This window comes from Furipterus horrens, unplaced genomic scaffold (genome assembly GCF_987537825.1).
Source record: "Furipterus horrens unplaced genomic scaffold, mFurHor1.1.pri manual_scaffold_1, whole genome shotgun sequence".
NCBI lineage: Eukaryota > Metazoa > Chordata > Mammalia > Chiroptera > Furipteridae > Furipterus > Furipterus horrens.
In genome coordinates this window covers 104,214,260-104,347,280 of record NW_028327171.1, presented here as the reverse complement: position 1 = coordinate 104,347,280, position 133,021 = coordinate 104,214,260, and the positions used below count along the sequence as shown (strand labels likewise).

General features: G+C 41.1%; 1 protein-coding gene and 1 long non-coding RNA gene across 3 annotated transcripts; both read left to right on the top strand.

The window, feature by feature from the left end:
• Positions 1 to 57,791: 57,791 nt before the first annotated feature.
• Positions 57,792 to 121,017, top strand: GPR156 (G protein-coupled receptor 156). Its single transcript, XM_090277082.1, has 9 exons — positions 57,792 to 58,070; positions 58,255 to 58,391; positions 93,986 to 94,121; positions 94,378 to 94,488; positions 101,472 to 101,597; positions 102,577 to 102,672; positions 105,068 to 105,304; positions 112,473 to 112,631; positions 116,762 to 121,017. The coding sequence occupies exons 1-9, from the start codon at positions 57,975 to 57,977 to the stop codon at positions 118,100 to 118,102; spliced, it is 2,439 nt and encodes an 812-aa protein (XP_090133208.1). The 5' UTR covers positions 57,792 to 57,974; the 3' UTR covers positions 118,103 to 121,017.
• A 4,398-nt stretch (positions 121,018 to 125,415) lies between these two features.
• On the top strand, positions 125,416 to 132,668 carry LOC150021607 (uncharacterized). Of its 2 annotated transcripts, none has more exons than XR_016508960.1 (3): positions 125,416 to 125,502; positions 125,873 to 126,226; positions 132,484 to 132,668. It is a non-coding gene; the product is annotated as an uncharacterized LOC150021607 (long non-coding RNA). The 2 variants fall into 2 exon arrangements; XR_016508989.1 differs by having other exon boundaries at positions 125,804 to 126,226.
• Positions 132,669 to 133,021: the final 353 nt, after the last annotated feature.

Below are 133,021 nucleotides of genomic sequence, written 5' to 3'. Positions count from 1 at the left end.
TTACATATTTCCGTGCTCCTATGTAGGGTGCATATATGTTTACAAGGGTTATATCATCTTGGTGGATTTTTCCGTTCAGTATTATGAAATGTCCTTCTTTCTCTTTTTATGGCCTTTGCTGTGAAATTTGTTTTGTCTGATATAAGTATTGCTACCCCAGCTTTTTTTTCATGTCCATTTGCTTGAAATATTTTTTTCATCCCTTCACTTTCAGTCTGTGTAGATCTTTTGTTCTAAGATGTGTCTCTTGTAGACAGCATATATGTGGGTCATGCTTTCTAATCCATTCAGCTACCCTATGTCTTTTGATTGGTGCATTTAATCCATTTACATTTAAGGTTATTATTGATAGGTACTTATCATTGTCATTTCCCCCCTTTGTGTTCCTCTCTGTCTCTCTCTCTCTGTTTCTTCATCTTCTTAAAGCAGACCCTTTAGCATCTCTTGCAATGCTGGTTTGGTCGAGATGTATTCTTTTAGCCTTCTTTTGTCTTGGAAACTCCTTATTTCACCTTCCACTTTGAATGAGAGCTTTGCTGGGTAGAGTATTCTTGGTTGTAGGCCTTTGTTTTTCATTGCTTGGAATATTTTTTGCCATTCCCTTCTGGCTTGCAGTGTTTCTGTTGAGAAATCTGATGAATGCCTTATTGGAGCTCCCTTGTATGTTATGAGCTGTTTCTCTCTTGTTGCTTTTAGGATCCTCTCTTTGTCTTTCAATGTTGCCATTTTAATTATGATGTGTCTTGAAGTGGGTCTGTGGGGTTCATCTTCATTGGGACCCTCTGTGCTTCCTGGACTTGCGTGAATTTTTCTCTCCTCAAGTTAGGAAAGTTTTCTGTCATTAGTTTTTCAAACAGGTTTTCTACCCCTTGCTCTTCCTCTTCTCCTTCTGGTATTCCTATGAGACAGATATTATTACATTTCATGTTATCCTTCAGCTCTCTTAAGATCTCTTCATTTTTTTTCAGTCTCTTTTCATTTTGTTGCATTGTCTGGGAATTTTTTTCTATGTTGTTCTCCAGCTCGCTGATCTGAGCTTCTGCTTCCTCTAGCCTCCTTTTTCTTTTTTTTAGTGCCATTTCCTACTTTTTTAAAAAATATGCTTTATTGTTTATGCTATTACAGTTGTCCCAATCTCTTTTCCCCCTGTTCCCCTCCACCCTGTGATGCCCCTCCCTCCAGTTGTTCCCCCCCTTAGTCCATGCCCATTGGTTGTGCATATAGTTCTTCTCAATATCTTCCTGTCTACTCCACTCCCTCCTACTATGCTTCTTAATTCCTGCATCATCTCCCTCCCTCTCCCCTTTCCCCCTCCCCGCTGACCTCCCCCAAAAATGTTCCCCATACCTATAATTGTTTTCCCACTCTCGTTGCCTAGTTAGTCTGCCTTTGTTTCAATTACCTAGCTTCTGTTGTTGGTTGTTGTGATACAGTTTTCACTTTAATGTTCATAGTTTTGATCCTCCTTCTCCTAAACAAACCCCTTTAACATTTCATATAACAGTGGTTTGGATCTGATGAACTCCTTCAGTTTTACTCTGTCCTGGAAGCACTTTCTCTGCCCTTCTATTCTGAATGACTGCTTCGCTGGATAGAGTAATTGTGGTTGTAGGTTTTTGCTTTTCATTACTTAGAATATTTCTTGCCAGTCCCTTCTTGCCTGCAGAGTTTCTTTTGAGAAATCAGCTGATAGTCTTATTGGGATGCCTTTGTATGTAATTTTCTTCTTCTCTCTTGCTGCTTTTAAGATTCTCTCTTTAGCCTTAATTTTTGATATTTTGATTATAATGTGTCTTGCTGTGGTTCTCTCTGGGTCCAGTTGTTTTGGAACTCTCTGTGCTTCCTGGACCTGTAAGTCTATTTCCTTCCCCGAGTTAGGGAAGTTCTGCTTCATTATTTTTTCACATAATTTTTCCATTTCTAGTACTTCTTCTTCACCTTCTGGCAGCACTGTGATTTGGATATTGGCCCACTTATAGCTGTCCAATAAGTTTCTGAGCTGTTCCTCATTTTCCTCACTTGTTTCCTCTTTCTATATTGGTTGACTGTTTGTTTTTTCCCTATGTTCTGATTTGTTGATTTGATCCCTGGTTTTCTTTCCCTCACCACTAGTTCCATATGTGTTTTTGTTCATTTCAGCAGGACTAGTCTTCATTCCTTCCCCGTCTTGTTTAAGATCTGCTGTTAGGTTTGTAAGCATTTTTATAACCAAAGCTCTGAACTGAACCTCAGAGAGATTTCCTATCTGCTGAGCCATTAGATTAGATATTTGCTGTCTGGTCAGCTGCGTCACCAGGATCTCTATCATGATCTGTGTCATCCTGACTGTTTTGTGTTTACCTTTGCTTCTTGGACAGGGCTGTCACACCTCTTACGCTATAGGGGGTGGAGTCCCATGCACTCGTCTCACCACACTGTGGCATTTTCTGTAGGGATGGAGGTCCAAGATGGATTTCTGCGGTTCACTCTCCACTGAGAGACTGGGTGCCTCCTCCTTTGGCCTTCCCTCCACCCCCACACCGGGCCTCACAGTCCAAGGCAATGGAGGTCTGCCTTCCCGGGCTTTGGAATCGCAAGCTGATGTGTCTGGTCTGAAGCCAGGGGTGCTCCCCAGGTGCTTCTTGTCTCCCTCTAAATACGGGTGTCTGTGCTTACTGCTGTTCTACCTCCATTGCTGCTGCTGCCGTGGGCAGCACAACTTGAACTCTCCTCCCTGGCATTGCCCCTCCTACCTGTCCAGACGAGCACCACTTCTTTATAACTTCATACGTTGGACTTCCATTTATTTTCTGGAACTTCTGGTTATTGCTGGTTTTGCGGTAGTTGTATTCCTTCTTACTTATTTTTTTTTTCAGATTTAATGTGTTTTATTGATTAAAATATTACATTTGTGCCAATTTCCCTTCCCTCTGCTCCCCTCCACCCGGTGGCCCCCCTCCCTCCAGTTGTCCCCCCCTTTTAGATTATGTCCATTAGTTGTGCATACAGTTCCTCCCAACCTCTCTCCGTCTCTTCCATTCCCTCCTACCTTGATCCCCAATTCCTATATCATCTCCCTCCCTTTCCCCATTTCCCCTCCCTGTTGACCTCCCCCCAATATGTTTCCCGTACCCACAGTTCCTTTTCCACTCTCGTTGCCTATTTAGTTTGCCTTTGTTTCATCTCCCTAGCTTCTGTTTTTTTTTTTTAAACCAGTCCCTTTAACATCTCATATAACAGTGGTTTGGATCTAATGAACTCTTTCAGTTTTATTTTGTCCTGGAAACACTTTCTCTGTCCTTCTATTCTGAATGACAATTTCGCTGGATAGAGTATTCGTGGTTGTAGGTTTTGGATTTTCATTACTTTGAATATTTCTTGCCAGTCCCTTCTTGCCTGTAGGGTCTCCCTTGAGAAGTCAGCTGATAGTCTAATTGGGACCCCTTTGTACATAATTCTTTTCTTCTCTCTTGCTGCTTTTAAGATTCTCTCTTTATCTTTAATTTTTGACATTTTGATTATAATGTGTCTTGGAGTGGTTCTCCCTGGGTCCAGTCTCTTGGGAACTCTCCTTGCTTCCTGGACCTGCAAGTCTATTCCCTTCCCCAATTCTGGGAAGTTCTCCTTTATTATATTTTCACTCAATTTTTCAAGTTCTAGTTCATCTTCCTCATTCTCTGGCAAACCAATGATTCTTATGTTGGGCCTTTTATAGCTGTCCCAGAGGTTTCTGATCCTCTCATTGTTGCTTGCCATTTCCTCTCGCTGCATTGGTTGACTGCTTGTTCCTTCTCCATATTCCAGTTTGTTGAAATGAACTCTGGATTTTATTTCCTTTCTTTCTGTCTCGTATGCGGTTTTGTTCCTTTCGTTATGAAAGTTTTTCGCTTCTTTCATATCTTTTTCCTGCTCTTTTGTGAATTCTGTAAGCCACCTGATAACAATGGCCCAGAACTGAGCCTCTGACAGGTTTCTTATCTGTTCATCTGTCAGGTTCTCTATCTGCTGTCTGGTGAGCTGCGCCACCAGGATTTCTATAGTTGTCTGCCTCATTTTGACAGGTGTGTTTTGTTTTCTTGGGCTGGCTGTCGGGGGCAGTGCCTGTGTACGCGTCACAAATCAGCAACCGGCCGGCGCCTGCCTGTCCGCGACCTATTTCGCAGCCCTGTGGTGCTTTCTTTGGGGGCGGGGGTCCAAGATGGATTCACACAGTTATTCAGCCAGGAGACCGGGATCCGTCCTCCCGCCCCCCTGGGCCTCACTGTTCAAGGCGATGCGGCGGCCGCTCTCCCCAGTGCCGGAGTCGCGCACCGGCAGGGGCTTGGTCGCAGCTGGGACTCCTCGCCGGGTCGCGCACCGCCAGGGGCTTGCGCAGCCGGGACTCCTCGCCGCCCGCCGCTCCGGGTGCGACCGCAAACAGCACTGCCCTCTTTAACTCTTACCTGCCCAAGTGGCACCGCTGGTTTATAACTTCATATGTTGGACTTCCGTGTAGTTTTATTTTCTGGAATTTCTAGTTATCCTTTGTTTTGAAGTAGTTGTATTCCTCTTTAGTTGTAGAGGGAGACCTAGTGTGTCCGTCTAAGCCTCCATCTTGCGTATTCCTTCTTACTTATGAAGGGAGATGGAGCATGTCAGTCTAGGCCTCCATCTTGGCCGGAAGTCTCCTATGTTTGTTTGCTTCCATGTCCCAGGGAGAGCTGTTGCTTCTAGTATGTTGTAAGGGGTAAAGCCTTAGGTATTCGTCAGTAACGGGCGACCTGTTTCACCACATTGAGGCGCTGTATGCAGGGGAGGGGTCTGAGAAGGAACAATACCGCTTGCCCAGCACTCGCCCCTTTTCCAGGCACTTCTCCCACTTCCACACCAGACTGGTGCCCGTCTAGCTGCTGTCCTGGCTGTCATTCCCAGAGTGGGTGGGTCTGCGGATGTTCTAGGTCTGTGTGGGCCCTTTAAACAAGCAGACTCTGCTGAGATACCAGTGGTTTCTCCCTCTGTCCCAACCCCCACTGGTTTGCACAGGCAGAAGCAATGAAGCTTGAATTTCCCCAGTGCTGGCACAGTGAGCTGCATGGTCTGGTGAGGAGCTGGAAACGCTTCCCAGGTGTCCCTCTTGACTTTTTAAAACATGTAACTGCACATTCCACTGGCCTGCTGCTGCTGTTGCTGCTGCCACCACCAACATATCGTGTCTTCTCTGCCCCGGCTCCGCCCCTCCTACCTGTCTGGATGAGTATTTCTTCTTTGTATCTTTGTTTGCTGGACTTCTATCCACTTTGATTTTCTGGAACTTCTGGTTGTTTCTAGTTTTGAGGATGTACTCCTTCTTAGTTGTGGAGGGAAATGCAGCATGTCTGTCTATGCCTCGATCTTGGCTGGAAGTCCATCCTCTAGCCTGCTTTTAATTCCTTCTACTGTGTTCTTCAATTCAGCAATTGTATTCTTCATTTCCTCCTGGCTCTTATTGATAGCTTCTATGTCCTTTTTCATGCTGGTGTAATTCTCAGTAAGTTCCTTGTAGTTTTCCTAGAGTTCCTTGTAGTTTCCCTGGAGTTCTTTGTAGTTTTCTTTGAGCTTGCTGAGCTCATTGAGCTTTCCCATAATCCATGTTTTGAATTCCATGTCTGATAGTTTGCTTACTTCTATTTCATTTAGCACTCTTTCTGGAGATTCCTCCTTTCCTTTCAATGGTGTGTTGTTTTTCTGTCTCCCCATTTTTGTGACTCTTCTTGTTTGTTGCTGCTTCTTAGATTGATCTGTACTTCCTGGATCTGCCCCTGGTGGTGTCAGATTGTGTACCAGTCTGGGCCTAGGCAGCCTGTTGGAGACTATCAGAGATCTACTGCCCTTGTCTGTCTCCTTTAGTTGTTAATCTATTCAATTTGTTATCAGCTGTCAGGCTTAAGCACTGAGGGTGGGGCAGATTAATTCCTATGGGGGGGCTATTGATTCCCCTCAGGCTGATGCCACTTGGAGGAGTATGGAGAATGAGTCAGCACTGGAACCTGGTCCGCTGCTCCCTCAGTTCTCTCCTCAAAGCCACCGCCCCAAATTCTCCCCAAGAGTCTCTACTCCTCTCTGCCCTCCCTCTGCTTGAGCCCAGGGTAAGTGGGTGCCAAAATATTTTCATATGGGATCCGCTTAAGAGCTCTTTTTCTCCAGCTGTTTCTTTCAGGCCTGCAAAAAAAAAAAAAAAAAAAAACCTATGGCTTTTCGCTTTTTACAGCTGGCTGCTATTTTACTTTCTGCTCTGTTGCTTTAGACTGGGAAGCCCAGCTAGGGGTTTAGACCTTGCCCTTCTCAGGGGGAACCCCCAGCTGCTGAGCTGTTTTTCAGTCCCTTTCACTGTCACCTGTAGGAGCCCAGGCAGCTCTTTCATGTCTCCCCACTTCCTACCGGTTACATTGTGATGAAGCAGCCTTTTCTGTCTCTCCATGGTTATAAGGCTTCTCTCCAGCAAGTGTTCAGTTGGTTATTCCAGATGATTTCTCCACAATTAAGTTGTAAGTCCAGATTGGTCCTGGGAGGAGGTTAGTGTAGCTTCCACTTACTCCTCCACCTCTTGGATCTCCCTGGAAGTGTGCTTTTCTCTGCCAGCTGGCAGGTGGGTTGAGGTGGCAGGCGGGCACTGTGGGGTGTGCTAGGAGCATTCTCCCACACGGGTGGGTGGGGATATTCCCTCATCCTGGCTGGCATGCACACAGGCCAGTAGTTATTACTTATTCCAGTGGGTGGGCAGTCCGGAGGCATTGTGCCGTGCTGACTCTGAGTTTGTTGTCCTTTTAATGTTCACAATTTTGATCTTCTTTTTCTTAAGTAAGTCCCTTTGACATTTCATATAATATAGCTTGGTGATAATGAACTCCTTTAATTTTACCTTGTCTAGGAAGCACTTATCTAACCCTTACATTCTAAATGATAGCTTTGCTGGATAGAACAATCTTGGTTGTAAGTCCTTGCTTTTCATCACCTTGAATACTTCTTGCTGGCCCCTTCTTGCCTGCAAAGTTTCTTTTGAGAAACCAGCTGATAATCTTATAGGCAACCCTTTGTAGGTAACTCTCTGCTTTTCTCTGGTTATTTTTAAGATTCTTTATCTTTCACCTTTGGAATTTTAATTATGATCTGTCTTGGTGTGGTCTTCTTTGGGTCTAGCTTCTTTGGGACTCTCTGTGCTTTCTGGACTTGTATGTCTATTTCCTTTGCCAAATTTGGGGAGTTTTCCTTCATTATTTTCTCACATAAGCTTTCAATTTTTTGCTCTTCCTCTTCTCCTTCTGACACCCCTATGGTTTGGATGTAGGCATAAAGTTGTCCCAAAGGTCCCTCAGCCTCTCCTCATGTTTTTCAATTCTTGTTTCCTCATTCTGTACTGGCTGACAGTTTTTTTCTTCCTTATGTTCCAAATCATTGATTTGAACCCTGGTTTCCTTTTCTTCACCATTGGTTTTGTGTGGATTTTCCTTTGTTTCATTTAACATAGTCTTCACTTCTTCACTTATGCGTTTGCCCTACTAAACATATATGTCAAGCCTATGAACATCTTTATCACAAGTGTTTTGAACTACATCTGTTAGGTTGGCTATCTCCTTGTCACTTAGTTCTCCCCCTGGAACTTTGATCCGTTCCCCCTTTTGGGCCATACTTTTCTATCTCCTCATCTTGACAGGCTCCTGTGTTTGTTTGCCTCTGTGTCTTAGGTAGAGCTGTCACACCTGTTACATTGTAAGGGGCAGAGCCTTAGGTATTCATCAGTAGAGGGCAACCCATTTCACCGCATTGTGGCACTGTGTGGGGGGGAGGGGTTTGAGAGGGAACAATGCTGCTTCCTCACCACTTGCCCCTTTTCTAGGCACTTCTCCCACTTCTGTATAGAACTGGCCCTTCTCTAGCTGTTGCCCTGGCTGTCATTCCCAGAGTGGGTGGGTCTTTGGATATTCTAGGACTGTGGGGGCCCTTTAATCAAGCACACTCTGCTGAGAGACTGGCAGTTTCTTCCTCCACCCCAACCCCCACTGGTTTGCACAGTCAGAAGCAATGACGCTTTATTGTCCCTTGCGCTGGGAAGGTGAGCTGCTGGGAAGGTGAGTTGCACAGTTTGGTCTGGTTCTGGTAGCGCTCCCCTGGTGTCCCTCCCAACTTTTAAAAATGTGACTACTCTTTCTCAGGCCTTTTGCTGCTGCCACCATCATACCTCATCCTCTCCACTGTGGCTCTGCCCCTCGTACCTGTCTGGATGAGTACATATTTTTTCTTTATATCTTTGTTTGTTGGACTTCCATACAGCTCAATTTTCTGGAACTTCTGGTTGTCTCTAGTTTTGAGGTAGTTGTATTCCTTCTTCGTTGTGGAGAGAGATGCAGTATGTCTGTCTAGACCTCCATCTTAGCCAGAAGAGAGCCCACATGGCAAATCTTGATGCCATAGCTTTCTTGCTCTTGCTTTGAGTGTCGGTGGAAATTTTCAGACAAGTTTAACAGGCACAGACAATGACAACTATGTTGCAACTCAGGCTGGCGACAGCAATTGTCAGCTGCATCCTTATTTCAGAGATACTGAAACATGAAAAAATGTGTGTTACCTAATTGGTGAAAAATAATGCAAAAGCAGAAAACTATGAACCAACCTCACTTATTGAATACAGGTGCAAGCATTCTAGATAGGGTGTTAGCAACCAGAATCCTGCAATGTACCCCCCAAAATCATGACCAAACACCAGACCTTCAAATTCTGAGGAGCAGTTGGGCAATTAACAGGAACAGAAACTGAGTGAATATAGTCAAGCCATGACTAAATTAGTACTGGTATCACTTTTGTAGAAAAACAGTACTTGACCAGGGGCCCAGAGATCCAATTTATAATCTTAATTCAGTTCCTTAGCATCCTTGGGTCTCAGTGTCCTTAAGTAAAAGGAGGGCATACCCAAGTTCCTTTTCAGCTCTGATAGTCTGGGGTCCATAAATCTAGGACAGGGGCTCATACACTAAGAATCCAGCCTGGGTTTTGTGTAGGACATTGTGTAAGTCCTAGGTAGAAAACTGGTCACACTGCTTAATAAATCCGTCTGCTCTTTAATTTCACACCACAGTGCAGGGTCTAATCACAATGCAAATGGGAATAAAAATTACCAGGTTTCCCTCCCCAACTTATTCCAGACAAATATGAATGTCCTGGCTCCTTTCTAAACCCCACCATAAAAGCCCCATTAGGCTTCCTGTGCAATAGCCTTCAGTGAAAGTCACAAGACAAGTTATTAAATTTTTTACTGCCACCTTGGAGCTTTCTCACTCACTCTGTAGTCTTCTCTTGATACTTCTTTTATTTAAAATGAATTTATGTATATTTATTTACTTTTTATTGTGGAAAAAATATAACACAAAACTTATTCTTTTAACCATTTTTAGTGTACAGTCAAGTAGTATTATGTACATTCCCATTCTTGTACAACCCAGTGATTTACTTTTAATATTAAAAAAATAACCACATGACTAAGCACTTAAATGTGTCAAATCAAAATCTTCCCGTCATCCACTCCAAAGGAAATGGCTCTGAAGTTTCTTGTAAATCCTTCCAGAAATATATTTTTTAATTCTCATCCAAAGATACACTTATTAATTTTAGAGAGAGAGGAAAGGAGAGAGAGAGAGAGAAAAACATTGATTGGTTTCCTCCTGTACACGCCCAAACCTGTGATTGAACCCATAACCGAGGTAGGTATGTGCCCTGACTGGGGATTGAACCTGCAACCTTTTGGTGCTCACAGGACAATGCTTCAATCAACTGAGCCACTTGGCCAGGGCCTTCCAGAGATATTTTAAATTTATATATTAGTATACACAGTGAATACTTCAAAATATTTATGCAAGCAGTTATTTTTAAAGACTTATGCACATTTTGCTGCCCCTTGCTTTTTCATATAACAAAATATCTTGGAGCTGTTTCTAAATCAACACATACAGTTCTACCTCAGTCTTTTTGTTGGGTGATTATGAGGTAATTGATTTAACCAGTATCCTATTGATAGCATTATGTTTCTAGTTTTTTGTCACTATTGTTTTGTTATTGTTGTTGTTACTATTGTTTTGCTATTACAAACAGTACCACAATGATCACCCTTGTATATACAACTTGTCACACTCTAGCTCAGTTCCTGACTGGGAAGTTGTAGGATCAAAGGGGATGTGCTTGTAACTGGTTTATTTTTAAATATTCTCTTAGTAAAGAATAAACAACATGAGGTGGTATTGTTTTTCCAATCATTGCTTTCAGCTATGTTATGTTAAATACCTTTTGGCTCTTCAGGGTGTCTTGAGCAAATTCCATAACTTTACAGTCTGTTTAAAACCTCAAAGCTGATTCAAAGGTTTCCCCTTCCCTTGAGAGACTTGGAAGGGCTCCTTCAATGATAGAAACAGAGGAGGAATGGAGATGGCGGGAAAGGCACACAGTTGTTGGTGGCTCTGCTTCTCTGGCTAATTCAGGCAGGTGGTTGATGTTATTTGGTGGCAGGCATCAGGATTTTTAATTCATTGTGAGGCCTTCCTCTCTGTTGCCATTCCCCCATGTGTGCATTACAGTTCCAACTCAGCCTCTTCCACTCTCCATCTCAGCTCTCAACACTGCATGGGTTGGTTCCTTCACTGAACAGTTGTTGCTCCCCCAATGGGTAACCTTGGATGGGGTACTGGCAAGACAATTCAAGCCCAGACACCTTCTGTAGGGAGCTATCAATCCATAGGACAATCAAGTATGTGTCCTTGCCACACCAGATTGTGGAAAGCTCGCCACTGTTCACTTTTCCCAACTTCTTCCCATGTCAGGCAGGCACAGGGGGAGAGAAACCTGTATATTCCAAAAGCAGACCTTTGTTAGGACATTAATTATCTATCTCCCTTTCTTGCTGGCAGCCCGAATTTTTGTTAATGATTCTCTTGTCACCAGTTCACTTAAATTCAAGGAGAGGAAAACATTGATCCTTCCCTCCTCCAAAGAAGAAAAGAAAAGTCTCCCATGGTGACCACTGTCTCCTTTTCTCACAAGAGCACCACTGAGCGTTCCTCCTGTCCCCCCCACCCCAGTCTTTTTAAATTAGCTGGATATGTTGATAGGGGGTCTTGGTGGGAGTAGTACTAGCTTTGTTTCTTTCAAGAAGCCCTAGGAAGATGTTTGACCCCATCTCAAGGTAATCAGTGGATGGCTCTCTTGAAAATGTATACTTACCTAGTTTTTCTTACATAGTGTCTTGTGGTATCAGCTTTTTGGGGGGTTTCAATGCAATTCAGAAACAGACAAAGTGCCTCTCAATTTCTCGTTACATGCACTTAGCTATTACAAATTACTCCCTGGAAAGTAATACTATATGGGAATGCCTGGTTTGCCTAAGCACCTCCCTAATATTCCCTTCAACAGTTCTGAAGACCAAACTCTGGTAGAACCAAACCTCTCCATTTACTTTGTGTTCTACGGGAGCAGAAAGAAAAAAGAAACTAGACTAGAAACACAGAGCACCAATCCCCCTGATATTATATAAGTATTTCCTGTGTTGATGTTGGATTATTTTGTATGGATATGCTTGAACTCCAATAATTAGCTACAGAATAATGACTTGCTTCTGCAAGGCTGAGAGCAGGTACTACCAGAAAGCAGTGGACCTATTGTGAATACTGGGCTTGGGAGGAAGAGGAGAAACCAGCACTCCTTGAGGCCAATGTTGAGATGCTTAGGGAGAGATGCAAAGGGGAGTGTGTTATAAAAAGTTTGGCTGGCCATAGTCCTTGGTGCCTGGGAGATAACCAATAAATCTTTGGAATCTTCAGAGTAATAGTAGCGTCTTTGTTATTCATGGGCGGCCTCTCAGAGCATACCTAATAGTTTATGCTAATTAGGTGACTCATGGTGGACCCCCTAGACAGTTTATATTAATGAGATGACGCAGGATGAAGTCTAGCTAAGCCATAAAGATCAACCCTGTGATTAGAGGATTGGGGTTTTAAGCTATGCAATGTCAGCTCAACCTCCAGGAAGGGAAGGGGTCTTTAGATTGAGTTCACCCACATGGACAATGATTCAATCAATTGTGCCTAGATAATAAGACCCCAATAAAAACTATGGACACCAACTCTCACATAAGATTCCCTCTGCACATCGATGTGGCAGCCAGGAAGGCAATGTATCCTTGAGGATGATGGAAGCTTTGTTTTTGAGACCCTCCTGAACTTGTCTACCTGTTTCTTCCTTTGACTGATTTTGATTTGTAGCCTTTTGCTATAATAAAACTGTAATTGTAAGTATAGCACTTTCTTGAATTCTGTGGGTCATTCTAGAATATTATTGAAACTTAGAAGACAGTGGGAACCCCTAAATTTGCCACCACCAGGTCAGAAGGTGGCCTGTGAACCTCTGGACTTGTAGCTGGTGTCTAAGTGAGGGCAGTCTTGTGGAGGACTGTGCCCTTAACCTGTGAAGTTTAGCCTAAGACAGAACTCAATATAGGGAAGGAGAATCTCTAAGCAAAAGTTGGAACTACGAGGTCCAGTCATCCTTACCCTGGTGCCCTGTGAAGAGTTCATGACAAAAAAATATCCATCTATGTTCATTACTGAAGAATCAAACAGCCTTTTGTCTTAGTGACTAAACTATACCCCTGAAATGTCCTCTCATCTCTTTTCTAAAGACTTGGTCCAATGGGCTACTTCTACAGGTTGAGGAAAGGGAATGGCAGGTTCTTCAGGGACCATAAATTATTCAACTTTGTGTCCCTCTCTGAGAACCGACAAGTACTTTCCTATGGTAAATACTGCAAATAGTAGTAGTAGTAATTTAATAAAACTCAGGAAGGTCCATTATGATGGCCAGAGGGCTTGAGAATCATTCATCTTATGGGTTAAAAAAGAATAGACCAGACCAAAGCAATGAAGAATGAAAGGAACTGTGATAAAGTTTATGAAATCATGAAAGGTATGGATGAGGTAACCAGAGAGTGCTTACTCTCCATTAAATGCAAAGTATTTAAATTGTGAAGCAGGAGACTTTAATACAAGCAGTACACACAGTGGTAATGGACTGAGAGAATCCATTCCTCAATTAAATAGTGCAAATTGAAAATATCAAAAGGACTTAGAGGAAATTCAAGAAGGATTAACCAAAATAGATCATTCCTTAAGGAAAAATAAAAATTTAGAGGATTTATCATATCTTTCTGAGTTCACAGAGTAGAGTCAAGCATTCACACAATATGTGCTTAGGTTTCACTCTAAAAGTAGGGCCCTCAGCTGAATGGATGATGAAGAAGACTCAGTCTCATCTCCCAAAAGCAGGGGACCCATTACATCAGATCCTACTTAGGATCCTCTGGGGCTCATTCAGTTATCTAATCATGCTGGAACTCTTTGTTCTGCCCTCAGATGTCAGTTTATACACCTCGAATGAAATCATTTCAGTCCTCCCTATTGGGTCCCTGACAAACTTCCACTTCTACTGGCACGCTCACATACACGGGTGGGAAGTGATACTGTACAAGTTTTGGAAGTCTGTCATTACTTACTGAGGAGTCCAGCTCCAGGCCAAAATCCTATGTGTAATATTTCAGACTCAATCATGAGACATTACAAGGCTTTGCCTGGCAGGCCTCATGGGTAGAAGCTGCCCGACCCATACCAGACTTGATGCACTGCCACTGTATTACAACTTCTTGGGGGGAGGTGCAGTCATGGACTTAGCCCTCCTTCTCCCCACCCCAAGCAGCCATGTTCACACACATACCCACATTTCTAACCTAGACTCCCCCTTTCAGATCCCTCCTTACTGGGGGCCTTGGCTGAGGCACTTCTCCACTTTCACTCAATACCTTTCCACAACTAACCCTTCCCTCTCACTCACTCCCCGTGGCCCGCAGATCCATAAAGAGGCAGGAGCTTTTTGTTCAGGAGTCTTCCACAGTTAGATGATTTCCCTTATATGCACTGCATTCACCTGAAAAGTTTTCAAAATATATACATTAACACCCTAACTACCCAGCAATAATGATTGTGCAAATAAATTCTGGTGTATCTATAAGATATAATAATATGTAGATATTAAAAATGACAATGGAGATAAATGAGAAGATGCTTATTACAGAGGGCTCAAAGTAGTATGTACACTGTATTAGTATTCATGTGAAAAAAAGTATGCAGACAAAATTGTTACCACTGTTACCTCCACAACGTTACCAATGATTACCTCTGTCTGGATGGTGAAGTTACATACGTTTGATTTTCTTGGCTATCCATATTTTCTAAACTAGGATGAACAGGTATTGTTTCTATAATAAGAAAAAAAACATGAAAGTTATTTTTAATGTGTATGAGCATATTGAATGAGCAATTCTATATCTAGAAATTTTAAGCATGCATGCAAAGACTTAGCTAAAGTAATGTTTATCAAAAAGTTGTTTCTAATAGAAAAAATCTAGAAATAACTCATATCTAGTGTTAGGAGATTAGGAAAATAAATTTTAATACACTTATGGATTATAAAATTAGGCACCTAAATTAAATATTTAATGACCTGAAAAGAGGTTCATAATATACTAATGGGTTTTGTTTCAAAGCAGGTTACACAACAGTGTATTTCCATATCCTTTGATCCAGAAATTCAACTTCTAGGAAATACTAGCACAAAGATATGAGTGTAAATATCCTGATTGTGTCATTTCATGAAAAATTAGAAGTTACACTAATTTATCAATGGAGAATGCTTAAAAAAAATGATACAAGCAACTGTTTTAAAAATGAAATAAATTTCTATGAACTAATATGAAAAATGTCATAACCTATTCTTAAGTGAAGATAAACCTGTATGAAGGGATTATGAAATAGATTCTAAATTTTATATTTCTATACTATTTCGATATCTTTATGACAAGCATCTATAACTCATAAACAAAAAAATTTTTTTTAAACATTTCGTATGATATATGTGTGTATGAGAACATAATATGCATTGCAAAAAGTCTGAAAGAATATTTATCAAAATGTTGACAGTGGTTATTTCTGGGTGGTAATATTAGAACTGATTTTTTATTTTGTTATTTTGCTATTCAATATTCTTTGAGATTTTTACAATAAACATATTTTTATATGAAAAGTTGAAACTGATTTAAATTTTAGGGCTTTCATTTAGTTTTCATTGTTACTGATTCCAAATGCCTGCCCAGGGCTTGCTCACAGCTCCTATGTTCCCACTGTGGAAACACAGCTTCTCACTGGCAGAGGCAGCTTAGTTCAAAGCAAAAAAGACAAAAGAAGCCATTCACAGAAGATCACAGATTTTACTATCCAATTTATATGGAAGCCCAGACTAGGGTAATCTACATATAGAGAAAGTAGGCTAGTGGTTGTTTAGGGCTGAAATGTAGTATGAAGGGGGAACGAGTACTGGGGGGTGATAGCAAAAGAATAAAGGGTTCCCTTTTTTTAACATATATATTTTTTGTTCTAGGCCACTTATGTTAGACGATATACACTATAATGGTCTAACATAATTTTAGGTTTCAAGGAGGCTCTTCAGCTATCTGAGCCACGCTACTTTATTATTTCCATTTATGAGAGGAGGAAACAGAAGTTAAGAACAAGTGGAGTGCGCTGGTCACGTGCCTTGCAAGCGGTAGCCAGGAGCCCATCTGCCTCTCAGTCCACACTTGTTCTGCACCATGACTGTTAGATGTGTTGGAGATGGGCTGAAAGCGATTTTTCTTCCCAAGGGCTGCTTTATGATACACCCTCTTTAAAAAAATGGTAAAATATATGTAACAAACTTAACTAATTGAACCATTATTAAGTGTACAGTTCTGTAGCATTAAGCACATTCATATTTTTTGTGCAATCATTACCGCCATTCCTCTCCAGAACTTTTTCATCTTGCCCCACTGAAACTTTACACACATTAAAAAATAACTCCACATTTTTCCTTTCCCTCCCTCCAACCCCTGGTGATCACCATTCTACTTCTATCAATATGAATTTGACTACTCTAGGTCGCTCATATGAGTGGAATCATACAATATTTGTCATTTTGTGGCTGGCTTATTTCACTTAGTATGTTTTCAAGGTTCAGGTATGAGTCAGACTTTAATTTTTTCTTAAGACCGAATAATTAATATTCCATTGTATGTATATACTGTATATTGTTTTTCCATTCATCCAGTGATGGACACTTTGGTTGTTTCCTTTTTTTTTTTTTTTTTTTTTTGGCCTGTTGCAAATAATGCTGGTATAAATACAAGTGTAAAAATACCTGTCTGAGTCCTTGCTTTCAATTTTTTAGGGCAGCAATTTTTAAGAGGTGTATTGCAACACTCTGGTGTGCTGCAAGAATTTTTAAAACATTTAGTACCTAACTATTGAGTCAGGAGCACTGACCTCTTTTCCCTTAGATTGTCAAATAAAAAATGACAACAGCAAACACAACAGTAGCCATCTGGTGTGAATGAATCGAAATTATATCTATTTTTTGTTATATCAGCAAAAAAATATAGTATATTTTTTGGTGTGCCATAGAATTTTAGTAATTAGTTTATGTGCACTGTGAGAGGAAAAAGGTTGAAAACCGCTGCTTTAGGGACAATACACAAGATTGAAATTGCTGGATCATAGTTAATTCTACATTTCATTCTCACCAGCTGAGGTTTCTTGAAGTAATAAAATTACCTTAAAATTGACTGTGGTGATAGTTGCACATATCTGTGAACGTATTGTACTAAAAACTATTGAGTCATACAGTTTAAATGGGTAAGTTGTATGCTACTTGAATAAATAAACCTGATTTAAAAAAAAAGCGAAAAGACATAGGCTGAGCCCTTCTCAACTTTCATCCCCAGGAAGGTCTGAACGACCAGCAAGCTTCCCAGCCTCAAAATACTGGCCGTTTATGTCAACTGTGTTGGATTCTGGACATCTAGTTTCGGGAAATCTGGTGCCTATTAAAATTCTCCCTCTGGTCACAGTGCGTAATACATTTGGTGATGACAGTGGGTTGAAGAATGTCCATTTTATTAATTTAATTATTCTTAATATAATGTTTACTTCTGTTTCCCACAGGTGTTCCCCTCTGTATCTTGTTCCTGCCTGTCCTCTGGAACTCACTGTCTGACAGGCAGGGCCTAGGAGGCAGGTTCCCTGCTAAGACTCATAATGGCAACCCTTTCCAATGGCCTCACATCATCCTAACAAGCACCAATAAAAGATGTCTCATACCTTTTAAAGGCTTGTTGGGGGTTGAAAAGGCAACCTTAGAATCATTTAGGTGCATGACTATAACATCAAAAAAAAAAGCTAACAATAATCTACTAATTACCATGACTCAGTCTCTATGGTTCACAAAGACCAGTATCCACACATGTAGGGACCAGGAATCTTCCCACTCACTTTTTAAGAAATTATTTAATTTGCATTTCTGAAACAGTTCACTACTCATTGTGTTATCGAAATTCTGGAGTACATCTGCCCTTCTCATTGAAAGATGATGCTGTTGCTGCTTTTATTTCTTGGGGTAAATTTTTCACATTGACATCATTAAGTTCTCCAGGTATGCTTCTAGAGTTCATATGAATATTCACTTCATCTCTATGAGCTTCTTTCTTCATTTTAAAATGAGAAAGTTAAAGTAGAATATCTCTAAGGTCTCTGCCAGTCAGTAATTGTATACTGAGTAAATTATAAAGGAAAATATTTATTATGGGGATATTTTCCTTCTCTTAAGGAGTTTAGCCTCTATTGAGATCCCCCCCCTTTTTTTAACCCAGAGTCATGACATTTATCCTTTAGGTTCTACTGCCTCTGATCAAGCTTGTAACCAAGAAACCACACAATCTAGTTCCAATTTACCTGTCTAGTTACTTCCCATTGCTTTCCTAAATGATCCATCCAGTTCTATCAACATGGACTGCTTGCTTTGATTCCTGCCTCTGAGCTTAACCTCTTGCTGTTTCCTCTACCAGGAATATCTTTCCTATCTCCGTCCTTTGAAATGCTAGCCTTCTTAGACTAGGTCAAGTTCCCCTTTCTCTGTGCAGATTTCTCTGTATGGGCCTTAAAAACATAAACCATAACATATTTCTGTATCCTCGGCTTCTGTCATAAAACCTTAAGCCAAAATTATTTCAAAATATTTATGATAATATCCTCATTTGAATTGTCATTTGTGTAAATGTCTTATCTCTACTATAAAACTACAAATTTCTTGAGGGCAGGGGCCATATACATAATTTTTTTATTTCCTCGTTGTTCCTAGTAATGAGGGACACCAAAAATTAGAGTTTGAGAATGAGAATCACATCCCTATTGCCTCTGAGTTCTGAACCATAGAAATATCAATCCAGGAATCAGACAATACTCCAAATACCATATTTTTATGGTAATGCTAGATCGGAGAACACAGCCTATATCAGGGGTCAAAATCGATTTCACACTTCTTCTTCCCAAATTGAATTTAATTACAGGCAGAACCTGTACAACCACAAGCCATCTTTAGAAGCAAGTTCTGCTCCAGCTAGTCTACAATACAAAGAAGAAAAGAATGCACATCTGTGAGCAGCATCATTCCAAAAAAAAGAAGCCAAGGAGGGACTTGGCCAAATAAATGCAATTTTCAACCTTTTTCACCTCATAGCACACATAAACTAATTACTACAATTCTGCAGCATGCCAAAAAAAAAAATTTTTTTTTGCTGTTCTGATGAAAAAAAATAGGTATAATTTTGATTCATTCACACCTGATGTCTGTTGTTCTGTTGGCTGTTGTCATTTTTTAATTTGACCATCTAAGTGAAAAGAGGTCCATGCCCCTGACGAAATAATCAGGTATTGTATGTTTTAAAAACTTTCATGGCACATTGGTTAAAAATTGCTGAAATAAACCATTTTACCTTCCATAAGACACAACAATGGGAGGTGAATGTAAAAGGGATTTCAGTTTTCTCCCTACATTCTGAGGAAGCAGACAAGCTATGTTTTGGACAAAGCTAAGGAAACATGGAGAGGGAGAAAGGTTGTATCCCCTACATCTGATAAATTTTTGTGGAAAAATAATAAAAGAATGAATGCCATTCTGACAATAATCCATTTTTTGAACTTTAAAAAAAGAATATTTTACTTATTTATTTTTAGAGAGAAGGGACAGGAGGAAGAAAGAGAGGGAGAGATGCATCAGTGTGTGAGAGATGTATCAGTCGCCTCTCCTATGCCCCGACCTGGGGACCTGGCCCAAGATGCAGACATGTTGTGCCCTGATTGGGAATCAAACCAGTGACCTTTTGTTTCACAGGCCAGCACTCAATCCACTGAGGCACGCCAGCCAGAGCAATAGTCCATTTTTTGAATGTACCATTCACAAACTACCCACAGCCTTCTAGGTACCAGTAGGAGTTTGAGAGAGACTCTGGGTCCCTCGAAGTGGATGAAACTACTCAGACACTCTCCATCTGAGGAAGGAAGGGAGGGGGTTTTCTCTAGTGGAAAATCACCCCCGTTTCTTTATTAGCCAGGGTTTTTATCCACTTTCCACATGCGGAAGTACTTAAGGAAGATATGCAGCACTTCCCCAAATGGTAGGGAGTGAAAGGGAAATGCAGATCAATATAGGGTACATCAGAGAAGGAAAACTCTGACTCCAAAAAACCTCCGCTGCCTTGCGGCATACCTCTTCAGGGGAAAGGCTAAGGGAGTAAACCCCGACAGAAAATCCGGAGCCGGAGTCCCTAAGGCGGTTTGACGTTGTAGTCAACACCGGCAACTCCTGCGGCGCACCTGAAGCCAAGCTGTATTGACTCCGTCTTTCCCTTGGACCCTTCAGCTGCGAAGAGAGGGGGGGTCTGCTGCATGGGCAACAGCAGACCCTCCATATCACCCTGCCCAGGCTCTGTAGCTTCAGCTTCACTGGAGAGGACACTCCAGTGTCATCGCAAGATGTCGATTCAACACGGGAGGAGACAGATACCGTGTCACTCCCGAGTCGGACTGCACAGCCATTCTCGGCGGTGCAGATAGACTCTTAAGAAGCTACACCATCGTCTCGAGACGGACGGCTGCCGACGACGATAGGGTTGAAACATCCAGGTATTTTACACAAGGTCAAAAGCACTTCCTCTTACTTAATCGTTCTGTTCTTCACATTTTACTGACAAGGATTTGAGGCTTTACTGAGAAAAACAGAGCAGGTTCCCTTTTCCTTAAAAGCCACTTTGTATTTTTATTGTATCTTTAAAATCCCCCAGAGGGTGGGATTCAGAGCAGGCCTGGGAGACAACCTGCTGGCTAAGGGCCCAGCTGGGGGCGGCTCCGCACATCGGTCAGAGTCTTTTAAACCAAGTCTGTCTGCTTCCCACATCTCCCCATGTCTGTCTGTCCCCCACAGGAGTTGTAACCAGCCTTTAGATGTCAATTTCAGGCCAGGAAGGGAGCATCTCAGGAATCTGAGCTGAATGCTTAGTCTCAATGCCTGATGCTACTAGTTGGTTAAAGAGGGTGAGGCCTGCGGATTCTAGTGGCTTTCAAGTCAATTCCAATGTAAAAATTCTGGAGCTTTATTTTAAATTCTAAGTGGAGCAAAATAGAAAGGAAATCAAGATAAGGAGGTAAGAGGGTAAAGAAGAGCAGTTATTTTTTTCATGAGAAGGGTAAGCATGGCTTACAGGAAGGCCTTTAGGGTTTAAACTGGTCAGAGTTCCAGTGTTAACTCTATTCCATTGATTTGGTGTTCTGTGTCTCAGATAATAGCATGAGAGACTCTACAGCAAGAAAAATGGCTCTGCCTACAGCAAAACATCACACCTGCCAGTCTGACACAGGGGCTCCCTTTCTTGTGATCTACCTTGGATTCCCCACTCCACTTAAGTAGAGTCAATTTTATCACAAACAATTCAGGCAGAAATTTTATCATCAGAAATTTTCTTTTAAAACATGCATGGGTATATTCTCTAGCCCTCTTCAACTTACCTATAGTAATATTTCAACTTATAATTCATCTGGCTGCCTGAGTTATTCCAGTTTATGAGAAACTTCACAAGTTACTTTCAAGTAATAACCCAGAGTAATGTTAAGACCTAAATTTAAAAGCTCCCCAAAACTTTGTGAACCAGAAGCTCAATTCAATCCAATATTTATTGTTGAAAGAAAATAAGTATTAAATATGGTAAAATTATGTAACAAAATGCTGCATAAATTATTCTAAACATGGAAACCATTAAGTCATTTCTCTTAAAAGCAGTCATGAAACAGGAAAATTTCCACATCATTGTCATTCACCATTGTTTTGCAGATTCTGGAAATGCAGTAAGATGAGAAAAATTGTAATTGTTACAAATACTGGGAAGATATTAAATTATTTATTTTTTGATGATATAATTATTTCTCTAGATTTTCAAAAGACTGTTAAAAACATAATGGAGTAAAATAAAATTGGGTAAGATGGCTCTATGTAAGAGTTTTTATTTCTGTATGAACCAACTCTATATGGGTAAATATATCCCTCAAAATAGTGACAAACCATAAAATGCTTAGTAATAAGTTAACTAGAAAGGAAATAGCAGAGTAAGGACCTTCCAAAATAGCAGAGTAAGTACTTTGAAAAATCCACATCTTTATAAAAGCAACAAGATCATTGAAAAAAAATGTTTTTAATAAATTTTTTCAGAACTGTGGAAATTAATCAAAAGCCTGAAACAATCTGAGGATCATTTACTCAATTAAAATGGCTGAATTGTAATAAAAACAGCAAGCTTTGTGGCATTTTAACTTACCCTGTTTACATCTGCCTCACCCCAGTTCTGCAGTTTTCTGAAAAACCAACAGCTTCATAACTGTGATAGCTGTGGAAAGCAGTAGTCTAGCAGCCACAGCGGGGGTGGGGGTGGGGATAATGGATTTGGAACTCCCTAAAAAGTCCCAAGAAAATTGTCAATATTGACCATCTGGCAGCTCCCTGGAAAAGCCCCATCTACAGAGCTAAGCTCTAAAAATATTTTATTTATTTATTTATTTATTTATTTATAGAGTAAGGGGTAGGGAGGGAGAAAGAGAAGAGAAATATTGATGTGAGAGAGAAACATTGATTGATTGCCTCTTGAATGTGCCCCAACCAGAACTGAACTGACAACCCAGCCACATGCCCTGTTAATCCAACCAGTGATCTTTCACTTTGTAGGAAGACATCCAACCAACTAAGCCATACCAGTCACGGTTCACAGAGGTTAACTTTATTTGATCTGACTCACACCTTGGTCACTGAGAAAACTTCTGTCCCCTGGGTGTTTGTCAAAAACAATCAGTGACAATTTTTTAACTTCACAGCTGTCTGAGGCAGCAATATCAGTTGGGGCAAACAAGAGGCTCATCAAAATAAAAACTTAAAAGAAAAATCTGGAGAATGAGAAGTCTGTAGAGGGACCTGAAAGATTCAAAATGTTCCTGGAGATATAGAAAGCAAAGTGCACATGCACTGTTTTGTGCATACCTAGAAATCGCTCATCTCTGGCTGACCCAGAGGCTCTGAAAAGGAGGAGGTGAAGGATAAGGCAGAGTTGTAAATTTCTGGAGTACGGAAGTCTTGACCCAATACACACATACACAGCATCTTGGCAGAGGATAAGAAGCTTATTGGCTCAATGCAGTTAAGGAAATCCCTGTTAAATGATTAGCTGACTACTAAGCTAACTTAGTGGCTACATAGAATAAAGAACACAGACTTCACAAAATAATTCCAGGAAAGTCACTAAAGTCACTAAACAATCAAAAAATAGCAGCAGCTGCAACAACAACAACAACAAAATTACAAAAAGAAACAACAAACCATGAGGTTGGTAAGGGAAATCAGACTGACAGTTATCACATTATATAATTTAATGTGCCCTGCTTTTCAACCCAAAATTATAAGACACACACACACAAAATAGGAAAGTATGACCCATACATATGGAGGAAACAAAGGCAGTCAATAAAAATTGTTCTTACGAAACCCGGATTTTGGACTTATTAGACAAATATTCCAAATCAGGAATTATAAATATGTTCAAATAATCAAAGAAAATCATGTATAAAGAACTAAAAGAAAGAATCAGAAGGATGTCTCCCAAAACACAAAATATCAATAAAGAGACAAAAGTTATATAAAAGGACCAAGTAAAAATTCTGGAGTTGAATATTACAATAACTGAATTGACAAATTTACTACAGGAGCTTTAACAGGTAAAAGAAAGAATCAGCAAACTTGAAGATAGGTCAGATAAGATAATCCAGTCTGGAAAAAATGGAAAGAAGGAAAAAGATAAATGAACAAAGCCTCAAAGTTTTGTGTGACACCATCAAGTGTACCAACATAAACATAATGTGAGTCTCATAAGGACACAAGAGAGAGGAAAGGGCAAAAATAATAGTTGAAAAAATAATAGCTAAAAATGTACCAAATTTGATGAAAAGCATTAATTTACACATACAAGAAGTTAAAAACATTTTAAGTACAATAAGCACAAATAGATCCATCCTCATACACATCATAGTCAAACTGTAGAAAACCAAAGACTCAACCTTTAAAGCAGAAAGAGCAAAATGGCTCTTCACATACAAGGACTCTTCAATAAGATTAATGACGACTTTTTATTGGAAACTATGGATTCCTGAAGGCAGTGGAATGACCTATACAAAGTGCTGAAAGGAAAAACTATCAACTAAGAATTCTATATCTTAGTCATTCCAGTAAAAAAGAAGAGAGAGAGAGAGCGAGAGAGAGAGTAAGTGGCTAGCAGACATGCCCCAAAACAAATACAAAATACAAAAGTGAGTCCTTTAGACTGAAATAAAAGGGCACTAGACAGTAGCTGGAATCCATATGAAGAAATAAAGAGCACTGGTAAACATAACTACACAGGTAAATATATAAGATAGTATAAATATATTTTTCATTTTAACTTCTGATGTCAAAGACAACTGCACAAAACAATAATCAATTTTAAAACTGTGTCGATGGGCTTATAATGTATAAAATAATACTAATAATACTTGTATGAAAATAATAGCACAAAAGAGGGAGAAAAGAATGGGGCTATACTGAAGCAAAATTTTGTATGTTATTGAAATTAACTTGGTATTACTTTAAATTATATTATTATTTTATTTAGAGAGAGAAAGAAAGGGAGAGAAAGAGAGTAACATTGATTCTGTTGTTCCACTTATTTTATGCACTCATTGCATAAAATAAGAAGTATGTGCCCTGACCAGAGATTGAACCCACAATCTTAGCATATCGGGAGGATGCTCTAACCAACTAAGCTACCCAGCCAGGGTCTAGACTGTATTCTGATTGCAGAGGGACACTCCACAGGTTTGTGTGCAGGGGGTGGAGGGAAATATTTTGTTTATTTTGTCAGGAGAGTGATATTCTTAGGTCTGTGTTGGGGATAGGGAAAGCCAGGAGGCAAGAAAACCAGTTAGAAAATTATTAAAATGATTCAGCCTAAGATGATCAAAGTCTAACAAGAGCAGCAATGTGGGAATGCAGAGGAGGAAAAAAATTCCAGAAACATTTCTAAGATAAATAGGGTAGGCCTTGGTGGAAGATGGAAAACCACCTGTGCCTCGCAACTGAGGCTGGGGATACTCCAACCTCTGAAAGAGAATACTGGGATTGGAGGTGGGAACCACATTCAAAGAAAGATTCTGCTATTTTGCAGAATATAGAGGGGTGGTGTGAATAATGGGCTAAGAGCCTATAGAGAAATTCTGAGAGATCAGGAGATCACAGAGATCAGAAGGACAAATCCTAAATCCAGAACCATAGAACTGAAGATCTGCTTCTGGTCTCTGAAGTCAGCTGTCCTAAGGAACAGATGACGCCTCACGCTTTCCTAATGAGAGCAATCCCTACGGAGGAGAATTAAATCTGCCCGCCTGCCCTGGTTTTCTGCAATTTCCAAATGAAAGGGTCCGTCTGTATAGAATGAGAGCTCTGCAAAGAGTCCTGGGTAAAACTGCAGACATAATTCTTGCTCGTGGGAAATCCAGCATTTTTGCTCCCTGCCTTGAGGAAACCCTTGGCTATCCCTCTTTCTTCGTCTTATTTTTCTCCTCAGTTGAACCTTTCTGTGAGAAGAATCTTTTGGGTAACGTCATTTCGAAGACATCTAACGTCACTACTGTCCTGCTGGAGTGGGAGTGGCCCCACCTGGCTTTACTCCTTTACCCCTTGCCAGCCAAGGGTTTCCTCAACACAGCTGTAAAAATGTGGGATTTTCCAACCAGCATACAATCGATGAAAATACGAGAAGTATAGGTTCCTGAGACCTTTTCCAGATCTCTCACCCTATGACTGCTTCAGGGTGTCCTAAACAAAGGCTCGTGCATCTGTTTGTGGCTTCCTCTTAGCATTCCTGGAAAAAGTAGCATTCTTGTCTTTCTGATTACAAAAGTACAAACTCCACGTAAAGAATTTGGAAAATCCAGACAGTATAAAATTTAAAAATCACTAATTGGTAACTCTACCCCAGAAATACAAAATGAACCTTTACATGGAATCCTTCCAGTCTTGTTACTGGCTTGTTGCCGTTCCCAGCCTGAGGCTCCCCGGCGGCAGGGCCAGCTCCCGGGGCAGTCCCTAGCCGGAGGCCCTGGAAAGGACGCGGCAGGGAGGCAGGAACCTAAGGAGGCTCCTGGAGGCGGGGCTGTCCCCAGGGACTCGGAGGAGGAGCGGGAGGAAAGATGCGGGCGGTTGAATGAGAGCTCGGCTCGTTGGTCGGTGGGTCCCGGGGCGGTTCAGGTTGTGCCAGCGCTCCCGGCCGAGCGCCAGGTCCGGGCGCGCCACGCGGGGAGGAGCCAGGGGAGCAGCGGGAGGCGCCGCCCCGCCTGGGGCCCGGCCAAAGGCTTCCCCGCGGGGCACCGCACGTTCTGGCACAGCGCAGAGGCCGGCGACGCCGTCCCGCCGCCTCCACGCTTGGCTGCTAGTGCGGCGATGGGCGCGGCTCCCCGCCCTGGCCCTGCCCACGACCTGGCCAGTCCCTTCCAGGCCGGCGAACCCTGGAGAGACCCGGGCAGCATGGGCTTGACGCTTCTCGGCGGCCGGGGACCTGGTGAGGTGAGCAGTGCGCCCTTGAACTTGTTCCTAGTCTGCCTGGCTGGGGAACGTTAACCCCAGGGTGCAGAGTGGCAGACAGGACGGGCTCCCTCACCGGGACTGTGAAGTCCTGACTGCAGAGAGTTTTAGTGCACTGCGGTCTGTCGAACTGCTTTGTTCTGGGCTGAGGAAAGCCGCCCGGGAGCTGCAGCATCCTCGTACCCTGGCAAGAACCAGTTTCCAGCTTAGCTCTTTCAGAAGCGAAGGGCCACTTGTTAGAATTCGGTGCTTTAATGGTTTATGTCTAGGTAAACATGCGCTACTGCAGAAAACGACCTTGAGGGTTCTCTGCAGAATGGAGTTCTGTTAACATTTCAGAATAAAAATGTGTGGGGAGAGAAGTCACGGTATGATGCTCAAACTCTTTTCTTTGTTGGTTTTCTCGATAAGTGCGTCCATGAATAGGCAATTATGCCCTACCCTATAATGAAATCTCTTTCCTGGTGTAATCCTTTAAACCAGGATATGGAGGATAACATTACATTATTGCATTCTTACGTAAAAGTGAAAGGTTTTCAGGTGGGGATTAAAAATGGAAAAATGATTGATATAGATGTATTAGGCAGCAAGGCCTGCAGAGGAAAATCAAGTTTTCTCTACCAGTGGTGAAATACAGCACAGAAGGCTTCCCTGAGGCCTGGGTAGCAGTCAGGCTTGCAAGAATAGTAGCTTCTTCCTTTGTTGCAGTTGGACCAAACTGGTATGCAGATAAATGGCTGAAGAAGTGATTGTATATAGTGAAAGGCAGTTTGAGTCTGGAAAACAAAATGCCTTGGCAGGTTCTGCTTGAGTTAGGGATCTCTTGGGATGGAGATGTCTCTCTGGTCCCCATTTTGTGAGCCTAATTCCACTTCGGAGCCACTACAGTCTCTGGAGTGCTGCCTATAGTTCCCCCTTCTCTTTTACCACCAGCTTTTACCTTCTCCCTGTTCCTCAATAAAGTCTAGAGTTGAGCCTGGGCAGAGGCAGAGTTATGGTAGCCTGGGGATAGAAAAATCGTGAAAGCAGAATTGTGGTCTAGCGGAGACCCAGAGGGTGGGTGGTATAAACCACTGGTTTCCAGCCTGGAAAGCTTTCTAAAGAGTGGGAGAATAATGATGAGGGAAAGAAATTTTCTGGGACGGACAATAGGTGCTTAACAGTTTGTTTCTTGCTAAGGGTTTTAATATTTTGTTGTTGTTTGAACATAAGGGTACTTCCAGGTGGGGTTGGGAGAGTATGAGGACTTTTCTGAAAAGTACCTTTCCATTCACATGTTATTCCCACTCCTTTATAGGTTTTCAAAGAATAATTGGGGGCACGGGGAGAAGGAAAGAAGAGGCTCTGACATGCCATAGAGACCATCGAATGTGAACAGTCTTGGGCAGAGAAGTTGAATTTGAAAGCTGAAAGAAATGTCCTAATTTTAGTTAAATATCAGAGTACTCATTTTGCAGAAAGGTGTTGAAAATCACAACATTCATATTTAGCTGCTGATAACTTTTGTCTGATAAAGTATGCAAATTCCTACTTTTTTTCCTACAACATTTTATTATGAAAAACTTCAGACATGCAGAAAAATAACCTATGTCTCTTTATAAATTTATAACTCTCTTGAGACATAAGCTAGTTAATAAAAGTCAGAGTTTGGAATCCAGACATGTGATCTAGCCTTGGACAGAGCTTGTATTGGAAGATGGTTAAGGAATAGATGTGTGAATAATGTTAAGATTTCAAGGGGGGAAATAGGGACCTAGTCTTCTGATTCCCTAAGGGTCTTAGACAAATCTCTTAATTGCCTCCTTTTTCCCATTCTTAAAATATCCATTGGGTAATATCACTCCCCTGCTTAACACTCCAGTGGTATCCCCTCACACTTTGAATGAAATCCAGGGCTTACCAAAGCCCTGTATGATCTGGCCTGTTTGACCTCATATGCTATCACTTTCCATTCCCTTGCTCTTCCCTCTACCTGAACACTCTTCCCTTAGATACTTGCTTCTTTCCCCAATTTATTCAAGTCTCCTCAAATATGACCTCTTCCATGAGGCTTCCCCTGACCACCTGATCCCAAACAGCCCTGTTCTCTGACCCTGCTTTATTTCTTTATTGCACTTATCATTAGTTGGATTTCTATAGTATCAATATATGTTTTTTTATTAATTATCTGTATATCCCCCACTTGAATATAAGCTCCATAAGGACAAGAAATTTTGTTGTATTCATGGCTATGCTCTTGTTTGACATGTAAGTAATTAATGAATAATTGTTGACTTAATTAGGTAAATGTCACAAACAAGGCATTGACTCCCATAAGTAGTGCAGAACCCTTGGCAAAATACTGGAAGTCCTTTAAGGTAATTCAAGTCAATCAATATTTTATAGACCAATGACGATCCTGGAGATCAGTGGCCTCTTTTATCCTCACAGAACTTCTAAGCTGAATCCTGTACTAGAAGTGGGGCCAGTTTTGACAAATTCACATCCCAAACAAGATATGAAAATTTTCAATCTCATAAATTTCCCTATGCCCCTTTCTAGTCACCTCACCATCAGAAGCAACTTTTGTTATGAATTCTGTTTTCATAGCTTAATTTTATGTTCCCGAACAACATATAAATGAATTCATGTGGTATGTACTTTTGCATCTGGCTTCTTCTTTGCTTAACATACTATCTGTGAGATTCATCTGTGTTGTTGAGTATACCAGTCATTCATTTCTTTTCATTCTAAGACAGCATTCCATTGTATGAATATCAACCATAGGTTTATCCATTTTCTTATTGATGGATACTTGCATTGTTTCCATTTGGGGGCTATTTTGAATAAAGCTGTCATGAACATTCTTACAGGGTCTGCCTCATTTTGAGTCTTATGCACTTTATATGAAAATCTGCTTTGTGCCCCAGTGCTGAGAGAATTATGACAAGGTTATGGGGGGCTGTGACTGATGTACAGCCTTCCTGAATCCCAGCAAGTGCCTTCCTTAGCTCCACTGGGTGCTGACCTGCCTCCCACTCCAGGAAATGAGTGTCCATGCAAATTGGGAAGCCCCCACGTGTATTTTCAGTGTTTTTAGATCCTTAAAAGAGACTCTATGGAATGCCTGCTGCCATTGCTGTTGTATTCTTCTCCCCTTCTCAGCTCCCCACTCCTGTACAAGTTGACTCTTATCAGGCACTGAGCATTATGCTATCAAGTTTAAATATTTATGAATAAGAGTCTTGTTCAGAGCCTGATAAAATATTTATGTGTTTCCATGGGGCAGTGGTTTCCATCTAAACTTCTCAAGGCATTTTTCTGAGACACTCGTCATAATCATGAGGTACCCAGACAGAGGTAGATGACACAGCCAGAGACATTCCATGTTTCTGAACCCCACCTTGCAGATCACCCTGCTTTCTAGGGAATAGGGAAGAGGAGCACATAGAAAAATGTGAATTAGTAGTGTCTGGATCAGGAGAAATCTGCATGTGCTGTTGAAATGGATTGAAAAAAAGAAGAGCCTATTTATATTGTATTCCTAAAGGTGTGAATCCAGAGGGGATAGTGGGAAAGAACTTGTTGGAATGAAGGAATCAGTCTTGTAAAAGACAGAGGTTTTTTTTTGACACTGATATAGACAACTATGCTGAGTGCTTTAAGTAATCATATCTGCTACGAAAATATGGAGGAAGGATTGGAGGCTAGCCAGGGCTTCTCTGTGAGGGGTAGAGAGCTAGCTACTTCAAGGAGAATTGTTATTTTCCTCTAAGGTAGAGGTTCCTTTTGAGTTGAGTTCTGAAAGAGGTGTGGCTCTTTGATTGGCAGTGGTAGTATGGAAGGGCATTTCCTGAAAGACAGAATAACTTGAGTATATATCTGAGTCATAGCCAAAGTTCTGGTATGGCTTGAATAAGGTGAAGAGGTGGGGAGGGTCAGAGCAGGGCACGTTTGCAATAAGAGAGAAAGCAGAAGAGTTACAGGCCAGCTTGTCAAGGACACAAGAGTGTAGACTTTAGTCTGTTTATTGTAGAGAACCATGTAACTTTTGATCAGAGATTGGGTCAGATTTTGAGCAATTCTTGGGAAGTACATCCAGCTCGGGCAAGGCTTGAGATCTTTTATGTCTAAGACACTTTCAGAATATTCTCCTGTGTCCAGTCTAGTCTAGAGACTTTGTATGGTCTACTCTAAAGGAGTTAAACAATATACTCCTGGAATTGACCAGAAACAGATCTTACCAGCCACCTGCTTGCATCCCATAACAACATATGTGATGCAGAATGCTCCAAGTCGACTGAATTCATTGGCAGTGTGCTGCATATTCCAATTTTTTCTGGGGTCCATGTACTCCTCTATCACCCAAACCCAAATCTGGGCCTATACTTCAGGTGTGGGTTACTAAGCAACAGAGGACAAAGAGAAAAGGTTGATAGACCATCCCTTCAGAACTCAGGCCTACTTTGATCAGGCTACTGGGCAGTGACTAAAGAAGATAAAGATCATACAGACTGATAACCTGTACACAAGACTGCCCAGCACCTTCCACATATGTTCTTTCAGATTGCAGGTCCCCAGCCTATTTATTTTTTAACTCATAATGAGAATAGGGAAGGAGTTGGGAGGGGTGTTAAGCCTATTTGTCATCTATACTTCATGATGTTTGTAACAAGGAAGAGATAATTGTGGAAGTGATGGCTCTGGGGAAGTCAGTCTTTACTGCTTCAGTGAGGAGCTTTTCAGGTATATAGATTAGCTAGAAGGCTCTGGAGTTCTGATGGGAAGAAGGGATGTCTTGGTGTAAGCATGGGAAAGGGCATGGGAGGGCCTCTACAAGAAACTTCAGGATTCTGCCCAGGGCTTTGCTGGTTGGAATTCCTCTCTTGCTGCCATAGGTACCTATTCCAGAGTGACAGTGGGAACACCCAGGAAAAAATGCTCTGGGCCTTCCCATTGCCATTTCTCTAGGCTGGAATGTCAAAATATCAGTCGGCACTGCTATCTCTCCATCTTGATTTTTCAAGGGTAACTGGAGAGACTTGGAAAAGACAGCAGCAATTACCCTAACCAGGGAAATAGTACGGGCCTGAAGGTGCAGTCTGCACAAAAAGTGTGGTGAAGGCCTTAGAGTGTTGGTCTGGCAAGACTCCAGACCAGCATGGTCCTTCTTGGCTCTAATCTAAGATATTTCTGATTTTCTGCATGATGTGGAGCCCCCAGAGGCCATGTTAGCTGTTGTATTTCCTCCTGACAGGTGAACAGAATGTGTGCTTAATTGAGTGCCTTTTCCAAATGGACACTTTGATAATCCTGTGATTGTGCCAAGTCTGGTGGTGGCTGCCTGCTTTTGGTTGTTAGAATAAACCCAGAAGATCAAGAGGAAGCAGAAAAAATAATACATAACATGAGACAGGAAAGCGTAGAGAGCAGTGACCTACTGCGATCCGAGGTAGCCAATTATTTGTGAGTGAAAAATTGGACGAAAGAAGATCAAGTGACCACCCCTGGGAAACTTTACCTGCAAATATTTCTGACTTCCAAGGCAGCTGGGAAGAGAAAAGAAGGCCTGAGACATGAAGGCGCTGTCACTGTCAGTCTGAGGAATATTAATACAGGTTTGACGCACCAGAATGCGTAGCCACACCAGAGCCATGCAGATAAGAGCAGAAATATACTGTTCAAACCCCTTTCACACTTCCACACACTTTCTCGTTTTTATTCATAATATTAGGCATATACATGAGACAATATATAGTTGCAAAGCTACACAAATGAAGACCTACTTCAAAAGATAAGTATAAATACAAGAAGAAGCTATTCCAAAATATTATCAGCAGTGAGATTATATAGGTGATTACTTTTCTTTTTTAAACTTATCTATGATTGCTATTGCAAGCATTTCTGTGCTAATCAAGAAAACATTAAGTAAAACTATTAAAGAGGTTAAGTAGGGAGATAGAAGAGGCATGGGTCAAGGAGAGTAGGATTGTGTAGGAAGAAAAGAAAGATGTTGGAAGATGAATGAATGACCAAAAAATTAATTCTTCACAAGGTGCTAGTTTCTGCATTTATTATTTTTAATATCAATACCTATTTTTACTTTTATTGAATTTATTGGGGTGGCATTGGTAAATAAAGTTATTTAGGTTTAGGTGTACAATTCTATAATACATTGTAGGTACATTGTATTGTGTGTTCACCACCCTAAGTCAAGTCTCCTTTCATCACCATTTATTTCCTGCTTTACCCTCTTCTAGATCCCCTCACACCCCTTTCCCTCTGGCAATCACCGTGCTGTTGTCTGTGTCTATGAGATTTTTTCTTTGCTTAATCCTTCACCTTTTTCACCCAACCCCCCAGCATCCCTCCCCTCTGACAGCTGTCAGTCTGTACTCTGTATCCATGAATCTGTCTCTATTTTGTTTATTAGTATCTTTTGTTCATTAGATTCTACATATAAGTGAAATCATATGGTGCTTATCTTTCTCTGACTGGCTTATTTTACTTAGCATAATACTTTCCAGGGCCATCTCTGTTGTCACAGAGGGTAAAATTTTGTTCCTTTTTATGGCCAAGTAGTATTCCATCGTGTAAATGTATTACCACTTTTTATATCCATTCATCTACAGATGGGCACTTGGGCTGCTTCCAAATCTTGGCTATTGTAAATAACACTGCAATCGATATAGAGGTGCATATATTCTTTCAAATCATTGTTGCAGTTTTCTTCAGATATATTCCCAGAAGTGGAATTGCTGGTTCATAAGGCAGTTCCATTTTTAATTTTTTGAGGAAACTTCATACTGTTTTCCATAGTGGCTGCACCAGTCTGCATTTCCACCAACAGTGTAAAAGGGTTCCCTTTTCTCCGCATCCTCACCAACACTTGCTTATTGTTTTACTGATGATAGCTAATTGGACAAATGTGAGGCGGTATCTCATTGTGGTTTTAATTTGCATCTCTCTGATTATTAGTGATGTTAAGCATCTTTTCATATGTCTGTTGGCCATCTCTATGTCTTCTTTGGAGAAGTGTATTTAGGCCCTTTGCCCATTTATTAATTGACTTGTTTGTTTGTTTTTGGTGTTGAGTTTTATAAATTCTTTATAAATTTTGGATATTAATCCCTTATCAGATATATCATTGGCTAATGTGTTCTCCCAATCAGTAGGTTTGTCTTTTCTTTTTGTTGATAGTTTCCTTTACTGTGCAAAAAATTTTTAGTTTGATGCAGTCCCATTTGTTTATTTTTCTTGTGTTTCCCTTGCCCTAGGAGATATATCAGAAAAAAATATTGCTATGAGAAATGTCCGAGATTTTACTGCCTATGTTTTCTTCCAGGATTTTTATGGTCTCAAGTCTAACATTAAGTCTTTAATCTATTTTGAGTTTATTCTTCTGTATGTTATAAGAAGGTGAAAACAGACACATAGATCAGTGAAACAGAACAGAGAGCTGAGAAACAAACCCATGCCTTTATGGTCAATAAATATTTGACAAAGGAGGCAAGGATATATGATGGGGTAAATACAGTCTATTCAATATATGGTGTGGGAAAATTGGACAGATAGTTTCTGCATATTATTTTCATTATTTGTGAATATTATATATCTGTTGCCCTCCAAAAGATCTGGAAGTTTCTATTAGCATGAAACCAATTGCAAATACTGAGCCAAGTGTCATACCTCCAAGGCCTAATGCCATCCTGTGGATGACAACTGGAGGGCCCACTGCTAGCTTCCAGTGGTCCTCAAAGAATCTTACACCAAGGTACTGACACAGAGCACTTCCAACCTGGGCAGCAGCATTTTCCCACAGCACTTAACATTAATTCCTGCAGCAGCTGGGCCATCCTTGTGCACTGCAGCTCTGAAGTATGGAACAGGAGCCAACAAAGACTGTCAATATTTGGATTAGTGAGATTTTTTCAGAGAAAATCCTGTTCTATTGTCATCCATGCCTCTGCCGTCTGCTCACTGGCTCAGGAAGCTCTGTGGCTGGGGCTTTGGAGAGGCAAATGTAGTTTTCATTTCACAACCACCAGCCTTTTCCAGAGGCACTGTCAAGTCTGTTTTTTAATTGGCTTCTGTTGAGGGACCCAAGGAGAGGCCTCTCTCCCAGAGCAAAAGTTGCTATTTACCTCTACCCACCAGGATAAATTTAAATCAAATGCCAGAAACCACACACCCCACTGGCATTACTTGCAATGCTGTTTGTAATTATTAATGTTTAAAATTATTTTTATATCAAATTTATTGCATTTTTAGATAATAGAAGTAATATGCACTCATTGTAATAAGTCTAAAGAAAAATGTTATTAATCTCTGCCTCGTGTCCCTTCCATCTTCCTGACAAAACCATTATTAAAAGTTCAATGTGGCCCTGGCTGGTGTCGCTCAGTGGATTGAGTGCTAGCCTGTGAACCAAAGGGTCACCAGTTTGATTGCCGATAACGGCACATGCCTGGGTTGTGGCCAGGTCACCAGTAGGGGGCGCACGAGAGGCAGCCACACATTGCTGTTTTTCTCCCTCTCTTTCTCCCTTCCCCTGCTCTAAAAATAAACAAATAAAATCTTAAAAAAATAAAAAAGGACTTTCTGCCAACATGGAGGTGTAGGTAGATACATTGCATCTTCTTTACAACTAACAAGGAATTTACAACCACTACAAAGCTAAAAAAACATCCCAGGAGATCCAGAAAATTGAATTACATGGAAGTTCAACAAACAAAGAAATAAAGAAAAATACTCAGCCAGACAGGTAGGAGAGGGCGGAGCCAGGGAGGAGAGAGTGCAGTGCAGTGGATGTGGTGTGTGGCAGTGGTTGTGGTGGCAACGGTGGGTGTCGGCAGCAGCAGCAGCAGCACAGGGCTGTAACTGTGGCAAAAAGCGCAGTCATACATTTTAAACCTGAGAAGCGATCCTAGCCCCAACCAGATCGCACAGCTCATAGTTCCAGCACCAAGGAAAATAGAGCCGCATTACTTCTGAGTGTAAAAACCTGTGGGGGTTGGGGTGGAGGAAGAAACGTCCAGTCTCTCAACTGAGTCAGCTAGTTTAGTATGGAAAGTAGGAGAAGTGCCTGAAAAAGGGGTGAGTGTGGGGCAAGCAGCATTGTTCCCTCTCAGACCCCTCCGCCACATACAGCACCACAACATGGTGAAAGAGGTCACCAACCCTGATGAATACCTAAGGCACTGCCCCTTACAATGTAACAGGTGCGACAGCTCTACCTAAGACACAGAGGCAAATACAGAAAGCTGTCAAGATGAGGAGACAGAGGAGTATCGCCCAAAAGGGAGAACAGATCAAGGTTCCAGTGGGAGAATTGAATGACAAGGAGATAGCAACCTAACAGATGCACAGTTTAAAACACTGGTGATAATGATGCTCACAGACTTGACAGACAAAATTAAGTATAGAAGAAATGAAGGCTATACTAAGTAAAATGAAGGAAAATCCACAGGAAACTAGTGGTGAAGAGAAGGAAACCTGGGTTCAAATCAATGATTTGGAACATAAGGAAGAAAAGAACAGTCAACCAGTACAGAATGAAGAAATAAGAATTGAAAAAAATGAGGAGAGGCTTAGGAATCTCTGGGACCATTTTAAACATGCCAACATCCAAATCATATGGGTGCCAGAAGGAGAAGAGGAAGAGCAAGAAATTGAAAACATATGTGAAAAAATAATTAAGGAAAGCTTCTCTAATTTGGGGAAGCAAACAGACATACAAATCCAGGAAGCACAGAGTCCCAAACAAGCTAGACCCAAAGAGGACCACACCAAGACACATCACAATTAACATGCTAAAGGTTAAAGATAAAATCTTAAAAGCAGCAATAAGAAAGAAGAGTGTTACCTACAAAGGGTTACCTATAATACTATCAGCTGATTTCTTAAAAGAAACATTGCAGGCAAGAAGGGACTGGCAAGAAATATTCAAAGTGATGAGAGACAAGGACTTACAACCAAGACTACTCTATCCAGCAAAGCTATCCTTTAGAATGAAAGGGCAGATGAGGTGCTTCCCAGACAAGGTAAAGCTAAAGGAATACATCATCACGAAGCCATTATTATATGAAATGTTAAAGGGACTTATTTAAGAAAAAGACGATAAAAACTATGAACACTAAAATGACAACAAAATCACATCAACAACAGAATCTAAAAATAGAAGCAAAAACAAATTACATGGACAATCAGAGTGGGAACAGAATCATAGGTATGGGAAGCATGTGGAGGGGTGTCAGCTGGGATGGGTAAGTGGGGAAGAGGGAAATGGTGCAGGAATTAAGAAGCATAGTAGGAGGATGCAGAATAGACAGGGGGATGTTAAGAACAGTACAGGAAAGGGTAAAGTCAAAGAACTTTTGTGCATGAGCCATGGACATGAACTAAGGGGAGTAGGATTGCTGGAGGGGGGCTCCTGGGCAGAGGGGAGCAAAGAAAAAGAAATTGGAACAACTGTAACAGCACAATCAATAAAATATACAAAAAAAAGAAAAGTTCAGTGTGAATACGTTTACCCCTTTCCTATGTTCAAACAAACACACCTAGTTATTTTCTATTTCATATGTAGATGGGCTCATATAATACCAGTTACCCTGTTATTTGTTTCATTTGACTTATTATAGTATGGATATCATTCTGGATATATATATTTAATTAATTCAATTTATTATTTTAATAGCTATTAATATACTTTTCTACAAAGTTCCATAACCTTCCCCATTATTTATATATATAGACATAGATAGATAGATATAGATAGATAGATATAGATATTCCATGTTTTCCTCCAGTTTTTTTTAACTAAAAATTATGCCACGATAAACATTCTACATTTACCCTTATAATTGGTTTTTATTTTCATGGGAAGATTATACAGATTGGCATTTCTGGGTCAAAAAGAATACTCACAGTTTTAATCCTTACTGTGAGTCTCTCCTACAGCTGTTGTTTCCCGCTCTCCTTTTGTCTCTCTCCCACTCCCACTGCCTTTCTCTGAGGGAGCCTGCATATTTGGGCAGGAGAGCCCTGCAGTGAGAACTCATCCTTGCCAAGTGTGGATTTTATCAGCTCAGTGGGGAACAGGGTCTGCATATCTTGGTTGCATTGTGTCTATTGCTTCTGGTTGGCCAGACTGTTTACGATCCCCCTTGCTCATTTATTCCATGCTGTGGAATTGTACACGGTCTTCATCTGAAGCAGGAGCAGTGTGTGAAGTCATTGCGGGGCTGGAGGATGGCCAGAGAGAATACAGGCTGTTACAATGCTTTCTCACAACACCCTATCTGCTATGTTTTTGTCATGCCCTTTCTTTAATAGTTGGATTGAGAAAACTTCTTCAATTCCAGCTCAGTGTTCTCATTATATTTTGAGGGATTTAGGATTTGCGGACTTTTATGAGGATATGGTCAATCAACTACAACTGATTACTTGACATGAGAATAATTAGTTGAGAAGGTAGGGTCTTGGAGCTTATGGATCAATGCCAAACAACAGATATGAACATTTTTAAACAAATGATTTTAACAAACCTGGTATTAGGAGTGAGCTTCCCAGGACTACTTGCCTTTTATTTTTAGTTTTGCTCTTATTCGGATGTAAAACTTCAGTCTGGTCCACTAGACTAGAGTGGAATGGGACTCCCCGGCACTCCAGGGCTAGAGAACATGTCAGAGAAGCTTTAAGGGAAGCTGGTGAGTATAAACAAGTGAAATATAAAAGGTGAACTGACAAAATAGTAAGAAGTAAATGGGATTTAAAAATCTTCAGCTGAAGGCTGCTGTGTGCCCATTGGGCCTGTGAGCTCATGGACATTTTATGGAAATCTGTGATCTCTGAGCCACATTAGAAATGCAGTTGTGAGGCTGTGTTCAGAATACAAACATTAGCTAAGCAGTGGGCAAGAAATTATAAAGTCCTGTGGCAGACATTTTGCTATTGTTTTCTATAACATATGTTGCAATTTTTACTCGGTAGCTTTGAAATGGATTTCTATGTCCTAGACAGAAAACTAAAGGAAGAAAATAAAACCAGAATAGAAGTTATTGCAATTAATTTCTAAGGAGAAACTTTATAGTCTGAACATGTATAAACATGAAGAATAAGCCTTAGCTTTTGTGTTAATACATACTTTTATATAAACTTTAATTTTCAAATATGAACTGACCAGTAATAATGATAGTAACCAGTCCCTATAATACATTTGTCTTTTATAATTTAGGGATTCTATAATGTATCTTAATTGGTGTCATAGTTAATAGTAAGGATAGCTATATCTTATACTGTTTGCAGTGTCATTTGTGTCTGTAAAGATTATCTTTAAAGAGCTTGGTTTTATCAATAAAAATATTTTAAGGTTAAATATAAGACATTAAGCATCTGCTTCCGTCTATAATGGACTACCTGATAGTAGAACATTGCTCCCATAGGGGCCATCTAGAAAAGCTACATTAAAAAATCTATTTGAAGGCATAAAAGACCTACTAAGACAGCTAGGACTTGAGAGCTAAGACCTCATAAAGAACAAAAACTCTAGTGCCCCACATTCTAGGTTACTTTTTCCCTTGAGATGGCTAGTTATCAGTTTTTAAGCAGCACCTGAGGAGAAGCTAAGAACGCAAGCAAAAAGCAGCTGCTAAGAGTCAGAAAAGCAGAGCAGAACATTCTGATAGGGCTGGGAGTGGGGGAAGAAAAGAATTCAAGGATACTAAACAAGCCAGGACATGAGAGGCCATGATCATGGACAGAAAAGAAGCACAGAGAAATCAGTCCAATAATCTGAGCAATTCTCCTTCCAAGTCATTCACTAATTTATAAGGAGCATATATCAAGAAGTAAAAAGGCCAAACAGAAAGCAGGTGCTAAATAGCCAAGAAGCTAATCAGAGCTACTCACAGGCATAGTGTGATGAAGAGATAGAAATTAGAGTGTAGGATTTGCCAACCAGAAAAGGCTTGAAAAACACTGTGATGATTAATTTTATATGTTAACTTGAATGCGCCATAGGATACACAGATACCTGGTTAAAGTTATTTGGGGGTGTATCTGTGAGGGTGTTTCTGAAAGAGATTAACATTTGAATTGGTGAGCTGACTAAAGCAATTGGCCCTCCCCAATGTGGGTGGGCATGATCCAATCTGTTGAAGGCCTGGATAGAACAAAAAGGCAGGGGAAGGTTAAAATTGTTCTGCCTGACTGTTGAGCTGGGACATTGATTTTCTCCTGTTCTTGACAGTCTTGGTTCTCAGGCTTTCAAACTCAGACTGGCATCTGCACCATCAGCTGTCTGGTTGTCAGGCCTTTGAACTACACCATCATTTTCTTGGGTCTGAAGCTTCAGGTGACAGACAGATCATGGGACTTCTCAGCCTTCATAATTACATGAGCCAAAACCTTATAATAAACCTTTTTATTTATATGTAAATTATCAGTCCTGTTTCTCCAGAGGATCCTGACTAATACAAACACAATAAGCTTTCAGTTGGAACTCTGGAAGGACTATGTCTGAGGAGTTAGCTCAGAAATAGAACTGGTCTTATAAAATATTGAAATCCAATTCCTAATCAAGTCAGTCACTGTTTGGATTAAAGAAATCTGTTTTATTTTAACACCCTAGTAGAAGCTGAAGAACATATTTATTGGAAAAGAGAAAATGATCCAGAGTCTTTTTATTTTTAATACATGTTTTAGATATTCAGTGAAATACACGAAAAGAAGGCATACCAGGAGGATACAGTTTCCAGAATATGGTGCAAAAAGAGAGAATTCAAACTCCCTGAGCTGAGAAGACAGTTTTAAGTCTAGGGAGACCAAGGCAGCTGGAGTTTGTAAGACAGATTATTGGAGAGGAGAGAGCTGCATCAGGCATGGTAACTGCATGAAAAAATGTATACAATTTTTATCATTATTTACACCTCCTTTAAATATAGTTAACAGTTTAAAGAAAAATTAAAACCTGTATTGTGGGGTTTATAGCATAGGTAAAGGAAATGTATGATGGTAGCAGCATGAAGGCTTGGAGTGGAGACTTGCAAGTATATTGTAAGGTTTTTTATACTACATGTGAAGTGTTATAATATCACTTGGGGGTAGACTGTGATAAGTTAAAGATGTATCAATAAACGTGAAAATAATCACAAAGAAAATACAACTAATGATAGCCAATAAGCCAACAAAAAGATAAAATGGAATAATAAAAATACTTAATTCACCTAAGAGAAGGCAGATGAAAAGGGTAAAGGGAACAATTAAGAGATGACATAAGTAAAAAAACAATAACAATATAATACATTTAAACCTAAATATACCAATAACTACTTTCTATGTAAATGATCTCAACATCTCAACTATAAGGCAGAAATTGCCAGATACAATAAAAAAGCAAAACCAACTATACACTATGTAAAAGAAACATACTTTGCATTTAAGATAGAAATAGATTAAAAGAAAAGGATGGAAAAGATTTACCGTGCTAACTCTGATAATCAGAATACAGCTGAGTAGCAATATTAGATAAAGTAGATTGTAGAGCAAAAAATATTACCATGGATAATAGTCAATTTATCAGAAAGATATAACAATATTAAATATATGTGCACCTAATAACAGAATTTCATAATACATGAAGTAGAAATTATATAACTTCAGAGAGAAATAGACAAATCCATAATTGTAGTCCAAAGTTTCATTAGCTTTCTCTCAGTAATGGATATAATAATAAAACAGAAAATAATTAAGGGTATAGAAGAAGGTACCAACACAATCAATTAACTTGATCTCATTGATCTTAACAGGGCACTACACCCATCAGCAGCAAAATATGTATTCCTTTTCATTGCATATGGAACATTTATAAAGATAGACCATTTCTTGAGCCATAGAACAATTCTTAATACATTTTTAAAAATATGTTTTATTGATTATGCTGTTACAGTTGTCTCAATTTCTTTTCCCTCTGCTCCCCTCCACCCAGTGACCCCCCTCCCTCTAGTTGTCCCCCGCCCCTTAGTCCATGCCCATTGGTTGTGCATATAGTTCATCTCAATATCTTCCTGTCTACTCCACTCCATCCTACTATGCTTCTTATTTCCTGCATCATCTCCCTCCCTTTTCCTCCTTCTCCCTCCCCAATAACCTCCCCCCAAAATGTTCCCCATACCTATCATTCTTTTCCCACTCTCGTTGCCTCCTTAGTTTGCCTTTGTTTCAATTCCCTAGCTTCCGTTGTTGGTTGTTGTGATACAGCTCTCATTTTAATGTTCATAGTTATGATCCTCCTCCTAAACAAGTTCCTTTTACATTTCATATAACAGTGGTTTGGATCTAATGAACTCCTTCAGTTTTACTTTGTCCTGGAAGCACTTTCTCTGCCCTTCTATTCTGAATGACAGCTTTGCTGGATAGAGTAATCGTGGCTGTAGGATTTTTATTTTCATTACTTTGAATACTTGTTGCCAGTCCCTTCTTGCCTGCAGAGTCTCCTTTGAGAAACCAGCTGATAGTCTAATTGAGACCCCTTTGTATGTAATTTTCTTCTTCTCTCTTGCTGCTTTTAAGATTCTCTCTTTATCTTTAATTTTTGACATTTTGATTATAATGTGTCTTGGTGTGGTTCTCCCTGGGTCCAGTTTATTTGGAACTCTCTGTGTTTCCTGGATCTGTAAGTCTATTTCCTTCCCCAAGTTAGGGAATTTCTGCTTCATTATTTTTTCACAATTTTTCAATTTCTAGTTCTTCTTCTTCACCTTCTGGCAACCCTATGATCTGGATGTTGCTGGTTTATAGTTGTCCCAGAAGTTTCTGAGCTGCTCCTCATTTTCCTCACTTTTTGTTTCCTCTTTCTGCTCTAGTTGACTGTTTGTTCCATCCCTATATTCCGATTTATTGATTTGATTCCTGATTTTCCTTCCCTCACCACTTGTTTTGTATGTGTTTTTATTCATTTCAGCGAGACTAGCCTCATTCCTTCCCTGTCTTAAGTCCCGCTGTTAGTTCTGTAAGCTGTCTTATAACTATAGCTCTGAACTGAGCCTCAGAAAGATTATCTATCTGTTCATCCGTTAATCCGCGTTATTTACTTTCTGGTCAGCTGCATGATTGGGATCTCTGTCATTATCCCTGCCATCCTGACAGGTTTGTTTACCTTTCCTTCTTGGGTGGGGCTGTCACACCTCCTACACTATCGGGGGCGGAGCCCCGTGCACTCGTCACTACTGGGCGACTCTTCTCACCACACTGTGGTGCTTTGTGTGGGGGCGGGGGTCCAAGATGGATTCCTGCCGTTCACTCTCTGCTGGGATACTGGGAGCCTCCTCCTCCATCCCCACGCCCTCTGGGCCTCACAGTCCAAGGCAATGGGGTCTGCCTTTCCTGGCATTGGAATTGCAAGCTGACGGGTTTGGTCTGCAGCCAGGGGTGCTCCCCAGGTGCTTCTTGCCTCCCCTTAAATACCGGTGTCTGTGCTTACTGCCGTCCTGCCGCTCGTCCCTGCAGCTGCCGCTGCCAGCACAGCTTGACCTCTCCACCCTGGCTTCGCCCCTCGTACCCATCCGGAGAGCACCACTTGTTTATAACTTCATACGTTGGACTTCCATATAGCTTTATTTGCCGGAAGTCCTCTCTCAATACATTTAAAAGGATTCAAGTCATATAAAAAATGTTCTTGACCACAGTGGAATTAATGAAGAAATCAATAACACAAATATTCAAATATTTGGAAACTAAACAATGTACTTCAAACTGGCTCATGAGTCAAAAAAGAAATCAAAAGGGAAATGAGAAATTATTTTGGATTGAATGAAAATGAAAAGTCATGTGTCAAAAGTAGTACCTGAGTGGAAATTTATAGTGCTAAGGGCTAATAAGACAAAAAGTCTCAAATCAGTATCCTCAACTTCCATCCTAAGAAACTAGAAAAAGGAGTAAATGAGGCCGTGAGAGCAGAAATCAATAAAATAGACTTTAAAAAAAACAGTAGAGAGAATCAAGGAAAGAAAATGCTGATTGATTATGAATATCAATAAAATCAATAAACCTCTAGTTGGACTGATCAGGATAAAAAGTGAGCAAACACAATTTACTCATATCATGAATTAAACAGGTGACATCATTATAAATTCTACAAATATTATAAAGAGCATTATTCTAATTGTTCTATCAAATTAGATGAAATGAACAAATTTATTAAAAAACACAAACTACCAGAATAATTCAAGAAATATTTGATAATGTGAAAATCCGAATCCATTAAAGAAAAAGTCTCAGCAATATAGGAATATAAGAGAACATTCTTCACCTGATAATAGGAATCTATGGGAAACCTGCATCTAACATTTTATTTAATGGTAAAGGACCAAATACTTGCCCCCTAAGATCAAGAACAAAACAAGATGCTCACTCTCACTAATTCTGTTCAACATTATGCTGGAGGTCCTAGCCAAATGCAATAATGTAAAAAAGAAGAAAGAGAAGAAGGAGGAGGAGAAGAAAGGTATCCAGTTTGAAAGGAAGAAGTAAAAATCTTTATTTGAAAGTCAACTGATCATCTATATAGAATTTAATATGGAATCTACAGAAAAGCTACCCGAATTAATTAATGATTTTAGCATGGTTTTAAAATACAATATCAATACACAAACATCATTTGTATGTATTGATTGTTTAACAAGCAAAATTAAAAGTAAAAAAAAAGTTTAATAGCATCAAAAATATGAAATACTGCCCTGGCTGGTGCGACTCAATGGATTGAGTGCCAGCCTGTGAACCAAAGGATTGCTGGTTTGATTCCCAGTCAGGGCACATGCCTGGGTTGTGGGCCAGTCCCCAGCTGGGGGCATGCTAGAGGCAACCACACATTGATGTTTCTCTCCCTCTCATTCTCTTTCCCTTCCCTTCTCCCTAAAATAAATAAATAAAATCTTTAAGATATATATTAAATACTTAGGGATAATTTTGACTAAAAATTAAACAAAACCTATATGTTAAAAACTACAAAACCTTTCTGAGAAATTAATGGACACCTAAATAAAGAGAGAGATGTGATTTTTTGTGGGTGCTATGAACTGAATGTTTGCATCCCCTCCCAGATTCATGGTTGAAATCTAGTCTTCAGTGTGATGATGTTTGGAGGCAGGGCCTTTGGGAGGTAATAGGTCATGAGGGTGGAGCCCTCACGAGTGGAATTAGTGACCTTATAAGAAGGGTCCAGAGAGCTCCATAGCACTCTTTCCATTATGTGAGGATAGAGCAAGAAGTCAGGCATCTGCAAACTGGAAGAGGCCTCTCACCAGAACTCCACCATGCTGGCATCATAATCTTGGATTCCCAGCTTCCAGAACTGTGAGAATAAATTTCTTTTGTTTATAAGCCCCTCAATCTATGGCAATTTTTTATGGCAGCTGAGCTCACTAAGCCAATGGTTTAGAGGACTCCATATTAAGATGTCATTTCTCCCCTAATTGGTCTACAGATTCACTGCAGTCTCAAAATTCCAGGTGACCTTCTTATAGAAATTGATAACCTCATTCTAAAATTCATGGAGAAATGTAGCTAGAATAGCCAAAAGAGCGTTTTTTAAAAAGGAAAAAAGTTAGAGGACTATCAATACCTGTTCATTATTTTGAATGGAAGAATGATTTTACAGGTGTGTATGTACATTAAAATGCACCAAACTGACACTTTAAATATATGCAGTTTATTGTATGTGATTTATACTTTGATAGAGCTGTTTTTAAAAAGTGAATAGATTTTTAAAAAGGAGTAAAAAAATACAAGAAAAGGAACATAGAACACGTTGGAAAAGTAAAACAAATAGTAATATACTAGATTTTCTATTCACTTATGTCAGTAATTATCTTAATAAATATACATTATTCCAATTAAAAGACAAATATTATTGAGCTAAAGAATAAACAATAAGTCTTGGCTGGTGTGGCTCAGTGGATTGAGGGCCAGCCTGTGAATGGAAAGATCAGTGGTTCGATTCCTGGTCATGGCATATGCCTGAGTTGTGGGCCAGGTTCCCAGGTGAGGGCATTCAAGAGGCAACCAATTGATGTATCTCCCACACATCAATGTTTCTCTACCTCTCCTTCTCCCTCCTTTCTCCTCTCTCTAAAGATAAATAAAAATAAAATATTTTTTTAAAAATGGAGACAAAGATTTCTTTAAAAAAGAATAAACCATAAAAATGATTATTAAAATATTACTCTCTGAAGTTCCTTTATTTTAAAATTTTTAATTAAAATGTTCTTCAATTACACTTTACATTGATATTATTTTATATTAGTTTCAGGTGTACAGCATATGGGTTAGACAATCATATGCCTTACAAACTGTGCCCCCTGATGTTTCTAGTACACACTGACACTAAACATAGTTATTCTAGTATTATTGACTCTATTCCCTACGCTGTACTTTACATCTCCATTACTATTTTGTAACTACCTATCTGTATCTCTCAATCCCTTCACTCTGGCAACCATCTGTTCTCTGTATCTATGAATCTGTTTCTGTTTTGTTTGTCCATTTATATTGTTCTTTAGATGCCACATATAAATAAAAGTATATGGTATTTATCTATCTTTGACTGACTTATTTCACTTAGCATAATACCTTCTCTGTCCATCCATGCTATCACAAATGGTAAGTTTTTTATCTATTTGTGGCTGAGTAGTATTCCATTGTGTAAATGTACCACCACTTTTTTATCCACTCATGTACTGTTGGACACTTGGGCTGCTTCCAAATCTTGGCTATTGTTAATGCTACTATGAACATTGGGGTGCATATATTCTTTCAAATTAGTGTTTCGAGTTTCTTCAGATATATTCCCAGAAGTGGAATGGTTGGGTAATAAGGCAGTTCTATTTTTAATTTTTTGAGGAACCTCTATATTGTTTTACACAGCGGCTGCACCAGTCTGTATTCCCAACAACAGTGCACAAGGGTTCCCTTTTCTCTGCATCCTTGCCAGCACTTGTTTGTTAATTTATTGATGATAGCCATCCTCACAGGTGTGAGATGTCATATTGTGGTTTTAATTTGCATTTCTCTGCAAAATTTCTTTTGAGAAGTCAGCTCGTAGTCTTATGGGAACTCCTTTGTGGCAACTGTCTTCTTTTGCTACTTTTAAGATTCTCTCTTTATCCTTAACCTTTAGCATTTTAATTATGATATGCCTTGGTGTGGTCTTCTTTGGGTCCAACTTGTTTGGGACTTTGTGCTTCCTGGACTTGTATGTCTTATTTCCTTCTCCAAATTAAGAAAGTTTTCCTTAATTATTTTTTCACATAATTTTTCAATTTCTTACTCTTCCTCTTCTCTTTCTGGCATCCCTATGATTCGGATGTTGGCATGTTTAAAATTGTCCCAGAGGTTCCTAAGCCTCTCTTCATTTTTTTCAATTCTTGTTTCTTCATTCTGTACTGTTTATTTCTTCCTTATGTTCTAGTACATTGATCTGAACTCCAGATTTCTTCCCTTCACCATTGGCTTTGTGTGGATTTTTCTTCATTTCACTCCTTCCCTTATTCATTTGCTGTACTCAATCATTTCTCTGAGCATTGTTATCACCAGTGTTTTTAATTCTGCATCTGTTACGTTGGCTATCTCCTTGTCACTTAGTTCTCCCTCTGGAGCCTTGATCTGATCCCTCCTTTGGGCCATACTTCTCTGTCTCCTCAACTTGACAGGCTCCTGTGTTTGCCTCTGTGTATTAGGTAGAGTTACATTGTGAGGGGTAGAGCCTTAGGTATTCATCAGTGCTGGGTGACCGGGTTCACTGCTTTGTGGTGCTGTATGTGGGGGAAAGGTCAGAGAGGAAACAATGCCACTTGCTTGGCACTCCCTCCTTTTTCATTCACTTCACCTGCTTCCTGTAGGCAACTGGCACCCCTCTAGCTGTTGCCCCTGGTGATGGTTTCCAGAGTGGGTATGTTTGCATACATTCTAATACCATGGGGGCCCTGTAAACGGACTCTCCTGAGAGACTGGCAGTCTTCTGCCGACTCAACCCTAAGTGATTTTTACAGCCTGAAGCAATGAGGCTTTATTTTCCTGGTGCTAGAACCATGAGCTGCGGGGTCTAGCCTAGGGCTGGGATCACTCCCCAGGTGTCCCTCCCAGCTTTTATATTCTGTGACTACTCTTTCTGCAGGCCAACCGAAGCCACTGCCTTGCCACTTGTCACCTCCTTGCCTCTGCCTCTGCCGCACTGCCTCCTCTCTGCCCCTCCTACCCACCTGTATGAGTCTTACTGCTTTAACTCTTTAGTTGTTTTCCAGTTTTTCTGGAAAAATTTTTTGTTTGGTTTTTTGTTTTGAGGTAATTGTAATCCTTATGGTTGTGAAAGAAAGTGAAGTATGTCTACATACGCCTCCATCTTGGCCAGAAGTCCCCTAAAGTTAGATTGTTTATTTGAGCTTTTTGTTGTTTCTTGAGATAGGCCTGTAATGCTATGAATTTCTCTCTTAGGACTGCTTTTGCTGTGTCTCATAGGTTTTGGGTTGCTATGTTCTTATTTTCATTTGTTTCATAGTATCTTTTGATTTCTTCCTTGGCCTCATTTTAACCCACTCAGTGTTTATTAACATGCTATTTAGCCTCCATGTGTTTGTGTGTTTTTCATTTTTTTCTTGTAATTGATTTTATTTGATTTAAGGGAACAATATAAAGAAAAACTTTAAAAATATTTAAGTTTCTGGCTTAAGCTGAGTTATGGTTTAAAATGAGCCTCTTTACTTGGGTTTGGGGCCTATAGGAAGGCGTTGATGAGTGGCCTGTGATCCCCTCTCCTGTTTTTGTCTGTAAAATATTATATATTTGTATGTATTTTTAAGGAGAGGGTCTGTGACTTCCATCAGTATCTCATGTCCAAAAAAATATTTATGAATCATGGTTTGAAGAATAAAAAAGTTGAGTTTTGTTCTAAGTGTCTAATATTGCAATAGAACTTCTCTGAAACTAACTTCTAATGAATGATTCAAACGACTTGGTCTATAAGTGTGTACATGAGCCTCATCATGGCACTTAGAATAACAAGTATATCACAGGTTTGTGTGGTTTAAACTCTGATGAAAGCCCTATGTTTCCTTTAGTTGCACTGGGGTTCTTGTGATACGATTTCCAGATCAGCAGCTGCAGCATCACCTGGGAACTTACTGGAAATGCAAATTCTCAGGCCCTACTGAATTCGAACTCTGGGCCTGCAATCGGTGTGTCTTAGGGAGCTCTCCGGGTGATTCTAATGTGCACTAATGTTTGATCACCACTGTATTAAACCATACTTAGAAAATCCTATTCTTTACTCCCTGCTTCCAGAGCAAGTTTAGGATAGTTTGTTAAAGAAGTGGCTGCAGAATAAAGTCTAGTGGTGATAGCTGGTATTTTTCATTTTTATCTCCAAAGAGCCAGAATTCTTACACAAGTGTCTTGAGTTGCATAGCAACAGTGAACAACAGTTTAAAGAAATCCTATGTCCTGATAAAATTGTAATTTAGAGACAGAACATGTAAATTCACTTATAAAAATTCTGACCAGAAGGCTTTTCAAGGATGAGCCCGAGTAATTCCAAGGACTTTGGATCTCTGCCTTGAGGACTAGGATATTTAGTCTCCTGAACAGACTGACCCTTAGGAACAAAGTTTTATTTACCTTTTACCAACTGTGTGGCACTCTCATAAATGTCCTTTAAAGGAGTGCTCAGTATCACCATGGGTCTGTTTGCAAGAGACACTAATGAATTCACTCAGCCTATGTTCTGAGTACCCCACAGGACAGAGGTCTCAGCTGCAGCAGCATAAAACTTGAGCTGTCAAAAACCAGCTTCTCAAACTTTCAAATGATCATTCTCTCTGGTCCTTCTGGTGCCTGAAGCTCGATTTGTCATGACGCCTTACCATTGCATTAATAGCATAGAGCTCTTCACAGCAGTTCTCATCAAAGGAGCGCAGCCAAGTGGAATTCATTCTTGGCTCTTAATAGTTTTCAAATGAGAATTTTATTGCACATTAATGAGCACTAATTTACAATTTGTGACTGGTTTTTATGGAAATCATGCGTGTATAATTTGCATAATAGTACCTAAGTGCTTTTAGGTAACAATGCAACTCTGGGAAGTTGGTAAAGGTTTTAGTGTGTTGCTGTTGTTTATTGTTTGTTGTTTTTTTTAAATTTCCAACTCCAGTCCCTGACAGTAGTGTTGAATACTAAAAGGTCTCTCGGATCCATCTATAAGGCAGTAGTGACTGACAGCCCAGTTTGCGTGGTTGTGTTGTCTTATACCTGAGAGTTCAGAGAGAGTCAGCAAAATACATCAGGGTAGGGCTCAGAAAGCAGCAGATGCTCCCACTGTATCAGAGGGAGATGTTCTAGCCCTCCTTCATGGATCAGACCTGCTGTTTCTCCCAAGTTATAGTAGTATCTAGACAGTCCTGAGGATCATTCCTAGGAATCTAAGACTCCTATTCTATATAATGTTTTCTAAATGCCTTTGGGTCCACTTCAACATCTACATTGTACCAGGCACTGTGCTAGGTACTAGAGCAAGACCATGCTGGCTTGTTTCCTGCTGCATCCCTAGCTTTTAACACAGTGACTAGCACATAATAGTTGATTGACCAATATTTATTGAATTAATAAGCATGGCCTCTACCATTAAGAAACTATAATTCATTATTCTTACAAAATCTGGTTTTGAATACAGTATAAATAATGTTGTTCTTCGTGTTAGAAGATATGTTAATGATTCATAATTTGGGATTCTGTTAGGAAATGTAGAGAAATAAGATGGATAACCTCAGTTAAGTGCTCCAAGTCTTCTGTACAGATGGCCCTTTTATAGCATGGAAACGAAAGAAGGTGGTAATCATTTATAATCTCGTACTGATAGCTTATATGTGCATACATCCTATACATCATATGATTTAATCACCAACAACAAAATCTTTGAGATGTGAATAGTACTATCCTCATTTTATTGAGGAGCCACCTAAGAAATGGGAAAGTTAAGTAACTAACCAAAGTCACAGAAAATGAAGGCACTGAAATTTAAATTCAGCCTCAGGTTTGTCCCATGCAATGCCACTCATTATACCTGATGAAACCGGGATATGTGAAGTGAAGCCAAATTTCAGGTACTGGGATGAAGGGCTGAATTAGCCAGGGGCTCAGGGACGTGCCCTGTATTCAGTTGACCTACTGTTTACAGTAAACTTACTATTTACACTGTTTCCCAGATCCCATGGGGGTCCAATCCAATAGCCAGTCTGATTCAGTATAATTCTACAAAGGAACTGGTAAAGTTTAAACACTTATAGTAGAAGAAAAGTCACAAGTAATATGAAGCTAAGAGGTAGTGTACAGCCTTGTATAATGTTGAGCAAAAATGTTCTCCAGATTGTGGGAAGACCACTGCGTGCTGGGAAGTTTAGAAGGGGAGAGGCTTTGGAACACTGGGATTAGGAAGGAATGGTGGTACAGTTCAAGAAGTCATGCAAAGCCGAAAAATCTCAAAGCTCTGTTTCCTTTGAAATCCACATTAGACTGAGATTGGACTAAGGAAGTGCATTAAGTCTGCTCTCCTTCCTTCCACCCCACCCATCTCCCACTCCTGTCAAAGGACGGCAAGTGATTCCATTCTGCTTTAAAACTCCCTAAGAGAGATGTGTTAGGAGCAGCCATCTCTCCTCCTCTGCTCTTCCCTCTGGTGAACAAAGAATCCCTGTGGGAACCCTGCTTCAGGTCCTTGGGATGGTTATTCAGAAACCACAAGTGTGTGGCAACCTCAATTGGAGGTACTTCAAAGGTTTTAAAAAGAAACTTTTACCATCTGTCCCTCTTTTATAAGGCAAATATGAGGTTCTGAGAAGCAGATTAATTCAGTCCACTTTACATTGTTGAGGAGGAAACATACCAGTTCCAAAATGTATACTCTCCCAAGAGAATATTCCTTCCCCTTCCACTGGGTTTCTTGTCTCCTTGGATCTCTTTCACAGACTTCTCACCAAGCCCTAAGCTGTTTGCCTTATGACCCTGCCTGCTTTCCCAAGCCCAGACCTCCCCCTCACCTGTCCCAAATGTGTGAAAGGCTAACTATAACTTCCTTTAAAGGTCCTTTAAAAAGTATTATAGAAAGAGCACTGAACTTGGGAGACCTAGTCTATTCCTACACTCACTGTGTGATCCTGAGCCTCTCAGCCTCCATGGGGCTGTTTTTTGATTAAAATGAAGGCGTGAGATTGGACTTTTAGATATCTGAGGTTTCTTCCAGCTCCACCATATCTACGACTTCACCTTCCTTCCCTGGTTGAACTATCTCTTCCTAGATATGCAGTACTTTCCCACCCAGATCTCATGCCCATGCTCTCTTAGAAAGTATTTACAATTGTGAGCCATCTTCTCTACTGAGGATCTATATGGCAGGTAGTCTTAGGAGAGTCTGAATCCCCATTGCCCTGCTTGTATCTGCCTGCTGCCCCCATGAAAAGCAGTGTATGCTCAGGGAATAGAATTTACTATTAGTATAAGTGGCCCATATTTAGGATGTTTGTAAATCTGCTACCAGAAAACACATGCATTCAAAGGTAATTAAAAATGCATTTTACATTCCCTGTTGTTTATAATTATTCGTGTATCTGTTGCCTACATTAGCATAGTTACAGACAGCTAATACCTCAGACAACATTGGTGCCAGAAGGAACCCTAGTGAACATTTAATACAATGTTGTTGTTGGTGGTGGTTTAAATACATAAATTTTTGATGCATTTGCATGTGGTTCTGTCTTATCTTTCTTAGTGGGTAACCTGAGGAGGTACTTCAAATAATGTATCTATTTGCTTACATTGTATGAAAACATCTCTATTATCCAATTGTCCCCCTTTCTCTTACTTTTAATATAAAATATAGTGGGATGAAAAATAAAGAGGCAAGGAAATCAGGACAAAGAAAAATGGTTGTAGAATAATAAAATGAACCAGAGATGCTGGGCACTGCACTGCATGTTAGATTCTGAACTTTCCAGCAACCAAAAAAGAAAGAAACATACCATGCATGAGATAAAAATATTCCAGAAAACAGTTAATTTTTCCCTGATATTTGATAGGAAGAGAAATTATACCATGTGTCCTCATGGAGGAGCCTCTAAGTCAGTGTTGTAGCTCATACCCTCAGCAGTAGACTAAATTCATTTATTCATTCAGTACACATTTATTGAGTGCCTACTATGTGCCACATATGTTTCAATGCACTACATTTATTATTTTCAATGCTGCAATTATCTTCTCATTGGCTAACGGGAGCCAGTTGACACATATTTTGACACGACTCTGTACTCTCTGATACTTCTTTATTTTCTTGTATTACAAGATGTCCTAGGTTCATGTTGTATATTTCCAGCTTCATTAATTGTCCATTTTGCTAAAGAAAACTGATTCCTTTTAGTGAAAAGTGACTTTAAAGACCACAATCTGGGCACTTGAAGTGTTTATTGTTCCTGGAATATAATTACTTCCAAACCTTGAAAATATGAATGTTTTAGGAAAAAAAAATCTGATTTCATACTGTTATTTCCCCACTTAAACAAAGATTGAATTTTTTGCCTATTTTATTTAATGTGCATCTCTTTTCTCTTACCTTGAAAATCTCAGTTCCCAAAGACATGAATATAATTACTTATTTGCTTTTTCTAATAGATATTTATATATGTGTATGTGTATATGTGTGTATCCATATATATAAAATAGGACCAATACCCACTTAATGTAGTTTAAGATGTCATTGTGGATATTTTTTGTGCTTAGGCTGTATACTCAAGTTACTGTTACTTAAAATAATTCTTTTCTATGTGGTTATATAATCAGCTTGATATAATTTGGTTTATTTATTTCAATCTATATTTAATTTTTAAAGATTGATTTTCTTTTTAATTTTTTAAGTAAAATATTTACATGGTTTCAGAGTCAAAACTATAAACATTGAGAGGTCTATTTGCCTCCCTGCTTCTACCCGCTTCTTCTTTTTCTCCTCTGGAGACTTTGTGTTTGGGAGAGCAGTGTTCTTGGAGCGGCAGATCTTACTCTTTAAGCCTTGGATTCTTTCTTTTTTTTTTTTCTTAAGTATATTTTATTATGTTGTTACAGTAGTCCCATTTTTTCCCCCTTTTTTCCCCTCTGCCCAGTACCGCCCTTCCCTCCAGCAATCCCATGCCCCTTAGTTCATGTCCATGGGTCGTGTATATCAGTTCTTTGACTTCACCCTTTCCTATATTATTCTTAACTTACCACTGTCTATTTTGTACCAACCAGTTATGCTTCTTAATCCCTGCACGATTTCCCCATTTCTCCCCTTACCCCCTCCCAGCTGATAACCCTCCAAATGATCCCCATACCTATGATTCTGTTCCTATTCTGATTTCCTTAGTTGGATTTTGTTTTTATTTTTTAGATTCAGTTGTTGATAGTTGTGAGTTTGTTGTCATTTTAGTGTTCATAATTTTGATCTTCTTTTTCTTAAGTAAGCCCCTTTGACATTTCATATAATTATGTCTTGGTGATGATGAGCTCCTTTAGATTTACCTTGTCTGGGAAGCACTTTATCTGCCCTTCCATTCTAAATGATAGCTTTTCTGGATAGAGTAATCTTGGTTGTAAGCCCTTGCTTTTCATCACCTTGAATACTTCTTGCCAGTCCCTTCTTGCCTGCAAAGTTTCTTTTCAGAAATCAGCTGAAAGTCTTATAGGCACCCCTTTGTAGGTAACTCTGCTTTTCTCTTGCTGCTTTTAAGATTCTCTCTTTATCTTGAACCTTTGGCATTTTAATTATGGTGTGCCTTGGTGTGGTCCTTTTTGGTTCTAGCTTGTTTGGGACTCTGTGCTTCCTGGACTTGCACGTCTATTTCCTTCGCCAGATTTGGGGAGTTTTCCTTCATTAATTTCTCACACAAGTTTTCAATTTCTTGCTCTTCCTCTTCTCCTTCTGGCACCCCTATGGTTCAGATATTTGCACGTTTAAAGTTGTCCCAGAGGTTCCTAAGCCTCTCCTCATTTTTTAAAATTCTTGTTTCCTCATTCTGTACTGGTTGACAGTATTTTTCTTTCTTATGTTCCAAATCATTGATTCGAACCCTGGTTTCCTTCCCTTCATCATTGGTTTTGTGTGAATTTTCCTTTGTTTTATTTAGCATAGCTTTCACTTCTTCCCTTATGCATTTGCCATACTTAAGGATATCTGTCAAGCCTGTGAGCATTTTTATCACCAGTATTTTGAACTCTGCATCTGTTAGGTTGGTTATCTCCTCATTTGTTACGTTGGCTATTTCCTCGTCGCTTAGTTCTCTCACTGGAACCTTGATCCGTTCCCCCTTTTGAGAGCCATACTCTTCTGTCTCCTCAACTTGACCTGCTCGTGTGTTTGTTTGCCTCTGTGTCTTAAGTAGAGCTGTTGCACTTGTTACATTTTAAGGGACAGATCCTTAGGTATTTGTCAGTACAAGACGACCCGTATCACCATGTTGTGGTGCTGTATGTGGGGGAGGGGTCTGAGAGAGAACAATGCCACCTTCCCAAAACTCTCCCTCCACTCCAGGTACATCTCCCATCATATGGGACTGGCACCTCTCTAGCTGTTACCCTGCCTGTCGTTCCCAGAATGAGTAGGTCTGTGGATGTTCTAGGACCGTGGGGGCCCTTTAAACAAGCAGACTCTGTTGAGAGACCGGCAGTTTCTGCCTCCACCCCAACCTCCACTGGTTTGCACAGTCAAAAGCAATGAGGCTCTATTTTCCCAGGCGCTGGGACCGTGAGCTGCGTGGTCTGGTCTGGTGCTGGGAGTGCTCCCTAGGTGTCCCTCCTGATTCCTTAAAATGTGTGACTGTGCTTTCTGCCAGCCTGCTGCTGCTGCCGCTCCCGCCACCACCACACAGTGTCCTCTTCACCCTGGCTCTGCCCCTCCCACCAGTCTGGATGAGCATTTCTTCCCTATATCTTTGCTTGTTGGAATAACATGTAGCTCGATTTTCTGGAACGACTGATTGTCTCCAGCCTTGAGGCAGTTGCACTCCCTCTCAGTTGTGGAGAGAGATGCAGTGTGTCTATCCAGGCCTCCATCTTGGCCGCAAGTCCCAAGCCTTGGATTCTTTATTTTGTGCCTCACTGTTATCCTCTTGGACACACAGCTCCCCACCCACTTTTCCAATCACTTAACACTTTTTGAAATCATTCAACTCCCTCCTCTCAAGGACTGAGCCATTCACTGTTTCACCAGCTCCTCGTGTGAATGTGTGCTAACACTGGAGTCAAATGCCTGCCCAGTATCATTACATGTAGTTTCTACAATGGATATTCATGGACTGAAAGGGAACTTCACACCCAAAGTTCTGTGCCAGTGAGTTCAGCCTGTCCAAACAGACCTTGGAAATGTCCTCAGGAATTTATCCCCTAGGGAATTTGTGTTCAGATGGACAGCCATTTTGTAGTCACAAAATCTCCCAAGGAGATTTGGGCTTAAGACTGTCAGCCTTGTTGACCAGGGTTTCTCTACCTTGGCATTGACATTTGGGGCCAGATAATTTCTTGTTCTTTGGACCATCCTGTGAATTGAAGGATGTTTAGCAGCATCCCTGGCCTCTACCTACTAGATGTCAGTAGCACCCTCCTCTCAGTTGTGACAACAACAATGTCTCCAGACATTGCCAAGTGTCCTCTGGAGGTGCAAAATCACTCCAATGGAGAACTACTTGTATAGATACTCCAGGGAACCCATAGTAGTGAAGCTTTGGGAACTAACCATGAAAAACCCACCAGGCCATTTGGTGTCTTATTGGGAGAAGTTAGTCCAGAGTGTTTGCCTCATGTAGGGTGTATCCTGGGAGGACATTGATTTTGGAATGTGGATTCCTGGATTCAAGTCCTGCCAGTACAGATTTGGAGCAAGGTTCTCCACTTCTCTGCTCCTAAGTTTCCTTATTTGAAAATGAGGGGTTAGTATTGTTTGTCTCACATGACACTATTGTAGTGAGGACAAAATGAGGTTTTATACGCACACAAACAAACACACATATATATACTTCAGTATAATTTAAGGCTACATAAACATGGACTTAATAATTGTTCAAATGTAATCTATCGATGTGGTACAGGACTCCCTGTGGCTTATAATATTGCTCTTATGTTAGAAGGCACAGTAAGAGATGTTTAACTTTAAATAAAAGGAAAAGGAAAAAGGTGTTTTCAGCAATTTCAACTAAAATAGGATACAAATAGTTGTATTTTTATATTGGCTTCTTAATTTTGCATTCAGTAATCTGACTAGACTGCACAAGAATTTAAATGTCTTGACTAGAGATAGTGGCTGTTAGTTCTCTTGGGATTCATTGTAATGAACCTGGTAAATAATTCAGGACCATATGAGAGGCCAATGAATGGGCAGCACCTGGTGCTATATTGTTCATGCCTAAGCATGCAAAATCCAAAGATGGCATTCTACACCTGTCACTATTGTTCTGGCTTAAACATGAGTCCTATGTTCTATGGCTATTGAAATAATAATTGATATTTTTTTCCTCTTCCAATTTTTCTCCACAATAAAAGAAAGCTGTGCTAAGCTATTTCAAAAACACAAAGCAAAAGTTGCACCCTCTTATACATTTACACTGGTAAAATTTCAAATATGTTTTCTGTATTAAGGGATAGATTTCTTTAAAAAATTAGGGACCTGTCTACTTTTTCTGCTGAAGCTAATTTGAGACTTTCTGCATTTCTACTTTTGTTCTATAAGGTAGAGCTTCTCTTTAGACCACAGTATTCATATTGCAAGCATCTTCTGGGAGAAATAATGCCCTCCTCTTGCTACTCACCCAGTCTGTGGGCATTCCTAGAATCTTCAGTTTCTCTCTCTATTATGCAAGTAGCCTATCCCACTTCTAGTAGTCTAAATTTAAAAACAAAAAACTATTGGCAGAGGGTTTATGTATCCTCCCGTGACCCCAGCTGAGTGGACATAGGAAGTTCCCCCATTCCCTGAGAGAACAAGAGCCAGAGTGGCCAGCAGACATTGCATGCAGACAGTGCGGGGCACCAGAGCCCACCACTTCCCAGGAGCTTAAGCCATGAGTTGCAGGGAAAGATCTTGAAAGGGTAGGGGATTTCCCAGCAGGGAAAAAAGGAAGATGTGTCTCACACGTTTAAACTAAAGTTTTACAGTGCTGGGCCATAAAAAAGATTGAAGAGAGACTATAGGGCTTTATATCTATAAAGTTTTATATATAATTGTCAGATGTGCTTTGTCATTGTTTTTAAATTATTGCTATAAAGAGGTTTAAGATGTATTTGAGTATATATTTTATCTTAAATATTTGTATAACTATATATAATAAAAATGTAACTATAATTAAAATATATAAAGTATTTAAACCTCTAATAAACCATTTACACAGATATAGATATATATATATATGTAGGTATGTTTGTGTTTTGTGTAATATATATATGTATATAAAAATTTGTATTTGTATGATTTGTTAACAGGCTTAATTGCTTTCCTTTCCTTTGGGACCTGTGTGAGTACTTGGAGCCGTGACTGCCATCTGGTGGCAAGCCAGAATCATCACTCTGTGGTCACTAAGATGCCCACTCCTGTCTCACATAATATGCACAGGCAACAGGGGACCAGGATAGCCTCGGAGGTGGCTGATGAAGGAGCTCAGTGAAATAACTGTTCGCTTCTACCTAAATGGGTTGTTCATCCCAGATTTTGAGCCAGGAACCAACTCCAAAATGGCACCTGTGAAGAAAAGATTTGAGGTGTTCTTACACTTTAGTCCAAGATCTGCTGGTTACCTACCAGCGGGTAACTGAGACTGAAGAAGCACACAGCAAGAGGGGCATGTGATGACATGGAGCCTGAAATAAACTGCTCTGAATTGTGTGACAGTTTCCCTGGCCTGGAGCTGGATCGGCGACCCATTCATGATCTCTGCAAGACAACAACTGTAAGTAAGCAGCCATGGGTGTCAGGGGCTGCTCAGGAATACGTGTTGTTGTGGGTAGAGGAGGAGGAGGAGGAGATGCTCATGAATGACATGTACTTCCAGGCTTTGGTGATGATGGGGCAGTTCACGTTTGATCTAGAGAAGAACATTCATTCCTAATAGCTTCTCTTTCTTCTGTTTTCAGACCTCTTCCCACCACAGCAGTAAGACCATTTCTTCATTATCTCCTGTCCTCTTGGGTATTGTGTGGACTTTTCTCAGCTGTGGAATTCTTCTGATAGTCTTCTTCTTTGGCTTCACAATTCGCTACAGAAAGAACAGGTAAGCAGCTCCATGCCTAGTTTCTCACCTCCCATAGCCTGAATCATGACACCCAGAGTGTTAGTATCATTTTGGCAACTATGTGGGCTAGCGGGAATCAGTGAAGCTTGCCTCCTATTGTGGCGTTAAGCTATGCAAGAAGTTCCCTGCTAAATGGTCTTATCCTTATTGGTACAATTCCCTCTTGAGAGAAAGACCTAGCCCAGTACTGTGCTACCTTCTGCAAGTATCCTCCCCCCCAAAAGAGTGAAGAGTCTCTCTTCAAAAAGGAGGGTACAATCCTTCTAAAAAGATGCTGTACTTATACTAAAAACGGAGCATATGTAGAGAAATCTTCCAAAGCAACACTCAAGTGTTGTGACATAATCAGAACCAGTCTGGATGGGCTAAGTTTTCTGCACAACAGTGAAGCCCTTCTCCCTGGCTGCTCTGCTAGATAATTCTGACTGGTTAGAAAGTCACTGGCTCATCAGAGTAAGCAGCTATGGCTTCCAGGGCTGGCAAAAGAAACAAATGATGACTCTCTTCTGAAGGGACTTGCAGAATCTTGCCTTCCCTGCTATTTGATCCTTCCCTCAGGGACCATTCCATCTCTTCACTACAACACTCTGCCCCTTCCTCCTGTCCCAGGTTGCCTCCAGCCCTCTCTCCCTGCCCCACAGCTGTTTTTTCTGGATAGAGCCCACATCAGATGTCAACAACTCCCTCAGAGAAGCCAGACTCGTCTGGCCCCACTCCAGCCTTACACTTGGTGGTGATCAAGTATATCGTGTTCCATTATCTGGTTCTAGCATTCAGATGAGGATCAGTTGAATTTGTCTAGCAGGCATTTTGGGGTACCATTGGCCATTTGAGGCATGGAGGACATGGAATTGTTAAGCAGCAGTGACTTGACCTATGGGGTCAGCCACTATGTGGCAGTGATATGTGGCGCTCTGTCCTGAGTATGCTCCTAAAACTGTTCCAGCACTTTCATTCTGTTCCTCAAATGCACTAGACCCACTCTCATCTTAAGGCCGCCTACTATTCCCACTGCTTAACAGTCTTCTTCAGATCTTTCCATGACTAGTTACTTCTCATTGTATAGGTCTTGGCTCAAATGTCACCTCCTCAGAGAAGCCTTCCCTGATCATCTTATCTAACGTAGCCTCTCTGCCCAATGGCCACCCAGCCTACACATCTCATTCCATTTCCCATCACTGTTTTATTTTCTTCATAGCAAATATAACTCTGATAGTACCATATTTATTGATTTACCTTTTTATTATCTGGATCCCCCACCAAACTGTAAAGATTATGGACACAGGGACTTTGTCTGCCATGTTCACCACTGTTTCCAACATTTAGAACAGACTGTGGAATATAATAGGTACTTAGTAAATATGTTTTCAGTGACCCTAGGAGGAAGGAGATTTTAAACCTTTGGAGGCTGCTGCCAACAAAATGACTAGGGCTCTGGCTGGTGTGCCTTAGTGGGTTGGAGCATTATCCTGTAAACTGAAAGGTTGCGGGTTCAACCCCTGGTCCGGGCACATACCTACGTTGCAAGTTTGATCCCCAGTTGGGGTGCATATGGAGACATCCAATCCATGTTTCTCTCTTGCATTGATCTTTCTCTCTCTTTCTCTCCCTCTCCCTTCCTCTTTCTCTAAAAGCAATGAAAAAATGTCTTCAGGTGAGGATAAAAAAAAATTAAAAAGAAGATGACTAGAAGTACAGTCTTTTTAGCTGTAAAACACTTCTATGTGCAAATCAATACCTGAAGGGCAAATAAGAAAATAATATTATTGACTCATATGTAATTTTTTCCCAGAAAGTCAATGGTTTAAAGAATTCAGACACAAGTTTTCTTACGGTTAAAGAAGGAAGGCTTAAGCTAAGAATACGATGGCACTGTCTTCCCTTACAACAACTAACAACTGGTTTAACGGCTTCAAAAGCTGGTGTCCTTCCTAAAAGATGAAGCTATCTCGTGAAGCTATAGGAATAAATTAAGAAGCAGAAAAGACATTTCCCTTGTGTTTTAAAATAATTGATTGTTAAAGAAATCACAGATCCAGAGCAAATTTTGATGGTAATGTTATTTATGGAAGGCAAATACCCCTGGGGACCTACATCTTGCAGATTTAAGGCTACAAAAATCAGCTATGATCCTGCGTACAAATGATAGTGAACATTTACTCAGTGCTAATATTTTAACGGGGATTATTATTATTTTTATTAGTATGCTGGTTACAAAGTTAAATATGTTTCAACTTTTATGAACCCATACTATTTTTCCTAAAACAATGTGTTTTTATACACAGTTTTGTGGAGTGCAAGGTTTTTTTTTTTTAAGTATATTTTATTGATTATGTTGTTACAGTATTGCAATTTTCCCCCATTGATCCTTTCTGTCCAGTACCCCCTGTCCCTCCAGCAATCCCACCCCCCTTAGTTCCTGTCCACGGGTTGTGCATATAAGTTCTTTTGCTTCACCCTTTCCTATATTATTCTTAACTTCCCCCTGTCTATTTTATACCAACCAATTATACTTCTTAATCCCTGCACCATTTCCCCATTTTTGCCCACCCCCCCAGCTGATAACCCTCCAAATGATCCCCATACCTATGATTCTGTCCCTATTCTGGTTTGCTTAGTTGGATTTTGTTTTTATTTTTTAGATTCAGTTGTTGATCATTGTGAGTTTGTTGTCATTTTAATGTTCATAATTTTGATCTTCTTTTTCTTAAGTAAGTCCCTTTGACATTTCATATAATAATATCATAGTTTGGTGATTATGAGTTCCTTAAGCTTTACCTTGTCTGGGAAGCACTTTATCTGCCCTTCCTTTTTAAATGATAGCTTTTCTGGATAGAGTAATCTTGGTTGTAAGCCCTTGCTTTTCATCACCTTGAATACTTCTTGCCAGTCCCTTCTTGCCTGCAAAGTTTCTTTTCAGAAATCAGCTGAAAGTCTTATAGGCACCCCTTTGTAGGTAACTCTGCTTTTCTCTTGCTGCTTTTAAGATTCTCTCTTTATCTTGAACCTTTGGCATTTTAATTATGGTGTGCCTTGGTGTGGTCCTTTTTGGTTCTAGCTTGTTTGGGACTCTCTGTGCTTCCTGGACTTGCATGTCTATTTCCTTCGCCAAATTTGGGGAGTTTTCCTTCATTAATTTCTCACACAAGTTTTCAATTTCTTGCTCTTCCTCTTCTCCTTCTGGCACCCGTATGGTTCAGATATTTGCATGTTTAAAGTTGTCCCAGAGGTTCCTAAGCCTCTCCTCATTTTTTAAAATTCTTGTTTCCTCATTCTGTACCAGTTGACAGTATTTTTCTTTCTTATGTTCCAAATCATTGATTCGAACCCTGGTTTCCTTCCCTTCACCATTGGTTTTGTGTGAATTTTCCTTTGCTTCATTTAGCATAGCTTTCACTTCTTCCCTTATGCATTTGCCATACTTAAGGATATCTGTCAAGACTGTGAGCATTTTTATCACCAGTATTTTGAACTCTGCATCTGTAGGTTGGTTTTCTCCTCATTTGTTACGTTGGCTATTTCCTCGTTGCTTAGTTCTCCCACTGGAACCTTGATCCGTTCCCCCTTTTGAGAGCCATACTCTTCTGTCTCCTCAACTTGACCTGCTCGTGTGTTTGTTTGCCTCTGTGTCTTAAGTAGAGCTGTCGCACTTGTTACATTTTAAGGGACAGATCCTTAGGTATTTGTCAGTACAAGACGACCCGTATCACCATGTTGTGGTGCTGTATGTGGGGGAGGGGGTCTGAGAGGGAACATGCCGCCAGCTCAGCACTCACCCCTTTTCCAGGCACCTATCCCACCCTCATATGGGATTGGCACCTCTCCAGCTGTTGCCCTGGCTGTTGCTCCCAGAATGGGCGGGTCTGCAGACATTCTAGGACCATGGGAGCCCTTTAAACAAGACTCTGCTGAGAGACTGGCAGCCTCCTTCTCTGTCCCAGCACCCACTGGTTTGCACAGCCAGAAGCAATGAGACTCTGTTTTTGCCGGCGCTGAGACCATGAGTGCACGGTCCTGTCTGGTGCTGGGAGCACTCCCCAGGTGTCCCTCCCAACCCTTTAAAACATGTGACTGTGCTTTCCACCAGCCTGCTCTGCCACTGCTGCTGCCACCACACTGCGCCCTCTCCACCCTGGCTCTGCCCCTTCCACCTGTCTGGATGAGTATTTATTCTTTACCTCTTTGTTTTTTGGACTTCCATGCAGCTCAGTTTTCTGGAGCTTCTGGTTGTCTCTAGTCTTGAGGTAGTTGTATTCCTTCTTAGTTGTGGAGGGAGATGCAGTGTGTCTGTCTTGGCCTCCATCTTGGCCGGAAGTCCTCTGGAGTGCAAGGTTTTAAAAATCATTTATATATCGTGTTAAAATAGGGACACTTGTAAACAGTGTTGTAGTAGAACAGATATATTTGCTGTCTGCCTTGCTTGCAGTGGAAGCATGACTTGGCATGAAGAATAAAATATTAAAAGGAACTGTGAATAAAAACACATTTTGCAATTAATAGCTTTCAAGCTCAGATAAAAAAAGATAAGATAATCCAGTTTCAAAAGTGCTTTCTTAATTAATAAAATTTTTTCAAAGGTGCAGCATCACAATTAGCTGCATCATTCCAGTTTTATGGTCTCTAAATTTGTGATTCTATGTGTATATGCACACACACTCACACAGATACACACATGTGCCAAAGGTATGAAAACTATTTTAATAAAATTAAATGATATAGTAATATTTGAGTTCAGTTGCAAATATTACATTTTTGATAAAATTTTAAAATGTAGTCTATAAGAGGAAATCAGTAAAGATAAGAAAATTTGAATAACAGTATCAACCAATTTGACCTATTTGACATTTATATAATTCTACACCCAAAACCTATAGAATACATATTCTTTTCAAGTACACATGGAATATTTACCAAGATATGTCATAGTCTGGGACATGGAAAAATTCTCATTAAATTTAAAAGGATTCAAGTCATATAGAGTAAGTTCTCTGGCTACAGTGGAATTAAGTTAGAAATCCATAACAGAAGGATTTCTGGAAAGTACTGAAATATCTGGAAACTAGATAGAGCACTTTAAAGTAACTCATGGTCAAGGAACAAATCAAAAGAGAAACTATAAAGTTTTCAACCAAATGAAAATGAAAATGTAGCATATCAGAACTTGTTGGATGCCATTAAAGCAGTACTTGGTGGTGGAGGTTTGTGGGTGAGGGAAGATTATAGCACTAAACTCCATATTAGAAAAGAAGAAAGATCTACTTTATAAAACAAAACAAAAAAGTAAATAGTCTCCAAAGTAAGCAAAAGAAAGAAAATAATAAAGATCAGAGTAGAAGCTGATAAGATAGAAAACAGAAAAACAACAGGAAAAAACAGTGAAACCAAAGGTCTTTATGAAGATTGATAAAATCGACCAACCTCTAGCTCAAGTGATTAAAAAAAAAAAAAAAAAAAAAGGAAAGAAGATATAATTACCCAAATAAGAAAGGGAGAAATGACCTCACCTAAGATTCCACAAGTATTAAAGGATAACAAGGTAATGTTGAGAACTATGATATGTTGAGAACTATGATAGGCAGTCTCTAAAACATTCTTCAATGATTTCTACCTCCTGATAATTACACTTTTGTGAAATTCTTTCTCCTTGGGTATGGGCTGAACTTAGTGACTTGCTTATAAATAAGATGTTACAAAGACTATGGCTATCTTCTTGGATCTGTCTCACTCTTTCAGTCACTCACTCTGAGGGAAGCCACCTGCCATGTTGTGAGCTGCCCTTTAGAGAGGCCCACATGGCAAGGAACGGATCTTTCCAGTCTGCAGCCAGCAAAGACCTGAGGCTTACTAACAGCCATGTCAGTGAACTTGAAAATAGATCTTCTGAGGCCTGTTAAAAGCCATGTGAATGAGCTTGGAAGCAGATTCCCTCACCCCCACACCCCAGTAAATCCTTGAAGGATGGCAGCCAGAGCTGACCTGTTGACTGCAATCTTGTGAAAGACCCTGCACCAGAGGCACCCAGCTAATCTGTGCTTGTATTGTTGCAGTTTTACTCAAACTCTCTAAAACACTGAAAATAATGGAGCATCTCCTAACTCATTCTATGAGGACAGCATTACCCTGACATGAAAACCTGATAATAACAACAACAAAAATGCCTATAAGCCAGTGTACCTCATGAACATAGAGCCAAAATTCTGAGCAAAATTTTAATGACTTGAGTCCAGCTAAATATAAAAAAGATAATGCATCATGACAAATGAATGCAAGGTTGGTTTAACAGTTAAAGATCAATCAATATAATTCACCATATTTTCCAACTTAAAAAAAGAAAAAACATGTAATTGTCTTAATAGAGAAAAAGCATATGACATGTGTCATGTCAGGATGACTGTAGCCAGGATCCCCACCTCAATGTGCATGTATTTTCCCAAATCATTCTTATATAAGAGAGTGTCTTAGTGCACAGGTGCTACAATAGTTCACAGTTCTTATTGGCCCTGTGCCACGTTTGTCTAATATTCTGTATATACGAGCTCCTGTTGTTCAGGCAGTGCAGATCCTTTGTTCCTGTCTTGCCTGCTGCCATGAGAATAAAGGCAGATGATTTGTTCCAGTCTCGCCTGCCACCACGAGAATAAGAAATAAAGACAGATGTTCTACTGTTGTCTCATCTACTGCCACGAGAATAGAATAAAGGGAGACCTTTTTTCCTGTCTTGCCTGCTACCATGAGAAAAACTTGATATGAATTCCGTCTCCACTGCTCCACTCTTGTTTTTTCAGTTTTGTCAAATCCAAAGTTAACCTGCCTGGAGCTGAACTCCTGTAGTACAACATGATTCAACATCCATTCTTGGTAAAATATCAACAAACTAGGAATAGAAGAGAACTTCTTCAATTTAACAAAGTGCATCTATGAAAAACCTGTAGCTAACACCATTTTTAATGGTATAAGACTGATTACTTTCCCTTTAAGATCAGAAGGAAGACAAGATGTATGCTCTCACCACTTTTATTCAACATTGGAGATTATAGCCTGTGCAATAAGATAAGAAAGAAGCAGAAGGCACCTAGTTTAGAAAGAAAAAATTAAAATGACTTTCCCCGCAGGTGACTTGATTTCTTTATGTAGAAAATCCAGTGTAATCTATTTTTTTAAAAACTGTGAGAACTAATAAACAAGTTTAGCACAGTTGCAGGATACAAGATCAATATACAAAACTCGACCACTGAAAAGTAAAATTAAAAGCAGTACTATTTATAATAGCATCAAAAATATGAACTATTTAAGGATAACTTTAACAAGTAAAATACTTGTACACTGAAAACTACAAAACATTCCTAATCTTAACAAAAAATGTGAAATATCGGTATACTGAAAACTGTAAAACATTGCTAAGAGAAATTAAACTAATTCTAAATGAATGGAGAAATAATGTGTTCATGGGTTGGAAGACTCAATATTGTTAATTTTCCACTAATTGATGTATAGACTAAGCTCAATCACAATCACAATCCCAGTTGGTGTTTTTAAAAGTAAGTTGGCAAGATGTTTCTAAAATTTATGTAGAAATATGAAGGACCTAGAATAGTCAGAAGAATTTTAAAATTTTAAAATAGAATAAATTTGGAAGAGTAGAAGCACCTGATTTTAAGACTTATTACCAATTGACAGACAGTTTGGTATTAAGAAGAGCTAGACCTATCTATCAACAAAACATAATAAAAGATAGAAATAAACCTACATATATATGGGAAACTGCTTTTCAACAGAGGTACAAAGGCCATTCAGTGGAGAAGGGATAATAGTCTTTTCACCAAGTGGTGCTGGCACAATTGGGTAGTCACATGAAAAATGAACTTTCAGCTATATCTCATACAATATTCTGAAATTAACTCAAAATGGATCATAGACCTAACTGTAAAACCTAAAAGTAATATTTCTCAGAGAAAACATAAGAGAAAAATGCTGTGACCTTGGAATAGCAAAGATTTCTCAGGTACAATACTAAAAACACAAACCATAAAAGAAAACATTGATAAATTAGACATAAAATTTAAAACCTCTTCTAAAAAGAACCTTGAGAAAATAAAAAGAAAACCGCAGACAGGAAGAAAATGTATGCAAATCATGTACTTTATAAAAAATATATATATCCAGAATATATAAAGAACTATTAGAACTCAATAAAAAGAAAACAAACCATATGAAAATGAGTGAAAGATTTAAACAGACACTTCACCAGAGTAGATATGTGGATGGTAAATATGCATATGAAAAGATGTTCAACACCATTAGTCACTAGGGAAATGCAAATTAAAACCTATTAACTACACCCTGACCAGTGGCTCAGTTGGTTGGGCGTCCTCTGCAAAATGAAAGGTCACTAGTTCAATTCTCGATCAGGGCACATGGCTGGGTTGCGGGTTCAGTCCCCAGTCGGGGTGTATGCAAGAAGCAACCAATTGATGTTTCTCTTTCACATCAGTGTTTCTCTTTCTCTCTTTCTCCCTCCTTTGCCCTCTTTCTAAAAATTAATTAATTAATTAATTAAAAATAAAACGAATTAACCACCACTACACACCTATTAGAATAGCTAAAAATTTTGAAATCTGACTAAATCAAGTGTTGGCATACAATACTGGTGGAAATGCAATGTGGTACAACCACTTTGGAAAATAGTCTCTTAGTTTCTTTAAAAATTCAACATACACCTACCATATGATTGTTATGGAGCATTTGCGAGCAAAGAGGACACGAGGCAATTTAGAAACAAATTGATGGCGTTTATTTACCTGGCCAGGGATGGTTCTTCCCACCTTCAGAGGCAGAAGATGGGAGAGCCGCGCTGCCTTACAGACTAAAAGGTTTTTAAAGGTTTCTAAAGGCAAAAAAAAACTAGACTCATGTCCTTGGAGCTGCCCAATAAAAGTAGTGGGTGGGAGAAACTACACATAGACACTTTCTAATTTAGAGGGGGCTTTAGCTGATAAACATTTAGTGCATTTAGTGCACTTAGTGCACCTGGGATAGAGATAACAGCCAGGGTGAGCTAACAAAGGGACTTCAGCTAGTAAATTCTTGGTAGTGAATTCTTGATGCATCTGGGATAGAGATAACAGCCAGGGTGAACTAACAAGGGGGCTTCAGCTAATAAATTCTTGGTGCATCTGGGATAAGTGAGCAAAATAACTTGCCACTGGAGTAAAAAAGCAAAAATGGCAAAATAGCAAAAAAAGTAAAAAATGACCTATCACAATGATCTACTCTTCTGATCTTAGGTTTTTATCCAAGCAAAATGGAACTTTATGTCCATACAAAGACTTGTACACCAATGTTCATAAGAATTTTATTCTAATAGCCCCATACTCGAAATAGCACAAATATCCATCAACAAATCGTGGCATATCCATGCAATAGAATACTAACCCATCATTAAAGAGAATAAATTATTGATACTTGGAACAGCATGGATGACTCTTAAAATAATTATGCCAAGTGAAAGAAGCCAGGCAAAACGATTATATAATATATAGTTCCAATTATACAAAATTATAGAAAATTAAGCAAATTTATCATTAACTAACCTGTAGTGATAGAAATCAGATCAGCAGATGGCTGCAGGTACATGGAGTGGGGAGCACAGAGGGGCAGGAAGGAGGGATTATAAAAGGACTTGTGGAAACTTTCGGGGGTGATAGATATGTTCATTACCTTGATTGTGGTACTTCGCAAGTGTATATATTTATCAAAATTTGTCAAATCATGACTTTATGTATAGTTTATTATATGTCAGTTACATTCAATACTATTTGGAAATGTAGCCTATGCACATTCTTATTTTTCTGAGAAGGTTCTCATGAAGAAACAAATTATACAATATCTTGTATCCTTTTCCAAAGGGTCCTGCTTGCTAGGTGATCTAAAACCCATCTGATAACTTTGCTAGTTATTAAGGTCAAATATAATAATGCATTCTCTTTTCTACATTCTTCATGCAGTTTCATAAGAATCATAATGACTTAACTCTTGGAACAAAACAGATATTTTAGGCCCAAAGGATTGCTTTCCTGGTGCCTCCTCTGAAATGTGTAAAATAAGGGCAATGTCAAAAGTTTTGCATGAAGCTAAGTAAAGGACTTTTATTCTGAGAGCTTACTCACTATTACTTGTGATAAGGATTGTAAATGGTAGTTGTTATTTACATACTGTTATTTCTCAGAATTAAGTCACATTCCTACAAGAATCCCAAGTATCTGGGACTTTACTATCTGGGAAATCCAGAAATTTGAGTGATAAGAGTTGTGTGGGATGTGAGCTTTTGCCCTACTTGCAAATTAACAGGTCATAGATGCTAGCAAAAGACATGAGTCTCTTGGGTCAGAGACAAAGTACTTTACTGCTCAGGGCAAAAGCAGTAGTCAGAGCTTCATGTTGGGTTTGTGCTGGCCCCCAGGCCCCCAAGCTCCATGTGGATGATGGAGGGCCCAGTGGATGAAGCTTGCACATGAAGTGGGCTGCCTTTAAAGGAGAAGAACCTGAGCCTGGGGAATTCATGTTTTTATAATGAGTTTTAGCAAGCCTACTTTTTGTTTAGGAGGAGGTGCTACCTCATCCCTCAAGGTTTCTCACCACAAACACAACCCTGAGAAATGGCCTGAAGAAAGAGCAGTCAGTAAGTTCCTTGCCTCTTGGTGTACTCGAAAGAATGTACAGAGCTGCCCAGGGTGCATGGTAGAGTGCCACTCCCAACACTGGGGACTGTGCACAGAGGGACCTGCCACCTCTGCCCGCGCCCTGTGCTGGAGTGGCAGCGGGAGAACCAGGGGCTGGTGCATAGCTGAAATGTGTCCATCCCTGTGGCCTCCTCCCTGTAGCACAACTTCCTAGATAGCTCGTTAGGCAGGCCTTCTGGCAGCAAACAGTGGAGTTGCCTCACTCATTCCTGTGCCGTGCTGTGTTTGCTCACTGTGCCTTCAGAAAATCCAACACACTGCGTAAGTCCTGGTTGTCAAGCATGTTATTGTTGTACCCTTGTGAGAATCTCCCTGACTCCCCAGGTTTCACATTATTTTCTATTATAAAAAAGGCCGCAAGATCTCCACACTTTTGAGAAGGATTAGACTCATTATCATCTTTCCTTTGTTCTTCTGTTTCTTAAAGTCTTTACGGTATTATCACCTGAGTAAGGTTTATTAATATCAATAGTAAATGTTTCCTGAGCTAAACACCTACTGTGCTCAGAAGACTGTGTAAAAAGTGCTTTTAAGTGTTCCTCAGAGCTTCAAATGCCTCACCTAAGTGGAAAAACATGAGCAAGTCTGAAAAGTATGTTCTGTTTCTGAAAAATAGCTTTTCAAAAAATAACTCCTTGCTGCAGGAATAGGAGCTGTGCTCCTTCCATATTGATTGTTTCAGGTCCGTTCACTGTATGGTTTGAGTGATTGGAGCAGAAGGGAAGGTGACAGGGAAGAAAGGAAAGCAGTACTGTCTTGTTGGTGCTGAGAAGGTTTGCACCATATTGTGCCGCACAAGGATTTATGGATCTTCTCTATAATTTTTGGTTTGATGGTTATTGCCAATTGCCTGTAACAAATCTATATATCTCCTACTGGTTCCATTTCTCTGACTGAATCCTAACTAATACACTAGGAAAAGATATACAGTATCTCTACATAGAAAATCATAAAACATTTTTGAGGGACGTTAAAGAAATTCTAAAAAATTAAATGATATATTTATAGATTAGAAGACTCAATATTTTAAAGATAAATTTTCTCCCCAGATTGATGAGTGGATTCATTGTAATTGCAATAAAAGTTCCAACTTTCTTTTTTTCTGGTGAACTCAGTGAGCTGATCCTCAAATTTATATGGAAATTCAAAGGGCCAAAAATAGCCTGGAAAAAATGAAGAAGATGAGGGGATTTTTCCTCTTTTGGATATTAAGATTCATTATAAACCTAGTAATTAAGGCATGCTAAGTGTGTATTGGAGCAAAGGGTAAATAAATAGACTAACGGAACAGAATGTAGAGAATCAACATACATTCAGGAATGTGAGCAGTCTTTTGTTGGTTTCAGACCCCTGGCTGTTAACTGATTGAGCTCTCTTGTCTCTTCCTCTCATTCTCCTGCCTACTGTAATTTAATTTGGGGCATCTCATAATTTTGCTCTTGTCAGAGACATAACAAATAGCTTAAAATTTTAAAGGTAATGTTAAAAGAAAGATGTAAACCTATGAAATTCTTATCTACTCACAGTGAAAGTGCAAATTGGAACAACTACTTTGAAAAAATAATTTGGCATATCTTCTAAAATAACACATATACCTTGTGAGCCAGCAAATCCACTTCTAAATTGTATACAAGAGAAGTGTATGTACATTTATACCCAGAATTGTATAAAGAATATTAATGATACTGTTATTTGTAATCAACTCAAATGCTGTCCAGTAGTAGAAGGAATAAATAAGTCATGGTGTAGTCTTGCAATGGAATACTGTACAGCAAAGAAAACAGACTAGTTATAGTCACATGCAGAAACATGGAAGAATCCCACAAATTCAAATTTAAAAAGCCAGCCACCAAAGAGCATGTACTATATGATTCCCCTTATATAAAGTTAAAACCAGACCTAACTAAAGTATTGTGTTAAAAGTCAAGACAGCGGTTTACCTTTAGGGAGGAAGGGAAAAAGAGTAATATTATGAGTGGAGATTTTGAGGTGCTGCAATGTTTTCTTTCTTGACTCGGATGATAGTTACATAGATATCTTCTTTGTGATAATTCACTGAGCTAAGTATTTATAATTTATGCACTTAAAAATACTTTTTCTAGCCCAATATTTTTTCTTTGAAGTCAACCTGTCAGGGACCTACAATCATAGGAATCATGAAAAGAAAGTGGCATTGTCTTCAGGGGACTGTTGAACATGAGGACAGAGTCAATTTCCAAATACCTTCTTTACACAATATTGAATGTCCATATGTGTTCAACTGTTTCACCCTAATAGATTTTCTTACTTTGATCAAATTACTGCATCAAGATTTATTCTTAAATTTCCTGTTCCTTTCGCTTTCATAAATGTAGCTGAGCATCAGAATTTTACTTAATTTGGATGCTAACAAGATTAGACAGTAATCTGACATTAATCAGTTTTTTATCCTATTCTATGCCTTATTTCATCTCCATCCCACTAAAGAGGTTACTTATGGGGAGGGAGGTGTCAGATAGTAAAATGTGTCTCAGACATTTTGAATTTTGCCATTATCAGTCGTAAAACATACTGCCCCCCCCCCCACCCCATTGTGTGTGTAGGGGGGTGGGGGAAGGTGGTGATCAGGATGCTAATCTATGCACAGTGACCTTTGTTTCTATCTGACTGAGCAGATGTAGGAATTAATCATTGTCACTCCTGGATGCTGTGGCTGCAGCTGTCTCCCACTGCCTTTCTGCCCCTGATAGATTTATTCATGTATTTTGTTTGCTGGAAAACATGCCTCAGCACAGAAAAATTGGCAAATTAGAGAAGCTTATCTGTGAATATGTTTTTAGAATCATATTTTTTCTGCACATCTGTACCTATATATTCTGAACTCTTTAAAAGAAGAAAAAAAGAGAAAAGAAAAACAAGCTGGTAACATTGTTTGTGTAACATCTGAACCATTATTTCTCATCCTGAGAAATTTCACATTGGATCAGTGTCCTGGATTGCACAGAGCTGACTGTCTTCTAACCTCTATACTCTTCTTCTTTTTGTAACTGCACCCTGGAACTTGCAATTATCAGTTTATTCCAAGTCCCAGAATCCAGGCATACTTTGGTTCTAGGCATAAGAAAATCAGTGTTCTAAACTAGAACTAAATTTATTTTATAGCAAACCCCACTAAACCTTCAGACCATAACTATCACTTTCTGAACCCCAAGCATTCCCATTACATAGATATTCCTGCAGCCTCACCAAATCTAACCCCTAGTGATACTGATGCCAGCCTGGATGGAAATCAAAGCCATACCCTTTTGGATATTGGGGGTTAGCTCCAAAATCCAGTATAAATTCCCTGGGCCTGGTTTATCTGTTCTCATTTTCCTCTGTCTCTCTATCAGGTCAGTATGCCCTGGGGCAAAGGCTAAAGGGTAGCAGCCAGAGCCTTTTCAGAGTCTGTTCATTCCTTTCTGGTGGCCCACTGACTGCCAGAACTGTAGATCTTTGCTGTAGATGATATCTATGCTAGCCTGGGCATTTCTAGTGCCACCCCTCACTCACTGGGACCTCTGTCATTTTCTGCCTGCTTAATTCTCACTCACAGTTTACTCCTTTGTTGATTCTTTCTGGTTTCTCTTCCTCAGAATGATTTCCTGGTTTTGAACGTTCTGCCATATTCAATCCCTAGATTACCACTGCTTGTCCTTACATTCATGCTTCCAGCATCTGTTTTATGTGTCTTAATCTTAGGAGTCTTCCTAGACTCCTGAATTCAAACTCTTTTGGTCTAACTTCTTCAGCCACCATTTGAGCCCCAACTCTGATAGTCTTTCTTTTTCTGATAGTTTTACTAAGTACCTTATTAGGAAAAGACAGATTAATCCTCCAATGTCAACCTTAGTGATTGGGCCCATCTCCCAGAGAGAGAAACAAGCAAACCAATTGTCCATTTGACAGATGGAAGGATAAATAAAAGGTATTAGGTCAATGTGAAGACTTTCAACCAAGATGGAGGCATAGGCAGACATGCTGCATTTCCCTCACAGCTAAGAAGGAATTTAAAACCACTTCAAAACTAAAAAAGGCCAGAAGATCCAGAAAATCAAACTACATAAAAATTAAACAAACAAAGAAATAAGGAAGAAATATTCAGCCAGAAAAGTAGGAGGGCAGAGCTGGGACAGAAAGAATGAGGTGCAGTGCTGTGGCAACAGCTGTGGAGGCAGTACTTGGCAGTGGCGGCTGGCATCACTGCCAGCGGCAGTGACACAGGGACGGTAGCTGTGGTGAAAAATGCAGTCATCACTTCCAGGCAGGATGGAGGCGTAGACAGTCACACGGCATCTCCCTCCACAACTAAGAAGGAATACAACTACCTCAGACTAGAGACAACCAGAAGTTCCAGAAAATCGAGCGGCATGGAAGTCCAACAAATAAAGATATAAAGAAGAAATACTCATCCAGACAGGAAGGAGGGGCAGAGCTGGGGGGAAGAGGACCCAGTGTGGTGGTGGCAGCAGTGGCGGCAGCTACAGGCTGGCGGAAAGCACAGTCATATGTTTTAAAAAGTAGGGACACCTGGGGAGTGCTCCCAGCACCAGACCAGACCACACAGCTCACGGTTCCAGTGCCAGGGAAAATCAAGCCTCATTGCTTCTGACTGTGCAAACCAGAGAGCATTAGGGTGGAGGAAGAAGTAGTGTCCGCTTGTTTAAAGGGCCCCCACGGTTCTAGAATGCCCGCAGACCCACCCACTCTGGGAACGACGGCCAAGGCAACAGCTAGAGAGGCACCAGTCCTATACAGAAGTGGGAGGAGTGCCTGGAAAAGGGGCAAGTACTGAGCAAGTGACATTGTTCTCTCTCAGACCCCTCCCCCACACACAGCACCACACGTGGTGAAACAGGTCAACAGTACTGACAAATATCTAAGGCTCCGCCCGTTACAACATAACAGGTATGACAGCTCTACCTAAGACACAGAGGCAAACCAACACAGGAGCCTGTCACGATGAGGAGACAGAGAAGTATGGCCCAAAAGAGGGAATGGATCAAAGTTCCAGTGGGAGAACTAAGTGACAAGGAGATAGCCAACCTGACAGATAAGGCCAGTGGGAGAACTAAGTGACAAGGAGATAGCCAACCTGACAGACAAGGACATAGCCAACCTAACAGATGTAGAGGTCAAAGCACTGGTAATAAAGATGCTCACAGACTTGACAGAAAAAAAGTTAGCATGACAGGGAAAAACTTAAGGCTATACTAAGTGAAATGAAAGAAAATCCATACAAAATTAGTGGTGAAGGAAAGGAAACCGAGGTGCAAATCAACAAATTGGAACATATGGAAGAAATAAACAGTCAACCAGTACATAAGGAGGAAACAAGAATTGAAAAAAATGAGGAGAGGCTTAGAAATCTCTGGAACAGCTTTAAATGTCCCAACATCCGAATCATAGGGGTACCAGGAGAAGAGAAAGAGCAAGAAATTGAAAAATTATGTGAAAAAATAATGAAGGAAACTTCCCTGATTTGGGAAGGAAATAGACATACAGGTCCAGGAAGCACAGAGTCCCAAACAAGCTAGAACTAAAGAGGACCACACCAAGACACATCATCATTAAAATGCTAAAGGTTAAGGATAAAAAGAGAATCTTAAAAGCAGCAAGAGAAAAGAAGAGTTACCTACAAGGGGTCCCTATAAGACTATCAGGTGATTTCTAAAAAGAAACTTTGCAGGCATGAAGGGGCTGGCAGGCAAGAAGTATTCAATGTGATGAAAAGCAAGGATGTACAACCAAGATTACTCTATCCAGCAAAGCTATCATTTAGAATGGAAGGGCAGATGAAGTGCTTACCAGACAAGGTAAAGCTAAAGGAGTTCATCATCACCAAGCCATTATTATATGAAATGTTAAAGTGACTTACTTAAGGAAAAGGAGATCAAAACTATGAACACCAAAATGACAACAAAATCACAGCCATCAACAACAGAATCTAAAAAATAAAAACAAATTAAGCAGACAACCAGAGTGGGAACAGAATCATAGGTATGAGGAGATGTGGAGGGGTGTCAGCTGGGAGGAGGAAGGGGGGGAGAAGGAGGGAAATGGCGTAGGAATTAAGAATAGTAGGAGGGTGCAGAATAGACAGGGGGATGTTAAGAATAGTACAGGAAAGGGTAAAGTCAAAGAAATTATATGCACGACCCATGGACATGAACTAAGGGGCAGGATTGCTGGAGGGAGGCGTGTGCTGGGAGGCGTGTAACAGCATAATCAATAAAACATAATTTTCTAAAAAGGTGTTATATACATTCAATGGAATATTACCCAGCCTTAAAAAGGAAGGAGGTCCTGACACATCTTACAACATGTATGAACCTTAAGGATATTATATTAAATAAAATAAGCCACCCACAAAAAAGCAAATGCTGTATGAATCCACTCATATAAAATGTGTACCATAGAAACTAATGGTAATAGAAGCTAGAATGGTGGTTGCCAGGAGCTGGGGGAAGGGAGGAATGGGGAATTCTTGTTTAATGGGTACAAAGTTTCAGTTAATGTTCAGTTAATTGTTGTTTAACGAGTTTCAGTTTAGCAGGATGAAAAAGTTTTGAAGATTGGTTGAACAACAGTGTGAATATAATGAACATGACTGAACTATACACTTAAAAATGGTTTAGACAACCTGTCTGGTGTGGCTCAGTGGATTGAGTGCCAGCCTGTGAATCAAAGGGTTCCCAGTTTGATTCCCAGTTAGGGCACATGCCTGGGTTGCAGGCTGGGTCCCCAGTTGTGGGTATGAGAAAGGCAGCCACACACTGATGTTTCTCTTCCTCTCTTTTTCGCTCCCTTCCCCTGTCTCTTAAAATAAATAAATAAAATCTTTTTTTTTATGGTTAAGAAGGTGCCCTGGCCAGTGTAGCTCAGTTGGTTGGAGTGTTAGAGGTTCAATACCCCGTCAGGACACATACCCAGATTGTGTGTTCGATCCCCAATCAGGGCATGCATGAGAAGGCAGCCATTTGCTGTTTCTCTCTCTCTCTCTCTCTCTCTCTTTCTCTCTCTCTCTCTCCCCCTCACCCCCTGCTCTCTCTAAAAGCAATGGAAAAAAAGTGTTCTTGGATGAGGATTAAAAAAAATAAAAATGGTTAAGATGGTCATTTTAATGCTATTTTTATTTGTAATTTTATTTTATCTTACCACAATTTAAAATTTTTTAAAAATATTTTAAGGAGAGAACAACAAAAACTCCTATTAGTAGGCAACTCATTTTGGCCACATAATCTGTTATAGGGCCACTTTCTTAAAACTTTATTTTATTGCCTACATGACCTCTTGGGAGATAATGATCATCCTTAAATCACTATCTGTTTTATGAAGTTGTTACTTTATTTTTCATGTCCTAAATTTGCACATCTGAACTTTTAAGTGATATCCTCTCTTTTAAGAATTCCAGAATTTCATTCTACCATACTCAAGATCTCTTAGCAATTTAATAGATTTCTCTCACATCCCATTAACCTTTCCGTTTCCAGGCTGCATTGTGTAAGAGTCTGTCCTCACTCAATAGACCCTGACATTCCAGTTTTCCTTCTCTAGAACTGATTTTCCTTCTATGACCAAAGCCAGATGTTTTATTGTAGTGTGCTCTGAGACTTTACTTTGGACTTTAGAGTCTCAGAAGAAAACAAGAGGAGGTGGCCTAGTTTTGTGTGAGAGGTACAACAAACAACAGTAAAATAGAAATGTTATTGGCAAAGGGAGTCTTTTTCAAATCTCCATTGATAAATATTTCTCAGACACATCAGAGAACAATGGGAATATACTTACTCTTTTTTTTCTTTTGAGCTATAATTCATGTATCATGAAATTTACCTTTTTAAAGTGTACAGTTCAGTAGCTTTTAGTATATTTCCAACATTGGGCAGTCATCACCACTGTCTTAATTCCAGTACGTTTTTATTACACCAGAAAGAAACCTCATACCCACTTGCAGTCTCTCCCCATTCCTCCCTCCCCTCAGCCTCTGGCAGCTACTAGTCTACTTGCTGTCTCTATAGATTTGCCTAATCTGGTCGGTACCCATAAATGGAATAAAACATGTGGTCCTTTGTGTCTGGTTTTTTTTTTTTTTCACTTAGCACAATGTTAGCATAATGATTATGGGGCTTATCCATGCTGTAGTAGAAAGCAGTACTTCATTTCTTTTTATTGATGAATAATGTACTGTTGTATGCATATTCCACATTTTGTTTTTCCATTCATCAGTTGATAGGTATTTGGTTGTTCCCACTTTTTGGCTATTAAAAATTATATTCTGACCCTGGCTGGTGTGGCTCAGTGGATTGAGTGCCGGCCTGCGAACCAAAGGGTCACCAATTCAATTCCCAGTCAGGGTACATGCCTGGGTTGTGGGCCAGATTCCCAGTTGGGTGAGAGGCATTGATGTTTCTCTCCCTCTTTTTCTCCCTCCCTTCCCCTCTCTCTAAAAATAAATAAGTAAAAACAAAAAATAAAAATAATATTTTGCTATGAACATTCATGTACAAGTTTTTGTATGGTCATGGGTTTTTCCTTGTCTTGGGCATATACCTAGGAGTGGAATTGCTAGGTCATATGCTGGCTCTATTTTCATTAGTGCTGACCTGTTTTCCTAAGTGACTATACCTTTTTACAATCTCACCTGCAATGTATGGGGGTTCCAGTTTCTGCACATCATTGTCACCACTTGTTATCTTTATTTTTATTTTAACTTTAACCAACAAAGTGGTTTTGTAGTTTTGATTTTACTCAAATCATTGTGTTTTGATTTGCATTTCCCTGATGGCTAATAATGCTGAGCATCTTTTTATGAACATGTTGGCCATTTGTATATCTTCTCTGGAGAAATGTCGATTCAAATCATTTGACAATTTTTTGAAGTAGATTATGTGTTTTAGGAATATACTTAAACCGGTAACTTCTCAAATTTGATTCATATTAGAATCTTCTAGGGAGCTTTTAAAATCTTGATACCCAGGCTTCACTCTAAACCAGTTAAATTAGAATCCCTGGGGGGTAGCACACTACCAGCATTAAAAAAAAAAAAAAAAAAAAAAAAAAAAAAACTCTGCAGGTAATTCCAATGTTTGAGAACAAGTGCTATAGACTAGATGACCAACCTGATGATACCAATATAGAAACATCAAAGATTTAGAAACGTAGAAATCATTCCAGGTATTAAAAGTTGAACTGTATGTGAATTGTAAAAAGACTAATCAAATCAAGAGGTAGAGGGGAAATTTTTAATAAGAATATTTTAACAGGATGGACTGTGCCATAGCAGGAAGTTTCAAACCACCTACAGTTAGAGAAAATGTCCTGGCTGTGTATCTTGCCTAGCGACTAAGAGATGGTCTTAGGAGGTAACTATGGGTGAGCCAATAAATGTGAATAATCGTGACACAATTGAATCCATAAGCCCAGAAATTTTATCTTAGTTATTCAGTGTTGAAAAGAAAACTGACAAAATGTGAATATTAACAAGGAGAAAATTGAAAAGGAGGATTTGAAAGTCATAGGAAGATTGGAGGCATAGTGGAGGGAAAAAGACATCTGTCAAAGAATGTAAAAAGCTCCCCAGATGAGAGCAGGGAGCCCACAGGGTTTGTCAGGTTAGGAACAAAATAGGTAAAAGGACTTTGAAAAGCACCTTGGAGGAGAGTTTAAAACACATAAAGGGATTATTTAAATCTATTAAAAAGTAAAAGCTAGAAAAAAGATGGGGTCGTTTGCTGGTAATAAGGGGCACAGGGCATGCTCAGAGACCAAAAGGCAAGGCTAAACTAATTATGTGTCTCTGATTTTACTGAGAAAGATACCAGAATGATTAGCACACTCAAAATGCCCCCTAGCTGTTGATCAAATAGTTTTTTGGTGTTTTGTGTATTTTGAGTCAGGTAGACAAATAAATACTGATTAACCACTAGAGTCTGCTGGCATTCTTCTTGAGACATTTGAAGTCCTCTGGAAGAAGTGTGTCTCTTGGTCATGCCTCTCCCTGAAGCTGTTGCCCTAGCCCTCTGGCTCCTACTAACCCCAAGCATCTTAAAATGGTGATCTTCATTAGCTACCTCCACTTCACCATCTCTGACTCATTCTTCAACCCATGGCCTGATTCCACTGAAATGACCTTTGCCAAAGTCACTAAATCAACTGATCTTTTTAGACGCCATTCTCTTTAGCCTCAAGGCATATAACATTTAACCATCTTCTCTGTCCTTCCTTTCTGAAATTCCTCTTTTCTTGACTTTACCATACAAAAATGCCCTAGTTTTACCTTTCTAGTTCTTACCAGCTACTTACACTTCCTGAACTCTACCTACCCATGTAATGTTGATATCACCTTGGGTTTCAGTCTTGATTCACTTCTTACACTATACCCCTCACTTGGTCTTCATCCCTCCCAAGCCCTGAGTCTTTCAAATCCCATTTCCTAACTTCATAGTTGCTATTGTCAGATGGCTGTTCCTCAGTCAATTCAGATTCAGTGACCAAAAACCAGTCTCATACCTTACCTTGATCTTCCTCTACTTCTGTGTCTTTCCTGTCTCAGCTAATAGCACTATCATCCGTTTCTCATTTGGGATCCTTTTGTCTCCCTGCACATCCAGTTTGTCACCAAGTCTTAGATATTAAACCTCTGAAATGTCTCTCAGATCTGGCTCCTATTGTCCCTCTCTGTTGCCCTGATCTATTGTTCATCTGAATAATTGCAGTAGCCCCCTAAATGGGGGCTTCTCCATTTCCAATTGAGCTACTGCCCTCTTTCCAGCATTGTTTTCAAACATAGACTTGGTTTTCAACATAGACTTCTACTGCCTACACAACTCCCTTGGTAAGCATTTAAGGTCTTTTGGAGTCTGGTCTTCATCTACAGTTTCTGCTTATTCCTTGAAATTAAGCTGTGCTCTCATCATGCAAGGTATATAGCCATTCCTCAAGTGTACCATGCACTGCATCGCCATGCCTCTGTTCACACTTTCTTGTTTCATGAGTCTCCTCATTTTTCACCTGACAAATACATACCTATTCATCCAGTAAAACAAAGTTTTATCCGTCCAGATGTGATCCCTGAAACAGCAGCATCAGTATCGTCTGGGAACTTGATAGAAATACAAGTTCTCAGAGCCCTACCCTAGACCCTACTGAATCTGAAACTTGGGGATGATGACCAGGTCTGTGTGTTAACAAGCTCTTTAGCTGCTTTTTATCAATTCTGAAATCTAAGAGCCTCTGTCCTAAGGCACAGTTCCTTTATTAATGCCCATAGCACTTTCCATACACCTATGTTACTTACTACAGATTTATTTACCTACTACAGATTTATCTATTCAGTCTTTTATATTTTACTTATAATCATATTTAACTACTCACTTATTATTCTCCTCTGCTACATATTGAGTCCCCAATGTCAAATACAATATTTTTGTGTATTTTCTAGCATCTGCCACAGTGTCTGGTGCATAGGAGATACTTGATAAGAATTCGGAGCTTGCCCTGGCTGCTGTGGCTCAGTGGATTGAGCGTTGACCTGCAAACCAAGTGTCGCTGGTTCGATTCCCAGTCAGGGCACATGACTAGGTTGCACGTCAGGTCCCCAGTTGGGGGTGCAAGTGAGAGGCAACCACACAGTGATGTTTCTCTCCCTCTCTTTCTCCTTTCCCCTCTCTCTAAAAAACAAACAAACAAACAAATAAATTATTAAAAAAAAAAAAAAAGAATTTGGAGCTTAGCCCTGGCCAGGTAGCTCAGTAGGTAGAGCCTCATCTTAATGTGCCAAGGTTTTGGGTTCAATCCCCAGTCAGGGCACATATAAGAATCAACCAATGAATGAATAAATAAGTGGGACAACAACTTAATGTCTCTCTCTCTCTCTCAGAATCAATAAATAAAATTTAACAAATAGTTGAGAGTCTAAAACATACTGCCCTCCCCTGCAGGATCTGGTCTAGTCAGAGTCCATGCATACGAACACAAAGGGCTGATAATGAAATGATATCCAAGGTTTTTTACTCTTAAAGGTTGACATGTGCCTCATAAGCCAAAAACACACACCCTGACAATACCAGGCGTCAGCAAGGATGCAGAGAAACTGGGTCTCATACCTTGCTGGTGGGTATGTGAAATGTTACTGCTGCCATGGAAAACAGTTTGGCAGATTTGTGTAAAATAAAAAATACACTCATTGTATAATTCAGCAACCACACTCATGGGTGTTTGCCCTGGAGAAATGAAAGCTATGGTTACACAAAAACCTACATACAAATACGGAAACTATTTGTAATAATCAAAAACTAAAAACAATACAAACCTCCTTCAACAGATGAATGTATAAAAAACTATGGTACATTCATACAATGGAACGCTACCCAATAATAAAGAGGAACAAGCTTTTAATACATGCAACAACTTGGATTAATCTCAAGGGCCTTATGTTGAGTGAAAGAAAAATTCAGTCTCAAGAGTTTACACATTATACAATTCTCTTTATGTTGAATTCTCAAGAGATGAATTTATAGCAATGAAGAATAGATCAGAGGTTGCCAGGGGTTCCAGTTGAGAGAAAAGTGTGACTATAAAGGGGTAGTTTGAGGAAAGTCTTGTTTGGTTTGCGTGATGAAACAGCTCAGTATCCTGATTATGGTGGTCGTTACATTAATCTGACATGTGATAAGTTTCATAGAACAACACACACACAGAGTACATATAAAAACTGGTGAAATTCAAATAGGGTGTGTAGTTTAGTTAATAGTGTTATGTGACTGTTGGTTTCCTGGTTTTGATAATGTACTCTAGTTATGTAAGATGTTATCTTTGGAGAAGGCCAGGTAAAGAGTACACAGAAACTTTGTTCTATTTTGTACCTTCTTAGGAGCTTTAAATAATTTCCAAATAAAAAGTTTTTTGAGAAGAAAGAAGCACAGGGGTTTCTCTGGTGAAAGCTAGATTACAAAACACTACTGACATAATGCTGACATGGGGCCCAGGAAGTGGAGGAGAGCTCCCTGCCTGGTGGAGGTGGAAAAGGAAGAAGGAGGAGTGGAGAGTCCTTCCTTGGAGACCATCTGGTAAAACTCAGCCCAGGCCTGTTGGCCTCTCTCCAGGCCCACTGCTCACTACTGCTCACTCGGGGTGGAGAAAGTAATGGGGTGAAGAGGGAGGTGAAAGACTTTCCTAAAAAGGCCCAAGTAGGAACATGGAGAAAGGGATAAGAGCTCATCCTTAACAGTATTCTGAAAAGGTTAAGTGTGTAAGCAGTGAAAGATTAAATGGCACAAGCTCTCTGGCTCTGGAATCCAACCCCACCTCAAATCTCAGCGCTGGCATTTACTAGTCATGTGACTTGATCCCTGTATTGAACTTTGCTGAATCCCTTTTCCCTATTTAAAAATAAGGCTAATGACATTACTTTTCCCAGAATGCTGTGAAGACTGCATTAGATAGTGTATGTAAAGCTCTTAGCAACTGCCTAGCACATATTAAATATATAATGAATGTTGGCTACTCTTTTTAATATTACTTCATATCATTACCAATACTCTAAGGACTAAAAGAAGAGAATCATCTGTAATATATAATTTTTGATGACTCAAAAATACTTCAGGGTCCTTCAGTATTTGAGCTCTTCATAAAATTAGCATTTAGTTCCTATATGTGTAAATACAGATAATTTAACTTCGATTAATACTGTTACTTTCTGTAACAGGCCTCTTAACATGCTTACACTTAGAATACGTTTCTCTAACCTTTATAGTACTCAGAAGGATAAATATTATTTTCCACATTGTCAGGTGAAAAACTGCCTCAGCAAATCACCCACCATACACAGCTAGTCAATTTAGTCAGTCTGATTTCAAAGCCCATGCTTTTTCCACTGCATCATATTACCTCAGCATTAATCCACGAAAGCTGCTTAAACACACACAAAGAGATTATCTAACAGTTGTTCCTTTCACATGAGATTACAGGGTAAAACATACCAACAATTCCTAACAGCCTAGGGCAGACACTTCCAGGCCATTGCCGGGACCAGGACTTGGAGCCCATGGACAATGATGGAAACTGAGAGCCCAAGGCCATAGTAGCAAGAATTTAGTCTGGGGTCCCAGCCAACAAATAAAGCCTGGGGTCAGAACGAGAACCCTGCCATGGTCCCATGTCCAGGCCAGCAATCAGAATCAGCAGGAGCAGGCAGAGCCCAGCAGAAGGCATCCAGGGCCCTCCAGACTTCTTCTCTGTCCCCTCCTGAGGATAAATACCAGCTAAATGGGGACTTTGAAGAGACTCAGTTGAGGAGGCAGGTGAAAACCCATGACCTCCCAATACTACTGCTGGGCATTAGAAACCAGTGTCAGGAAGGCCCCTCGCAGAAGTTCATTGATCAGGAGAAGACACTGGGTCCCAGGTGGCTAGGTAAACTGGGGGGCAGGGGGAGGGGGCGCAAAGCGGGGGTAGTGAGAGAACACTGGAGGGAACCAGGAGTTGGCACATCTGGATAAGCTGTCCCAATGTGGTCCCTATGTGGCTGTAAAACTGTGTACAGGTCCCTCATCTTAAAATAAGGAAGTCAGTTCGGATTATTGGTGTAAGCTTTGTTAGGACCCTAAGACTCAAATCATGTCCTAGGCAATTCATGGGGGCCAAGTGATGGGGAGTAAGCAGGCCCTGCTTTTCTAGCAGTCTCCATTTTATCTCTTCTGGACCTCTAAGAGTCCTTCTAAGTCTAATGATTTATCCAGGAGAGTAAATATTTCATAAGTTTCCGCTAGGTTCAGGGCCCTGTAGAAGGTGCTGATGGGAACACAGTTAAATAAAACTCAGTCCCCACATCAGAAATTCCCAGCTTCTGGCCCAGTGGGGACTAATTCCAGCAACTATGGTTGTTCAGGATTCCTCTCAAATTCACCAGGGCCCAAAGTTCTCCTGCTGAAAACCCAAGGAAGAGAAAGAACAGAAGAGGGAAAGGAAACCTCCTCGGTATGGCAGGAGAATCTTTTGTGCCTCAGAGAGATGAATTTACATGTCACCTGATAGACCATAGTGTTCTGGTTGACAGCAGCCTCCCTGTCATTGGGTGTTTCCTGTGGCCACTTGTGCTTGTGCTCTGTGCTCTACTTAAAGATCAGGGCATCTGCTCTGCCCTTTGGGAAGTGCGACAAGTCCCCCGCTGGGAAGTGCCCAAGGCCTTCTCCCAGCTGCTAAGGGAGGAAGGAAGTTGAAACCACTGCTTTATAAATTACAATACTGCTCAAGCTCCAGGATCTGAATTTATGTGAAAGAAGAGGATGTTTTCGTTTCTAGTGTTTTCTCCCCCTGGCATTTAAAAACACATTTAAAACATATTACAATTGCATGAAACATAATAAAAGTACATTTGGAAACTAATTTTTTAAAACATTGATGAGAAAAAAATGTAAATAAAAATTAAAAATTGATGTGGCGTGTAGCCATAATACACCCAATAAAGCCATACAAGCTCCTTTCTACCAAGAAGACCCTTTGGGGCTTCTTTTCTCTCATCACCGGCTTACCTTGAATCTGTCCATATGCCTTTTTACTACTCTGCTAAGCTTCAGCTGGTATAATGAAGCAGTGGCATTTGGTATCATATCTACATTTCCATATTTCAGCTTTAAAAATATGTGCAAGGATACATTTTTTAAATTGATCCTTAGGTCTGTTCACAGTCCAGGAGAACTAGGTATTCTGAAATTTGTACACTGGAAGTTTATATGCATATTCACATATAATCATCTGTAATAAACCTACATTCATGTACATAGATTTTGTTACACAGCCCAGTGAATACTGAGAAAACAACTGCTTATATTATATGAAAATTTTGTTCTATTTTAAAAGATGAAAAGACAGAATAATAAAATTGTCTTTGCCACAAAAATGTTAGAAACCAGGGAGGTGGTATCCTGATGAGCTGAGGACAGAAATTGTATCTCATTTGCCCTCCAGCCTCCAGTTCTTCTTACCCTGACAAGCACATATTTAGGAATTGTTGAATTAATGTTTGACACAGGAATATCATTAAAAAGATTATAATGAATAAAACATGGAGACACTGAGGTCATCTGCTAAAAGGGAACTAGGGGGCAGGCTATTTAGCAAATTTTCTTTTGCACTTAATAGCTAGGTTTTTTGCTTGATTGATAACTGATCAACTGGGAAATAATCCTAATGTGTGTCAGGTCAGCTGTTGTTCCTGCTTAAGGTAGAGAAGCAAAAATGGAAATAAGCCAGTGGCAGGGAAAAGAAATTTGCCTCTGGAATGAGTTAAGGAAAAGCTGGAAGGGACCTTAGATTTCATCAGGTCCAACCACTGCTAAACATTTAGCTATTGTGCAGGCAGGATGTCTTTGTTCTTTCAATTCCTTTCCAGCTTCAGCAACTGTAGGCCTGCAGTGACAGAGGAGTACTTAGGGAGCTCACTCCCTTCATGTAAAACTAATCTACACCAGTACTTATGACTAAGGGAAAGCAGGCAAACTTAGAGTCCAGGCACAGCCAGGACAAGAGGCAGGGCTGAGTGGTTTCGCTCATGATAAAACATGATTTACGGGCTGCAAGGATGTAAAGAGAAGGCATGCTTCTTAGCCTAGCTGCAAGAAGCAATCAATCCAAAATCAGCAGATTTTCTGAAGCCACAGAATGGGATGTGATTGTTAGCCTCTGAGCAGATGTAAGCTAAGAGTCTAATCAGTGTGGTCATGAAGATGAGGTCTCATCTATCAATTGCTTGACAAGGGCTGTCCTCATAACACTGGGCCTACCTGGCCTTCGACACACGATGTAAGAGACATATTGGACAAAAGCCTTGCCTGGGGGAATTCTCCAGGAAGAATTCAGCCAATAGAAAGGAATCTTTTAAGTGGCCTGATTTCACTGGAGACAAGTAAATACATATGTGGGTGCACATATGTGAATCTACACACCCCCAAGATGCTGCACTTTCCTAGAGACAAAGAGAATGGGAGAGCAGAAGCTTCACAACCAAGACCATCCTTTCTCTCATTTAATTTTAGACCTCCTTCAACCTCATGCTCAAGGAGGGAGAGGCTTTTCAGTGAGGATTTGGAGTAGGGGAATTTGCCAAGTGGTCAAAACCCAGTGTCTCTGAAATCCACAGAACTCAGAGCCCCCCAAATATCTCTGGTCCTTTTGTGTTCAGTAATGCCAGGGAGTGCTCAGCCATTCCAGGAAGAACTAAAGTGATCCCCCTGAAACTCCCACCAGCACCCCTCTTGTCTTAACACTGAGGCATTCAACCAGCTCTTGACTCTCCCTCTGATTATTAGGGATTTCTGCTGCTGTTCAGTCATTAGCCATCTATCAGAGAGCACTGCCAAGTAAAAATGAGATTAGGGAAGAGGAGAAAGAAAGGAAGGAAAGATCAGCCTTCCGTATCCATCAATGAATTCATTCATTCACTAACTAATGGCTATGGAATGCTTTCCATTTTTCAAAGACTGTGGTGGGGACTGAGATACAGATAAATAGGAAACGGCCTGGATTTTGAGGAGTAGAAACTGTCTAGTCGGACAAACATAAAAGTAGGCACTATTACATGACAGCTGTATTAATGCTCGTATACCCTGGGGTGTTATAAGGGCATAGAGGAGGGCACCAACCCTAGACTAAGGGCATCAACCAGACACATACATGCTCTTATTTCTTTGAATTCAATGAGGTGAGTCACTTACAAAGACAATCTTAAAAAATGCCTCATAAAGAAAATAAAAAGATTGGTAGCACAGTGAGCCTGACTGATTGATGTTGGAAGCCGTCTATTTTGGTGGCAACAATCTGCAAGGCTGTAGAATTTTCTCCCGCAGCACTCAGCTGCCTGGAGGTAAAAGCAGACAATGGCTTGCAATTTTGATGAGAGTTTTGTGGGACAGATGCAGCAAAAGGGCTTGTTTACAAGGGGAACTGGGTGTTATTGAGAGAACAGTTCAGATGACCAGCCAGAGGTTAGAAATTAGGTAGAGAAAGGAGGAGAGTCTAGCAGACTGTGAGGAAGCAAACAACCAAATAACTGGAGGCCTGTGTCAGAGGTACGCAAATGGTGGGCTGGCGGATGGGAGGCTGATTCATTCATTCATCAAGTATTTATTGAGTGCCTTCGATATTCAAGTCAGTGTTGTAGCACTGGGAGTACATTATGGACGGTTCTAATTGGGAGGAAAAGAAATAAACAACAACAATAATAAATATGTAAATTAACTAACACATTAGACGGTAATAAGTACTATGGTGGGGATGGGGATGGAGAAAATAGAGCAGGATCGGAAGGATTTGGAATTCTGGAGGAAGGGTGTGATTTTAAATGGGTTGTCATCATAACCCTAGTTGAACAAAGACATGATGGGAGAGAGGGAATAAACTGTGCAGATGTGTGAATTAAATATTCCAGACAGGGGGAATAGCCATTTGAAAGCCTTGAAGTGTGTGAGTGAGTGCCTGCTATTTCCAGGAACAGTAAGGAGGCCTCTGTGGAGTGGAGTGGGCAGGGGACAAAGTAGAAAATGAGGTAGACAGATAATGGGGACCAAATGTGTAAGCCTTGTAGACCCTGGAAAAGACTGGCCTTTCTTCAGAGTGAGATGGAGCATCATCACAGGGTTTCTAGCAGGGAAGTGACATGATCTGATTCACCTTTAATTGATTGCTCTGACTGCTGTGTTGAAAACAGACATGGGGAGGGTCCAGTGTAGAAGCAGGGAGACCAGTTAGGAGCCTATTGCAATAATCCAGATAAGAAATGCTAAGTAAGGCTTTGATTGGGGAGATGGCAGCAGAGCTAGTAAGAAGTATAGTCGTTGAATTCTGGATGTTTTTCAAGGGTAGAGCCAATAGGACTTCATGACAGATTAGATATGGGGGGTGAGCAAGAGTTAAGGATGACTCCAAGATTTTTGGCCCAAGCAAATAGAAAGATGGAGTTGCCATTATCTAAACTGGCAAATAATTTGAGAGGACCAAGTGTAGGGCAGAAATTAGGAGTTAAAACTCAAAAAGATATATTGACATCTTATGTTTATTGTGCATTATTTATAATAGCCAAGATATGGAAACAACTCCAGTGTTCATCAATGGACAAGTGGATAAAAAAGTCTTGTTATATAATGGAATATTACGTGGCCATAAAAAGAATGAAATCTTACCTTTCATGACAACATGGATAGACCTAGAGGTTATTATGCTAAGTGAAATAAGTCAGATAGAGAAGGACAAATACAATATGATTTCACTTATATGTAGAATCTAAAGAACAAAATAAGTGAACAAACAAAACAGAAACAGACTCATAGATGCAGAGACCAGACTAATGGTTGCCAGAGGGGAGGTTGTTGGGGTCTGGGTGAAAAATGTGAAGGGATTGAGAAGTATAGATTAGTAGTTACAAAATAGTCACAGCAATGTATAATACAAAATAGTTACAGGGATGTAAAATTACAATAATATTATAATAACTATGTATGGTGCCAGCTGGGTACTTGAATTACCAGGGTATCATTTTGTACATTATGTAATTGTCTAACCACTATATGGTAGGCTTGAAACAAATATAAAATAATATTAAATGTCAACTGTAATTCAAAAAATAAAATTAAAAAAATAAAGAAGAGTAGGAGTTAAATTTTGGATGGATTGTGATCAGAGTGTGAGATATTGATGTTTAAAATTACTGAAATGGTAGCTTTCTGAGTAAGCATAAGATCCAGGATATGACCCTTGGAATGGGTGTCTGCAAGTGAAATAAAATAAAGTCATTATGATTAAAGAATTTAGAACTCTGAAGACTGAAAGGTTAATGAACTCTCCTAGGATGGTCTACTAGGATGGTAGCCCAGGCAGGAGAGAAAGGAGCAGGGCCAGGCTGCTGTTACCCTTACAATACAAAGTTTTAATATAAATGGCTAGAGGTTACACAATATTAGTTGGAGGTGTACAGAATTTGAATTGGATTCAGGTTTTGAACCTAATAGATTAGAAATAAGCAAGACAGAAAAATTTCACAGTTGTTGAAACACACAAAATAACATTATAATAAAGCTGTTTAGAACATATCCAGATGAGATGGATTTATAAAATCCTATTGTAGCACAGATTAAAACAGTGGATTGAAAAAGAAATTCAATAGATCCTCACAATTTATTCTTTATTGTTTTATTACAATGCTTTTTGGAAAGACATTCATATTTGGTTTTAGATATATTTAGAGCTCAATGACACCATTTAAATCAACTCATGTGGCATTTTAGAAAGCATGACCCTGTGACATGTTAGGAAAGTATTCTAATAATAGCAGCAAGCCACGAATTACCCTCTGCCCCATTTGCAGGCTGTGTTTCCAAACTCAGCTCTTACCCAGTGTTAAAAAGAAACAACAGCATGACCAGCCAGTCCTCCATAACTTGAAGAATAATAAACCTCGAAGTTCAGAAACCAATATTTGATAAAGATTTTTAAAACATCATACCCTAGTGGATGTCACTTATGCATCCAAATTCATTATAGGTTATTGAGATGATAATCCAAGCTTACACAAGTTCTGCAGATGCAGATGGATATATTTCTCTTATGTATTGAGAACTTGAAAATAAAAAATCAAGAGAGCCCTTGCATTATATTGCCAACCAACAAATGAAGAAAATAATGAGATCACTATGTAAACCTTTAAAAAAGCCCACCTTGTTTGTTGTTTGTTTTTTGGGGGTTTTGTTTTGTTTTGTTTTTTGAGCCCACCTTGTTTTTGACTGCCAGTAACCCAGTCCAAGCTTTTATTTCTTTGTAAATGCATCACAAATAATCTAGATGTGACTTTTTCTTTACAATTAAGTATATATTTAAATCTTTTTTCCTTTGTGGAAATTATGGGTTTGTGGTTGATTAAAATATTCAGCAAATGTAGTTTCATCTTTTAGTTTAATAGAAAAATATAAATGACATTGCTGGTTGAATTCCTATCAAAGACATTCCCCCAGCATACATAATTCATCCACTGAATTGGAGATGATTCTCTTTTTAGTGATTTCGCAGGTGTTAACTTGGCCAAATAAAATAGGTAAATCATTTTCCTTTCATTTTTTTTCCTGAGGCAAGTTTTCAGTAAAATTCTTTTACTGTGAAATATACATACATAAGCCTATAATATGTCCATTTGAAAAATGAATTTGCATCAACTTCTGAGATGTGATGACTATGTAATATGTATTTTGTCAAAAATAACTAAATTGAGTTCCTCCTAAGTCAGGAAGGGGAGGAGTTCTATATCAGGTTTCATGCAGTACTGAATTGCATGAAAGGAGATCAGATTGTACAGTGATGTTCAAATGAAGTAGTCCCAGAGGAGAATGAAGAGAGAAGCCTGCCCGTCAGTGATCTAGCCTACACAGATGTGTGGCTGTGAAACCCAGAATATTGCTGAGTGAGGAGGTCATCATCAGATATTTATTGCTTGTACCAAGGAGCTTGTGGGTGGCCATGGGAAAGAATGGCCTCAGTTACTGGTCTTGCAGAAGCCCACCTAGTGGGAGTACAGCTGCCCAAGCTTCTGACTGCACCTAATGGCCTGTCCATGCTCAGCAGTGCTCTCCTTAATGAATCGGTGTGCACGCTGGTCTCTCAGATGTATTATTCTTCTTAACAAATGTCTTGTGGAGCTGCTGGTTAGCACTGATCTCATTTCAGTAGTCAGTATTCACTTCATAGTCCTCTTCTTATGGGAGGAGATAAAGAATCTAGAGATTACTCTCCGTGAGTCCACATTTGAAGACATGGTAACTGAGGATATTAGGGCTAGATCTTAAATTTGATACAGGAGACTTAAGGCAAACAACATAAAAATGTTCTTTATACAGTATTCCCTCACTTATCATGGCTATTATATTCTAGACGACTCCCCCCACCCCCGTCGCCCGCTGCGATAGGTGAAATCTGTGAAGTAGGAACCTTACATTTATTTTACTATTTATATATATTTAGGCTTTATAAACCCTTCCCACACACTTATAAACCGTTCCCAGTCCCTTATTAACCTTTCCCACTCCCTTATTAACCTTTTCCACACTTTTATAAACACTACTTATGTTCTTAAACATATTCTACACTCTTAAACCTATGTAACTTTAACAACATACATATACAGTACCGCAAAATCCCGCGATATAGCAAAAAATCGGGGATAAATAAATATTATATTTTTTAAAATCCCGTGATACAGTGGGACCGCAATAAGTGAACCACGATATAGAGAGGGACTACTGTACATGTAACTTTCTTGTTTTGTTTTTTTAGTAATTTATTTGTTTGTTTATTTATTTATTTGTAGAGAGAGGGGAAAGGAGAAAGAGAGGGAGAGAAACATCAATGTGTGGTTGCCTCTCACTCGTGCCCCCAACTGGGGACCTGACGTGCAACCTAATCATGTGCCCTGACTGGGAATCGAACCAACGACACCTGGCTCACAGGCCCACGCTCAATCCACTGAGCCACAGCAGCCAGGGCGTAGCTTTCTTGTTAAGTGATGATGCTGGTATTTTAAGAAAATAAGTCTGAAAGTAGTATACAGGAAATAATAGGACAGGGAAAAATGGGTGTGACAGAGAGCTAAAGGTTACCCTAAAAATCTAAAAATTAGTATTTTTGCATAACCTTGGAGTTTTCAAAGGGTTTTGGCACACACCTCATGTGGTCTTTGCAACAACCTGTGGGATGTATGTGCAAGGTGATATCATCTTCATTCCACACATGAGGAGACAGGAACCTAGGAGAACTTAAATACTTGCCCAAAGACATCCAGCTCTAAGGGACAGAGCCAGGGCTCCCACTTGTCACACCTAACTCCAGTTCCATTGCTTCTAACATGCTTGTATTTGGATAAACATGGTAGCAGGAACAGAGAGTGAGGGACAACTCAGAGAGACTTCAAAATGACAAGTGAAAGAAATTGGCAACTGATTGGGTATAGGTGGTAAACAGACAGGAGGAGGAAGGTGATTCCTAGGTTTCTAAAGCCTGGAAGGTGGTGAGATTAATAACATCATCAGCTAATACTGACAATGTGCTTACTACATGCCACATCCTATGCCACACACTTTGCTATATCAACTTCTCACAGCTCTGAGGGGAAGGGGTATTATTGTCCCCATTTTATAAGGGGAATATGTGAACGTTGTTTTCACTTTAGAGGAGGTTTTTGCTCCAAGACAAGGGAAAGTCCAGCTGGACTCTGGCTTATGGTGACCACACTTGAAGCCTGTGTTCTGCAGCAGTGCCTTGGTGTTCTCATGTGTGTGGACGTAATTATGCTACCAGCCATGAGTAATTAAGCTGGGCCAGTGGTGGTTATAATATTTGCAAACAGCAAACAGTTTAATGCCTCCGAGATATTTTGCCTGCCATTAAAATAGCCTTCACTAAGCAGATGGTTTTACCCTGGCTCTGTACTTTAAGGTGGTCAGCCAGCTAATCCAGGTTTATAGATAGCAATCAGAGAAGGAAAACTCTGACTCCAAAAAACCTCCGCTGCCTTGCGGCATACCTCTTCAGGGGAAAGGCTAAGGGAGTAAACCCCGACAGAAAATCCGGAGCCGGAGTCCCTAAGGCGATTTGACGTTGTAGTCAACACTGGCAACTCCTGCGGCGCACCTGAAGCCAAGCTGTATTGACTCCGTCTTTCCCTTGGACCCTTCAGCTGCGAAGAGAGGGGGGGTCTGCTGCATGGGCAACAGCAGACCCTCCATATCACCCTGCCCAGGCTCTGTAGCTTCAGCTTCACTGGAGAGGACACTCCAGCGTCATCACAAGATGTCGATTCAACACGGGAGGAGACAGATACCGTGTCACTCCCGAGTTGGACTGCACAGCCATTCTCGGCGGTGCAGATAGACTCTTAAGAAGCTACACCATCGTCTCTCGAGACGGACGGCTGCCGACGAGATAGCAATGCTTTCCTCCTCAGATATTATTAAAAATAAAAATACAACTAAGTATAATTATTATATGACTCAATATAAATATTGCACTTATGTAAAATATACTATTCAGACTGAAATTCTTAAATACAATTACGTTCTTCCTTAGTTGTTACTAGTTACTTTTACTTCTCAATTGTCATCCATAACAAAAAGAAAACAAACAGAAATAACAACTTAAGCCTGGTTTTCCCCTGAGGTTAACCTATTCACATATTTCTACTTTGGCCTGAGCCTCTGTTGGCATCCCAGGTTTGTCTGAGCCCATTACTGTCCACACCTACCTCTAATCTTTGAATTGCTCTGTAACCATACTTAAAACCTCTCAAGAAAAGACCCTTGCCATATTTCCTGCTTTCAATTCCTGATTCCCCTTTCTTTCTTGGTCAGGTAGAGACAAGAAGACAATTTACTTATCAAATAAAAAAACAGTGTATGAAAAAAAATTCCCAAACCTTTTCCCAAATATTAATTTACTTTCCAGCTCATTTCTGAAGGCTTCACACTGTATCTCTTTAGATATCTACCTGTAGTTATTTATTCACTAGGCTTCAAACAGCAGTCCCTTAGCAACCATAAACTTCCTGGAAAGCTGCTCTTAGAAGTTGGCCTTCTTTTCAAAGACTTGGAGTTATACAAGCAAGAAGTGCCAGAATTTAGTTCTTTTTGAAAATAAATTTAAACCATAACAATATTTTAGAGGGCTATAGATTGGTTTCTTCCCAGTGGCCTTTCACTCTGAGGCTGCATGCTGGTGGGGACGCTCTGTCCACACCCAGAACGAGGGGTCATGACTGGAAGTGTCTTTTTTCTTGACTCCCTCTAGGATTGTGAAGATGTCCAGTCCCAATCTGAACATTGTGACCTTATTGGGCAGTTGTGTGACTTACAGTAGTGCTTACCTCTTTGGGATTCACCATCGAGATGCTTCAAGGGGAAGCTCAATGGAAACTCTCATTCAGGTAGGTGAAGTCTTAGATTTTGTTTTAAATATAATGCCAAAGTTTTGATAATTTTTTAAATCAGCTACTCCTGTGGGTGATGGTTACCTTTGTTCTTGGCGTGAGCACTTTCAGAGGCAATTCCTAGACCGCTTAGTGGATGAAGTCCACTTTCTGCCCCATGCCCTGTGTGGGCTGAAGCTTTGCAGTTCAGAACGTGTGCAGAATAACAATGGTTCCTCTCACACCTCTTGCTCCTGTTCCTTTCCACCTGTAGGTAAGACTGTCCATGCTGTGCATTGGGACCTCCCTTGTGTTTGGACCCATTCTGGGGAAGAGCTGGCGACTCTACAAGGTGTTTACCCAGAGGGTCCCAGACAAGAGAGTGGTGAGTAGGCAGCAAGTACATGCCGCTTGATGGCAGCTTCAGTATTGATTAGAAGATAGAGAAGCTTTGCCAGATTACTGGGTCTGGCCCCTTTACAATAATCTGAAGTTCCTGCTCCTCACGTCAATCCTTGGACTCATGTGGCCTCCTACATCTCCAAGTTGTGTGTCACTGCTATTGGAGAGATAGGTCTTTGAACATAGGTTCCACTGCACATGCACTCCAGGCCCTGGTACTACTCTGGTGATGTGAGTAAGAGGTGCCCAGAAAGACTGTCGCTTGGCACAGGTGTGAGCTGCAAGTGAAGGGAGGGAAAGCAAGGGCGTAGAAGCTCTAGCAAGTGTAAGCAGTTATTTCCTCAGAGAAGCCCAGTTCTTTTCTATGTAGGAGACCACTCTCTTCATGAAGAGAGATAGGCCTGGAGCAGTGAGCAAGAGAAAAGACACCCTTCCAGCAGATAGAATCAACACTCGAAACTATGTGGCAGAAGATTGCCTACATGTCTCTGTTATCAGATGTCATCCTAACCACATTCCCCATTTTATCAGGGTCCCTGGTAGAGCTGCCCAAACAGCAAAGCTTAACTATCAAACTCTGTCTATAGGCTTGGCCCGGACCCAATATCTCTCTCAGTGGGAGTTTATTTCTCTGGAATGGTGCTTTCTGTTTTGTTTTTTTTAGCAAATGTTATTGAATAATGGTTAATATTTTCAAAAGTTCAACTGTGAGTACCCATACATATAAAGAAGATGGGCTAAAGAACAAGAAGTTTATTCGTCCCTCTAGAACATGGATTCCTTTTTAAAAAATAGTTTTATTGAAGGACTTCTGGCCAAGATGGAGGCGTAGACAGACACACTGCATCTCCCTCCACAATTAAGAAGGAATACAACTACCTCAAAACTGGAAACAACCAGAAGTTCCAGAAAATCAAGATGCATGGAAGTCCAGCAAACAAAGATATAAAGAAGAAATACTCATCCAGACAGGTAGGAGAGGCGGAACTGGGGCTGAGAGGACATGGTGTGGTGGCGGCAGCAGCGGCGGCACTGTCAGGTCAGCAGAAAGCACAGTCACACGTTTTAAAAAGTCAGGAGGGACACCTGGGAAGTGTTCCCAGCTCCTCACCGGACCTTGCAGCTCACAGTCCCAGCTCCAGGGAAAATCAAGCCTCATTGCTTCTGACTGTGCAGACCAGTGGGGGTTGGAGTGGAGGCAGAAACTGCCGGTCTCTCAGCAGAGTCCGCTTGTTTAAAGGGCCCCCGTGGTCCTAAAACGTCCGCAGACCCACCCACTCTGGAAAGGAAGGCCAGGGCAGCAGCTAGAGAGGCACCAGTCCATTGTGGAAGTGGGAGAGGTGCCTGGAAAAGGAGCAAGTGCTGGGCAAGCGGCATTGTTCCCTCTCGACCCCTCCCCCACATATAGCGCCACAACGTGGTGAAACAGGTCGCCCTGCACTGATGAATCCCTAAGGTTCCGCCCCTTACACCATAACAGAAGCAACAGTTCTACCTGGGACGCAGAGGCAAACAAACACAGGAGCCTGTCAGAATCAGGAGGCAGAGAAGTATGGCCCAAAAGGGGGAACGAATCAAGGTTCCAGTGGGAGAACTAAGCGACAAGGAGATAGTCAACCTCACAGATGAGGAGATAGACAACCTAACAGATGCAGAATTTAAAACACTGGCGATAAAGATGCTCACAGGCTTGACAGATATGCTTGAATACGGCAAACGAGTAAGAGAAGCGAATGCTATGCTAAGTGATACGAAGGAAAATCCACACAAAACCAATGGCGAAGGGAAGGAAACCAGGGTTCAAATCAATGATTTGGAACATTAAGGAAGAAAAAAACAGTCAACCAGTGCACAATGAGGAAGCAAAGATTTTTTAAAATGAGGAAAATTTCCCAAATTTTGCGAAGGAGATGGACATACAGGTCTGGGAGGCATGCAGGGTCCCAAGCGAGCTGGACCCAGAGAGGACCACATCAGGACGCATCATGGCTGAGATGCTAAAAGTAAAAGATAAAGAGAAAGTCCTGGGGGCAGCAAGAGAGAGGCGGAGAGTTGCCTACAGGGGGGTGCCTGTAGGACTATCAGCTGATTTCTCAGAGGACACTTTGCAGGCAGGAAGGGACTGGCAAGCAGTATTCAATGTGATGAAAGGCAACCTGCAACCAGGATTACTCTATCCACCAAGGCTATCATTTGAAATGGAAGGGTAGATGAAGTGCTTCCCAGACAAGGTAAAGCTAAAGGAGTTCATCATCACCAAGCCATTATTATATGAAACGTCAAAGGGACTTAAGAAAAAGAAGATCAAAACTATGAACACTAAAATGACAACAAACACAACTATCAACAACTGAATCTAAAAAATAAAAACAAAATCCAACTAAACAAACCAGAGTAGGAACAGAATCATAGGTATGGGGATCATTTGGAGGGTTATCAGCTGGGAGGAGGGAGGAGGAGAAATGGGGAAATGGTGCAGGGACTAAGAATCATAATTGGTTGGTACAAAATAGACAGGGGGAGTTAAGAATAATATAGGAAAGGGTGAAGCCAAAGAACATATGCATGACCCATGGACATGAACTAAGGGGGTGGGATTGTTGGAGGGAAGGGGGGTACTGGGCAGAGGGAAGCAAAGGGGAAAAAATCGGAACTACTATAACAACATAATTAATAAAATATACTTAAAAAATAGTTTTATTGAGGCATAGTTGACATGCTATGAGCTGCACATATTCGAAGTTCATGATTTCATAAGTTTTGGCACATGTATACATTCATTAAATGTGTAATCCACAAAGTCTTCTTCATACGCCTTTATCTCCCTCTCCTTCCCAATTCTTACATCCTCTGTCCCTGTCCCTGGGCAACCACTGATCTGCTTTCTGTTACTGTAGATGAGTTTGCATTTTCCAGAGTTTTATATAATGGAATTATACAGTATGTACATTTTCGCATCTGTCTTCTTTTATTTGGTATAATTATTTTGAAATTCATCCATTTTGTTGTGTGCATCAGTGGTTCTTTCCTCTGCTGAGTGGTATTCCAATGTGTAGACACTCTTCAGTTTGTTTATCCATTCACCTGTTGACGGATGTTGAATTTGTTTCCAGTTCAGGGCTATTAAAAATAAAACTGCTCTGAATATATTCATATACAAGTCTTAACATAGACTTATGCTTTCATTTTTCTTGAATAAAAACCCAAGAGTAGAATGTTCAGATCACATGGTAGGTGTTTGCTTAACTTTTTAAGAAATTGCCTGACTGTTTTCCAGATTGATTGTATTGTACTGATTACATTCTTACCAGCAGAATCTTCAAGTCCATTTTCTCCACATCCTCACCAACATTTGACTTGGTTGGTCTTTTTTATTTTAGCCATACTAATAGATGTGTGTAATAGTATCTTGCTGTGATTTAACTTGCACTTCCCTAATGCAACTTTGAGCATCTTTCCACATGTATACAGAGTGGGGCAAAAGTGGGTTTACAGTTCTTTATATGGAAATAATGCAATAATTAATAAATAATAATACAAAAATAAATTCTGTGTTTTGCATACTCACAATGGTAAACCTACGTTTGCTCCACCCTGAATATCTTATTTGGTAAAGTACCTACTCATTTGTTACACATTTTAAAATTTAGTTGTTTTTTTTTTTATTATTGTTTTGATAATTCTTTTTTTTTATTCCAAATACAAGTCCTTTTATCAGATATATGATTTGCAAGGATTTCCTTCCAGCTTGTGGCTTCTCTTTATATTTGCTGAAGAGTGTCTTTCAAAAAGATATTTCTAATTTTAATGTTCACTTTATCATATTTTTTTTATTGATCATGTTTTTGATGTCAGATCTAAGAAAATCTTGCTTAACCCAATGCCCCAAAAGGCTTTCTCCTGTGTTATAAAAGTTTTAAGAGTTTAGTTTTCACAGTAAGGCTTATGATCCATTTTTGAGTTAATTTTGAAATATGGTATGCTGTATGGATCAAAGTTCATTTGTTCACATATACATACCCAATTGTTCCAGCAAAATTTTTTGAAAAGACTGTTCTTTCTTCACTGAATTAACTTTATACCTTCGTTGAAAATTATTTGTTCATAGATTAGTAGATCTATTTCTGAATTCTACTCTGTCTCATTGATGTAGTCTATTTTGACACAAATACCATATTATCTTGGTTACTATAGCTTTCTATTAAATCTTGAATCAGGGAATGTTAGTTCTCCAACTTTGTTCTTCTCTTTCAATGTAGTTTTAGTTATTCTAAGTCCATGAAATTTTCATATATATTTTCAAATCAGTTTGCAAATTTCTGCAAAAATTCTACTTGGATTTTGATTGAGATTGTGTTGAATTTATAGATTAAATTGTAGAGAGTTGCCCTGGCTGGTGTGGCTCAGTGGATTGAGCACCGGCCTACAAACCAAAGGATTGCTGGTTTGATTCTCAGTCAGGGCACATGCCTGAGTTGCAGGCCAGGTCCCCAGTTAGGGGTGCACAAGAGGCAACCATATACTGATGTTTCTCTCCCTCTCTTTTTCCTTCCTCCCTCTCTAAAAATAAATAAAATCTTTAAAAAAAATTGTAGAGAGTTGACTTTTTAACAATATTGTGTCTTTTAACCCATGAACACGGTATATTTCTCCATTTATTTAGGTCTTCTTTAATTTCTCTCAGCAATTTTTGTACTTTTCAGTGAAAGTGTTTCATATCTTTTATTATATTTATTCCTAAGTATTCTATATTATTATCTTTTATTTCACTTTCCACTTTTTTGTTGCTAATATGTAAAAATACAAATGATTTTTGTATGCTAATCTTATTTACATACTGAAAACCTTACTAACCTACTTATTAACTCTAGTAACTTTTTTGTGGATTCCATCAGATTTTCTACATGAATTATCATATCATATGTGAGTAAAGACAGTTTCTATCCAATCTCTTGTATGATGGCACTGGCTAGAAACAACAATAAAGTGTTCAACAGAAGTGCTAAGAGTAGCCCTGGCTGGTGTGGCTCAGTGCATTGAGTGCCAGCCTATGAGCCAAAAGGTTGCTGGTTCAATTCTCAGTCAGGGACATGCCTGGGTTGTGGGCCAGGTCCCTCTTTGGGGGCCTGCAACAGGCAACCAACAGATGCTTCTTTCCCTTTCTTTCTCCCTCCCTTCCCCTATTTCTAAGAATAGATACATAAATACATATATTTTTTTAAAGTGCTGAGATCATTCTTGAGTTGTTTATTTTATGGGGAAGACATTCAGTCTTTCAAAACTAAATGTGATGTTAGCTGTAATTTCATTGTAGATGCCTTTTATTTAGTTGGGGAAACTCCCTTCTATTCCTATTTTGCTGAAAGTTTTTATTAAGAATTGATGTTGGGTTTTGTAAAATGCATCTTCTGTGTCTGTCGATATGATTATATGTTTTTTAATTTTTTAGTTCATATGTTAGATTATATTAAATGAGTTTAGGATCATAAACCAACCTTGAATTCCTGACACAAACTCCACTTGATCATGATGTATTATCTTCTTCTTATGTTGTTTGATTTATTTTGTTTATAATATATGTATTATGTTCATAAGGGATATTGTTCTGTAATTTTATTTTCTTGGAAAACTTCCCTCTGGCTCTGGCATCAGGGTAATGCCAGCCTTTAGGATGATTTAGGAAGTATCACCTTCTCTTCAGTTTCTGGAAAAGTTTGTGTATAATTGGCATTCACCTCATATAAATACTTTATAATAGTATGCTTCCATGTCTCCCCTTTTCATATTTTGTGTTATTGTTTTTACTTTTACATATGTTATAAGCCCCACACAACTGTATTTTTTTTAATTAGTTATCTTTTAAAGGTATTTTTTAAATAAAAATGAATCACATATTTTTCCAGGAAGTTAACATTTCCAGAGCTCCTACTCTCCTAGTACAGATATTCTTCTGATATTATTCTCCTTTTTCCTGGAGGATATCTAACATTCTTATGTGAGTATGCTTGTGTTGAATTTTTTCAGCTTTTGTTTATTGGAAAAAGTCTTTATTGCACCTTTGCTTTAGAAGGGTATTTTTTCCAGATGTAGAATTCTAGATTGAGGTTTTGTTTTATACATTTAATACTTTAAAGATTTTTCTTCACTGTCTTCTCACTTGGTTTTGTATCTGATGAGCTTTCTGATGTCTTCCTTATCTTTGTTTCTCTATGCATAATATATCTTCATTTTCTGGTTGCTTGAAACTGCTCTTTATCACTGGTTTTGAGCAGTTTGCTTAAGCAACTGATTTGTTTTTATCTTACAAACATCATGCATCATGTAGCTCATTGTACTTCTTTCTCTCCATTGGTTGATAAAAACTCAAACCCACATTTCTGCCCCCATTCATGAATGTTATGTACTCTACTCACCTGAGTCTTCATCGTAATTCTCTTTATTTCCTCTTTCCTTAATGTTTTTCAGTTTTTCATCCTGTTGCAGGATATATATTTTCTTTATTTTTGTAGTCACAAATGTAACACATTTTTGGTATGATGTCCAATAATTCATATAAGTATAAAGAAAGTGTTAGCAATCCGTCCTCCAGCACCCTCGGCTCTTGAGCCTGTCCTCCAGGTTAGTAGCTGTTAACAGCTTTATGTGAAAACTCTCCCATCTCTCTATCTGCTTGTATATACATATCTAGAAACATTGGAATATTTATTTTATAAAATCCTTGAATTTTTTTGTGGAAACAAGGCAGGATATGGAAATATAAACAAATGGAAATGTTTAATGGTGATGTTGATATTGATACAGTAATGATTGTAAATATTCAGTATCTCTTTCATCTTTGATGTCTGGATTTGAAGCTTTTTGGGAGAGCTAACCCTGGAGTCTATATATAGCTCAGAATATGTAGGGTACTCTAGTCCCTGTATAGCCAGTGAGCTAAGGAAAATTATGACCTTGACTGTTTTTCAGATAATCAAAGACCTGCAGTTACTGGGGTTGGTGGCAGCCCTGGTGATAGTTGATGTGATCCTGCTCATGACGTGGATATTGACTGATCCCATCCAGTGCCTCCAGATTCTTGGTGTTAGTATGACGGTGAGGAGCCCGGCCCCTGGAGAATTCAGTTCTGGGCGCACAGAGGTCGTTCTCCCAATAGCACTCACTGTGTGGGCATCCTCCCAACAAGGAGATAAGTGACCCAAAGAGGGAGAATCGGGAGCTGTGGCTGCTGTGAAGGCCTTGCTCCTTGTGTGCAAGGTGTGCTTCCACTCCACTGCTCCTCCTGCCCCAGGCATCCTCCAGCTGCATCTGCTGCGATGTCAGCACTCTGGAATCTGCCTGGCAGTTATCTCTGGTGCCACATTATTAATAATGAGAACTTTCAGCAACTGGAAGTTGCCTGCCCCTAATTGTTGGTAGGTAAAAGTAGTATTTTGAGGTCATCTTTGGAGTCAATCAACCCAGGTTCAAATCCCACCTTTACCACTTCCTAGCCATGTAACCTTGGGAAAGTCATTTAACCTCTCTAAGTCTCTATTTCCTCATATGCAAAATGGAGATAATAATACCACCTGTTTCTTAGGGCTTTGGTGGTAAGTAAGTAAAAAGAATGCAAGAAAAGAAGTCAACTGTGCCTGGTACATAGTGTTCAGTTAATAGGCAATACTATGTCTCCAGCCTCACAGGGGGCAAGGAGTACAGTGGAATCCTGACATTGCAGATTAAAATGTTTAAGGCTTTAACTGATAACAGATAGCAGGAACATGGTGTGAAATTTGTAATTGGTAATTTTGCTGATGCACCAGTGTGAATCATTGTGGTAGCAAAGCACACAGCAGGGGGTAAGCCCTGCTGCCGTCAAGCTTCCACGTCAGCCCAACTTTATCATCTTTTCCTCCAATTAATAGTCACTCTCATTTATCTGACGGAGCCAACTAAATTTGGTAGCTTTTACACATCAAGGGGGAACTACATCTGCTATAGAGGAGTTCGTGCTCAAGGATCTTCACAGGGATCTGCTGTATGTTCCTGGCAATTGCGGGTGCCCTCAGTCCTGACCTTGTGTCCCTCCTAGGTGACAGGAAGAGAAGTGTCCTGCTCGCTGACTAGCACACACTTCTGTGCTTCCCGGTACTCTGATGTCTGGATTGCTCTCATTTTGGGATGCAAGGTAGGTAACCACATCTCCTTGGGATGCAGTCTGTCACCAACAAAATGGATATGAAGAAGGAATTAACGAGGTGATTCCTGCAAAGCATCTTGAAATCAGGGAAGACCTCTGTTGATATATAAATCTGAAAACCATGACCCTTATTATTTCTCTACTTTTGAGGGGAATAACTTTTCAATTCTTTGCACTCTGTCATTTTGTTCTTCCCAAAATAATGCAGAATTCACCTACTGTTTCTCCCATTTTCTTGGTCTAGTTTTTAAAATTGATTTGGCAATATCCATTTTCTTCCCAAATCCCTGCAAGGAAGACTTGTGTAGAAGTATCCTGCTGCCATTCACCCACCTAACTTTCTCGCTGTGGTTGAAAGTGGAGCTGACCCTAAGACAGATGACAACATTCATGATGTCCTTTGAGTAATTCCAGCTTCCTCAAGTGTCCTCCATGCTGAATCTCCCATCATTAGATTCGTTTGTCTCTGTTAGATGGCCAACGCAGGAAATCATTTCCAGAGGGTACAGGATACCTACACAGGGCAGTAAGGGAGGTCCTTAGAACCAACTATTTTATTAGCTAGTTTTCAATTAGGAGGGACAGAGAATCTGGCTCTGGGGAGCATAGGGCAGGCCTGCGTCAATGAATGAGGCAAGCCCTGTGTGCCTAGAGGCTGCCTGTGGATTATCAGGGCAGAAAGGCCTGGCTGACTCATTACCAGGAGAGTAGGAGTTTTACTAGAAATGCGTGGCCTCCAAAGCTAAATTTAAAGTTCCAGGAGCCCCCATCTGAGCCTGTCAACTGCCCACTACCCCACACTTCTCAGTAGTGAAGGCAAATGACAAAGTATATGTGATTCACTCAAGCATGAATCATGGATGTATAGGAGCTCTATTAATACCTTGTTCCCACTGGGCAAGAATTTTAATGGAATTAAAAATTTTTAATAGAATCAGATTTCAACATTTCACAATCATAGAGTTAATTTCATTCAGCTTTGATTAAATTACCAATAATCCAGCTGTGCCAAATGCCACCTGATGACATCAATTACCCAAAAATCAGGCCCCTCTGGCCTCCTGACTTGTGTATCTTCTAACCACTGAAGGTCTCAGGGTGGCACATCAGGCCCCACTTGGGACACCGGCCATTGGGGTATCCAGAAGGCATCTCTGCCATGATGACTCTTTCACTCTAGGCATTCAGTCCTCCCAAAAATTATCTATAGGGCAGTCCCTGCAAGTGGAGCTGGTCAGGTGGGGGATTTCAGGGTCACTGACAGATGTCCTGCTGATACCTGACGTTATGTTTATTGTTAGTTCTCCCTCTGCCCTACCATGGTTCCCACTCAACCTCATCCGCATGGCATCTTCAGTTCAGGTATAAGATACAGACAAATGTCTTTTGCCTTCAATCTCCCCACCAGATCGAGCTCCTTGAAAGGCAGGACCATGACTTATTTTTCTTTGTAGTACTGTTTCCTGCCCTACATGGCACATTGCATATAGTCAAGGGAACATACATTGAATCTATATATTATGTGTTATTGATTAAACCTTTGATTTCTGTTTAAATGCAGCTCTTTAAGGTGGTGTGCATTGTTTTCTCCTTCGTACAAATGAGAAATCTGAGAGCAGGTTTATCTTCATGGACAAGAGGAAAGAATAGGGCCCTTGATTCCTGATGGTAGGGCCAGGATGTCACCAAGAGGGAGAAGGGGATAGATGGAGCGTTTTCTGCCCGGGCGTCTAGGTCCCAGCCTGCCTTTGTTCTCCTCTGTTTCCACTCTTCATCTCCCAGAAACGCCCCCTGGCACAGAGCCACTGCTAGCCTATAGAGATCCTTTGTGTAAATTAGAAAGAGGCATCCCCTCTGGGCAGATGCAATCTTGCAGGTGCAGGACTTAGCAAGCAGATGGTGCCTTTGGGAAAATTAGAAATAAGAGCCCCTTCCTCAGGGCACTGCTAGAGCCCCAGCACATGGCTTGACAAGCAGACCACAGGGCTATTTCAGCTTCCACATGGCCCTCAGCTCCACGCAGTACAAAACCACATAGTGGGTATGGCAGTCCTCACCACCAGCAGCACAATATGCCCACTGCCCCCCTAGTATCCACAGCCCCTTCTGTAAGGCTCCCACTGTCCTGCGCCTCTTCCCAGCAGAGCCCTGTCTTGCCAACCTCTGATAAACTACTTCTCAGTGCAGGAGAAAAAAATAACATTTATTAAGCACCTACTAGGTGTAGGGGCCACCCTAAGGATCCTCGAATGTCTAAGTCCTCATAGCAACCTATTAAAGTAGGTAGTATTATCTTTATTTAAATGGTCCTCACCCCCCTGCTCTTTGACACTGAGTCTGTTATTCCACTTCCCTGAGCCTCTGGTTCTCCCTCCACCTCCAGGGTCTGTTGCTGCTGTATGGTGCCTACCTGGCTGGCCTGACAGACCACGTCAGCTCTCCCCCTGTGAATCAGTCTTTAACCATCATGGTTGGGGTCAACCTTGTGGTGCTGGCTGCTGGCCTTCTTTTTGTGGTCACCAGATACTTGCACTCCTGGCCCAACCTGGTCTTTGGCCTCACGTCCGGAGGAATCTTTGTTTGCACAACCACCATCAACTGCTTCATCTTCATTCCCCAGGTATGTTCTAGGGAGAATTTGGTAGGGCCAGTTCTCCAGAGGATTTACTGGGCATGATAAATTTCTCACTGTGTTTTCTTTTTTAAGTATATTTTATTGATTATGCTATTATAGTTGTCCCAATTTTTTTACCTTTTGCCACCCCCGCCCCCGCCCGTTACCTCCCTTCCCTCCAGCAATCACCCCCCCCCCACTCCTTAGTTCATGTCCATGGGTCATACATATAAGTTCTTCGGCTTCTCCATTTAGTTTACTATTCTTAACGTCCCACTGTCTATTTTGTACCTACCAATCAAGCTTCTTGGTCCCTGCATCTTTTCCTCCATTCTCCCCTTTCCCCCTCCCCATTGACAACCCTGCATATAATTTCCATATCTATGGTTCTGTTCCTGTTCTTGTTGTTTGCTTAGTTTTGTTTTGTTTTTTTTTAGATTCATTTGTTGATAGTTGTGTTTGTTGTCATTTTAACGTTCATAGTTTTGATCTTATTTTTCTTAAATGTGTCCCTTTAACATTTCATACAATGAGGGCTTGGTGATGATGAACTCCTTTAGCTTTACCTTGTCTGGGAGACATTTTACCTGCCTTTCCATTCTAAATGATAGCTTTGCTGGATAGAGTAATCTTGACTGTAGGCCCTTGCTTTTCATCACTTTGAACACTTCTTGCTAGCCCCTTCTTGCCTGCAAAGTTTCTTTTGGGAAATCAGCTGACAGTCTTATGGGAACTCTTTTGTAGGTAACTCTCTTCTTTTCTCTTGCTGCTTTTAAGATTCTCTCTTTATCTTTAACCTTTGGCATTTTAATTATGATGTGTCTTGGTGTGGACTTCTTTGTGTCTAGCTTGTTTGGGACTCTCTGTGCTTCCTGCACTTGTATGTCTATTTCTTACATCATATTAGAGAAGTTTTCTTTCATTATTTTTTCAACTGAGTTTTCAATTTCTTGCTCTTCCTCTTCTCCTTCTGGCACCCATGTGATTTGATGTCAGTACATTTAAAATTATCCCAGAGGTTCCTAAGCCTCTCCTTGTTTTATTCAGTTCTTGTTTCTTCATTCTGTCCTGCATGACTCTTTTTTTTTTTTTCTTCCTTATGTTCCAACTTGTTGATTTGAACCCTGGCTTTCTTCCCTTCACTGTTGACTTCATATGTATTTTTCTTCATTTCACTTATTCCCTTATGCGTTTGCCATACTTAATCATTTCTGTGAGCATTGTTATCACTAGTGTTTTGAACTCTGTGTCCGTTAGGTTGGCTATCTCCTTGTCACTTAGTTCTCCCACTGGAACCTTGATCTGTTCCATCTTTTGGGCCATACTTCTCTGTCTCTTCAACTTGAGAGCCTCTTCAGTTTGCCTCTGTTTCTTAAGTAAGACTATCACACCTGTTATGTTGTAAGGGGTGGAACCTTAGGTATTCATCAGTACTGGGCGACCCGGTTCACCACCTTGTGGCACTGTATGTGAGGTGGGGTGGTCAGGGAGGGAACTATGCCGCTTGCTCGGCACTCACCCCTTTCCCAGTTACTCCAGCCTCTTCTTGTATGCGACTGGCACTTTTCTAGTTGTTACCCTGGTGGTGGTTCCCAGAGTGTGTGGGTTTGCATACGTTCTAGGACCATGGGGGCGCTTTAAACAGACTCTCCTGAGAGACAGGTAGTTTCTTCTGCTGCCCCAACACCCAATGATTTTCACAGCCAGGACCTATGAGGCTTTATGTTCCTGCCACTGGAACTGTGAGCTGCGTGGTCTAGCCTGGGACTGGGATTGCTTTCCAGGTGTCCCTCCTGGCTTTTATAATGAATGACTGCTCTTTCTGCCAGCTGGCCGCAGCCACTGCTTTGCCACCGCTGCCGCCACTACACTGCTTCCTCTCTGTCCCGGATCCCCATCTCTTTCCCTCCTCCCCATCTGGATGAGTATTACTTCCTTATATCTTTGTTTGATGGACTTCCATGCCGTTTGATTTTCTGATAGTTCTGATTGTTTTTTGTTTTGAGGTAGATTTACTCCTTCTTATGGTTGTGGAAGGAGGCGAAGTGTGTCTACCTACACTTCCATCTTGGCCGGATGTACTCACTCTGTTTTCTATTGAGACTTCTGGGTACCATTTATTGGAGAGTCGGAAGGAAGGTGGGTTCCTGGTGAACTGGCTCTTTCTGTTCTTCCCATCTCACTCTCCTGAAGGAAGACAGCTCTGCTCCCAGTCAGCAAGGAGGGCAGTCCAGAGTTGCTGAGCTGTGGCAGTCACCTATCTTCACCCCTGGCAGTGGACTTGCAGACCTGCTTTTCCACCAATCCTCCAGTGTGTTTCACTCATCCCTAATCCCTCTGTCATCTTGATAATGTCATTCTTTCTCTAGCTTGTGAGTGAGGAGCCTTTCCTTCTTTCCTGTTTAGGATTGCAGGTTCATAGGGAAAACCTCGTTTGGAATTTTGTGGAATTTTAAATGCTTTTACCTTCTTTTTATTGGAGTAAAATATAGAGCATTCCTTTTCTTTTTATAATAAAGAGGAAAAAATTAAATAGCAATGAGTTTCATATTATGAGGATTAAAGAAAAAAAAAATCAACCAAGGGAGGAAGTAGAACACAAGCAGAAATGTCTAGGCAGCAAAAAAGGAAAAAGCAAGTTGGAGGGAAAGGCAAAGGAATCCACAGGCCCTGAAAGGAATGTGAACAAAATTATTCATGTTTGGCCCAAGGGTACCACTGAGTCACATGCAACTGAGTTAATGAACTTGGCATTATGTACTTTTCCTATTTGCCTTCTAGTTCTCTTTTTCTTCCCCCAAGGCCTCCCTCATCCCACTTCTCCCTCAACACCCCATTTTCATTCCCATTGCAGCTTCCAGTTGACTGTGAATGACTTTGCCTTAAGGCCACTGACCAATAAAATGGCTGATGGAGTGTTACAAGGTTACTTATCAAAGGGAAGAGTAGACTGTAGGGCATGATGGTGTGACACAGGGCTGGGCCTTTTACTCTTCTTCTTTTTCATAAAGTGTCATGCAAATACACAAACGAATAAACAAATATGAAAATATCTGTGGCAGCAGCACTAAAAATCAAGGAAGGGTATTGCCTCTATGCCAGAAACTAGAGGAATTTTTGCTGAATCTTAATGTTATAAGAACTGGTTTAAAGGGAGCCATTGAGAGCCGAGTCTTATTTGTCTGGAATGTAACAGAAAAGGGCCATGAAAAGCAAGGGCTGTTCCTCTCTGGGAGATGGGGAAAAGGGAGTGGGGCCTTTTGGGAAGCCCACCCTTTGGGCCTTGTGACCAACATTGTTGATTGGTAACCCATCCACCCATTGCCAAAACCTTTCTTCCTTGCTCACCACCACTATATAGGTTTGAACTAGCAACAAGCACTTAATTTGTTAAAGTGAGTGGAGCCCTGGCTAGGTTGCTCAGTTGGTTGGAGCATCACCCCCATGCACAAAAAGGTTGTGGGTTTAATTCCCAGTCAGGGTACATACCTAGGTTGTGGGTTCAATTCCTGGTTGTGGTGGGAATGAGAAGGAACCAATCAATGTTTCTCCCTCTCTCTCTTCTTTCCTCTCTTTCTAAAATCAATAAACATATCCTTGGATGAGGATTAAAAATATGTACATATTTAAGTGAGAGTGGAAGTAGGATTATGGGATACAGGAACAGGATGGATGGACACTGTTCCCCAGTTTTCCTTCTAGCTGCCTTGAGCTTCCTTTCTCTAACTCTGTCTTTCCTCATCTGTTTTCTCTCTCATGCCTTTTCTCCTCTTGAATGAACCATGCTCTAAAACTTTAAAAATATATATTTTTTAATCCATTGTATTTTAAATTTAGGAAGTAAATTCTTTTAAAAATCTAAAACTAAGTATAAGGTTTGTCTGGTTTTTGTGCATCCTTGAGTTTACTTTGCCCTCTGGCTCAGTTGCCTTTGGTAAAAGAAAGAGTTCTTCCTGTGAGAGCTACACTGTGTATTCGCAGGAGAGAAAAACAGCTGAGCGAATTTGGAAGAGAATCTGAGGAGAGCTCTACCAAGAGGCAAGAGAGCAGGGAGAGGATACTTCTATTTTGTCATTGAGCCTGCAGACTGGGCTGCGTGGGAGGGGGTTATGAAAACAGAGGCACAGATAGCTCAAGGGCTGCTAGGTGGCGATAGAGAGCTGAGTGAAATGGATGAAGAGTGAGTGGACCAAGTAGCATTCACTCTACACGGGCCCTCAGGAAATGCCTGAGTGTTTATGCCATACACTGAGGTCATCACCAGCAATGAGCCAGCCTCTACTTTTGTTGATGGTAACCTGAATGTGAACCATCCCCACACACACCTTCTCCTTTCCTCCCTCCACTTCTGAGAGGCAGATGGGTCCTGAGATTAGGACATTGTTTTCTCCTCTAACCCCCCAAAGGGTTTCATGTAAGTACTTAGGATGTTCCACCCTGCCTGAGAGTTATCTGTCTATGTCTCAGTGACCCTACTAGATAGGTGGGTTTTTTAAAAGGAAAACTTTCTTCATTTGTTCATTTATTCATCCATTCATTTAGTAACTGCTGGGAGCATGCAGTTCAACACATGGCCCCATGTCTAGGTGTAGTTGGGAACAGACATGAAAGGAACTATAATACATGTCTTACGTGTTTGAGAAAGGCATATTATACAATGCTGATGAAGGGGTGCCCTAGCCTGTCTAGAAACTCCATGACTCCTTTTCAGAAAATGGGCCCAGTCTTGTAGGAGAAGCAAGAGTTCACTGAGCAGATTGGGGGAGGGCATTAAGATGGGAGACAAGAGGCAGGGAGGTGTGAGAGAGAACAGGCTATGTTTGAAGCACCACAAATCTGTACTTTTTGAAGCACAAATTGAAAGACGGGGAGAGTGGCAGAAGGTTAAGAGATGAACTTCTCAAGGCCCTAGTAGGTCTGGTTAAAGACTTGAGCTTTAATCCCACTGTATTAGTCTCCTGTTGCTGCTATAACAAATTAACATAAAGTTAGTGGCTTAAAACGATTCAAATATATTATCTTATATAGTTCTGAAAGAGATATGAAATGGGTCTCATTTGGCTAAAATCAAGGTGTCAGTAGGTCTGCATGGAAATTCTTTTTCCATGCCTTTCTCAGCTTCTAGAGGCCACCAGCATTCTTTGACTCATGACTTCTTCCTCTATCTTTAGTGCCAGCAGTGTGCCGTCTCTCTTTCTGACTCTATTTCTGTTGTCACTTCCCTTTTTCTGACTCTGATCTTCCAGCCTCCCTCTCACAAGGACTCATGATTCCATTGGGCCCACCAGCATAGTCCAAGATAATCTCCCCACCTCAAAATCCTTAACTTGAGCACATTTACAAAGTCCCCTTTGCCATGTAAGGTAACATATTCACAAGTTTCAGGGATTAGGAGAGGAACACCTTTGGGGGGCTATTATTAAGCCTACCACACCACAGGGCCCAGAGGCTGGAAAACCAAGAAATGTGCCTGTCCTTCTGAAGGAATGGTCACAGAGAGGTCCTGAAATTGTGACCTGAGGGTCATTTATTGCATATTTCAGAAACCCCAAAGGGTCGTGTCTGAAGGACCAGCATCTTCAAAGATGGGGAACTATGAAGGAGGGAGCTTTTGTCAAGGGTCACCCTGGCTCCACCTGGCCTGCTTAAGGTGAGACAGACCCAAAGGCCTGAAGTGCCCTTACATCAATGTGAGCACTCCCTTCTGCAGCCCTGCAGAGGGCTCGGACCTAGAGTGCTGGGGGAGAGAGGAAAAGCCGAACTGCCAAGGAAATGAGGGGGCCTGAGAGGGGGCCAAGATATGGTGACACTGCTAGGGTCAACACTGAGAGAACAATCCTGGGCATCTGCTTCATCCACTCAAGACCATATAGTGACCCAGTGGTGCCAGGCTCCAGTAGCACCTGAGTAGGGTGGTGAACTCCCAGCACCCTAGGCTTTGGAGAAGGGCATCTGCGGGGGAGGTTACTGGCCTGACCCAGCACAGATCACACAGACTCCTGATATCGTGAGGGACTCCTGCTGAGTCAACAGAGGACCCAGGAGCACTTGAGTGAGAAGTGGTATGGAAACTGATGGAAGGATTTAGAATCCTACCTCGGAGTTAATAAATGTTTGATGAGTGAATAAAGGAGCCCCAGGATCCCATGAGGCTCCCCACAGTCACCAGCATTGTTCCTGGGGTGCCAGAGTGCCCAGTGTACACCTCTAGGACTCTTAGTTACGAGAATTCCTAAGGGAAAAACCGGAGCCTCCAGCACCGTGGCCTCCACTGGCATCCACATTACTGGCATCACCAGGTACAGAGAGTGTCCCAAAGACTCAGAAGGATGGCCCCCGTTTGCAAACGTTCTTTGGTCAGTTCCATCCCTGTTCAACTGAATTAGCCAATGCATCCACAGACTGTTTCTCAAAACCACTACCTCCTGGAACACTTTTCCTGAGGGCCCCGCGGCTAACAATGTCCGTCTTTGTCAGCTGCGTTGCGGTCATGCAGCGCAGCGCGGAGCCGTGGTTCCAGCTGCGGCTCTGCTGCTCACCGGCTGCGTGCGCCTAGATTAGTTACACTCCCGAGTTTTTCCTCATTTGTCAAGAAAAAAAGATGGTCAGATCATAGACCTAATGTTCTATCATTTTTACTGATTTTTATTGTCATTTACGGTTTTCCCTCTGAGCCTCAATTACTGATTAGGGTCAGAAGTCCTCCGGCAAGGAACTGGGCTTTCAATCGCTGTAAGCACACCATTACTCAACAAATGAGGATAATTAAGAACAGCTATATATAACTAGAAACAGTTTCACTTGAAGCAGACGGTGTTTAGATTGCTTAAATCCTGTTAGAGCTCATAAACTCTGGCTTTAGAATATGGCCCCAGGAGTATACTTCAGTCTGGTTTTCTTTGACCAGTTCAGCAATGGGTGGGTCAAGCTAAGATTGTTCTATTTCATCTACTTGCCATCTTCCTTTGGCATTTTAAAACTCTACAACCTTAGCATTCTCTATGCCTTCTGTCATTACTGTCCCTGAGCTTTCCAGAGTAAAGTACATTCTGAGGAGAGAACAGTTTGTGCGTTTGTGTGTCACTGTCATTCCTTAGTGTTTTCGAGAAAGAGTGAAAGAATGCATTTCTGGGTGTGTAATTAAATAAATAACATGTGTTCTTTTATTTAACAGCTAAAGCAATGGAAGGCATTTGAAGAGGAAAACCAAACAATCAGAGGCATGGCCAAATATTTCAGCACTCCCGGCAAGAGCTGCCATACCCAGTATGGCGAAGAACAGAATTGCCATGCCAGAGGAGAGAAAACCTCCATGGAAAGACTCCTCACAGAAGTAAGTGAGACCCCTGGTAGATTCTCTGTAAAGAACTCCAGTCAGGCATCGGTGGCCCCCAGTTGTCAACATTGCTAATATTGTTTCTTCTCCTCCAGTTCCCCCACTTTCCTTAGCAGCAGGCAAAACCTCGACATTTTCCCAGGGACTCTCCCATTGCTGACCTCACCTACTTTATTGTTCATTGAACAGATGTATGCCCGGCATTGTACTAAGTGCCGATGAATAAGACAGACATAGCCCCCACCCTCATGGAGCTCACAGTCTAATGGAGGAAATAGATATTGGTCAGTAGAATAATGAAGGAAAAAAATCAGGGTGGTGAGACAGAAAAATGGGTGGTAAGGACAAGGGAACCTAATTTAGAGCTATCAGAAAAGCATGTGAGCTGAGAGCTGAAGGTTAAGTACAAACTGGCCAGAAAAGAGTGCAAGGAAAAGCCTTCCAAACAGGAACAGCATTGTAAAGGCCCTGAGTGGCAGTGGACGCTAGCTGCTTCTGTATGATACATTCTTTCATTACACAGAGTAGTGCCCTCATTTACAAGATCTTATAGGGTCCCTCTTTACTGTATTTCCGGGTTCTAACTGGAGATCTCAATCATCCCACCAACCCAGAGTCAATACATGCCTGAAGATGGAGAGGAGGGATGAATAGGTTCTCTGAATATCATAGTAGCACCAAGGGGGGGCCGAGGAGCCCCCAGCCCTTCTTTCTTGGGCCGAGTTGGCACCCCTCCCAGAACTGGACACTGTGGTGTGGGCTTGGAGAAAGCACGTGGAAAAACTTGTGACTGCCCTGCCTCAGAAAGGAGGCACAGGGGCCAGAAGAATTAGTATTTTCACACTAAATTATAGTCCTTTTTATTTTATTTTATTTTATTTTTTCAGTACAGAGCACACCTGAACAGGTGCTGTTCGGGAAACTGTTTTCCTGTGACTGGACTGCCATGTGGCTCTCACTGGTTCCTGTGTGAGAGGGCTGTGAGGTGAAGGATTAGCCGACCCTGCACTCACTGTCTGTACCCCTCCAGGCTCCCATGCCACACCCTCAGTCTGGACCTTTTAAGAGTCAATCTTCTTCTCTATTTCTGTACTATTTATGAAGCATTCAGGACCTTATTTCAAAGCCAGATTTCTCCCCACCCAGCAAGGGAGCAGTGTTTTCTTTGATACTCTGTGAAGTCTTCAAAGAAGCAATTTTTTTTTCCAACTCAACAGAAGGCCAGAAACTTGGCGAGAACGGCCAGGATGGTTTTCATTCACAATCAGCTAATGTTGGAAGAGCCAAGTAGCCTGACTCTTTAGCCTTATGGTAATTTATGACGTGCTTTTTGTACTTCTGCCACACTAACCACCCCATTTCCCACGCAGTGACTGAATCACTCTATCCAAAAAGATGCCTCGAGTCTGCAGAGGAAAGGTCCTAATAGGGAACAGATGTATAGGCAGTAAAAAGCTGGCCTTGCCCCAATACGCTACACCTGGTACATCTTTCCCAGAAAAGGCCTGAGAACCGGCAGCCATCCCAGGGCCCTGGAGCAGACCTAGAGAGGTTCCAGTATCTAAATCCTCAGCTCTGGCCTTGCCTGGTGCACAGTACAGCACCTCTGCTGCCTCCGTATGTGCGCACACCCTGAGCCCAGCTTCTTGGCTGCAGCCTCTGACTCCAGCTTCCCTCTGATGCAGCCCCTCAGCCACCCTTATCTTGTCCTCCTCTCACTTTCCCATGATCTGGGGAGTCCATCTTCTCATTCTTGCCTCCTTTGCCTCTGTGACCAGGGGCTCCCCAGGGGCCGTTCAGGGCAACACCCATCACTGACTTCCCAGGCTGTGTGAAGGCCTGCAGGTAGAACTTTCCCAGGACTTGAAGAACCTTCCCTTCCACACTCCACAGCAGAGGAAACCCACATATTACTTTTCTTTCTTGATCCACAGCAACAAGAGAGTGATTCCATTTCCCCTCATGGCCTGTACCTTATGAAACATATCTGTGGATATTTTGCTTCCCCAGATGTGCCAAAAGTAATAATAAGGTCATTTAAATGTAGCTGCATGGTAGGTCAGATTTTGGTCTCACGGTGGCAGTGGCTCACACCACACGTCTAATTAGTATGCAGCCCTGGTGAAAACAGAGTCTGACTTTTTCTCTGAAAGGTCCATGACCAGCTAATTTCAGTTGTTTTGTCTGCTGGGAGAGGAGTATTCTTCCCAACTCAGATAGCACTCAGAGTGTACTTGCTGGGTAGCTGTCATCAGTTGGTGGCTTTCTCCTAACTCTGTGAGTCAGCAGAGGCCTCCTGAAGGCAGTCTGACTATGTGCAGGGTGGGCTTCATGACGAAGGGCTGCTGAGGAGGAAGAGGGTTGGAGGTCCCTCCTGGGCAGCCAGCACAATCTGCCCATGAGATGCTCAAAGAGCTATCAGGTATCATGAAGAGCCCGGATGAATGTCGCAGTTCCCCATTCCCTCTGCTCCTGGGGAGTCCTTGAGTCATCTGCATCTCCCTGGCAACGCCCAGGCCTTATTGCTGTGCCAATGAGGCAGAGAGAGCAGCAGGCAGGCGCTCAGCTGCCAGTCCCTTACTCACCGGTTTCTCACAGGCCTGGGACTCTCTCCTGATGACCAAAGAAGTAGACTAAACCGGGGTGTAACTGGGACAGCCAATATTGGAGAAATCACTTTTCCGCTTATAAGTAGGGAGCAGTAGATCTGCCTCGGAGTTGCTGCCAGAGACTGTTGCTGGGCTAGTGTACTTAGGTACTGTTTTCTGAAAGGGTCACTTCTTGTCAACTCTCCCATCTCAACTTGAGAAGACACCACAGGTTTGGTGCATTGGTAACTTGTACCAGGATTCCTAAAAAAGGGAACCATCCTTTTATCCCAGGGCATAGTAAGTGGATGTCCAAATGCTCATCCTCAGCTGCTAAAGAGGACGGCAACAAAGGCAGCATTGTGGTGTGCGGACAGGCAGCTCCTAGAGCGCACTGCTTGTGTGATCACCTTCTCCAAACCCTCGATCCCACTGCCTGCCCCAAGACCATCAGTTCCCCGTGATGGTCTTTTCGCCGCTCCATTGCCTTTGGTCCTCAGAAATTTCAGAAGGCGGACAGGTGCAGGCCCGAGTTAGGGAAGCAGCTGCTGTTCCACCAGAGGACGCTCAGGGCACACCTGCCACCGGTGCCCTACCCCTACGTCATGCCTGTGATCTCAGTTAGGATGGACACACCTCTGCAGCTCGCACTTGCCAGGCCTCCTGAGCACAGCCTGTGTATCAACTAATAGCCACGCAACAGGTAGGCAGCTCAATGGCAGAATGGCCCAGCCTCATTCATCTTCTGGGCTCCATTCTAGATATGTTGGATCAAGCTATCAGAGAGTTAGGCCCAACAATCCTATTTAAAAAAAAAAAAAAAAAAAAGCTCCTGCAACAATTCTGATGCCTGCCCTTCTGTAGGAGACACCGGTAACGGCCAGTGCCACCTGGCAGCTTTCACCTTCCACCCCAGGGTCCAGCCAAGGCAGCTGATAACACCAATCTGTGATTCTCATTGGCCCCTCTTGGCTCCAGCCTTATCTCTTTGGCCCAGGAATCTCCACCCTTCTCTCTGTTTTTCCATTTTCTATTCTATTTAGCAAGAGGCAAAATACTCGTTTCCCCATTCAATCATCCCCTTGAGATGTGCTTCAAATTCATCTGTATTTTGCAAAAGTGTGATAAGCCAGAGTTAGGCCATTTTTCAGACCTGTGTCCTGCAGAGCAACCCTTCCCTCCCTGTTCTGAGAAGGGTGTGCAGCAGCCAGCAAGGAGCCAGCTGTGTCTCCTCCAACCTCCTGTCTCACAGACGATGCCACGAAGTGGGGACAGTGGGGAGATGAAGACCCTACGACAGTAAATCATGGTTAACCTTTATTGAGCACCATGTGTCAGCTATTGCACTGAGCACCTTGTGTGCACCAAATGTTTTCAGTTTGTGGAGGTACCTCCTCAGAGCCTAAGACCACCAGCTAATACACAGAGGAACTGGGATTTAAACCAAGGTGCCCTGCTGCCACACTCTCTCTCCCATGGGAGATGGCAAGGAAACCCTCAGTGGCATCTTTTGTTGATGGCTTTGCTTTTATCTTACAGAAAAATGCTGTGATTGAAAGTCTGCAGGAACAAGTAAACAACGCCAAAGAGAAGCTAGTGAGGCTGATGTCATCTGAGTGTACCTATGACCCCCCAGAGTGGGCAGCGCTACCTGCCTCTTCCCACAGCCAGGACAGCCAAGCCGCAGCCCCCGTGGGTGGCCTGGCAACCCAAAGGCATGTGGAATGCCTCTCTGCCTCTCAGAGTGACACCGGCGCGGCTGCCCATGACTCCCAGATGACCTCGGTGCCCTCCTCCAGTGCCCAAAGCCTCGGGGGCCCGGGGAAGGACTCTGGCTCCTCCCCAGGGCAGAAGGAGATCTTTGACTTGAAAGACTTTTCTGATCATTTAAGTTTGGACCACAGTGAGAAGCCACAGCCTGAGCAAAGCCAGGGTGCAGAAAGAAGAGACCAGGTACCCATGGCCCCCCACCACAGTCTCAAACCGAGTGAAAAAGGCTCGGCTCCCAGGAGACAGGGCCAGCTGGAGAACTCAGGGGAGCCCCAAAAGAGGCTGTCAAGGGTCAATTCCGTGATCAGGGAGAAGCTTCAGGAAGTCTTACAAGATCTGGGCCTGGGCCCTGAGGCTCCCCTGCCCTCTTCCCTGTCTTGTCCCCAGCAGCCCTGGAAGAGCAGTGCTGCCCACAGCCCCCCGAAGGTGCCCCTCCCGAAGGAGCTGGGCTTTAGCCCGTACATGGTAAGGAGAAGGCGGGCGGCGCAGCGGGTGCGCTCCCACCTTCCGGGCCCCGTATCCTCGCATGTGGGGCATCGGGCAAATAAGATCGTATCTGGTACAAAAAGTAGGTTAAATGTGCAGAACAGGGATAGCCTCTGCTTGGACCCCCAAATTGCTGATTTGAGGGTACCCTCTTCCAAAAAGCCCTCACTACTCTCAGATCCTCAAGGCAAGCCAGGCACCCCGGAGGGCAGCAGGCAATGCCAGCCAGAGCCCCAGGAGGCTGGAAGGAGCCGTGCCACCTTTCCTCACCGGCCTTCTGGTTCTGGCCGGGCACAGGGTCCCGCTGGCCCACTCCTGTCCGGAGCCTCACCAGATCTGCCCGAGCAGCAACAGCTGCAGTCCCTGGGATCCCCAGGCCATCCCTCTCTTTCCTCTCCATGCCGCTACCTTGACACTGAGTCCAGCAGCTCAGACGACTTCTTTTGCCACTGCCACCGGCCCTACTGTGAAATTTGCTTCCAGAGTTCCTCTGATTCAAGTGACAGTGGCTCGTCAGACACCAACCCTGAGCATGGTCGGGGGCTGGCTTCCTGGGAAAAGCTGTGGGCCCGCTCAAAGCCTGTCGTGAACTTCAAAGATGACTTGAAACCCACACTCGTATGAGACACAGCAGAGCAGCTCTGGATGTAGAGTTCAGCCCAGGACAAGCCATACGGAGGCCTGCAGGAGGAAGGCCAGGTGTGGCCTTCAGGGAACACCCCAGCACCCTGCATTTGACCAGCCCTCACTGTGTTCTACCTATGCTCACTGGGGTACTATGTTACCTTGAGCTCTTCTTGATCTATAAAGAAGGGTTATTTCCTCTCTTGTTACTACCTCACAGCATTCCTGTAAAAGACTCTAGTTGAGTAACCATAAAAGTTACTCTTTGGATAAAAGGTGCTAAATAAGCACAGACGCTTTTCTGTCCTGGTCAGCCTGTATTCTACAACACTCAATATATACCAGATGGGTGGCTGGTAGACAGACAGATGGGGAGATGGAGGGAAATTTTCTGCAGAAACAGAGTGCTGGACTATGACCCATCAAACTGGCCTTTCGTTGACAGACCTACTACAAAGATAAGTTTTCCTACATCCTGGTGTCCCATTCTTGGCAGGTGGCGCGGTTTTGTTTCTGCTAAAGGCTATAAACAGCACCACCCACTAGGTTCCAGCTCTGACAAGACTCGGCTTACAGCTGCCTCTACAGCACTATTTGGTGCTCATGTTTCTCCACCATTATGGCACCTCGTTGTCATTCCTGACACAGTCAGGTCTCTGGTTGCCCAAATCTCGCTCCAGGGCTTGGATGGCCCTGAGTCCATCCCTTTGACTCTGCCAGTGGTGCAGTTTTGGCCTGGGGGAAGCACACACTGGCAATCTCTGCTGTGGTAGGGGAGGCCCTGTTGTTGGTCAAGAGGTGCTTTTGGTGCCATTGAGGTTACATGACCATCAATGGATACATAAACCTGGAAATAGAAAATGGGGCTGTAGAAAGGAAGAAATGGGGGACAACAAGGAAGGAAAGCAAACAGGTTTTGATAATTTACTTTGAGTTTGGCACAGTACTTGGCAGTATCAAATTTCAGTAATTCCTTACGATCACCCTGGGAAGTAGACCCTCTCACTCCCGTTTTTACAGATGGGGCAAACGAGGTTTTGAGAACTGAGGTAACTTTCACAACGTCACGTGGCTGGAGAGTGGCTGGTGTAGGACTTGGCACAGCTCATGGAACTCCAAGTTGGTAGACTTTCCTGGGGACACAGCTCTTCGCTCATTCTTCTGGGAGTGGCAAGCAGGGTTCGTTTTGGCAGGCCAGGCAATACAGCAAGGGATGCGTAGGAAAGCTGAGATGTGCTCACCCTGGAATCCAGGACACCTGCCCCAACAAACTGGGTTCCTCCTTGGGAAGCAGCCCCCACTGCCTCAGGGCCACCTGCACCTCCCAAGGGCGCCAGGGACTTGGTGAAGGATGAGGCCCAGGAAATCATCTGCTGCCAGAGCCACAGGAAAAGCACAGATGGGACCACTTTGCTTGTTGCTGAGCTGGTTGTGTTTAGAGGCCTTTATCTGCCCCCATCCCTGTGTGTACCTGTTCGTGTGCAGGAGTTGAAGCCTCATTAGATATGCCCGGAGCAGGGCATTTGGCCCTAAATGTCCCACAGAAGATGTATCATGAACTCATGTGGGCTGCCGACACTCATGAATCTCCAGACACTGGGTTGGGAGGCCCTCCTGGTGGCACAGCTTCTGTCATCTACTTTTAGATACAAGTGTCATAATTTATTCTGTGTGTGGGCTTTTAGTGTCTGTTTGTGCTGTTTGTTTGCTGTCTTAATAAAAGAGAAACAGCTCCCACGGCAAGTCGCTTCAGAAATTGTGGTCTCGGGCTGGAGTGTAGAGGCACAGAGAGTGGTCACCCAGCAGCCCTGAGAGTTGCCACTGGATTACCCTGGGCTCCAAGTATACACACTTCATTTGTGACAGAAACACCTGGCCCGGTGCCTAGAGGAAACTCTAGAGACCCTGGACTCTTCCCACCCATGGGGAGTCCTGTGGTTGGGCTTCAGCACCTCCAGCTCCTTCCCTCCCTGTATGTCACCACTAGCTGCCTACTGTTCATGAATGTGAACCATGCAGGCTCCACAACTGGCCATCTTTCTACCCTTCTCATTCTCTCTGCTCCTCTGTCCACCAGCCCAGCCCTCCTGTATCGCCATTCCTCTTCTATCTAGAATTCCTTTTCCTTTTTTGCATACCTTGTGAATTACTCATTCTTCAAGACTCAGGGGGACCATGCATTCTCTCTTCAGACTTTCCTGAGCAGTCCTAAATAAAATTGACTGACCACAACAGTCTGGGGACCCGTGTTTCAAACTCAGTTATATAGAGGCTTCTGTTTTCTATTTTCCCTGGAATGACTTTGTAACCCTTGATAGACTTGGTTGGAAAGATGAAGAGTATATCCCCATCTTCCCAGTCATTTGGTTCAAGAACAATGTGCCAAACTCCATAGCTGCCTGCCCCAAAATACTGTTTCCAATCCATTAGTTACTTTGCACCACCCCACCCTGACTCCTCATCACCTCCTTCCCTAGATTTTTTTACCCAAGACCAGCTAAACCAGTGATGAAATTCTCAAAGGGAGGAGTATGCAGTGACTTTTGGCATGCTCTTGATTGTTATGCTCTTGAAGAAAGGGCAGTAACTTCTGCAAAGGAACTGTGGAGAAGTAACCATCGCCTCTGCTACTGTCCTCTGGGCTCTGCATGTTTCTCCTGGTTCTGAGGTCCTGCAGAAGACAGGTGTGATTCTGACTCAAGCACATGCTGCCCTGCTGATTGAAACCTTGGAGTCGGAGGTGTCCATCCTGATTCCGAAGTGGGTCCCTGTTCTCTGGCTGCTGCCCAAATTGTCTTTCCTTAAATGATCAACCTGTCCTTCCTGGAGCTGACAGAGGAGGGGCGGAAAGCATCAGATGTAGGAGCCATGCTTTTAAAGAACCATGTTATGTCTAAAGTAGTAAAAAGAATAGTCAATGCAAATTCCACAAAATCTCTTCTGTGTCTGTATTTATTTTGGTATACTTAAATGTATCTTCTCCACAGATTTCAAGTTCCTGAAAGCATTGAGTGTTTCTTCTGCATTTTTGGATCCTCTAGAGTAGACATCAGTGAACTTTGTACAAGGGATAAGCCTGATAAATTGTTTGATGGATGGACTTCTGAGCAGATAAATGAACAAAACAAAGGAAAAGAACCTGTTCTAGAAAAGCAGCAGAAAGGAAGGCAGAGCCATCTGGTTTCACTGCCTTCCAATGAGTTAAGAGCAAGAAACAACATTGCCCAGAAGTAACTGAATTCTGAAAATGACAATACTTTAAGTCTCTTAGGGAAAGATGGTGTAGAATGATGCCGTTAATGGAAGAGGAGCAAGAAAGGTATTGTGATAAAGATTTTCTCTTAAAGATGCTTTCTTCACTGGCTTGTAACTAACAAGCATTATTAGCAAGGGAACAGTCTATTCTAATCTTTATCATCATCACCTTCCTGAGTCCCCTTTCTTGGAAGCCTCAAACAAAGCAGTTTCTCTGTTCCTTCTGGCTGCTACACTTTCCCAGTGCCACCTCCTGGGCTTTGTTACCAGAGGTCTAATGCAGAGCTGCCACTTAAGGGGCTTGAGGCCGGAGAGAAGCTACTCTTTGTCCTCAGACTGCTTTTCCTCATCTCTGGTACATACTCTGATCTCTCTCCCCAGATGTTCCTGATCTTAGCGTCCCCAGCCAAACTGCATTTGAATAGGGGAACATCTTGGGATGTTCAGTTCACTATTGAGGTCACAAGAGACAGGAAATGCCAGTGTCACAAGAAGAAATAACCTGATAGGAGTTTGACAAGATCTGTGTCAATGTCTCCCAAGCTTTTTCATTCTTTGACAGACCTTTGGGTGTTTAAATACACTAGCAAGATCCATAGGCTCAGAGATTAAGTGCTTGGGAGAGGCCCTTGAAATGTTTCCAGGTGACTAAGAGAAAAGCAAAATGACAGGAAAAAAGAAGTAAAGGAAGACAAGAAGTCCAAAGAACAAAAAGAGACAAGGGAGCTGTAGGGAAGGAGGAGGCCCGCTTAGCTCTGTCGGTGGGCAGACTGTGGCAGTTGCCTCTTTCGCAAATGATGGTGCTGGCTCTGGTTGTGAGTTGAGACAAGGGGAGGCTCGCTTCTGTGAAGAAAGGCAGAGCTCTGTTTTCAATCTGTATGCGACTGTTGATTCATGTCTCCACTTTCCCCGCTCGACTGTGAGCTTCTTGAGCCCACACTTGTTATGATGACCTTGGTGTCCCCAGCACTGTGTCTGGCCCATGGCTGATGTTCAGCAGATACTTGTCAAAAGAAATAAACAACGAAGAGAAGAGTGGCCTACCTAGAATTGTCTCAAGAGGGACCTTTGTGAGGCAACTCATAATAGAAGTCACCTGGGACACAGGCTTAGGTAGCTCATCACAGACAGCAGTGTTGTTGATACACCTAAGTTTCCATCATTTGTCATAATACCTAAACCCTTTGTCAAAAGAGGGAATTTTAGATGGGCTCTCTTTGCCACTCATTTTTGTACAATAATTTTCTACCCCGACTGAAATGCCTGCACTTAAAATCACCCATGTGTCTGGGTGATTTTCAGCAAGTTGCATAACCTCTTTGCGGCTTAGTTTACCCAGCTGTAAACTAGGACAGTAATACTTACCTCATAAGGTTGCTATGAGGGTTAAGTAAATTAATACTTGTAAAGCAGTCTGAACTATGCCCGACACATGGTAAATATGATGTGTTTGTCTTATGTAGTTGTTCAGGAAACACAGATTTATATTTAGAAATCCTCTTTATGTTTTCTTGCTTTATACCAAAACTCCCCTCTTTGTCTTCAATTGATTCTGAAGGAAAGGGTCTTCTAAATAGATCTGGAAACATGAGGATTAGTTCAACCCACTTCTTGGACAATGGAATTTTTTCCTTGCACCTCCTCTAAGATCAGGCTCACTTACTGCAGGGAGCACACCCACCTGCAAGACTTGGACATTAGGGCTGGCCTAGAAGGAGAGGCGCAGATGGAAAGTCAGGAGATCTGAATTTTTTAGAATGGAGCTAAGAGACACAACTAATTTCCTTTGTAGAACTATTATACACTCTGTAATAGAAAAATACATGGGTAACTACTACATGCCACTTAATATTTGCTTCATTTAATACTTATAACCACCCTGCAATGTGGTGGTTAGTATTTCAGTTTTAAGATGAGGAAATTGTAACAGGGAGAGGTTAGGTACCTTGCCTGAGATCACACAGCTGGTTAGAGACAGAGCCAGAGTTTGAACTGAAATCTGACTTGATTCCAAAGCCCTTTTTAGACTCCCCAGTGCTGGTTCCAGAGCATGTGCTACAGGCATGCTACCAGAAGACAGAAGGAATTTTAACCCAGCAGGGCAGGGGCCCAGGCTGAGGTTTTCTTAGGACACGGAGGCCTCCTTAGGAAAAGCAAGCTGATCTGGTTCTGTAAGCCTTTGCAAAACCTGCCACTGCTGAGTCATTGAACAGCTTCCTAGAGGCTGGAAGGGAGCCTTCTAAAGCTACCTGGTCACTCCCACCCACTTCAGGAAGTTCAATGCCAAATACATGTGATACTGAAAACAAGCAAGTCCCTTGTTTAAAAAGACCACGATCAGTCTCCCAAGCTCAAAGTGTTTTCTCAAGTATTATGCCCTTTAAATGGCATGAAAACATGACGCTGGGCAAGGGTCCCAGAAGACCCCATGAGGATAAAAAACAGCCCACAGATCTTCTGCTGGTATAAGGGGAGGGCCATAGAATCCCTTCAACGCAAATCTCTACTTTGCTTAAAACCCTTATTCCTCCCACTTCCTTTCTGCAGGATGAAATCTCATCTTGGTGTGGGGTTCAAGGCCCTTCATTATGGAGCTCCACCTTCCCCCATTCTCAGCTTACCTAACACTCTTCACCTTGCTCCTGCCAAATGGGTTTACTGTCTGTTACCAGAGTGTACCTGAGTCTACCTCAGGCTTGGAGAGGAACAAACTTTCCTCTAACCTCAAAGATTTTTGGCTAATAATAATCTCTCTAATAACGAGACAGATTAGCAAGAGTAAATAACCAAATTTAATACATGTGTATGGGAACCACACATGCATGAGAAGTTCGGAGATAGAGAGGGGGATGCAGGTATGAGACATCCTGAACTAGGGATGAAGTAATACATCTTGGGGGCTTCAAAGGGTTGTTGCCGGATGATAAGAGGAACAGACATTTAGTACAGTAAATAGAAATTTACCCTGTCCTATAGAGAGGTCAAAAGAAGTTATCTCTGATAATAGCTTTTTATAGGCGAGGCCACAAATTCAAGTTCTTCTAGGTAATTGAAGGGCGGGGCAGAAGTTTCCCTTGAGCCTGAAGCTAAAGTTGCCTTTAATTCAAAGTAATCTGCGTATCACTGAGGCGCATCTTGGGGTGGCTTGCTCGGAACCTCGACAAGCTCTACCCTTTTGCTCACACCAGCCCCTCCTTCATTCTAACGACCCCAGCCTGAAGTGGCCTCTCTTTCTTCTGACCATTTCCAACTGGACTCATAATTTATTAAGCAAGAAATCATATGTTCCTGAAATGCCTCCCTGACAACAATGTTATTGTTGTCTTGGGTCGCTATATATAAGTCCTTTGTTGTTAACTTTTCACATGTTCATTTTTTGCCTCTACAACCAGATTATCAGTGACTGGAGGACAAGAGTCGTTGTTATCGTCACATTTTCACGATATCTTACACGGCTCGTGATGCCTCGTAGATTTTAATCAACATTTCTAGCTTTATTTTGAGGACTGGCCAACTCTCTCTTTGCTCCTACCTCTCTGTTTGTACCAAGAGTATCTTGAGCAAATAAAAAGAAATTTGGCAGTATTTTTCTTTCAGACTGTACTTAAAGTTTAGCATTTCAGAGGATCTCAGCTGTCTCATTAATTGAGAGTTCACTATATGCCAGCATTATGATAGGGCCCTACAAATAATGCTAGAAGAAATTAAGCTAACAGGACCCAAAGAGTAAGTCCTTAAAGCTCTGGACCCAATTTCCTCAACATCTTCAAAACAAACAAATAAAAATTGGCAATGACAAAACCTGCTTCTCTGAATGGTTCTGATACAGAGAGATCTCATCAGATCACTGGGGAGCAGTAGGAGGGGCCATAGGAGGAGTTTGTCGAGGCAACTGTAAGCAGTCTAAGATGGACTGGCTGAGAAACTGAATGCCTGAGAAAATGAATGCCTCCAGAGCCAATGGAAATAAGCAGAGGGCTGGCTCTTCCGTTGGCTTGGGCTCTTTGACTCCTGCATTGGCTGACTCTGGCTCTCGGGCTCTCTCTTCTTCCTCGAGGATGCTTGAATGATAGTGCTGCAGCTGCCTGTAGACAGTATTTTAGATGGAAGGAACTCCAGATACAGCCTAGGACTGGGCTAGCCTGGTAGGTTTATTCTCTGGGTGTTCTAGAGGGGATGAGCTCTGAGGCAGAAGCCTGCTGTTCTTCCAAACTTGTGTAACTGTTGTATCTATGTTGTTTTAGTTTGTAAACTAACCCTATAGAAATAAGATAAGTAAAAACTAAGAGAGGCAATGATAGGAGAACCCAGGTATTAAGAGTTTAGCCTTAATTGATAGACTTAAGTGACTAATGCATGTGGAAAGCTGTTATTCCAAAATTGTGAATCTTTTGAATAGACTCCTTTCCTTTAACACCAAACCTTTGCCTCTGAAATTTTGCCTAGAGGGTGGCAGCGGGCAGCAGGACCCCAACTTGCTCTTTGGTAACAGTTCCTGTCTATGAACCCCTACAGGAAGCTGAATGGTCCTGAGAAGAGGGAAACCAGGTTAGTTCTGCTGTTATTGCTACTGCTCCCACCATAAAATACAGTAGAGAATTGGAAACAGGATACCATCTGTCAACACATTCTTCTAATGTCACAAGTAGGCACTTTTACACTCAGGAAAAGGAGGTCATACCAGTGGAATGTGGCCAGATGTCTTATTTCCAGTAGTTATCTCCATCACTCTGGAACTACAGGAGTCTCATGACTGAGTCAGAGAGGACTGAGTCTTGCAGCCAGAAGCCATTGCTGTCAATCCACATCCTAAGAGAATGTCTTCCCTCTGAAGCCCTGCCCACAGTTTCCAGGACATCCCAGATGAAGGTAAGGTCCTGGTATAAGAATTTTTTCTAGGGTTTCCAAGGTGATTTCAATATGCAACAAGAGTTGAGGACACTTGGGCTTTGCTCTGACCTCCTGGGATGCCAGAATGAATCTTCTGGCCTCTGTCCATTACCTCCATCCCCTAGCTTTGCCCAACCCCTAGCCTGGAGAAGTCCCACTCCTTCCTAAATACAGACCCCCAGGCATTAGGAAAGGCAAGTGGATTATGAACATTCTGTATTTTCCTATCCCCTCTCCTGTTCCCTTCTTTCATCTGAAGTGCGGGTTTCTCCTCTTCTGTGAGCCTTTCCTGCACACCCTCTGCCTCCTGTGCCTTTCCTCTGCAGCAGTCATGAACTAACCCCTGTTCAACACACACTCACACACTACTGTAGTGGAATGCAGCCCCTCACATGGACATGCTTTATCTCTCCTGAAATCACGAACTCCAAAGAGCCATTCTTTGAACCTTTTTATGTTCTGACAGGGATGAGCATGGAATGCTATGTGCACAATAGACATAAGAAGGGCTTAAATATTAAATGAAGGGAGAAAGGTAAGGGAACAAGGGAGGAAAAATTTTTATTCAACAAGTATTCATTTTGCATCTAACATGAAGCTAGTAGAGAAATAGCGAAATAGTAAGCAAAAGATAAAATAATTCCTCAGACTGTGGTAAGCATAGGTAAAAATAAATAAACCAGGGTAAGGAGATGGGCAATGAAAAAATAAATAAAATTTTCAAATATCTAGTAAATGCAAACCATGCAAATATATTTTTTAATTTTTAAAATATTTAATTACAGTTGATATACACTATTATATTAGTTTCAGGTGTAACACATAGTGATTAGACATTTATGTAACTTACATAGTGACCACCTCAATAAGTCTAGTACCCATCTGACATCACACAGTTATTACAATGTTATTGACTATATTCCCTGTGCTGTACTTTACATCCCCATGACTGTTTTTATAGCTGGCAATGTGCACACCTTAATCCCTTCCCATTTTTCATTTATTCCCCCAAATCCCCTTCCACCTGGCAATCATCAAAATGTTCTCTGTATCTATGAGTTTGTTTCTGTTTTGTTTTTTTTAGATGCCACGTATAAGTGAAATCATATGGTATTTGTCTTTGTCTGACTTATTTCACTTAGCATAATACCCTCTAGGTCCATCCATGTTGTTGCAGATGGCAAGATTTCATTCTTCTTAATGCTAAGGAATATTCCATTATATATATGTATTTCTTCTTATCCATTTGTCTATCAATGGATATTTAGGTTTTCAATTTCATGCTCTCTCTCTTCTGGCACCCCTATGATGTAACTATTGGTGCACTTGATGTCCCAGAGGCCTCCTAAACTATCCCCCTCTTTTGTTTTTTGTTTTGTTTTATTTTTTCCTGTTCTGATTGGGTGTACTCTGCTACATTTGCTTCCAAATTGCTGATTCGATTCTCTGCTTCATCTAATCTACTGTCGATTTGCTCTAATGTATCTTCATTTCAGTTATTGTATTCTTCATTTCTGACTGGTTCTTTTTTATGTTTATATCACTTTTTTTATGTTTTCGATTCTCTGGTAAAGTTCTCACAGACTTCATTGAGATCCTTATAAGCAATGTTTTGAACTCTGCATCTGGTTAATTGCTTGTCTCTATTTTGTTGAGTTGTTTTTCTGGAGTTTTGTCCTGGTCTTTCATTTGGGACATGTTGCTTTGTCTCCTCATTCTGGCTGCCTTCCTGTGTTTATTTCTATGTATTGGGTAGAGCTACTACATCTCCTAGTCTTGGTAGAGTAGCCTTATGTAGCAGGTATCCTGTGAGGCTCAGTGGTGTAGTCTCCTGTGTGAGTGATCCAGGTGTGTCCCTTGTGTGGGTTGTATGCGCTCTCTTGTTGTAGTTGAACCTTGATTGCTTTTGGCACATCTGTGGGAGAGATTGAGCCTCAGGCTAACTGCCTATGAGGACTGGCCATGACTATAGCAAAGGAGCTATTGTGTAGGGGCTGGCCCCACAGGGCAAGATTCGATTTAGCAACTCTCTGGTGCCTTCAAGTCTGCTCTTTGGGTGTGTCATTTGTGGAAGTGGTTGGATGGTGTTCTGGTGTGGTCTGAAGCTGGCCATCAGGTATGTTGGCCAAGTTCAGCTGCTTCCTATACCCTGCCTGAGACAACTTGGTATGAGCTACAAAGTGATCTGCAGATGTTGCCACTGGGGATGGGCTTGGAGTTGCCTTAAAGAAGCTAAGCTGCAAACCAAGGGTGGATGACACAATGCCAATCTTGTGGCTGCTTAGCAAAGGTATGGGGCACACCAAGGCATGAAACTGCTTGCTTGGTGTTTGTGAATCTTTGAAAATTTTAGGAAAGTCTGTAGCACAAGCCAAGACAGAACACTTGTATAAAACTACTGAAAGTGGCTTGGGTGGGCCCACAAGTTGGCTAAGGCAGGGTCTCAAGGAATCATCAGGAAGAGGTGAACAGTGTTAGCCAGGTTCATGGAGACTCAGATGTGGTGCCCACCTATGCTTGCAGTGGAAAGGCTCAGCAAAGAAACAATGGCTTCTGCCAGCATTTCTGTCTGGGAGAAATCTGCTTCTCCAGCCTTTTCCCTGAAGCCAGACCATTCATTTCTTCCCTATATGTCCCTCACACTTTTTGAGCTGCTGCTCCAGTGCTGGAGCTCAGGACAAGTGAGTCTTTAGCAACTAAGTTTGTGCATGGGTCTTTTAAGAGGAACACCTAGGATTTCAGCAGCTCTGTCTCACTCAGCCATCATTCTTGCTGGTTTTCACAGCCAAAAGTTATGAGTACTTTTCTTCCTCAAACTGGGACTCTGAGCTGGGGAACTCTGGGGGGGACCTGCCATACATGGGTATGGGGCCAGCCTGTTCCAAGTTTCTGCCCTCCTACCAGTCTTAATGTGGCTTTGTCTGTGTATCCTTAGTTATAGCACTTCTATTCAGCTAGACTTCAGTCATTTCTAAATAATGGTTGTTCTGTAGTTTAGTTGTAATTTTGATATGGTTGGGAGAAGGTAAGCACAGTGTTAACCTAATCTTCCATTTTGATCAGAAGTCCAAACTATGCAAACATTTATATCAACCCAAAGTTTTTCCCACAAGATTGTACAAGAGTAGACGGAGACTACTGTGTGCCTATATTAGTTTGCTAGGGCTGTTGTATCAAAGTACCATAGACTGGATAGCTTAAACAACATTTATTGTCTCACAGTTCTGGAGACTGGAAGTCTAACATCGAGGTATTAGGAGTAGTGATTCCTTCTTAGCGCTGTGAGGGAAGGATCTGTTCCAGGCCTCTCTCCCTGGTGTGCACCCTAATGACCTTACTTTAACTTAATTCCCTCTGTAAAGGCCCTATCTCCAAATAGGGAACTAGGACTTCAACATATGGGTTTTGGAGAAATGTAATTCAATCCATAACAGCGTCCAAACAAAGTTTTTACCTTTAAAAAAACAGTCAGGATCCATATAATGGTCAGGGTTAATAACCACTTAAAGATTATTTTACTCAATTGTGAACTCCTTGAGGGCAGGAACTCTGTTGATCACACCTATCTCTCAGCCACTAGGCCCACACCTGGCCCATGGAAAAAATGAAATTCACTTTTGTTCAAGAAACCTCAGGGTAAAGCTGTTTAACCCAGAAAATCAAATCTTGATAGCCTGCAGGAGTTCCTGGAACTCTCTGAATCAAAAGAAATTATGTTTCAATGGCACAGAATCTGTCTCTGCATTTCTTAATTAGAAGTATTTGCATGATGAGAGGAGACTTGTTTCTGAATAGTCATTGCTTTCCTCCTGTCAAACCAATGGCCTCTGCTCCTGACATCAGAACTATCTCTACAGCAACTGCATGAGTCATAGAGAGGTTTGGCTCTCAGTAGGAGAATGAACAGCAGGAAAGAGGAAAAGCATCTTAAGACAGACGATGTATAGGAGAAAAGGAAGGCTCATAGCTCAGCTTGTCAGTTACCAAATGCAATGGAAACAACAAAATAGCTTTTAACCAAGTGTCTCCCCACCTTCAGGATTAGCTGGTGTTTCTCTTCCAGCTGCGCAGTAAAGGTCTCCAAAGCCCCATATCAATTGACCCCTTTGCCCTCTGTCCCTGGACCAACTGTGAGAAGCTCAACACCCAACACAATAATAAGACAAAATGGGTGTGGAGGGACGGGCTATTACCATAATTCTGCCTGACATGTTTTGACTCACTGAGGTCTACTATGTGCTTGCATTGTCCCCTAAAGATTTTAGATATGGTATCTTAATTCAACCATCACAGATTTTCTGAATGAGGGTATTTTATATGTGAAGACATGCTTACCATCTCTTCTTTCATCACTAAAAGTATTGAATGAAGGTCTCAGCAAGGCTTTGTCACAGTGGGCAGCATTCTAAGATCTATTTGTTCAGGTAATCAAGAAAGAGAAGCCAGATTGTTAAGCAGGGAGGAGTTTTCATGCTTTCTCTTCTACCAACTGGCAGCTGGCATCAGATATCCTCCAGGTTGGACACCAAGAAAAATCCTAAGAAAGATTTTTGGAAGGTGATCCGCAAAGCTAAGCCATGTCAACCAGAACTCCAGACATTCATAGAGAAAGAACAAAACAAACAAACAAGCAAAATAGAACCAGAGGAACAGACTAACAGTGATCAGGGGGGAGGAGGAGAAGCGGGGAAAGAAGGGAAGGGTTTAGTCAAGAAACAAGTATAGAGGACCCATGGACATGAACGGCAGGGTGAGGATTGACTTGGGGTGGGGGGCAGGGCAGTAGAGAGCAATGGGGGAAGAATTTGGACAACTGTAATAGAACAACAATAAAAAAAAGAAATTAAAAAAAAGAAAGAAGAGAACCTTTGTCACACTGTTGTGAAGAGCTGCTGAAGAGCCATTAATGCAGCTGAAAATGGAGAAAAACAATTAGGATCTGTTTGCGGTGTCTCTGAGGGAAAGACACATAATGGCAAGACCAAACCCTTGAACTACGACTTCCCGAGGGAGCTCTGGGGAAAGGACTCTTGCAGCAAATATACACAACTTCTGATTATAAGACTTTGACTTTCACTCTAGGGATTTGGCCTGGACCGTGTAAGGGCTGGGAGGAATTTTCTCAAATACATAAAATATTTTCAGAGAACTGCAAGATCTCTGAGGTTTTTTGTTTGTTTGTTTGAAGTTTGGCTTTTTACTTTTTATGATAATATAAAAAATAATTCTTAGCTTGTTCTGAATTATCTGGGTGACTGTTTTAGAATGCTCCATGAACTTTCAGCCCCAAAGGTTGTGTTTGTGAATGTTTTTGAAATAAATAAAGCTCAAATGACATTAAGCCCTGCTGTATAAGTGAAGATTTTGAAATGGTTTGAATGGAAAAAGTAGTGAGAGGACTGAATCATCACGTGGCAGATGGTAAATATGCAAGATTTTATTGTACAAAATGGGCTCAGCAATAGTCCTGGTGCTACATGCTCTTCCAGAACCTTGTCACTATCTTATCAAGAGATAGAGCCTGTATTTCCTCCCCTTCAACCACAGCGGGCCTTTGCAACTGCTTCTATTGTACTAAGAGAATGTGGTAGAAATGATGCCGCATGACTTTTCAGTCTAGGTCATAAGAAAAGACAGAGCTTCTTCCTCGCTCTTTCTCTCTGAACACTTGCCCTTGGAACATAACTCTATGTTGTAAAAAAAGCTCAGGCTCCATGGATAAGCCACAAGAAGATATTCTTGCTGGAAGATACAGTCAGGAGCTATTGTCAACTGTTAGACAGGTGAGTGAACAAGCTTTTAAATCAAGGGTGGCAGATTTTGACCTGTGGGTCAGATATGACCTATTGCCTGTTTTTATAAATAAAGTTTTATTGGAATATGACTGTGCCTATTTATTTGTCTGTGGTTTCTTTTGCACTACAAGGGAGAGTTTTAGTAGTTTCAACAGAAATCATCTGGTCTACAAAGGCAAAAATAATTTACTAACCGGTCTTTCACAGAAAAAATTTACTGACCTATGCATTAGATGAGCTCAGCCCTCAGTCTTCAAGCCACCTCCAGTTAAGTCCTAGTGAAGCAGAGACAAGCTGTCCCCACCAACCCCTGGCCAAATCATAGATTTTTGAGCAAAATAAATGCTAATATTTTAAGCCACTAATTTGGAGATGGCTTGTTTCACAGCAATAGATCATTGGAACAGTTTTTGTTTGTGGGTTTGTTTGTTTTTGGAACAGTTTTGGAAGCATGCTGGATTCAAGAGGACCTGGTCACAGGGGTCTTTAAGAATTGTTTGCTGGCATCGTTATGGTTAAGTATGTGATCTGATTATCCTGTACTATCAAAAGAAGCTTTGATGTTACTAGTAATATTTTCTGTGCCTTATGCAAAGTTTTCTCTGCATTACAATGATTCAAGTCAAACGGAGACAAAAAATTAAATATAGAAGTAGAACCAAAACTCTTTCAATTATTAAACATCATTGGGTTTTTTGTTTGTTTGTCTGTTTTTAGCGAAGTGTCATCTCTCACATTAAATTTAATTATATAGGATTTTGTGGCTTTTTAGGTTTAATTTGATCATTTATTTTTTAATTATCTAATCTATAAATAGAGCTATAACATAGAATTCTATACCTACTTTTACACAATGTGTGCATGCATATCCAAATAGTCAGTAGAGTAAATATATAATATATAATTTTTTTCCTTTAAAAAACACAAAAGGACAAATATTACATGATTCCATTTATATGACATATCTAGAAAAGTAAAA

What these genes read in the sequence shown, in the direction of transcription:
- GPR156 (XM_090277082.1), top strand. Translation starts at nt 57,975, where the DNA reads ATGGAGCCTGAAATAAACTGCTCTGAATTGTGTGACAGTTTCCCTGGC. An exon ending in ATCTCTGCAAGACAACAACT is followed by an intron (nt 58,071 to 58,254) that starts GTAAGTAAGCAG and finishes TTCTGTTTTCAG; the next exon opens with ACCTCTTCCCACCACAGCAG. An exon ending in TTCTTGGTGTTAGTATGACG is followed by an intron (nt 101,598 to 102,576) that starts GTGAGGAGCCCG and finishes TGTCCCTCCTAG; the next exon opens with GTGACAGGAAGAGAAGTGTC.